Raw genomic sequence first — 144179 nt, 5'->3', positions numbered from 1 at the left:
GCTAATTCTTGGCAATTCTACCATAATCACTCAACAGCAGATAAACAAAATACCCATCTCCAACCAAGCCTATCACGACACATGGGTAGATGGAAACAATTTAAAACAAGGCTAGTGTTTTCTTTTGTAAAAAAAACTGAGGGTTTAACATACCACATGAGGGCAGCATTGAATCACAATGCTGTTGCCTCTCTGAGAAAGGATAGATGGATGGATGGATGGATGGATAGATGGATGGATGGATGGATGGATAGATGGATGGATGGATGGATGGATGGATAGATGGATGGATGGATGGATGGATGGATAGATAGATAGATGGATAGATAGATGGATGGATAGATGGATAGATGGATAGATAGATATTCATTGTCATTCAACCGTACATACAGAGTGCACATATGAATGAAATTTTGTTCCAGCCATGCCATGTTTATACTGAATGCAGTACATCATTTCAAAAGTTTTAAAAATGATTAAACATGGTAAAGAATCCCAACAACAAAAAGTCAGTAAAATATAAATAATGATTACATCAAAGAACACAGAATACGGAGAAGGGAAAACATAATTGATACTGACATAAAAATAATCATCCAAACTTCATTCTCTATGTAAGGCAGATGTCTATAGGCGGTACGCCGGTAGATAAATGCATAGGTATACATGCTGAAGGCCACAGAGGTAAACATTCAGATAAAAGTCAGTGATATTAGCATTACAAAGCTACAGTTCATTTATATTAAGGAGTATAAAGGCCAGCTAATGTTGCAATAGTCAGCTACTAGTCTCTTCAGCATATATACTTTATAGATTAAGAGATTTAGCTCACTAAGTTTCTTGCTGAGCTGTGGCGCTTACAAAGATGAATGTTAGAAAATACAGCTAAATTCTCGCCTGGATCACATCTAAAAATCCACATCGTCTATCATAATACGAATAGATTGAACAGAGTAGAACAAACTTTCAGATGTTACTCTTCCTCCACTAAACCTGTGTATTTAAAAGATTAGTTTAACCTTCACTTCAAGGGCCTCTATCTCTAACTGTTAAGCATTTAAATTGTTGAAGTAAGATGTGGTGGAATTATATTTAAAAGTACTTCTTCCTTATAAATATATTTTGATCTTAAGGCATGGCTCTCAAATTGACTAAAGAAAAGCTGACTGGTCTAATTACTCAACAGATGTAGGGTAAATACCAAACAGATAATCAGGCTAATTTTCTAAATATCACGTCATTGATAATTACCTTCATCGTTTTCATTAAAGGTGCTGTAGGTAGGATTGTGAAGATCCAGGACTTAGCCAAAAAATGTGAACATCGACAACATCTCAGTCTCCCCCCTCCCTTTCTGCTAAAGCCCAAACGGTCTCCTAAGCCCCTCCCCCCACAAGGGAGATTGAATGCGTGTGCCTGAGCAGTGATTGACATGCAGTTTGACACCCCCCCCTGGCCATGATTGGAGCATCTGAACAGGGAGCTGTGGATTTTTGCAAATCGCACTACAGGCTGTAGGTGGTGCCAGAGGAGCCAGATTTTTTTTATTATAAATTAACTGCTTTATGTAGTTCTACTGGAACATTTACTTACCTACTGCATCTTTAAAGTGCCCATATTATGAAAAAAACCATAATGCTTGGGATAGCATTCTATCATTGGCAAAACACTGCTACAACACACACTAGTTCACCATAATCTACAAAAGAACTACTTACATGTCCCTATTCTGCAGGTATTCCACACAAAGTTTGAAGTGCGCCCTCGTTTAGAAGAAGTCTCCTGCCTTGTACTACTGAAGTTGTAGAAACAGCTAGCTAGATGATATGATCCTTACCTAGCTACTGCGTGTGTGCGACTGCCAACAAAGATGTTACAGCAGTGAGAGGTCTCACTCTGTAGCTAAAACAGAGACCTGAACACAGGGTAAAAAGAGGAGCTGCAGCAATGTGCAGTACAACAAAAATATGGTTTTTTTTTTTTTTTTTTTATTAAACCATGTAAACTTATTCTGGTACAACCTCAAAATACAATTATGAACCTGAAAATGAGCATAATATGGCCACTTTAAGTCGTAAGTCAGTATCAGTAAACAATGCAGGAAATGAACAAATAGGCCTCACTGTTTAATTAGATGGCAATTAACTTCCAAACAATGACTGATGCACTGCCTTAAAGTGATTATTAGTGGTACCAATATTCATTAACTTTATCTTTGATTGGATCATGTAATCATTTTACTGCATGAAATTATGAGAATCTAAATGATGTTGTTGCCACTTATTAAACTGAGCCGGGCAAATGTGCCATCACATTTTTTGGCAATGGCAATGTCAGTCTGTTGGTTGACTGGTTAATCGTTCCCAGGCGATATATCCTTATGACTTTTCCACCTGCACCACCATGAGGTTGACATTTGAGGTTTTGCGTGAAATGTTTTGACAAAAATTGAATAGATTGTCATGAAATGTATTAATTATATATATATTTTTTAATACCATTGGTGGGCCCTTCATTTTTTCATCCTGTGCCATCATCAGGTCAAAATTTCATTTCGTCTATGACCAAATGGAAAACTGGCATTCCAGTCAGCCTCACTGAGCCACTAAGTGGCTGTTGACTGATCTAACTTCTTAATTCTAATCCAATCAATCAATCAATCAATCAATCAATCAATCAATCCATTCATCCACCCATTTTCTTACTGCTTGTCCAAGTAAAAGCGATAATGGTAACAGCAGAGCAGCCAAAACGTCATTATTTTCAGCTACTAAATAATAATTGTTTGTTGTGGTTCACATCAACATCATTTATTATGTTTACATCTCTGCCTCAGAGAGCTAATTTTTCTGCCTCTTTGACAGGATTTCCCATATGGGACGTGTCTTTGTGGGCTTTCTAAACACATGGTTACGGTGGAAACGCCACCAAATATTTGATAAATACAGGGCAATTGTTACCTTATCAGATTACACTCCCACACACATTTATGAACATATTGATAAATGAGGACCATTTGTGAAGAAGCTGCAGCTGCACCCTGAGGCCCTCTGGTAGGACTGAACCCTTCCCCCTATCAAGCAGAGTAAAATCAGCCATCCTCAGAATTTTATTTTATCTGTTGCATGTGCAATCGGTTGGTTACTTCCCAAAGCTTGTGATGTGAGTATCAGATTAAAGATTGACCTGTAAATTGAGAGTTTACTTTGTGCCTCAGCTCCCTGTGGGCACATCCACACTCCCATACAAAGTCTGCATTGGTGCAGCTGATGCCCTTCACTGAGGTCAGTCTTCTTACCATTCCTTGTGAATAAACCACCTTTTTGTTCCGTCACTTCTTGAATTGCAACCTTATCATGGTGGAGCGGCTGTGTGTGCCTCAGTGACCCTGGGATGGAGCCATGTTTTCAGGAACATGAGCTCCTGTTAGGGACACCTGAGGCAAAGTGGTATCAGATGAGGAGTCTGTGAAGAAAACTGTGCCCAGAATAAACACACCAGGGCTAGGGACGGAAGCTAGTGACCCCTGTAGTTGGACAGGACACAGGGGCTTAATCTGCACCATTGTAGACAATGTGACGATGATTACCTCAATTGTGAGTCATGCTCCGATTAAAGTATTTGTACAATTTGTGACCTTCATTATACACTATTTTCCAATGTTACCATTGTAATGAGCCATCCAGGAGTGGGCTGTCATTTTCTACATCAGTACAAGAGCCAAGTTGACCTTGTGCTTGTACGAATTTATTCAACAATTCTCTTGAAAAGTACAGCATTTGAAATCACACACTTTACAATGACTGTCCAATGCATTCAAAACAGAAAAAGGTAAATGATGGCAGCAAAACCCTTAGGCTTGTTTTTATTGCAGTTCTTTTAAAAGATCGCCATTGTACCGAGATCAACAAGCATAGTCAAGCAAGCAAAAGACAAAATAGGAGCTCCAGCTGCCATCACTGTTGCTTTCCCTGTCTGAATATCTATTTATTCTTAGTGGACATATTTGGTTTCAAATATCTAAATAACCAATCAGAAAACAATTACATTTCCCATAAAAGAGGAAATATTAATCCTGAATTTTTCCTTGAAAGGCCTGACACACAATAGACCTAGACTGAGACCGGGCAAACTTGTAGTAGACACCAGCAGTGTCTTTCAACAGTTCCAGAGCAGCAATTTTCCAATCATAGCTTAGCCGTAACTAGGCACGACCGGCTTAGTCATGCTTTGGATTTCTCACGTGGAAACAGTTTGGAGGATGTTTTGTCTGCTATAACCTAAAATGCAATTGTTAGCAAGGGATTCATAGAGAGGTATTTGGGTAGCCAGCGTAATGTTAGCATTTCACAATTAAAATTAGTTTTCAACACCTCCAATCACAGCCCATTATCATATGCTTTATCAACCACTTTACATGACACACAACAATACAGTTAGCATGTTCTGTGGTGACATCTCCTTGCTCATTTAATTTGAACACACTTGAAAACTCATTAGATAATGTCAAATATGCATTCTTATCAAGCTCAGAACAAGGCTGCTGTTTTCATCAAATTATTTGACATGCAGGGAAAGTTATAGACAGGTGCCATTTCCCATGGCATTGTGTATATACTGTACAGACCACTAAGCAGGGGGTGGGAGAGGATGGATCCTTTGGACTATATTCAGAAGTTGTCAGCAGGCAACAATGCTACCTGATTAGATGGGGGACTAGTTTTTATAAATCACTTGTATCCATGGAGAAGGACATATGCTAGGCTAAAGTGCAGGAATATGCAGTTGTCTTGTCTCTTTTTTTTCCCCCTTAGCGAATAATCTCCCCCCTATCTAGTCTCTTGCTACTCCTCAATAGTGAAGTCTGTTCCGGAAAGCTGAGTTTGTAGTGTCAGTGTCCAAGTGTCAGCGGTATACTTTCACTGTGTGAAGGTTGAGTGCATGTAGGGATTAGTGGGAAGAGGTGTTTGAAGTGGGCATTACCCTTTTATTCACCTCATGTGTGTCTTTCCTTTATATGCCTGGCATGTCGAGGCACAACAGAGTGGAAGGGCAAATGTAACCATTCTGGTGCCTTATTTCAACTGTATAATGAAATATACAAACAATTCAATTTCCACATTTGTAGGGTTGATATGCACTGTATGCTATGGTTGTAGACCTTGTAAATGGTCACATCACAATCAAAATATTTTTTCTAATAATTGTGCACGTGTATTTTTTTCTTATTTAAAATTTGAACTTCCTTGGAGATTAAACCTATTTATTTGCTTTTATCTGGCATTAAATGCAAACGTAAAGCTGCATTAGCTTGGGGCGGCCTCTTGGGGGCAGCGGGAACAAGCTGTAAACACAACACTGACATATTCCCACCTTTTAATTTGATATGACGAACTTGTTAGCAATAAATTGATAACATCTAGCAGATATAGAGCAACATTAGCATTTATTTGTTGTGTGTCTGGTATATGGGAGTCTAATATTCACTTTCCTTTAGCTCCGTTTTGGTTTTGCAATAAAAAAAAAGAAAAAAAAAAAAGAAATCTGTCTCTTTGGCTGCTAAACACATCTCTTAGTTCACCAGCTAATGGCTAACACTGTCTTTTTGCTGTTTGACGCTGACCAGGTAGTGTGCAGTCGGTTTTTAACCCTTTCATGCATGAATTACGACAACCTCAGTCAGGATTTTTTTGTGTTTTTATTTTTCTTTAGGCATAAAAAATTCTTTCAAGGAGTTTTTCACATGTCCACTCAGGTGGACTGCATGCGTTTCAAGTTATTGAAATTTAGAAATATACTTACAGCGGCTGGCCAGTGAATAAAATTACAGACTACTGTCCACTGTGGTGGCTGATGTGCAATTACACCATCAAAACCCATGCACATGCATGAAAATGGCTTTTGAATAGCTGTCCACTGTAGTGACCACTATGCATTAAAGGGTTAAAGCTTGTGAGACTGGCGGGAGTTAGAGGATGGATATGATATACGGATAGATATTTAGAAATGATATTTGGGTTCGGTTCGGGCTCGGTCACATCAGCGCGATAAGACACAGTGTGTGCGGTGTCCAAAATAAAACCCAGACTGAAATCCAACTTCATTTATTTGCTCACCAGAAACGGGATTTTAACCCCGATATTATTCATTTTATAATGTCGGACCTGGAGGTAATGAGTCTCCCCTGGTTTTCGGACCAAGGTTGGAAACGAAGCAATGAGGAAAGGTTAACACATTGAACACTTTAAATTAAACAGCTTATTACCGTGCACTTGTTGCCCCGTGTGCGCGTAGCCTTCCTACAGTTGCAATAACAGTTGTTACAATAAAAGCGGGCTTTCCACACAAACAAACGTACATGTGTCATTAATATGAGAAAAAAAATTAGATTTTAAAGTGCCCATATTATGCTCATTTCAGGTTCATAATTGTATTTTTAGGTTGTACCATAATAGGTTTACATGGTTTAATTTTCAAAAAACACCATATTTTTGTTGTACTGCACATTGCTGCAGATCCTCTTTTCACCCTGTGTGTTGAGCTCTCTGTTTTAGCTACAGAGTGAGGCATCGCACTTCTGTCCCATCTTTGTTGGGAGGCGCACATGCGCAGTAGCTAGGTAAGGATCACATCAGCTAGCTGTTTGTTTCTACAACTTCAGTTAGTACAAGGCAGGATTAGCCGGGATCCTTCTTCTAAACGAGGGCGCACTTCCAACTTTGCGTGGAATACCTGCAGAACAGGGACATTCTTTTGTAGATTATGGTGAACTAGTGTGTGTTGTAGCAGTGTTTTACCATTGAGAATGAGCTCGCATGCTAGCGCTAGCATGCTATGGTTAGCCACCTCGTCTCGGCTACTGACGTAGAACGCCCTGCAGATTTTGAACAGCTCACCCTGAGACTGAAGGCAGAAGACATTCAGAAACCTGCATTTCACTCAAAACAGCATGGATGGGTTTTTTTTTCTAAGTTTGTATGTGCATGTGGAAGCACCAGAGACACAAAATAACCCCAAATCTCAGAAAAAGTGATTTTTTCATAATATGGGCACTTTAACTATGTCAGGCTCGGACATATATATCTTAATGCCTGTCGGGCTCGGGTCAGGTTCGGTTACTGCTCTGTCTGACGCGGGCTGGGCTCGGACAGAAAAATGCGGCCTGATCTGCACTCTAACCAGAGTAAACCAAAACAATTAGCTAAAAGTGGCTGTCACTTGACTGACTTCTCCATTCGGTAGAATATCAGCATTTTTATTTTAATAAATTTGAAGGATCAAAGTTCATTACAGCCTCATGATTATCATAAATACAGTTGGATGATTATTTCTATTTATCCCCATATATTGAATGATAACTATGCTCTGTGGACCAGCAGCATTCCTTACATAATAAAAAACAAAGACGACAACATACAAAAAGTCCTCAATTGCAAAGAAGCACTCCTACAAAAATAACTTAGTTGTGTAAAACACATACTGAACCATTTCAGCTTTTGTCTTTTTAAGGCTTCAGACCTTCACAGCTCTGTGAATAACAGTTACTGAGGCTATACAAGTTCCCCTGACAGCAATGGTCCGGCTAATAAACGATAGATAACGCAAACTACATTTACCTGTCGAGGAGAAAAACAACTTGGCTTCAGTTTCCATTCCCTCTGACTCTCTTAGGTTTCTTCATTCTCTCAACAGAACTTCCAAAGTGTATTGTTGTTTATGACCGACTATCATTGACAATTTGCAAGGCATACTGGAGATTTTTGGGACTCAAAACTGAATGCTGCTCTATTATATTTTGCATTACACACCTGTCCTTGGGATGGTTTTCTGAGCCCAACGGGACTTTTACGACCCAGAAAGATAAATCCATAAATCACACCATTTCTTTTACAGTTCCATAGAGAGAGTCTGTGGATTACTTTTTCAAATAGTATTTTTCCATTTTTGATCCATGAAAAATGGTATTCCTTTCATTGTCATTGTTTTGTCACAACCAAAACTATCTGTATGGTTAGATATCACTTAAAGAAACATTTGAGTGAACAAACCCTTAAAAAATATTATGGACACACTGCAGTCATGGTCCAGCCTGCAGTATAGGACTGAGTCAGCTTTCCTCAGGGTATCTAATAAACTGCTGATGTCTGTGGATTCTGGACATTTTATTGTGACCTCTCTCGCCACTTTTGACACGTTGCAATATACTTTTTTCATGCAGTGCCACAAGCAAGTGTTATGATTTGCCTCCTACCGTATTTATAAGAGAGATACATTTCTGTAAGAACTGGGAACTCTTCTCATTCCTCTATGTCCATGTTGAGCACACAACAAAAGATTCCTTATTGTCATTTCACAGACAATACACAGCTGTAGCCATATTTAACACAGAAAGATACTAGACCCTATTGGCCCTTAAGACTCCAATATACTGCTGTGCCTCTGCCCTCAAATGTAGATACAGTGGGGCTCGAAAGTTTGGGCGCCCCTGGTAAAAATTTGTATTAATGTGCATAAAGAAGCCAAGAAAAGATGGAAAAATCTCCAAAAGGCATCAAATGACAGATTAGACATTCTTATAATATGTCAAAAAAAGTTAGATTTTATTTCCATCATTTACACTTTCAAAATAACAGAAAACAAAAAATGGCATTTGCAAAAGTTTGGGCACCCTGCAGAGTTTATAGCATGCACCGCCCTCTTTGGAAAGCTGAGACCTGACAGTGTCATGGATTGTTCTCAATCATCGTCTGGAAAAACCAGGTGACGTCAATCTCAAAGGTTTTAAATGCCCAGACTCATCTGACCTTGCCCCAACAATCAGCACCATGGGTTCTTCTAAGCAGTTGTCTAGAAACTGAAACTGAAAATAGTTGACGCTCACAAAGCAGGAGAAGGCTATGAGAAGATAGCAGCGTTTTCAGATGCTAATATCCTCTGTTCGAATGTAATTAGCGAAATGGCAGATCATTAGTGAACAGTGGAGATAAAAGCAAGATCTCGGAAGGCCAAAAAAAATGAGACGAGAACAGCTCACGGGATTGTGAGAAAAGCAAGTCAAAACCTACGTTTGACTGCACAATCCATCAGAAAGATCTGGCAGACACTGGAGTTGTGTCAGACCATTCCACTATAAAGAGATACTTGAACAAATGTGCAGAGAGTCATCAGAAGAAAAACCTCTTCTACGTCCTCACCAAAAATCTATGTTTAAAGTTTGCAAATGAACATATAGACAAGCCTGATGCATTGTGGAAACAAAGTTCTGTGGACCGATGAGGTTAAAAATAGAACTTTTGGCGAAAGGCAAATGTGCAAAGCGCTTTGGAGAAGAAAGGGCACAGAATTTAATGAAAAGAACCTCTGTCCAACTGATAAGCATGGGGGTGGATCAATCATGCTTTGGGGTTGTACTGCAGCCAGTGGCATGAGGGAACATTTCACGAGTAGAAGGAAAAAATGGATTCAATAAAATTTCAGCAAATGTTGGAGGCTAACTTGATGCCATCTGTGAAAAAGCTGGTTAAGAGAGGATGAAAGCTTCACAAATGGATAATGATCCTAAACACACCTCAAAATCCAAGTTGGATTACATCAAGAGCGTAAACTGAAGGTTTTGCCATGGCCTTCAGATCTCCTGACCTCAACATAATTGAAAATCTATGGATGGACCCTTAAAAGAGCAGTGTGTGACAGACGGCAGAAATCTCAAAGAACTGGAAGACTTTTGTAAGGAAAGAAATGAGGGCGAAAGATACCTCCAACAAGAATTGAAAGACTCTTGGCTGGCTACAAAAAGCGTTTACAAGCTGTGATACTTGCCAAAGGGGGCAGTACAAAGTATTAACTCTGCAGGGTGCCCAAACTTTTGCAGATGCCATTTTTTGTTTTCTGTTATTTTGAAAGTGTAAATGATGGAAATAAAATCTAACTTTTTTTGACATATTATAAGAATGTCTAATCTGTCATTTGATGCCTTTTGGAGATTTTTCCATCTTTTCTTGGCTTCTTTATGCACATTAATACAAATTTTTACCAGGGGTGCCCAAACTTTCGAGCCCCACTGTAACCATTGCCAGAATTATTGTCGTCTTTGATTCTAATCTTAACAGTTGACAAAGAATGAACACTGTTGTAAGTAGCGGTTTCCATCTCAGATCTATTGCAACATTAAAACAATTTCTCTTGGTTAGAGATCTGGGGCCTCATTTATAAAACCTGTTACGCAAGAAAAAGTTGCGTGATGCAGGGTGAAATTTTCCGTCGCAACAGTCCTCGCAAAAGTCGGGATTTATGAAGAATTTCCATGCGTAAAAATGTGCCCAGTTTTCCGCAAACCTTTTGACCATGCGTGTGATCGTGCGTAATGCTCCCCAAGGTTTTGTAGACTGCGTTTTAGTGAACTTCCATGGTAACACGAAATATCACATGGATAAAGTACTCTGGATGCATAGTGCACAGCCTGCATGTGAGCACACTCAATTTTAATTTAGTTTTCATAACAATCAATTAGGTCTATCCATGAATTATAAAAATGGATATTTATATCCAACAAATAAATCTATTTAATCCTTGTATGGTGTTCGGGTCTGTGGGACCCGTTTTCAATGTTTGCTAAAAGAAAAATTATGCTCAAACTCATTGGCCTTGGCTCATTTTCTGTGAAGAACAAAGAACTTATTTTCAATGACTGCACATGGTACAACGCCCCCCCCCCCCTAAACATAACTATTACATATGAGGTGTTCGGGTCTACTGGACCCGAGTGTAATAATTGTAGGTGCTATGCAACTTAACTGTGTCCTCCTCCTAACTGGGCCTGCTGTGTGTGTGTTTCTGTGGGTGTCTGTGTGTCCGTATGTGGGCGTGTCTGATTGTAGGTGTCTGTGTGTGTTTCTGTGGGTGTCTGTGTGTCCGTATGTGGGCGTGTCTGATTGTAGGCGTCTGTGTGTGGGAATGTTGTCTTTTTGCAACTGCTATTCCCACACAAAATTACAAAATTGTTACATTTCAAGCGCTTTCAGATTAAGTTCTAAGAAATAAGCACCAATAATGATAAAAAATCTTATTTACCTTTTTTTAATAATTGAATTTCCTTGTTTTCTCACAAAAAAACCCCCGAAAAGGATCATAAATGTGATCTCACAGGGGTAAATGGCAAATATGAACCATAAATGATGTATGTATCATTGGTAATTGAGCTAAATCTGTTAAGTATTTTTATAAAATAAATTTATTAAATATAAAATAAAATATTAAATCAGAATTTTGTTTTTGCGTATGAAAATTCTGACTTTTTGGCACACAAAATCTTTCAGAATAGAATCTATGCATAGTTTTATAAATGAGGCCCCTGGACACAGGTCTAAAGATTTCACGTCTTCCCATACATGATGTAAATGTTTTTTAGGTCACTTTTCACCACCGTTATATCTCCTCTCCAATCCTGTTACAACTTGATATTTTAGTTCCCATGTCTCTCCATTTTTTTCTTAAAGACATATTTTACTAAATGCTGCATGTCAAAATATCAAAATGTATAATTTCATGCAAACGCATTTCAGAATTCAGGGAGATACAACCCAAATAAAGGGTGGCCATAGGTTGTCGTTTGGCAGCAGAAAACTTGTGGGAGGAATAATGAGAAACACAACTGTAGGCAGTATCCCAGTTTTAGGAGTTTTATTCACAAAAAATAAATAAAAAAGGAACCTGATTCCTTAAACAAACCCCAGGAAGTTAAACAAAAACAACTGAAAATTAAAGTTAAGACAAATCACACTCGTTCAACCTCTTCCTCCTAAACTACAGACCAGTGACCTTGACAGCCTCATCTAAACTGGGCCATACCATCTGCTCAGGTAAACATGGGGTGACCTAAACAGCTGTAAGCTTTCACAAAAATGGACAAAACCACAAAACGGTAAGATGCAAAGTTATTGAAAACATCTACATTTAGCTATTAACACACAAATATATATCCAAGTGCACACACTTTAATAGAGTATCATCAGGACAGTTTTTCTTCATTACTTGATTCACTCACTCGAAGGACGTAAAGATGCACACCTGCTTTTAAATCATCAGTCCTCCTTTAAACAGATCACAACCCTGTGTAAATCAAATTATATATATATATATATATATATCTCCACTTTTTTTAAAACTTGCGTTTCATTTCCATAAACATTACATACGATAAATGTAATTATCCTACAACCACGCCTCATCTTTCTCCAGCAGGTGCTTGTGTTTCTTTGGTCTGAACTGGACGTAAGCCAGTTTTAGAACCATGCTTAAAAAAAAAAAAAAAGCTGTGTCACCTCAGAAATTTCCCAAACAAGTCGCTATCACGCAAGTGAATCTCTCCCAAGCAATTATACAGGTGCTGGTCATATAATTAGAATATCATGAAAAAGTTGATTTATTTCAGTAATTCCATTCAAAAAGTGAAACTTGTATAATGTATACATTCATTCCACACAGACTGATATATTTCAAGTGTTTATTTCTTTTACTTTTGATGATTAGAACTGACAACTAATGAAAACCCCAAATTCACTATCTCAGAAAATTAGAATATTGTGACAATGTTCAATATTGAAGACACCTGGTGCCACACTCTAATCAGATAATTAACTCAAAACACCTGCAAAGGCCTTTAAATGGTCTCTCAGTCTAGTTCTGTAGGCTACACAATCATGGGGAAGACTGCTGACTTGACAGCTGTCCAAAAGACGGCCATTGACACGTTGCACAAGGAGGGCAAGACACAAAAGGTCATTGCTAAAGAGGCTGGCTGTTCAGAGCTCTGTGTCCAAGCACATTAATACAGAGGCGAAGGGAAGGAAAAGATGTGGTAGAAAAAAAGTGTACAAGCAATAGGGATAACCGTACCCTGGAGAGGATTGTGGAACAAAACCCATTAAAAAATGTGGGGGAGATTCACAAAGAGTGGACTGCAGCTGGAGTCAGTGCTTCAAGAACCACCATGCACAGACATATGCAAGACATGGGTTTCAGCTGTCGCATTCCTTGTGTCAAGCCACTCCTGAACAAGACAGCATCAGAAGCGTCTCGCCTGGGCTAAAGACAAAAAGGACTGGACTGCTGCTGAGTGGTCCAAAGTTATGTTCTCTGAAAGTAAATTTTGCATTTTCTTCGGAAATCAAGGTCACAGAATCTGGAGGAAGAGAGGAGAGGCACAGAATCCACGTTGCTTGAAGTCCAATGTAAAGTTTCCACAGTCAGTGATGGTTTGGGGTGCCATGTCATCTGCTGGTGTTGGTCCACTGTGTTTTCTGAGGTCCAGGGTCAACGCAGCCGTCTACCAGGAAGTTTTAGAGCACTTCATGCTTCCTGCTGCTGACCAACTTTATGGAGATGCAGATTTCATTTTCCAACAGGACTTGGCACCTGCACACAGTGCCAAAGCTACCAGTACCTGGTTTAAGGACCATGGTATCCCTGTTCTTAATTGGCCAGCAAACTCGCCTGACCTTAACCCTATAGAAAATCTATGGGGTATTGTGAAGAGGAAGATGCGATACGCCAGACCCAACAATGCAGAAGAGCTGAAGGCCACTATCAGAGCAACCTGGGCTCTCATAACACCTGAGCAGTGCCACAGACTGATCGACTCCATGCCACGCCGCATTGCTGCAGTAATTCAGGCAAAAGGAGCCCCAACTAAGTATTGAGTGCTGTACATGCTCATACTTTTCATGTTCATACTTTTCAGTTGGCTAACATTTCTAAAAATCCTTTTTTGTATTGCTCTTAATATTCTAATTTTCTGAGATACTGAATTTGGGGTTTTCATTAGTTGTCAGTTCTAATCCTCAAAAGTAAAAAAACACTTGCAATATATCAGTCTGTGTGGAATGAATGTATACATTATACAAGTTTCACTTTTTGAATGGAATTACTGAAATAAAGCAACTTTTTTCATGATATTCTAATTATGACCAGCATGACTGCTTTCACATAAAAAAAAAAAATTCCTTTTGTGACTTCATGATATCATTACATTTAGTGAAGGAGCCCCACAAAGGTAAAAATGAATTCCATTTTAAAACGGATGAAAAATAAATGACAATATGTGATAAAAGCCAAGGTGCAGTGATAAATCTCTAATACAGACATAATCAACAAGGGCAGTGTCTAGACTTTTGCTTTATCATCTACTTGCCTGTATTAGAAGGTAATACTGCTAACAGATCAGTCAGCCTGAGCCTTTTTCTTAAAACAATGTTTGAAGCTCAAATGAGCTCCAGCCACAATCAGATTCACATGACAACCTGACAGCCCTCTAAGATACTTTTGGTCCGAGGTCTAATCACCCAGATTAACTGAAAACACCTGCGTGGGTTGTTCAGGGCCTTTAAATCTTTTCTCTCCCCCCCCCCCACACTTTTGTGTTTTAAAGACTCTGTGTTTCGTATTCTATCTTGTGAAGAATACCAAAGAGAAGATCTATTCACAACACTGCTTTATAATTGTTGGAAAGGTAATTAGAAGTACTTTCCCCCCTCCCAAATAGCTTAACTGTTATTGCTTGTACCATTAGTGTCTTGAGAGCCCTTTAAAAAAATAGCCATTATTGTATTGTTTTGAATAACTAATCTTAAAGCTGCGTTAATCAATATTACATTAAAAGAAATGACTCGATGTGTAAAGTGAAAGGTGACAAAGCACAGAGTCTGCAGTTCGCCCACCTTTACAGAGCATTTTAGCATTTTTCAGCTCATTATTTTGGTTTTACGGATTGCAACTAATGTTTTGGTTGACTCTCACTGGTCTCATGAGTACGGTGGCCGACTGGGGCAAACACACTGCAACTTAATGAAACACGCAAATAGACAAAACACAAGCAAATTAAGAAAACATCTTAATTAATTTGACAACACATGCACAGCATTTAGCAAACGCGCTGCAAATGCACACAACACAACCAAAAATACTGAAACGCACTGCAAATACAGAAACGATGCAAAAGAAAAGCACACAATCCCCGAAAAAACAAATGCAACAAAGAAAACGCTGCATATTACACAATGGAAGTTCTCCAGACCTCTGCGGGGAGCGCTAAGTTTAACAGCTTGATTTTCAACACCACTAAGAGAGAGAGAGAGAGAGAGACGGGGCACGTTCAATCTCAGAACGGTGTGCAACTGCTTTGAGATCATAGACTGTAAATATTAAGTCTATGTTTGAGATATGTTTTCTCCCATTCGTTGGGTGTGTCTCTAGTTTATTGGCTCAGGTCACAGGTGATACTCAATCAGCAGAGACGTGTCTGTAAACTTGTGGTAATAACAAGGCAGAGCGCTCTCTCCCCTTGGGGTCGAAAATCAAGCTGTTCCACTTAGTGCTCCCCCTAGAGGCATGGAGAACTTCCGTTGTGTAATATGCAGTGTTTTTTTTGTTTTCGGGGATTGTGCGCTTTTCTTTTTGCATCGTTTCTATATTTGCAGCGCGTTTGTGCATTTGGTTGTGTTGTGTGTATTTACAGCACGTTTGTTAAATGCTGCGCATGTGTTGTCAAATTAATGAAGTTGTTTTCTTAATTTGCTTGTGTTTTGTCTATTTGCGTGTGTTTCATTAAGTTGCAGTGTGCTTGCCCTTGTCGGCCACCATACATGTGCATTGTCTCAAGACGTACACTAGCAGGCAGATGTTTTCAGCAAAAAAAGCTCTGATAAACACACGGCACGCTATTAGCCTAGCACCAGACAAGTTAGCGACAGGCTGGTGAACATAGGTGAGCATTTAGCAGCTTAAGAGCCAGATATTTAACTCAGGGGTTGACCGGAGGAGACCAAAAACAGAGCTAAAAGGAGAGTCAACATTGGACTAACATTTACCAGGTGGCCAAAACAATACTCCAAATGTCTGATAATGTGTCTATGTCTGTAAATGAGAAACTATATGCTAACACTATAGCCATATCAATTTTATAAGGCAATAGTATGTCAGTGTTTACAGCTTGTTGGACTGCCCCCAAGCGATCAAACAATTAACACATGTAGATTTAAGCCAACAAGACAAATTATTGGTCAGCTTTGCCATCAATCATCCATATGTGTATTGGGTAGCTTCTGTTTTTTGGGCCTTTGTGGAATCATTTCGGCATCATACGTAACTTGTGTAACGGAAGATATTGTGTTTGATTGAAATATTGTAATCTAAATCCTCTTTGATCTGCCAATTATTTTTTAACATATTCACTCCCTATTAAAGACACACTCACCAGCTTTCACAGTTCATTTCAGCTCTGTTAAAGCTTAACAATTCCCAACAGGACTCGCAGTACGTTCATCTTCACGGGAAATGCAACAGGACTTGAGGCACGAGGTGCGATTGTGAATGAGGTTACAAATATTTCATCATGCAAAACGCTTTTCTTTATAGTTTCAACTTGAATGATTCCACATGTTGCAATGCAGGAAGCAGATCAGTTTTCAGTCTCGTCACTCCACAGTCTGACTCTTTCATTAACACTGTTATTAATCGAACCACTCAAATACACAGAATTGTTATATTTAACCATGTAGCATTCCACACCCTATTTGGGGGGTACAGGAGATGTTTAGTGGGTGATAGCAGGTCAACAGTAGATTCCACAGAGAAGTGGTATACACACACATTTGAACGCTGGGAACCTGAGGATTAATTTGACATGCGGCTCATGTTTTTCTAGTCATATATCAGTGTTCTCACCTAAAGTGAACCAAACTCTAATGCAACTGGAATCCAACCGAGATCCCTGTTTTCAAGTGGACCAGAGTTCAGTTGTTGGTCTGCACCAGAGTTCGAGTGAGCTTTCACACCACTCCAAACAAATCAGACTACCTGACGAAATGCTGGTTCAGTTAAAACGGGTGTAGTCTATATCCACAACGTTCCACTTCCGGGATTGCTCTGTTGCCGTTTCGCCGTATGTCCTTCTTTTTGGCCGGTCGATTTATGAGGACTATGGTTAACTGCTCCTCAGATCTCTGCAGGGTAAATCCAGACAGCTAGCTAGACTCTAGAATCTGTCCAATCTGAGTTTTCTGTTGCACAACTAAAACGACCTTTGAACGTACACGTTCCACCAAAACAAGTTCCTTCCTGAGGCTATTTTGCAGCGGCACCATGGCTCCGTCCAGGGCAGGGCACCTCCAAAGACGATTGTGATTGGTTTAAAGAAATGCCAATAAACCAGAGCACCAGAGCGTTTTTCTTTAAAAAAAACTGTGTGGACTAGCCAGACCCTCCTCGGCAGCGCTGTGGAGGATGGTCTGGCAATGCAAGACTAAAATGGGTGTGAAATTAACCTTGTACGGCATGAGAAAAACTGCATGGTTATTGCCCACACTGCATGGGATTAGCATATAGTAGGCATGTATGTCAAGGGGAGACTTGTCAGTACCCATACAACCCATTTTCATTCAGATATCATTAAGTGAGAGGTCAAGGGACCCCTTTAAAAATGGCCATGCTAGTTTTTCCCTTGCCAAAATGTATCCTAATTTTTTAACATTATTAAGCCACCTTCCCGACAAGCTGGCATGACATGGTTGGTACCATGTGTTGAATACAGATGCTCTGCTGTAAGAAATACAGCAATATGCTTCAGAAAATGAAGCATATTGTGGTATTATTAGTATTATAACAATAAAACAGTCCCATGTGGCAAAAGGGTGCTGCAGGAATCAGAAATATACCCGGCACCAGGTTTAAAATGTATTTATATACAAATCACAATGTATTGATGACAACTGAAAAGGATGTATTTGCATAGGTTTACATGATATTATCACTAATACTGTACAGCACAAATTCCTCTGCAGGGATTTGTGCATGTTTTTTTTTTTTTTTTAAAACTGTGTTGACATATTTAAGTCATCTAACGTTTATTTTTCCTCTTGTTATGAGCCTGTTTAATCTACACTGCGTACCTACAGCACGCTCACATTCACAGCCAACACAACAATAAAAGGGATTAGGGAGACAGATAGTTTAGGGGCCCCAATATATTTAATTTCCTTTCCTGAACTCATTTCATGACTTGCTGTGAGGTGGGACGAGAGTCACAGTAGGGGGTGTGTCAGCAACTATCTTTGATGTTGCCTGCTCAGACCATGCAAGGTATCTGCCTTCTGTGCTATTTTTTGTGGGTTTTAAAAACAGCTAATTTGACATTGATGTTTTTCTTGGGAAGGTACAATGTTTTTTATTCTAGTAATCTATCCTCAGCACATGGCTGCTGTGTGAATGCTATTTAACATACTGAATGACTGGCAGCATGCATCTTGACACACGAGTCGAAGCAGCGGCTGGTAATAACCAGCCAAACAGCATCTATGATTCACTGCCAGTTTCTGTTTGGTTCTTGACTTATTACAGTATCACTGAACCAACTCTTACTTTTCTGATCATGGTGACTCTCTGGGTCCTCTCTGTAGGAGAAACTTTTATGGCAGAACCAGACTTTAGGCAAGAGTTATATTTGTGCAAATGGAAATCTTTGACTGCCAAAATAATAGGGGTGGAGTACTGTTCTTCAAGTATTGACTCAAGAGATGTATTAGCAGCACTAGTTGCAAAACTTTACACTTTTCAAAACCTTTCAGAATGATGCAGACCAAAGAGTGGAAGCGCTGCTGGATATTTCTTGTATTCAACCACAGGTGCTCTTTGGATATTGCTGGTGCACTGTGTTTATCATTGCATGAGTGGATACAAAATAAAATAAAAAAAAGCATGTCTCCTTAAAAAACAATCCAAGGCAGTCTGTAGGTTTTGTGCAACAAATAAAATGCCTTTTATTTTACATGGCAATATATTCAAAATGACCAACGCAGTTCGACTCACATCTACATCAGGGTCATTGTCCGCATTGACTTACACACCTGTACTGTACTGCATTAATAACTTATTCTTTTAGAATGATAACTATTCCATAAAACATTATCTTTATTGGCTAGCTAGCTTAAGGAGATAAAATCTGCCTGATTCAACTGACAAAATTGTCACAATGCCTGCGTTTGTTTACCTCTTTTTGTAATCAAGAACCCATTACTCCAGAATTTACTACAAAGTTTGAGTGTTAAATCTGCCCTAGTCATCATTGTAAACTGCATATGAGCTGTGTAATGGAAAGCTTAAGGGATAGCACGTTACTAAGGGGCTTACCAAACCGTAAAGTGCGACAATAGTATATCATATTGACTTAAATATACAACAAATATTAATTCATGTATATGTAGTACATTGTCAATGTTCATTCTTACTCATTGTTATTAAAGGTCCTATGACATGCTGCTTTTTGGATGCTTTTATATAGGCCTTAGTGGTCCCCTAATACTGTATCTGAAGTCTCTTTCAGCCTTGGTGCAGAATTACAGCCACTAGAGCCAGTCCCACAATGAGCTTTACTTAGGATTTGCCATTTCTGTGTCTGTAGCTTTAAATGCTATTGAGGAGGAGAGAGGGGGGGCAAGGTGGAGGGTGGGGGTGTGGCCTTGACCAACTGCCATGCTTTGCTGGTTTTCAACATAGACTGTATATAGAATGGACCAACAGATCCCGTTGCTGTGGACGGAGACCAGTGAAGGATATTAGAAGCACTTTTCCGGTGAGCGCTGAGCGTTACTGCGCGGCCTCCAACTGAGAGAGACGACGTAAATGTGACGTGAGCAACCTGTCTGAAAGTTGTAAGTCTTCTGGTAGCTGTGCCAAGAGAAATCTCAATCATTCCGAATATTGCAGAGACGGAGAGGGTAGGTATATAAGGAGATAACATAGGCACAGGCTAATTATTGCTAACTAAAATGCTAGTTAACATTAGTAATTAAACTTAAACAGCTAATGTAAGTCGAAACTGCCTGAGAGCTTCTCCTGTACTATACGGTAATTCCTCTACTATGCAACAGTAAGTCCCGTGGTTATGACACAATCGTTAGCCGTTATTTTTACAAAAATGTCTGCTACGGAGCCATAACGTGAGATACAAGGTAATGGAGCCTTTTATACATTGTCGTGTTTCTTTAGAAATAAACAATGGACAAATAAATTCTTTAAACACTTCAGATGTAAAGTTATTCGCTGTCAAAGTGACATCAAAATGAATGGCAGTCAATGGGATGCTAACGGGGGGTGAGTGCTTGTTAGCATCAAAATAGCACCATAGGGTCTACACTTTATGAGGAGAAGCTTACCCCCTTGGTTTTCAAGCCATGATGTCTCTCTCTTTCTCATGGGCGGGCCAAATTCTGTGGGCGGTGTTAGAATGTATTTTGTGAAAGTGTTAAGAAGAGGTTTTAGAATTCATGAAGGTGACCTTGTTGCCTCCACTTCTCTGGGTTATGAGAGGCCATCTAGTTTTAAAGTGATAAGAGTGTGAGATATTGCCTGAAAAAAAGGTCTTCTCTGATCGGGGGGAAACGGAGGCAACAATGGAGTAATGTTTTGCAAGCGCGGGATTTGTGACACAAAGTATGGAAATGACCTGGCTCTCATGAAACTCCTTAAGTTTGCGGGAGATTAAAACACACAGGTGTTCAAATCCAACAATAGCGACTTGTCTCTTTTGAGCTGAGAATGGGAGAAGTCAAGGTCATGATTTCATACAGTGTGTTACAAATCGTTAGGAGCTGGAGATCTGGACTGGATCCAAACTGATGACGGCACATCCAGGGACGGACAGAATTGAATAAATAAGACTAAGTGTTTTAACTTAGCGGGATCAGATGCTGGGGGAATCTTTGACTGATTGATAGGTGAAAGATAGACCTGTATAGTATCTGATCCATATGCATATGCTCTTGTAGATTGCAATATCATTCTTCACTAAAAGCTTGTTATTAACTTTAACCAGACGAATCCTGAGTCTTATTTCTCTGATCTACCAGTAAACAAACACTATTCAGAGTGTAGTGACCATAGAATTGGAGTCAGATTAAGTCTGGCCTTTTTAGGGCCAGACTGGTCATCGGTCACATTTTGTAATTAAATCCTACAGCGGGCAAAGCAGAGAAAGGGGAGGTAACCTTGCTCCTTATAAAGTCATAAGGAGGAGATTCCAGATCAGCCCATCTGAGCTTTCATTTTCTCAAAGGCAGAGCAGGATACTCAGAGCTTGGTTTACATCTATCGCCATTTCTAGCCACTGGGGGACCATAGGCAGGCTAGGGGAACTCACATTAATGTTAAAAAACCTCATGAAGTGACATTTTCATGCCATGGGACCTTTAAACAAGGTCAACCACATGTTAGCATTACATTGACAGCACATAACATATCCCCAATAAAAATGAAAAGGAGCCCTCATGTTTATGTAAAGGTACACATCTGGTTTGGGCTGCACATTCATGCCTTTAGCGTCATTATTTTTTTCCAGATAGATAATTTTTTATTGACTTGTCTTTAAAAACCTAGATTCTTACTGTTAGCGTGTCATGCTAATTAGTTTCCCATCTTCAGCACTGGCACTAGAATACAATTGCTTGTGATTCCAGTAGAATGATGGCGCTGAGCTTATTAAGAGAAAAATGAGAAATTAGCAGGTAGCAACGCGGGAAGTCACACAATACAGGGTGGGAGAAGCTTTTCTCTAACTGTCGAAAAAGGTGGCATCATACTGACAAGTTCCTTTCATGCTTTGATTTCTTTTCTTGAACTTTCAGTTCATAGCAGCAAACTCTCAATCTGTGTGATTCTCTGCGACACATTTTCATTAGAGTTCTGTGGTTGATTTGACTTTTTAACTCCTTTATTGGGAACACCAAGTAACATATAGTAATGTGTGGTGTGAATACATTTTGCTTGGGAGACAAACCTCTCTTTATTTTCCAGTACAATAGTTTATTGTCTAACTCAGTGTTTCTCAGCGGGGGCGGTACAGCCCCCCAGGGGGCTTTCAGAGGATGACGGGGGGCGCTGGAAGCAATATTGTGGAAAGGGGGGCGTTGAGGTGTCTTTGGGGGGCATTTGTTTTAAGGCAAGTTTACACCAAAGTTTCACAACAATAAGAGTTCACACTTTAAACTACTTGCAAAAAGCAGTGGTCTGCAACATTAAAACCTGCCAGTTTACGCCACTGCGACTGGACGAGACGGTGGATCGTAACTTTTCTTCTCTTTAGTGTTTCTTTAGGCTTCGTGTGGTGCAGCTCCGTGCTGCCTTCATGGGAACTGGATGTCAGAGTATCATCTTATATAAACTCCGTACTGCAGCGTTATGAATCGGACTTGTTGTGAAGTTTATAGTCTATAAACGTAAACATAATTTATCTTTTGATAACAATAGTAACAACAATAATAATTATAACAATAATAGGACCTAATCATTAATATTCAGGGAAATTAGCCTACATCTTATTTGATATGGGGGGGCGGTAAGGGACCTGGATAATGGATAGGGGGCGCTGGTCCCAACCACTGGTCTAACTACTAATTCAAGCTGAAAGAAATTTGCTGAAACATTTCCCCTAAACCACATCAATACAGCTGTAATGTTGATACTAAAAGGCTGTAAATGTGTGTGTAAATATTACTTTTCCTACACATTTACAATATCTAGAGTAGAGCTGGGCAATATATCGATATTATATCGATATCGTGATATGAGACTAGATATCGTCTTAGATTTTGGATATCGTAATATCGTAATATGACATAAGTGTTGTCTTTTCCTGGTTTTAAAGGCTGCATTACAGTAAAGTGATGTCATTGTCTGAACTTATCAGACTGTTCTGTTATTTGCCTTTACCCACTTAGTCATTATATCCACATTACTGATGATTATTTATCAAAAACCTCATTGTTTAAATATTTTGTGAAAGCACCAATAGCAACACAACAATATTGTTGCGGTATCAATATCGAGGTATCCATATCGCCCAGCCCTAATCTAGGGGCACAATCACATAATGATATTGTTGCGGACTATACTGACTAACTCAAAAAATTAAAACCAAAGATCAATCCACTCAGTTATATAAAGGAACGTGGAGTGAAGGAAAGAAGTGTGAAATGACACCCATCCTGAGTGAATGCCATCATGGCCAACTTAAAGCTGTTGGTTCTCGTTACTACGAGGTGTCCCTGACTTCTACTGTATGTGAACTGTTTGGGAGGCCACTTCTGTTGGATCGGTGCCTGTGGACACAACATTAACAAAAAATCTAGACAATATCAGCTAATATATGAACTGATACACTAGTATTGTCTGTGCTTTTCTGGCGTGGACCCCATCGGAAAGAATGTTGCAGTATTCCCTACAGTATAAAACATGAATATTGTAATAAAGTAATGACTTTAAGGACTTTGTGCCATTCTCTATCTCCATATTAACTTTCAACAGTCATTAATTTGGATTTCATTTTCATAATGACACTCATTTCTACTTAGCTGCTAAACTGACTGAAAAGGACTACTTTTAATAAAATGAAATGTAGATCTGCATTTATCCACATGATGGATTTCCATGAATGTTCTCCCCTGTGATTTTCTTGGTAGAATTTAAACCGAGACATTGCTCGGTTTCTTTCACCTAGTACAGTACAACATATAGTGCATTAGCATGATGTGTCAAAGAAAAATAAAATCACAAACGCTGACTACAAATGTTATAAAATAGTTTATTTGAGTTAACCTCTACAATCAGTGTGTGAACCAATATCTGGCACAGCATATTGTTGTGTTTAAAGTAATTATAGTTGTGCTTTTGGAGTTAGTTTGACAACAAACAGCACATACAAAGAGAATAATGACTTTCACAATGTTTTAACTACAGAGGAATAATTTGACATTTTGGAAAATGCATTTATTTCGCTCTCTTGTCAAGAGTTAGATGAGAAGATCAATAAGACATAAGTCATATCTGTTGTTAACTATGAAGCTAGTCAGCTGGAGATTAGCTTAGCATAGCATAAAGACTGGAAACAGGCAAAGCGCACTAATTAACACGTTATATCTTGTTTGTTTAAAGGTAAAAATACTTGAAATACTTAAACAGGGTCGCTCATTCAAGCCCCTGTATGGACCAAGTTTAGAGTGTGTACTGGTTGCTGGAGAGGTGCCAGTTCACCCCATGTGCACTGCTGAGGTGCCACTGAGCAAGGCACCAAACCGCCAACTGCTCAGGCAGTCTGTTGCTGGGCAGCACCCTCGCCCTGTCATCTCTCCATTAATGCATAGCTACTGTTTGTTTCGGGCCTGTATAAACTGTATAATAACAGAGTGAAAAAATTGAATTGTATAGTATTATAGTAGTATTCTTCTTCTTTACCGAGATATAACACTAACCAAAAAGTGCTGTTGTTACGGTGAGAGGCCAGTTTAACAGGAAACAGCCTTTTCTCCCTGTTGAGGTCTGTTGAGGGCCCCCCCCCCACACACACACACACATGTTCTGCTTCATGATGAATCATGCACAAGTTGAAGGAGCTGTTGGGATTACATTTCACTGGAATTGTACTTTGTACGATTTTCATGTAACAGATAAAAGTTGATCGATTTGATTCTTGTTTAACTCGTGGAAAAAAAGCAAATATGTGTGTTTTCCCAAATGTCAAACGATTCCTTCCTTTACTATTACAAAATCTTTCAGTCAACTACATGCTCATTCATGTGCAAAGGGTGACAGTGCACTATTTTAGCACACAAGAGATGAATGTAATTGTTGTACTGCCAAATTCAGTTTTGAAAAATTCACAGACAGCAAAAATGCTCTCGAAAGATACTTTGTTTTGTGAGAATTCCTTGAACCATCACCTACAAATGGATGCTTTTTATCAGCTGTGAGCAGCTCCATTGCGCATCGTACTGTTCCCTGTATGAACATGGCCCTTTCAAGTATACTTTGTTGTGTAATGGTTTCTATGTGAAGGCCTTACTTTCTGATCTTGAAAAAAAAGAGAGTGGGAGAAAAAAAAATGAAGCAAAAAAAACCTGAAAGGAAGGTTAGGTATAAATCATGGGAGACAGCGGAGAGCTATGTGGCTTTTGGTTGTTGGTGTGTGAGACAGTGTATCGAGATGGTAAAATAAAGTGTACCTTAGGGCAAAAGGTGGGAGTAGGCAAGAATATGTAAGGATACAACTGAGCAGAAAAAAAAAATGACCACAGCCCCTTTCATTAACAAAATCCGCCCAGATTTTTCTGACGTTCAGCTGTTTTATCAAATCCCTGTCATGAAGAGTATCTAGACCTTACCTCCTCCTGTGGCCTGGGGGCAGGACTGAGGCAGGTTTAAAGCAATGTCCCTGAGACTGTCTCTCTCCTCTATGATCTCCTGTAAGTCCTGTTCAATGAGGGACATCCGGCTGTGCTGTTCCTTAGCGGCCGAATGCAGCTTCTGGATCTTCGCGCCCAGCGTCGGGCTCTCAACGCTCCCGCGGAGCATGCTAAGGCGGCGCGCTGTCTCGTCTAAGATCCGGTCAAAGCGCTCCAGCGGCATGTTCCCATCTGGTCCGGACATGCAAGCGGGAGGACAGAGGGAGAAAGAGAAAAAACCACAGACAGAGGCGTCAGAAGTTTTTCAGTGATCAATGATTCAAGTGGTGGATCAGCCATGATGACCTAACTACAGTGATTTGGTCATTATTCTCTCAAGCATGTTAACATATTCACCACAAACTGCAAGATCCCTGCCTTTCTAGTTCATTCTACAAATTGTACAACACATTATACAGGAAATTGGTTTGAATGAATAGGTCAGATAATCCTAGGTCAGAAATACACAGCTGAATTACTTTTAACACACTGAAATTTACCCACAAAGAAAATGCTGCCGGGCCCCATGAACAGCAATTATTCTTACTTTACCATGGGGATAAAAATCTGGGAAATATGTCCATGTTAAACGAGGCAGTAAAAAGCACAGAGCTCTTTAGTCTGACATTTAAGGTATAATGAGGATTTATGAGTTTTATAGATATAGAAGACTAAAAAGGAGCCACACCGTAAATTATCTATAAGAGAGTGACTTACCAATCTTGCTGATTAGCTCAGTTAGTGTAACAGAATAGGCCTTTAACTGAAGTTTGGCTGCTTCCATGTCTTCCTTAACACTGGTCAGGGACACCGCAGGCTGGAAATGAGAAGACATACTTTAGGAAGTAGTAGTAGTAGTTTCTTTCAAGCTGCAAACAGGAAGCACAGATCAATATGCATAGATTGTGCTGTTCAAAGGTGTATATGTCTGTGTTAGGTACCTCGGAAGTGATCTGGGAGTTGGCTGCGTCAGTTTGCATCTCCTGCTCAGCCAGCTGTTGTAAAGCAGAGTCTATATGGGAGCTAAGGTGAGCAGATGCAGTCCTGGTATGCTTGGCTTGGGTCAGAATGGCTTTGGATTCCTGCAAACAAAAAAAGGAGAAAGAAATGGAGCTGAGGAAAGACAAAAAATAACTAGACTACTTAGGGCTGCACGATGTGAGGAAAATATCTAATTGCAATTATTTTGACTGATATTACGACTGCGATATGATCCACGATATTAGAGGGAATTTTATTTTTGTATCATTCTTATTTTCCTAGAAAAATATTAAAATAATCTTTTTTTTAATTATTATAATGTGATTTTCTTTTCAGGATCTGTACAAAATCAAGATTTTTTTCTTTAGTCTGTAGGATACAATCTGTACTTCATTCAGAAGTGTTTGACACGTTATGCCTTTAACAAACATTGCATCCATCCTTGCAATATTCCTCACCCCCCCCCCACCCTGCGATTTCGATATTGCATTAGTCCATATTGCGATTTCAATAACATTGTGATTAACTGTGCAGCCTTAAGACTACTACAGAAGATATTTTGATTATTTACAGACTACAGCCATGCCATGAGGCTGTTTTTAGCCATAGTGGTGCTTTGAGCTAAACGCTAACATCAGCACATACCTTTGCCACAGCATGTGCTGTTTGTTCTGCCTCCTTCGTGGTGTTGCTGGAGAGGCTGGATTTTTCCAGCGCTGGTTTTAGCATCTTCCCAATCTGTGAGACCCTTTTCCTGACATCAGCGAGAACCTTTTCCTCCAAGGGTTTTTCCTTCTTCATTGCAGCCTTGGTCTGGGCCTGCTGACGGGGCCACTCCCTCACCATGTCTGAATGGAGGTTGGGAAGAAGGCAGGTAGCAGAGAACTTGGTTTTAAATGCCAGGTATTTTTCTATTAAATTAAATAGTCATGAATAAATACGCAACAATCAAATTTAAAGTTAGGGAAAAAAGACATTCAACGGGTGAAATGTTGCTAATTCCTGATTGGTGCATTGATTTATATGACATCACATATTTCAAACGGAGCCCCGCCCACTTCAAACCAGTTAGAAGAGCTCAGAGAACATCAGAAAACCAAAAAGTTCTCATGTTCATACCCTGTTTTTGTTCCCACTTTCTATTTATTCTATATTTTATTCTGTATATACTCTGGACATTAACCTGCACTTGACTACTTTTTGCACTTCTGGTTAGATGCTAAACTGAACTATACTCTAATATATGAACTAATAACAATACAGTTGAATCTAATCTAATGTGCATCCATCATTCATCGTAAGAAAATCAGGGCCTTTAAGTCGGATTCAAGGTTGTATTGAATTATAAAAACCTTTACTCAAATAGATAATTGCCTACTGGCTGAATTTTGTATTTGTATCATTATTCATCCTCTGTTTATTCTGTGCTATTTTCAATGAAAATCCGAGAAGATAAAATCACTTAAGATTCTCTTCACGTATCATAAACAGCCAACATTTCATTCCTGAAGTAGACACAAAATTCTCAAAACATTCCACTTGATTTCATTTTCCACATAAGCCACTGCCGCATTCAATACATTTGCAATTAAGTCAAAACGTTACAATGGTGATGACATATTTATTATAGTAATACTTCAATCTGTAGCTCATACGTTTGTTTTGAGTCTCTGCACATGACATTTCAATTTGGACGTTCAACAAAAACAACAATGCAAGACAGTGAGACAGAGAGTGAGGGGAGTGAAAAAGAGAAGTTAGATAGATAGAAAGATGGCGAGAAAGAGACTCACATTCTAGTTCCCTGTGCAGGGCGATGGCGTCAGATTCCACCTCTTTCCCTGTCACCACGGACGACAGAGCCATGACCTTTGCCCCTTGAGCGTGAGCATGCAGCTTGAAAAAGAGACACGTAAGAGGAAACATGACCCCGCTGGAGCCAAGTGTATTCAAAGCTTGCAACAACAGATATCAAGGCAAACTGGTGGGAGGACAGCATTAAGCCATTCTAGCAGCTCTGTGATGCCATACAGCGGTGCTCTGAACTAAATGCTTACATCAGAGTGCTAACATGCTCACAATGTTATTGCTCGCAATTCTAATGTTCAGCACGTTTCATGTTTACCATGTTCAGCATCTTACAGTAGTTTGCATGCTAACATTTGCTAATTAGCAATAAACACAAAGTACTGCTGAGGCGGATGAGAATGTCATCAGTTTCGCGGGTATTTCGTTATAATGCAAAGTATTGCACAAATTGAAATTCTGGCCTTTACATTAAGCTTTAAACATTCAAAGTATCTAGACAGTAAAATGTAGTCACCTCACTGATGTCATCCACCATCTCCAGTTTCTTATTGGCAGTCAGTTTTAGAGAATCCATTTCCTCTCTGATCTTACTGATGAGATTGTCTTTGGTCTGAATTTGCCGGTCCAGCTCTTCTGTCTGTTTTAGCAGGTCCTCGCCCCACTGAACAGGAAGCAAAAATACACAACTTAAATGCTGTCATTAAAACAATCCCATTTCGCTTCCGCCATAACTTTCGCGCAACAAAAAACCAAAACATTCTGCCTTTAATCAGCCATTTACACAGGGCACATTAGCCTATTTTTGTGTCATTTTACGCTCAGAGATGCTGCAGTGGTTAATAACCCTCCTCTGCAACAACATGTACCCCCATGAGCAGCACATCTTGCCAGAAACCTCTCTCCTGTCCCCCTCTGCTTGCCAAATGTTAAATCAAGAAGAAAAATGATGTGGAGTTAACTGCCCACTCATCAAAATATGAGAAATACTTGTATCTTTATATGAGCCTCGTTAAATGTTCCGGAATGGTTTCTTATACAATATGTGCAGCTATCAAACCGGTTCTAATTAGACTAAACGATTCACTCCTGGGTCTATAATGTAACATAATAAAGCTTCAAATTCCATTTGTACCCTGCAGGTGCTGTCCAAACTGACCTTTGTTGTATGGTTGGTCGGATGTGTTTGGTTGAGCTGTGTTTGATCAGACTCTGGTGATGGGCTGGCATCTGTCAGAGCCAGCTGATGTAAGGATGATGTGATATTACCCAGGGCAAGCTTTAAACCAGCAGCTTCCCCCTTCAGGGCCAGCTGTTTGGCTACAGTTTCATTCACCTGAGCTGTCAGGTTCTCCTTCTGCTGCTGCATTTGTGTTATTCTGAGATAAAAGTAGAGAAAGACAGCAGAGAAAAAATGTAGTAAACTATAATATACTGTAATAGTCAAAATTAAATACCAGGATGTCTTCTGTTCATTTGATTTATTATTGTTAAGACGATGAAAAGACATACTCTGCTGCAGACATATTTTTCACATAATTTGTTTCAAGAAATGTTAAAAGCATCATGTTGTGCCATATACAAATCAATATAAATCTGGGAACAAGAAAATGCAGCTTGATATAACTGAGTAAAGAGGATTCAAAAGATAAGGCTACATTGTGCAAAGAAAGCATGATGAATTCATTAAAAGGTGTTAGGCTCAGTGCAGTAGATGTTAAAGTGCCGTTTTTATCACCTACACAGCTGTAATGACATCCAATCTGTTTTGTCTCAACAAAGCAGATACAAAAACATTCAATGTGTCACTTCAGCTTTTTTTTCAAATCTCCTGTTAAGCAACAAGCACGGCAGTAGTTAAAAGAAAATTCATTTTTGCAATGATTTAACATGTTTGGTAGAACACTGGGATGCTGAGGTTATTTGAAAGTTCTTTCAAAACAACCCATATGGCAAAAGTTGCTCAAAGTAAAAGTATCAATACAACAATGTTAAAATACTCCATTACAAGTAAAAGAAGACAAATGTACTTTAAGTGCTTGTTCTGCAGACAAATGGCACCTGTGACTAATATATTATGTTATACTATATTGATAGATTGTTAAGACTAATGCATCTATGCATAAGTAATATTTTATTGGTGTAGCTGGTCAAGGTAGAGCTAGTTTTAACTACTTTATATACAGTTAGGTAATTTAATCCAGATGTTCTCTGCCTAGGGGTCCAGCTCACTTAAAGGGTCACAAATTAAATTTGGAGGGTGGTGAGATAAATAATGGCGTGGAGAAGAAGAAAAAAACAGTTCTGCTACACACATCATGTTTTTTTTGCCGTTTCTTCTTATAATATTTTTACCTCTTTAGAATTCTATCAGAATTTAACAACATTGGCAGCCCAGATGACATTGTTTACTGCCGTTAGCATGTAGTTAAATGCAACAATGTTAACAGCGCAGTGGCTTAAGTGGAGCAGATGACCAATCACAGAAGTTCGGCTTAGTAAGACTTAGCTGAGAGTAGAAAAAACTGTTCAAACCGGAGCGTTCAGAACAGTTTAAAATCTGAACGTTTTAGCTCACAGGGATTTGTATTTGTATTATACAAATTATTTGTATTATAACACTGTAGATATGACAGAAAACACAGAAAAGCATAATATGTCACCTTTAAGAACAGTACTTGAATAAAAATGCTAAGTTACTTTGGCTAATGTCTACTTCTGCCGCTAATAAAAACTGTTGTTTTTTTGTAACTACTGTTAAAGAAAGTGTCGTTATCTGAAGCCTTGTGATACAGGCCTAGTGTTAGTGTCTGGTTGAATACTTTTGTCATTTATCACATAGATTGATAGCTGTCCTGCCTACAAAATGCATCTGAACTGCTAACGTAAAAGCAATTGTATGCTGCCAATCTGTGCATTAACTGCTCAATTCACATCCTGTAAAGTGACACCAACACACACACACACACACACACACAGACACACACACACACACGCACGCACGCACGCACGCACACACACACACACACACACACACACACACACACACACACACACACACACACACACACACACACACACACACACACACACACACACACACACACACACACACACACAGCAGTGCCTCAAATATTAACAGAACTCTCCTTAACCCTGCTGACTACTTTTAGGAGGGGGTAATCAATTTTGAGTACCTTGCCTCTTACTCTCATCATGGCCACCCGAGGGCTTATTGCATCATTTTGTCTAGCATTCAGGATAATCCTAAAAACAATCACACACTGGGAGATGCAGCCAGCATGCGGCAAATCCAAGAAAGCAATATGCTTACAGTGGAGAGAAGCTGTCCCCCTGTGGCTAAATGTCTTACTCTTAAACTCCAATGTGCTTTGAAAGGCCGCTGGGAGGAAGAGGACCTTGAGCTGTAATACTGGGATAGGTGCACTTTGTTAGAAATATAGTGCAAAAGCACAATAATCCAGGGAGTCATGCAGTTAGTTGGGATTATGCAATACAGGATGATTTATGTGAATGGGAGACATTGTCTCTGCTTGTGCTTGTCTGGGTGTGTTTGGATTCGTCGTCGTGCTCACTGCTCCGTTAGGTTCATGATGTACTCCTCTGTGGAGTTGTCCTGCAGTAGATCCATCAGGAAACCCAAGGTCTGCTCCGAGGCGCTTACCGCCCTGTTGGCTATGGCCTCAATGTGGTCTGCCGTTTCTCTGTGACTACAAGGGATGACAAAAAAAAAGGAAGACAAAGTGTGAGGAGGAGAAAAAGGAATTTAGTGAGTAACATAGAATAACAGACCATTACAACTGCCTGAGGAGAGATGAAATGGATTTCAGCACTTCCCCCTCACTGGCTCACCAGTCCAAATTTCTGTAACTACCACATAATAATGCCGCATACTCGGAGTAGCCGAGGGCATCGATTCACAATGGCCTAACCACAGTGTCAGGAATGCTAAAAGAAGGAAGCGAAAAGAGAGATGAAGTTCCACAGATTACTACAGTGGCCTTTTCTAATAAGTGGTCAATTGACCTGACATACCTTTTCATTAGGGCCTGTGAATCATTGACCATCATGTTCCATTTGTTGGGTTCTGACACCACCTCAAAAGGAATGATCTATGAAAGAGTTCGAGAGGGAAAGCAGATCTGAGAGACGAAAAAAGTATAGGGTCCAGCCTTGAAGAGACTTCAGACTGTTTTGACATGTTTAATTAAATCCTGTGATCGTCTCCATCTGATAATTACACTAGAGCTGAGTGGATCATCTTTAGACCCAGCGATATTTGCTGAGAGAATTTTGGATCTGTGTGAAAGCTGTTATTAAAATGTGGGCACATATTTTCAAATACATATTTTAACATATAAGTGCAGAGGTTAATGAGATGAGTTTTTGCTAGATTTTGATTGCTTTTTTGGACTGCAGTCATGGGTAAGCCTCACAATGGTGGTCTGGGGATTGCTATAATTCAGCAAATAATTAAACTTATCTAATGAACCTCTACACTTAAGTATAAGTATTCAAAAAGGTTCACAGCGGGGGCATATGGGGAAACCTCCCTCAATATAAATCCCCTGAAGTTTTGTCCTGATAAATGTAATGTGTATACAGTCAAATGCAGAATCCTTCCCCGAGAGACATTTAATTTGAGAAGATGCAAATAAAAATGAGAAAACTGAATCCACAATTGACACTCTTGCATTTTTTTTCTTCATTTTGGGTGGCTGCTCTGCTTATTAATATGGAATTAAATTGCTGCCGCTTCAGGCTTATCCAAGTGATAGGGGCTACGGAGGTACAGTGTCGCTGTGCACACACAGACACACAATAAGAAATAGAGCGTTATATATTGGCAAAACAAGCCCTCTCTCATCTCCCAGAACCTAAATAACATGGCAGCAGTGTCCAAAATACATCCCTGCAAAGCATCGTGGTTAGACGGTGAAAAGTTGTTAATTTTAGCATCCATCAAACGTTCTTTGGATTTTCCTTTGAAGGCAGGAATTTGCCAGGCAGAGGGAGGAGGGTGGTGGAGGTGTGAGTGGTGGGTGAGAATATTGTTTTGCTTTGGGGGATCTTTGTGGATCTATACAGAGGAGCTCCACCATGAGTAAACAGCAGCATCCCATAATAAGGACAAATAAAATCAATCGTGTTACATGCAATATCAGCATGCCTGTGAACTGAACACTTACATTATAGCTACCTGGAGCATTTTATACAGTGAAATACCTGGAATATATACTTACTATGTGGACCAATAGAACAATGTTGAAGATACAATATGTTTGATTCGCCTACCATGTTGTCCAGGTCCAGTGTTGCCTGCTTTAGCTTTTTCTGAGACGCTCTGACCATGAACATAGTCTCTGTGAAGGTTTGACACACACCCCTGCTCCCTTCATCCTTCCTCCTATCCTTCCCCTCTTCCCCCGTCATGCTGATGCTGCAGTTCAAAGTAGATGTAATGCCATGCAGCTGGGCTAAGAGTGTGCCTGTGGAAGCTTCCAGCAAGGAAAATTGTTTTATGAAGGCCTCCCGTGCTTCTGAAAGAACAAAGAGCACAAAGCAAATAAAACCACATTAACCTCTTCACAGATTATTTCGTCAAGAATGTTATTCTTCCAACTCTTTGTTGCTAGAACTGCATATTTTAACACATCTCTCTCAGTTATTGTGTGAAATCAGACTCTCGTCCTTCCTGTGTACTGCACTTGTAGTCAGAAAAACCTAAACCAAAGGGAATTCTGTCCTGTGTGTTAACACTTTTGTCACTCTCACTTTGTACTCAGTGGCGTTTATAGTCTAACTGGCTGCCTAGTCTGTCTGGAGCTGAGTACAATCTCTCTGGATGTTTTGTTACTTCATTTTGTGACATACTTTAATTGTCTCTTTGACTTTGTGTCATATAAAATGAGAGATAACAAGTGTGTGTTTGAGTCCCAGTGTGTGTCTGTTTGGCCTCTGTGTGCCCGCACAGTGAGCCTGTCGCTCCCACATACTCATTAAATCATTATTGGGCCACCCAGTGTCATAAAGAGCCTGGCTAGTAACTATATATGTATGTACGTGTAAGTATGTGGGTATTGGGAGGGGGGTTGTTAGACAACTGAACTGTTATCATGATTGCAACTATAATCATAATAAATAACGGATTAGAGATGCACCGCCTGTCATATAAATAGGGATTAAGTTGGTCACACGGCATCTTGTTCTATATTGTTATGATTTGTCTCCATTTGGCCTGTGCAGCTGAGCCTGTAAGCCCTTTCCCTTCCAAAGATAATGAGGATACATCAGCATTGTGTTAAAGTAATTGGGAGAGGTTTGTATTGTTTCCTGCTTTCTGATTTAATCGCTTTGTTGCATTGGTAACAGTGTCAAACTGAGGAGACGCACACAGAGCAACAGTCCGTTTGCACATCGCCGTGGGCGGTTTCATGTCAAAGTTGTCAGCCGTGCTTGCTGGTCTTGTATGTACTGATATGGCATGTTATCATCTCACAGCCAAAATGTGACACAATAGTTACAATGGCACACAAGCGAGCTTCCCATTGCGCAAAGAAAATGCTGCCAAGTGTCTCTTGCGTGACCACATAGGAAACATAAAAAGGAGTGACAGGCCAAGTGGAATGATCTTGGCTTCTGGCTGCAGTTACCTTGGAAGGCAAGAAAATCCTCCAGAGCATTCGGTAGAGTATCCTCCCTCTGGTGCTCATGCTCATAAAGCCTGGCCACGTGATACTTCAGCAGGTGGCGCTGCTCCCCAAATCTACCGCGGCAATCAAAGGGAGCCAGCAGCTTCTCCAAATCCTGCAAGCCAGTCCTCAGCTTTTCTGCCTGTAATAGCACAGAGATTTATCACTCACGGTATCAATGACAATACAGATTTTGCAAGAACAAAAAAAAACCCACAGGGCTGGGACAACTACCACAACAAAATATATATCCAACTAGATCTGTATTTATTTATTCAGACACAGCGATTGAGATAGGACTTTGATTCTTGGTACACCATGACATCTAAATGAAGTATTTCAACGAAAGCAATGAATACATGAATATAAACAACAGGATAAGGACAGAACACGGTTTCCATATCCGCATCCACTTACACTACTACAGCACTTGGCCAAAGAAAAAGCATTTTAGGAGATCACTGGATTAGACTTCTTAGAGAAGGGAAGGCCAGGTCTGAAAATTGAATAAAGGTGCTGTGATTGGCACCAATTTGTTGAACTCGGAAGCGAAATGGTCCGGACCTATAAAAAGAGCCTGTAGATCTCGCTGTGGTCACACCAGGATGCATGTTGCGCGTGTTGCACTTGCATGTGGTTAGGAATGCTGAGTGGATGTTCTCTGGTTGCAGAAATATCTGTGTTTGCTAATTGTTTTAGTTAGCAACCAACATGTTTAAGATCAGCCATTTTAACACCAGGTACAACATATGCCTTTTAATATTGTGCTCATCTGCCTTTGAACAATAACCGTGTATCTTTTTCATTATTTAATTCCATTCTTTTTTTGCTGTCATCTACTGTCTTTGTCATATCTTTCTTGATCACAGATCACCCCTCTCTGTCTTTTCCAACCGTCCCTGTCTTTGCACTTGTTAGTCTTCTCATTCCTGTGTGTAAAGCCAGAAGAAAATGTGAGCAGGAAGATAGACGATGGGAGAGGTGGAAAAGGGAGAGCTGGGGGAGACTGAGGAGTAATTGCAAGTGTTCAGAGCAGACAAGGCTTGGGATGTTCACTGAGTTGCTAACACTGTGGAGATCCCAGCGTGCATTCACACAGGTACAAGGCGGACACACAGCCACTTTAGCTGGAACAAGAATATGTAAAGAGAAAAGACAGAACACGTCAGTGGTATTGGATTGGCTTCAGGAGGTGACTCCAGGGACGCAGCACCTCAGCATAAAGATGTGGGTTGCAACAAATCTATAGGGACAGCGAGAAGCTGCACAGGAGATCATTAGGGCAAATGTCTCTTTCTGTTTCACTGCACATCCCCTGTTTACTTGCAATCTACAACTACAAAGGAGCCATATGGCTGTCATGAGGGTCTAGAGGCAGGATGTGCTGGGGGGGACTGTGCTATTTAAAGAACAAATTGCTCCTCATAATATAATAGCGAGAGCCAAGACAGCGTGCTAAACGTTTATATAATATGTGAAAAGGAATAATGGAGAAATATGATCCAAATAAGGATTCAAGCAGGGGCATAAGTACATGTACTCGAGTAGTAGAGATACTGACACTTAAAGGAGAATTCCAGTCGATTCCAACACGTAGCTCTGTTGTTTGTAAATCTGGAGTGCTGTCAGTAGTGAGAAAAACTAAACCTACACCGTGTTATCCCCCTGCTAGCGTTAGCACCCAACAGGCTTAAACAGGGCAAGTTTTAAAACGTGTTTTAAGCCTCTAAACATGTTCGAAATGTCATTACAAGTGCCTACCCATGTGCAGTGAATCCTTCCGAGGGAACACAGCGAATTTGACTGGAATATTGGATTGTATGAGCTCGACAATCGACTAGTGTTGACTTGACCGGAAAACAGGAAATAAACAGAGGTATGTGCACTGGCTGGATTAACACAACTTTGTATAACACGGTGTAGGCAGCACCGATTGTTTTCACTCTTTTCAGCCGGATGTCCGTTACCTTCCGTTTTGTTTGTGTTGGAATTTTAAACTCCGGTGGATTCATGAAGACTATGGTCAACTGCTCCTCACATCTCTGCAGGGTAAATCCAGGCAGCTAGCTAGACTATCTGTCTAATCTGAGTTTTCTGTTGCACGACTAAAACAACCTTTAAACGTACATGTTCCACCAAAACAAGTTCCTTCCCGAGGCTATTTTGCAGCGACGATTGTGATTGTTTTAAAGAAATGCCAATAAACCAGAGCACGTTTTTCTCGAATTTTGACGAATGTTGTGTGGACTAGCCAGACCCTCCTCCGCAGTGCTGCTGAGGAAGGTCTGGCAAAGCGAGACTAGTCACTGAAGAACCTCTAAACTGTGGACTTGTTAAAACTTCCTTTTTAAAATTGTACACAAGATATGATTTGTGGAAGCTTTAAAGTTCTTAAAAGGCACCTTTGAAGAAGCTGAGATGAGTACAGAGTAATGTAACGAGTAATGTAACTAATTATTTTTGTGGTTTGGTAATTAGTTAGTTAGTAACTTGCTGATGTCCACATCTGATGGATGTATAAATAGGCAATAGTTTTGTAACAAGTTTGGCGTATCAACTTAAATGGTATATTGATATTTAAATGTTGTATTCAAAGCTTGTTTCTGTTGACCCATGTCCAAAAAAAACTGTAATTGCAGGTTTAAAGCCACTATGGGTAGACTATGAAAATTACCCCAAATGGTGGTTCTCACACAAACACACAGAAAGAATCACAAACAACCATAAACTCACCTGTTTCTTGAGAAGACCATAGCAGACTGGGCATTCCTCGCACTGATGTGTGACTCTGTTGTGGAAATAGTTCAACTCACATTTGTCACACTTATAACCCACGAAGCCCTGGCGACAGTGGCAGGTACCGTTACTGTGACACTGCATGGAAATGGAGCCCATTGGGTCACAGTTACAGGCTGGGAGAGGACAGCAGGGTGGGAGCACAAGAAGACAGGGGCGCAGAGGTGAACATTTGTAGAGTTAGAATTGCTTTCATGTGTGATCTGTGTTAGCAGATGTATTATAGGATTAGAGAATGGCACAGAGTGCAGTTGTGCTGCCTGAAGTAAAGTCCTGTACCTCTGCAACCTCGTGACGAGAATCCAAAGAAGCCCACGCGGCAAGAATCACACAGTCTCCCCTCCACTCCGGCACGACACACACACTGCCCTGTGATTAGATGACACGCGATGGATGATGAGCCAATCGGATTACACTTGCACCTAAGGAAGGCAGGAAAATGTCTTAATAATAGATTCCGTTTGTAAGCTCTGTTAATATGTGTATTCCAAAAATCCACTTTCACAGAATTTCACAGGTGATCTCTATACCTCTCACATCCTGCCCCTGGTTGGAGGTTGAAGAAGCCTACTTCACAATAACTGCAATCCCGTCCGGTCACTTGAGCGAGGCACTGACAATTTCCTGTCTGAGTGTGGCATTCATTTACATGGCCAGAGGTTCCGCCAGGATTGCAGCTGCACGCTAGAGGAAACAAATGATTACATTGTTGCATTGCTGGTATTTTGGCAATGTATCACCTCAGCATGGTGGACTTTTTATTGATTTGATTCCAGAGTGCTAAGACTCTCCAACCCCTTTGTTAAAGGAATCTTTTTGACTCACCATTTTGCCTTTCATGATTCAAGGATTCAAACTCCTGAATTGATTAGTCAAATCCATTTCAATGCATCCACTTTCTGCATTCCTTCAAAAGCACCAAGGCCATGTAGTCTTTAATGGAATTTGTCTATTTGACTATTACTTGACTCTACCAATTCTGTGGTGAAGTGAACAGTCTGAATCCTAAAAGGCATACTGATGGCATGTCATACGTGTCTTGAGTGAGGACTCAAGGATTTGTAAAGATCCCCTCAAAACATGTTTTAAGATTAAAACAAGAATAACAAAGACTGTTTTCCCCTCCATAATAGTTCAGTTACAATGTTGAAAATTCTTAAAATTACATCTACTCCTTATCCCTCATTGTAAAATCGTGATGTATGAATATGCAAACATTGTCCATACTCCGGGTCTGGGTAAGTGCACTGGTAGCTTCAAGCTTCCACATCACACTTGTAAGTTGCACATTGGACCGTGATTGGCTTCCAAACTAACTGTAATGTCACATAGTCATGCTTCATGAACACGTTTAAAGTCAGGCTTAAGGTGAGCGCAGATAAACTTCCCCTTTAGCAGATGAATGTGTAAACAGCCTTCTAGTGTCAAACTCTGCACATACATCATTCAGAAAGTGAATGTCAAACATGCAGGTGAAGTAAGAACATTTGTTGAGTGGATGGGGACATAGTCTTACAGGAATACAATATCTCTCTTTCTCCATCTCTCTCAACAAATAATGAATTAATTGAGAAATGTTCCATCGCACTCCCTTCTCAGTTACTCACGCTTGCACTTCTGGCCTGCTGTCTTGTTCAGGGCATCGCCGTAGAAACCCCGCTGGCAGCGTTGGCAGTACTCTCCCTCCGTGTGTCTCAGGCATTTCAAACATCGCCCAGTGATGTGATCACATATTCCCAACGCGTTGAAGTCCACGTTGCCATTGCAATCGCATCTCACACACGGTCGAGCTGCTCCAGATTGTCCCAGGGGGTCACCATAGTAACCATCTTCACACATCTGACAGCGCACCCCTACACGGGTGCAAAGGTGAAAGTAGTGGGGAGGAATAAGAGGATGACTGAGCTAGAACACTGTTGGAGGTCATCCCCATGTCACCTCTTGACTCTGTAATAATTACATTTAAAAACTCATATCAGATGTACTTGAATCACAGATGGCATTGTCGAATGGCAGCCCCTGCAGATGAGCTTTTCTTTCTTTTCAGTATCAATCTGTGTGGCGGAAATGTTCTCCTCATTTTGTTCTTGACATTAAGCCCATTATTAACTGCGTGGTGCCAGAAACAAATATTTTACATTATTGTTGGTTCATCTCACCCGTCTGTCGTGTAGGGCAGTTGGTACAGACCACCTGTCCCGTCTCCGCAATTTCTGCACAGCTGGTACGGTCCGGGCAAGGGCATGGCTGACAATCACCACGGGTGCCAATCAAAGCGTTACCATAGTAACCATCCAGGCAGTGCTCACAGGTCATCCCAGTGGTGAAGTCTGAACACTCACACACACCTGAAACAGAAAGAGGAGTGTGACATTTACACACTCCTACTACACACACGTAGGTTGTTTTTGCACACTTTGGGTTCGACAACAAATAGACAGAGGGTGATGTTTTCTTCATCGTCAGCAGAGTGCGCTGTGTCTCTGATCAGAACTGCAGCCAGTCCATACAAACACTCCACAGCCCAATCTGGTAGAAAAACATTCCCCACAGCCCACCATGGAGAGCAGAAGACAACTAATTTCACCCTGACTATAATTGCTTTGGGAAATATAAGAGCCAAATTCAGTCCGAAAGACCTTCAAGAAGTAAAGCAATTCCCCCACCAAGTGGGAGAGATTACCAATTATATGACGTCCTTAAAAACAAACTGTTGTTTCGAAAGCCATACAAAAACATCTCACAGCTTGAAATCACTTTCAAGGATTTGTTCACGTGCAACACACGTCGACATACATGTACAGAATATACACCAAATCTTTGGTTACTTCTCAGTTTATTGAGCAGATGTTCAGCCCTCATTATGGTATTTTTCAAATACAGTAATCTGCAGGCAGAGCTGAATGATATAATATAATAACCAGAGAAAATATCCACAGTAGTGAAGAAACTGACATACATGTCTCAGCGGACTGTATGACTGTAAAATAGCTAAAGGATTCAGAGTAAAACAACCCAGTCTCCTGCTGTTCTAACGTCACAGACTAAAATGATAGGACCCACATACACCCTCAAAACCCTGAATTTGTCCAACAGCCACTTCTGGAAATGAAAATTTCACTTAATACAATGTGGCATTCTAATTTAATAACTGACTGACTAAAGCTTACAGAGGACCCCAAAGTAATAAGTGTAAAACCACAAAGAAAAAAGCAACTTCTAAGATGCTTACAGAGTTTAATTTATCATAAGATCACAATGCGCAGACATTCATTACATTTTAATCCACATCTTTGCAGTTTTTTAGAAGATACTTAGCATTCCTGCTGCACTGCATGGTGTTAGGCTTTTACTATTCACTGGGTGTCTGCATATCAGAGAGCTTACAATACTTTGAATCATTTTTAAAATTTCAAAGTTTCTCAAATGAATTCAGCATGGGTTGACGACAATTATTGCGCTGATCTTCTAGAGAACACCAATAACATCTCGATGCATAGCAAATAATCCGCTGGCTTTTTACAGTCCTCATTAAAATGTCCCATCCCTCCCTCATAGCCTACGGTGTGATTCAGTGAGGAGCTCTTCGCTGTTTCACACCACTGAATATTGGAGTAAAGAAATTCTGGCGTCTAGTTATGGGGTCACTGCAACCAATGTCTGCCATCACTAAATAAATCCCTGTTTAACTTTAGACCTGTAAGTCAAGTATATGAGATGGAAAAACAGCTAAACTGATCACACTGCCATTTGGGGGAACAATTATCCCGTTGTCTGGTGAAGTGTAGACTTCTGGGTAGAGCGTGAATAATACACGACTTCCGACGTCATTGAAACAGAGTATTTAGTAATAATGATTGTTCCTAGCATTAAGAAGTGAATCTTTTGTGAATTTCACAAGGCATTACAATGACACTGATAGTGTTCAGTGTCAATCCCCAATGAGCCATAGTAAATTTAATGGCAGCAGAAATGTGCTGACTTTACTGAGTGTGAAGATGACTGAGCGTGATATGAGGCAGTAGAGCCACCGAGGGTCTCCTCGACACTATTACCATGCCATCGGCTCCTCGGAAAAGCTAACGGCATGCATCACAAACTGTCGCTGAATGGCAGGCTCGCTCTTCACGTGATATTCCTCATCGACACGCTAATCATCATTACTTTACAACATCCCCGCAGAATCATTTTTATCAATGAATCAATGAGCGAAATGATTTGGGATTTCAATAAAGCTCCTCGTGGAGCTGCACACTTTGAATCCTTTGACAAATCCACACAATCCCGCTATTCTGCTCTCGCCCTCTCGTACTCCTCTCCTTTCAGCTATGGAGCACTACACTTCAGCTCCGCTCTCCGCTTGAACTCTGCCTGTCTGTTCTGCGATGGCAAAACAATATTTCTGTATGGGAAACAAGCAGTCTGGAGTTGTTGTTTTTTTTTTTTTAAAGAGGAGCCCTCCATCACACACACATTACTCTCCAAAGAGCTCCTTTCTACCAGTGCTCATTCTACCTGTACCTCATCCCTCCACTATACTCCTCATTGTACTCTCAACAGACACACACACACACACACACACACACATCCAGGACTAATGCACTTCATTAAGGAAGCCACTTGTGGAAAATAGGAATACATTGGAATACATCACTGTATTATAGCTGCCGGGGCACCGTCAGGCACTACCGAACAGATGAAAGACTGGCAGCTTTGCCATCAACCTTTTTCCACATTTCCCTTGTTGAGTGTGTTTATACTTATGCGTCATTCATTGTTCCTCTCAAACAAAGTGCGAGGAGTAGCTCTTCCGAAGATAGTGGTTGCCATTGTTTGCAGTAGCTTGTAATAGATTGAACTCCAGATGGATATAGAAAAGTGGGAAAGAAAAGCCGAAGAGAAATGGATTTGAAATAAGTATGTTTTTGTTTAGGAAAAAAGAAAATGGTGCACCCCTCTCCTGTTATTACATTCTTGCCCTCAAAATCTCATTTATTTACTGACCAAATTGAGTTTCATTCAGCACCATCTTGGGAGGTCTCTCTAAAGAACAAGGGCAATGTGTGGGGTCTTTGGTGATGCGTGAGCCCAGAAATACAAGTGAACCAAGTCACATGAGTTCTGTGATTGTTTAGGCTACTTTTTGCTTTTGCTCCACAGCGACAAATGCCTTTCAAGTGATTATGAAATAAATTCATCAAAATCGTTCTAAAATAGAACCTACGTTTTTTTCTTCTATTTCTTTTCTGCTTTACTGTACATAAGCACAGCATGGAAGTGATGTCAAAGACATGAGCTTTTCAATACCTCCATATTTTCCAGGAGGCTTGTCTACTTAGCCCAGTGGAACATTAAAAAGCTTTGGGCCAGGGAAATGTATTTACTAATGCATGTGGACTCCCTGATTTAATGAAGGAGAGACGGAAACAAAACAGAAAGAGAGACAATTTTGTCTGCAGCTCTGAGGCCTTGTGGGTAGAAGTTGGGGTATATATGCTGAGGGACTGTTTGATGGGGATGTTGCTCTCTAATTTAACACAGATATGCTGCCAGCGCCTGCTGCTGCAAATGTGGCTCGTCAGTGAGGTCTGAATGGGTGGACTGCGGCAGAGGAGAGAGGATGTTGAAGGAAAGGAGGAGAGGTTGTACATTCTGTCCATCCCCATACATAATGTGCACAATACGGATGACTGGGGATATATGTTTTGCCATACTGTGACTGTGGAAAATAAATGCATCAATTCCTGTCCTGTGTATAGAGGCTGTCAGCCAAATTGTTATGTCCAAGGCCCGGGGGTATCAGGCATGGGGACTCTAACAGCAGTGGTTGTAGCTCATGTTGTCTTGCTCTGGGTTAGCTAGTTGTTATAGAGGAGCTGGATACCCAATTTACTGTGTATTTAACTCTGATCAAATGTCAGTGTTTGAATTTCTTCTACTTTTGTTCAGCTGATTTAACCACAATACTTTCTCTGGCCTTCTGAATGACAATCCAGTCAGCCTCAGAACACGCTAAACTAAGAGGGTGAACATGATAAACATTATATGTGCTAAACATCAGCATGTTTAGCAGGTGCCTAAGCACAGCCTCAAGCTGCAAGCATGGCTGTAGACCAGGGGTGTCAAACTCATTTTAGTTCATGGGCCACATACCCCTAATTTGATCTCCAGTCGGCCAGACCAGTAAACCACTCCAGAAAGATCAGAAACTTTATCTGCCGCAGAGTTTCTTGCCAGCTTGATGTTGGCAAAGGCAAGTCGCTTCTGCTACGACAGCGTTCTAAGGCCATAGTAGGAAAACAAATTCTAATAATAAAAAATATTATATTAAGGACGCGGGAGAGAGGTAACATTCCGAGAAAAAACTCAAAATGTCTAAGATTAAAGTCGTAAATTTTACGGAAAAAGAACTCGGGATATTCACTGAGATTAAAGTGGTACATTTTGAATTGTAATGAATTTTGAATTGTAATTTTTTACACTTTGGAAAGTCATCCAGTGGGCCGGATTGGACACTTTGGTGGGCCAGTTCTGGCCCACGGGCCGTATGTTTGACACCCCTGCTGTAGACCCTTGCACATCCCCCGACATTGAGGAAGTACAATACTAAATTGTGTGAGAGTCTGTTTAATTGTATCACATCTCTCGAATTCCTTTACATTTTATATCACCAGCCCCAACAAGTTGGAATAGTTCTATGCTTTTTTGTGGCTTCTCTGTAAGATACAGTGTCTAGTTTTGTTCTTTTCTAGAGGTTTTTGTTTTGTATCTGCTGTTTTTAGGCAGGATAAACTTAATTTTGGTGATGCACCAGGTTGTTTTTCCTTGTCTAAACTAATTTCATCAAGGGAAAGGTTGAAACCTTTTCAAATCAGCAATCTCTGACAGTGTGACTGGAAACCAAGGCAGGCAGACAGAGTGTGCACATTGTTTATCTTTCTGTTTATTTTGGTGTAAAATAAATATGCTGGTTGTGAAGAGATAAGTAAAGCGTGCTGAATAGGATCAGCAGGAGAAATTACACGGTAAGATTCATTTAAACTGACTACATCGGTCTTTTTTTTTATCTTTCTCACTTCCTTTTCCCCATCCTGTCGCTCCTCATTTCCCATCACGTTAATACTGGCCAGGCATCTCAGGGCTTAGCCTGCAACTAACGCAGCCCACCAGAGAGATTAGGGGGCAGAATAAGCCAGTGCTACAGCCGGCTTCACTCTATCAGTTTGTCTGCCTCAACTTTCTTCCATAGATAATTCTAAATAATGACCTTAGAGAGCAGAAGCTGGCATTTAAGCAGGCTTTCGGGAAATGCACGCCCTGGCTTACTCTGTCTCTTTCTAAAGCAGACCTTTGTTGGTAAACACTGACTCCCAGTATACTCCATTCTGACCTAGCATTCAAATATGCACAGTGTTGGGGAGTAACGGAATACATGTACCGGCGTTACGTATTCAGAATACAAATTATGAGTAACTGTATTCCGTTACAGTTACAATTTAAATAGTTGGTATTTAGAATACAGTTACATTGTTGAAATCAATGGATTACATGACGATACTTCTCTGTTTCACGGGTTTATTCACTCTCGCAACTCCATGCATTTCCCAAAATGAGCTATTTGCGTGATCACTGATAGAGTAAAGATGGGCGGAACCGGCTGTAAGCAGAGCCAGGGCAAGAATGTGTTTCTATCTTGGAAATTCAAACAGCATTTCACATTAAAGAAAGAACAGGGAGAACGAAATATAACTGTGCACTGCAGTGCAACTTCTGCTTGCCAGCAACCAACTTCCTTTCAGCGTCAAGTGCTCCACCTCCAACCTGAAGAAGCATCTTAAAGTAAGTTATTTTTAGCCAAGGGTAGTCGTCTGGTCACCTTGCTATTTTATAGTTGACGTGCGACTTTACATTCTCCTACGTGCTGATTTACTAGCCGTTGAAAGACTAGCCCCGTTTGACATGTTAGCTAACGTTAACTAAAATTAGCTCATGGTAGCTTAGACTGCGGTTAGATTTTTGTAGTATGCAGTTCGGGACTACATATACAAAAATCTATCTGCTTGTTTAGGTACACATTCAGCCAGTTGGAACAGAAGAACACACCAGAATAAGCCTGTTTAGTAAGCTGTATGTGATGGCCGCATTCCTACTTATAAAATGCAATTCAATGTGGAAGTAATCCAAGTATTCAGAATACGTTACTCAATCGGAATACGTTACAAATTACATTTTTGGGCATGTATTCTGTACTCTGTAACGGAATACGTTTTGAAAGTATTCTTCCTAACACTGAATATGCAATGAGCAGCATGTTTGGTAATTTCTTTATCTGTACCCTAATTGATGCAATGAGACGCATACTCTAGGTGATAGCCTTTATTAGGACCACTTCAATGTTTTTCACTGCAGGAGCCCCTGGTGGTCCATTCCCCTTCTCAGACCAAGAAACAAAAAAAGCTTCCCCATCCTCCTCCACTAGACTGCAGTGGACGTGACATTTAGCTATGCAAAACCACTGTGCATATTCAAAAGTGTTGGCCCCGCACAAATGTCATAGTGAGAAACAAGCATATGCTGTTATGAAACAGAACAAGGGACAGAAAGACCTTGTTTATTCTGGGGTTTGCAGAGCAGATGCACATGCTGCATTCAGGTAATTGTGGTCGGCAGAATGCAGCTAACTATAAAACATGCATCTTAACTTGAAGTCTATGCATTGGGCAAATGATCCCAGAGCAGTGTGTCTGTGGATGCACAGCGTGGATGTACGGATGCAAATAAAGATCACTTATATCTTTGCAACGTAATACAAGAATGTATGCTTAACTTCTCTCCTCTGTGAATTGAGTTTATAACCACGCCCCTTTATGTAAAAAAAAATCACACAAAAAGACAATCACTTAGTTCTATTTCATACAGGCTTCGCCCTCTAAGAGCTGTTGCTATTGGGTTTATCCCTTGCGCATGCACAGTCGCGAAGATTTCTTTCGCGCCCTTGTGCCCTGCACAGGCCTCTTTTATGTTCACAGTCACTGTATATAACAGCTGCGAGACCTGAGATCTGCTCCCATTTTTTTCTCCAGCATCAAGACGAGCAGTTTGAAGACTTTGAAATCTGCTGTAGCAGTGTTCGCCTTTGTATCGGATGCCGAACCGGCTACATTCTGTCGTCCGATCTTCACCCCAGCTGCGAAGCGTGCCTGGGCCGGGTTGGCACTCACTCCGCTGGCAGTTCTGTGCGCTTTTTACCTAAGTAATATGCAATTTCTCATTAATAATGTGTCATTCATAAGGAGAAGAGGAAATTAATCAAATTATAGCCTTGGTTTAGTTGCCTGGGAACCAGCTGGATCTGCGAGCTCATGTTTTATTTGCTCTGGCAGATGGATCTTTGAAAACAACCAAGATGGCTGCAGCTAATGTGGAACTTTATGTTAAACTGCTATCGGGGCAGTATTTAACAAACTGGACGGTATATTTTCAAATATAAAGCAGCAGAGACCGAGATATCCTGACTTTTAGCCCCAAAAACACTTACTTTTATGCGACTGATATAGCATCTTTATATCAGACCCTTCAAGCTTGGTAAAAACCCACATCTTTTAAACTCCATGTCCCAGGTTTGTATCGAGTCTGAGTAAATGTCTCAGACTTTAAAAAACTGCCTTTAGATCCACAAAAAGCATTGTACAACTATTTTCACAGATTAGCAGTTCTCCTCGTGACTAGTAACATGACTTTGCCCTATACATACATTTTAGACTCATATTAGTCTTTTTTCTTCAGGCAGAAAACATCTTCAGATGCCATTTTTCTTCGGAGATGTAAGTGTGGTTCACTATGGAGAACTAACAGGTCTATTAGGTAGCAGGGCGAACAGAGGATCTCTAATACAGCACCCTCATGCTCAATACCCAACAGTCAGCTCAATACCCCTACAGTGTCAGGAGCATCATGTGTTTAATTTGTTTAGGTGATTAATGAGCGCTCCCCTACAGTGTGGGCTGCCGAGAAAATTGAGCGTCTCCATTTAACCTATGCATAACAATCATCTCTCCTTCCTCAACACTCTCACTCAAGCTTACAAATCATGGCCTCTGCCTAATTGTATGGATGGTGTGTATGCAATTAACACAGTCTACATACTGTATAAATTAGGGCTGTCAAAATAACACGTTAATTTTGATTAATTAATCTGAGAAAAAAAAATCTGGTGCCACTGATATGTCTGCACTTCTCTCTGATGCTCTGAAACAGACGATACCGGCAACACAAACACCGCTGCACGTGACGCTAGTTAACACTATACTCGACAGCAGCTAACGTTAGCCTACCGCTAGCTAGTAGCTGGATTAAACACGGTTACAATGCTGACAGCTAACGCTAAACGGTGTAAAGTTTGACTGTGTTTTACTGTAGAGGATTCAACACCGGTATGTAACAATCTGCAGCTGCCGTCGGAGAAACAACACAGACGGTGCGTTCAATGAAGCTGGTAAACTACATCCTTGTGGTGCATTGGAAGTTATTGTAAATGTCCTTTTCCCATCTGGTGGTTGTTTTTGTCGTTCAACAGCGATTTACTTGTGAAATAAGTTATTGTTATTGTTATACATTATTATTAAATCATTTAATTTTGACCATATGGCCTTAGCAATAAACAAGCCGTTCTTTAATGTCACCGACTGTTGTTTAGTACCCTTTTTTTTTCTTTTCTTTTTTTACTTTCTTAAAAAGTATCGGTTCAGGTACCGTTAATTATGTATGCGATTCATTTCGATTAATTAATCACAGAGTATGTAATTAATTAGATTAAATGTTTTAATCAATTGAATGCCCTAGTAGTATGTCCAGGCCAGTGGTACACCAAAATGAAAGTCCAAAATAAATGTCCAAAACTGTGGAAACACATGCACTGCACACACATTTTTTTTTTTTTTTGTATCTGAAGGACATATATTTGACTTCATCAGACCCGCAGCACAAGTGCTTTACAGAAATCGCAATTTGCTCGTTCCACCACAAATATTAACATTTCCAATCTGTTGTGTTGCGCTACAGCAAATAGAACCGACACGACTCAGAGACTGTTAATAAATCATGATTATGAAGCACCATTGGCTGCAGCTTCCCTCGGCAGCCAGTGAATAAACTCCATCCCAATTCTGTCTGTGGGCACACCCTGCATGATGATACAAGTCGTTAGGTAATTATACAGCAATTAAGATTCTGATAGGAGAAACAGCAGGTTGGTCCGCCCTCCTGGTGACAAATGATGAACACGGTCTCTCTAATCAACTTACTTTGATAGTTCCCCTTGACCTGAACTTACAGATTTATGGAGAGCGTCTGCTGTTTGTTTGCTCCCTTATATAAAATGTAAAAAATAATTAAAGACAAGCCAGCCGGCTGTCAGAAGATGACATGCCATCATCATCTATTGGAAAAAGACAGGCTAATTTTAACTGGCTTCCTTTCCTCAACCCAAGAGCGTCATGCCAAAGGACACAACATACTGGGGATTTTGATCCATGACTCACAACGTGAGAGGACACAACGTTATCTATATTCAAACACTCAATTCATCATTTGCATGACACTTGTGCGTTGTAAATATTTTAAAGACATTCTAAAAAGCATATGTGTGTATAAATAATCCTTACAGTCTGTGGGTACTTGTTAGGTGTGAACTCTAAACACTGCTAAACTCAACCTGCTGAGTTTAAACCAAACCTGCCTTTATGCTAAACAGTTAAACAGGTTCATTGATAAACAATGGAGGTTTTCCCTCCAACAACTCCGAACACAAGCACATTTGTGTTCAGACCGCCCTAAATACACTCTCCTGTCTTGTATCTTCTGAATGTTTTCAAAGAAAAACAAAACAAAAACCTTTCAGTTTTAATTGCACAACTTTTTTTTTCCTCTCACATCTGCTCTCTGATTCAGGTTGAAGTTATTATTGGCACTACGTCCTGTTCTAAATTAAAGCACCTGCAAATGTTACAGCGTATGAACGATCTGAATGTTGGATACTATATTAATACAAAGGAAATATATCTGTAAAAGATGGGAAAATATACAGGGAAATTTACAGGGAGTGGAAACTTGACAGAAGGGAGTCAAGGACGCTAAAAACAAAGTCAAGGTGACTGGTGAGAGCAGGTGCAATCCTAGCTGAGAGGAAGAAGGAAGTCAGCAAGAGGCTGACTAGGGAGTCTGGGGAACAAGAAAAGGCAGAGAGAACATGTGTGTCTGTGAGAGAGAGAGAGAGAGAGAGAGAGAGAGAGAGAGAGAGAGAGAGAGAGAGAGAGACATCCAGATTGAGAAGAGACATAAGAGACACAGGAAATCTGCAAGCAAATTAGACATCATTAGCCAAGGGGCGGGTAACAAGCCTAATTAGGAGGGAGGCAGGCAGGCAGGCAGTGATACTAGACTTGCTTCCAGACCTCAGACGCGCACACACACGTGCACACAGGCACACACACAAACAAACACACACACACACACACACACACACACACACACACACACACACACACACACACACACACACACACACACGCAGTCACAAACATAACACACACTCACAGCCAAAGCTTCAGGCATCTCCTAACTAGGTCAGATCTCTGATACTTTAAGTCTGAGGGTAGGAGGGAGAGATAGAAAGGAAGAGAGTGATTGAGGAAAGATAAAAGATGGAGGGTGGGACCTTGGATGGGAAAGTTGTCTGTTCTTGGTGAGATGGAGAGACTTTAGAGCAGTGAGAGTGAGATAGTGTGGAAAAGAAAGAGAGTGCATATAGTAAACACTCACAGACACATGGACATAAATAACTGCGTATTGGTTGACTTGTTTACACACCCAACAGCTGCTGTATTACTTCTGTCATTTATGGGACGTTGCGTTTAGGATATGAATCTGAAAGAAAACTGCAGCTGCTGTTATTATATCCCATAAAAATGCCAGGTGTGTTAAATTCACACTCCTAGTTTAGCTTTTATTATAAAGATTAGTTGTGTAAAATGAGGGTATTGCTGTATTAGCACAGCCATCCAGTTCTTAGTTTGAGTGATAGTTTGCCAATACACCTGAGGGATGACTGAGTTACATTCTCTTGAAGCGATGATGACTGAATGTCAGCTCTGGGAAGACACAGAAAAATGCTTCAGTTGAACAGCATGCATCTCTTTCTGTTCCCTCTGCTCTCTCAGAGGCACAGTGACAGAAAATATTGTCTCAACAACCTCTGATGATCCCTCATCTCATGAAACGCTGACGGAATGCTTCGGAAGAAGGGCTTCGTTGCCTAACTTGGATCAGTTTAATGTTGTATAATAATACCAACATGCTGTTCTATTTAACATTGAACAGAGCGCGTTACCATGGACAATACTAGTTGTGATAATAGTTTTGAGCACCAATTTGACATTTGGGGTTTTTAAATCACTTTACTGAAGCTGAGTGACTGGAAGATTATGGTTAGGGACTGTTATTTATTTCAGGGGCCACCGGAGGAGTTTTGGGATCTTTAATCAAAAAAGACCTGACCCTTCCCTTCACCAGCAATACATTTTGGATGATCCTCCAAAATGATATGGGAAAAAAGAATGACCCTCCCCAACAATTTATTGATTCCTTCTGTATTGGTTTGCGCTTGGCAAAGAAATACCCATTGTTTTTTTACAGCCACAACTTATGTGATTAAACCTCTGTATTCTCATCTTACGTATCCCACTCCTCTGTTATGGTGTGGTGGCCATTTCAGTAGATTTAGAATACAAAAGTTGGGTGATTCCTACACTTCCCATAAGGCGACTTAATAGCAACATTATGCCACATTCACGTCATATGGGACGGATGGCAGAAATCGGTTATATTCCCATATTTATGTGTGGAGTCGTTAGTTTTCTTTTGCATCAATAAAATGCAGAGCATTGCATTGTGGGATCATTCAGAAAGCAGTCTACATGCCATGGACACGGCTTCTTTCTTCCATTGTAGAATTTCTGAGAGCACTATATTATCCACTCTCAGAATGTCGATACTCGTATACAATGGCGGACAGTAAATGTAGGGCACTGTATAATTAATAAGGAGTGATTTTGGACACAGCACATCTTTTAAACTTAACTTTTCACAAAGTATTTGTAGTCTCAACCTCAAGTTGATATACTTAAGTAATATTACTTGAGTTATTTTCTTAAACCTCATCCAAAGCCATAGAAGACATTGTACAGCTGTTTTCACGGGCTGTGGAGTGCTCCTGGTAAATTGACTTTGGCACGTAACACTGGTGGAGTTCTCCTTTAAATATTAAACGTTCTGCACTTGATTTATGAATTCACTTTCAATTCAGGCTTTTTCAGACTTTGCCACATGTGCAGGTGTCACTGAAATGGAACAATAGTCGATTGGTTGTCAGTGCGGTGGCACCAAAGTCATCATGTATCATACAATACCAAATATACTGTAAATGTTTCACTTATTACCTGTCTCTGGATGACAGGTTCCATGCTGGTGGCAGTTGCATGGCACACATGTTGAGAGAGACCCTCTGCTGGGGTCTTCCCAGGTGAATCCTGGGGCGCACTGCTCACAAAACTGGCCTGCAAAGCCTGGGGGACAGGAACAAGATTCCACCCATGGGGCAGGAGGATTGGCTGGACCAGAGGAGATGAAGGCTGAGGTCAGGGTTACCCCTGCGAGCTGTGATGTGTCTGGAGAGGAAGGAAGAGAAAAGACAGGAAGAACGCTTTGTTATCTCTTTAAGCGTTAGGTCATTAGCATTTGTTGCAGTGTTGTCCCTTCCTCCCTGTCTCATTACAGGTTCTGTCCTGTGTTTACAGTTTACATTCTGACACACACCTACACACCCACAAACACACACACACACACACACACACACACACACACACACACACACACAATAACAGATTCATCCACCCACACGACCGTAAATGCCACACTTAATGCTCACTTGCACACACGTGTGCACGCATGTGCCCACACACGTACACTCATCACCCAGGGAATCTTTGATATAGCAAATGAATAAATCACTGCAGCAGAGCAAGACAATAAGAAAAGGAGACAAGAGACACGGTGGAGGTATGTCAGACGTGCAGTTCCTGTGGGGTTTCACGATCCCTCTCTCCTTTCATGAATAGTGATGGGGGCAGGCCATCCTGAACAGAATCTTTTTCACCCTATACTCTGCAAACCACAGCCACAGAACACAAAATTACTTTTGTTCCTGGTCCAATACTGTTTCTACTCTCACTGAAGAAAACACAAGATAGATGGATGGATGAAATATGCAGTGCATGTATGCCTATGTAGCTTTGTCAGATAAGAAATAAAGCATGTGTGAATAGGTGGCTGCATAATGAGGGAAATCTGAGTGGAAGAACCAGAGGAGAGGATGGACATTGACTTCTAAAAAGTCATCATCCAGCCATTTCATCTTTGAAACCCAGTTCATTTGCACCTCTGAGGGATAACCAGTAGGCAAACCTGCCCTCTTCCCTCTCCATGACTCGCCTTAGCCTCTACCCTTTACTCTCCTCTACCTCCTGAATTCTATTAGCTCATTCAACAGGGGAAAAATGTGCAATTAAAAAATATTCAGACACGGAACCCTATATTTCAGTTATTTACAAACATTTCATTTTAAGTTATGCTGTGCAATTCTCTCCATCAATCCTTTCTATAAGAAACCTTGTCAGACAAGTCAAGATTGTAATTCCCTTGAATCTTAAATGGCTCACTGCAGCCCTGTGCACTATGACAGTTTTGGTCTCTTTAGGTACCTGTACATTAAGCCATCGATTTTTCATAAACTTCCTTTAAGGCTATGCTCGCTGCTCATTTCTTCGGGCGGGGAAAATGAAAGGCCTTTCCTGTGACTGCTGTCAAAGCCTGCCTTTCTAAAGACAATACTCTCATTAAAATACTATTCTGTTAGAAGAGACTATCTGTAGTGCAGAGAGACATTTTTAAGAATAAAGGAGAATGTGAGAGGAGAAAGATGAGAGGACAGCTTTATGGGATTTTAAAATTAAAGTAAGCTGCGCAGCCGGCAGCGATAAAGCACTTCTAACACAGTTTGAGAATGTGTTTGAGACCTAACACAAATCATTAACAGAGTTTCTCCCCTGTGATGTGCAACAGATGCAGTGTAAACTGTGTGCTTGACTTTGTTTGCACGTTCATGTGGGTGGGTGGTTACAGGAAACAGTTTGATAGAATATGCATGACTGGGCTTCTGTGTGCACAAACTTCTGTACCGGTCTTTTTGCATGTGCAAATGCACGTGGAACTACACAAGAGTGTGTGTCACAACGCCTCCACTGAGCAACCAATTAAAATGATGTGAGGGAGCTGGTGATTTTGGCCAGCTGTCCTGTCTTCTTGGTGCTCTATTCCAACATAATGCCTCTCAAATCCTGCCTGTAGTTTGCAATACAGACTATCAGATAGAGAGGGAGGAAGGACATGATAAAAATAATAGCAGGATTTTGAGAACTAGTTACTAAAATCTGGGAATAAATATCCCAATTTTTGCTGAGCCAGATTTGGAACAGTTGAAGTATTCCCTAAATACAAGCAGTGACTATCTTTGGTGCAGCTGTAGCTACTTTGTGAAGAAAATGTATTTTTAATTAATAAAAATGTGTTTTGGAATCCTTCTTTGGAATACATTTTGCTGGTATTATTTGTAAATGGCCATGCATTCAGCAATTATATTACATGATGTTTATTCTTCTACAATAATGCCTAAACACTCTCACATACATAATCATGCTCCGAAGGTATGGAAAAAGTCAATAATAATGCATTAGATATGTTTAAGTGCAGTGCAACATATAAATGATGCAGTAGTTAAGTTAAAAGACAAAGTAGCAAAGCAAAATAGAGCCTAAACTAAATCTGTTATTCGACACACAAACGCACTCTTACAGTTCTGTCCTCCAGCGTTGCTGATTCTGAGAGTTGTCAGGTTGTTAAGTAGTTGTTGGAACTTAAAGGCAGACAGTGGAGGTTTAAGTCTCATCTCATTTTCATGAAGCCTGTAAAATGAAAAGACACGAAACACATCATTTACAGTCTGTTTTTCCATTCAAATGCTAACAAGCTGTGATTAAACACAAAATAGGTACAAAAACCTAAACAGTGGAAATGTGTTTGTCTGGCTGACTTTTCAACAACTGTAGTGTTTTTTTTAGGGCAATTTATTGCATGGAATTTTTATGGTAGCCTATCTACAACACTACCAGCCGACACAAAGTGTGTAGAAAAATGGAGATGTGCTGACTCTAACACATATTCAGGGTCTTGATCACTGAGCTTTGCCATCTGCTGAAGGATGTTCTGCAAAACCGGGCTGCACAGCTGACATCTGCCTGTTTTACTCCAGGAATCATGCACTCTTTCCATTGTGATGAAAGGTGCAGTGTCAGCGCCACACAGGCGATATAGTGTTACACAATTTTCTCCCAGTATTGTGTGAAGGTCCCAAAGGCGAGGAGCAGCAGCATGAAGGAACGTATTCATAAAATCCCCACGTACAGGTGTAGGAAACACAATTACAGGTAACATTTTCTAATATGTGGCACCTAACCATTAAGAAGTATTATAGTTAATATAATAAGTTCTATAAGCCATAGTAGCCGCTTTCTGACCGGAGAGATTTTTGCAGTTCCTAGAACATAAAATTCCTAGAACCCTTTTTTTCTCGTGTTCTGACTGGACCAATTTGGGGATTTTTAAGTCCCTCTGGCCGCAGTTCCTGTAACTCTTTCAGCTCCTACTTCAGGGCAGGGTCTTTTCCCTTTTCAGCACAGGAACCTAGGTCAACGAGGGTCGGGTTTCCGGTACAGACAGACCAACAACGGGACAATTTTCGCCATCTTATTCATCACTAATTTCACTTATGACAACGTTTCAGGCGAGAAATTAACTGTTTAGAATTCGAATATAGGCAGTCTTCCGATTTACTTCAAAGTTTTCGGAGTTGAGAAGCTCCATGAAGTGAGGCGACAGCCAGCAGGCGCCTGCCCTGGCCGCTAGCTCGGTGCTCGGCCAGTCATGCTCAGAGACCCCGCTGTAAGCTGGAGGTCTCTCAGACCGCTCTCGTAAATAAGAGGCTTTTATTTTGCCGTTGACGGTTCGTTTCTTTAAATATCACAACACATGTCCATCATAAGATTAACGGGAACCTGTGGTTAACTGTCTTTTTGGAGTTAATCTCCACAAGCGTGTCCTGTGGCTGGCCTGCCGTCACACACACACACACACACACACACACACAGATCCACAGCGCAGCAGGCAGAGGCGGGGGAGAGAGAGATACCCGTTTCTCTTCGGGAGACTTGTTTAAATTATGACAAATATGCTATATACATTAGATTTAGTTCATACTTTTTTGGTGTATTTGTTTTCTGATTTTAACGCTATAACAACCGTTGCCGTGCTTGCATCATTCCCTTACTCCTCCTACCAGTCCCTATGGCCACTTGGCCAGTGCGAATGCAATTGGAAAAAATGTTTTTGGGGGAGAGTAGTTAGTAGATATTTTTAGAAGTGGACTTTTCCTATAACTACGTTCCTGTAACTACTTGGTCGGAAAGCGGCTTATGTCTGCAGTTACAAATACAGGTGTTAATGAATGGATTTGGTCCAGGTGCTCTGCTCTGCAGCTCAAGGAAGAAGACCAGCCATAAGGAACTTTTCACAATCAGGGAATGCACGAGATTTTTGGCAAGCCAAATGTTATATATTAACAACTTTGGTGATCCCTTAACTTGTCATCTGGCGCAATTGTCAGGTTGAAAATTGTATCTGTCCAATACTTTGGTTTATGACCAAATACCTGAAAAATTAATGACATTTCCCATCAGCATCAGCTGTTTTTGTGTTTAGTGATAATTCGCATGATAGCATTGTCATTGAGGGCATGCTGAAGGTAGCATTTTTAGTTTAAAGCATTGCAGTGCCTAGGGGCCGGGGTATACTCAGTCAGAACTAGTTCTTATAATGTGTTGTCGGTATCGCCGGTTTCAGAAAGGTAAAGAAAAGGTCAGACATAAGGCCCCCCCCATGTTGGCGGAGGGGGTTTCCAAAACTATTTGACCTTCGACAAGCAGTTCTGACGGAGTATACTGGCCCTTTAACTAACTATTAATGAAGTAATTTGTTACAACTTATTAACCACACTTATAAAGTGCACCTTATTTGAAAGTGGTACCCAATTATAATTTATGAACCCTGTAACCATAGGCAAGAACCATAAAAGAATAAAGTACAAAACCTTTCGTTTGTTGACCATATCAGCCTAAGTCAGGCCTTTCATTGTGTGTGTTCCATGGTGTATTTTATTAGGTCAACTCTTCTCGGCATGACACTAACTGACTTTCAAAATGCTTTTTCTTTTGCGCATGGCCTCTGTGTCAACATTCACTTTTACACTGTGCCCAAGAGTGTGTGTGTGTGTGTGTGTGTGTGTGTGTGTGTGTGTGTGTGTGTGTGTGTGTGTGTGTGTGTGTGTGCATTCCTGGCTTGCAACACAGACTCTCCATTAATGCGGCGGGTCCTTGTTCCTTGGCCTGACATGTAGGCACAGTAATAAAGAGAGGCAATTACAAACTGGGCCTCATAGCCATGGTAATGGAGCTGGTCAGACACAGATAAGCTGAGTGTGCATGAAAGGGAACAAACTCCTAGTCATGCTTTCCCTAGCGTCAGTGTCCCTTTTAATCAGCACCAAGCAGAGTGCGGAGAGCCACACTGTAATTAAGCCTGCTCTGCTGAGGATGAGAGGAGATCATCGGGAGAGAAAAGCCCAAAAGAATACTGGAAACACACACACACACACACACACACACACACACACACACACACACACACACACACACACACACACACACACAAACCCTAAGTACCCTTAGCGAGAGAACAGAGATAGAGATACAAGGTGTGCAAGACACATACCTGCAAACTCAGAAGAGCTAAAAAAGGTGACACATCATTAACACACATCATCATCACATCAATAACTTATAACAATAACTTATTTCACCAGTAAATTCCTCTTAAACGACAAAAACAACCACTGGATGGGAAAAGGGTATTTTACAACAACTTTGAAAGCAGCACGAGGCTGGCAAGGTGAATTTCAAGTGAACGCAACATCTGTGTTGTTTTTCAGACAACGGCAGCTACAGACTGTTGGAATCCTCTCCAGTGAAATACAGATACACTTTAACACCGTTTAGCTGTCAGCATTTTAACCGCGTTTACTCCAGCTGCTAGCTAACGGTAGGCTAACGTTAGCTGCTGTCAGGTGTAGTGTTGACTAGCGTCCCGTGCGGCGATGTTTCAGTTCCCTCTAACATCCGTTTTCGGAGCATCAGAGAGAAGCATAGGCATTTAAGTGGCACCTAAATAAGGCACAGAAATCCGCATTGCTATTCGGTCCGGTAGAGAACGGTCGGTCGTTAAGGCACCGGTGCAGTATTAGCACCGGGTCTCGGACCCCTCCCCCCCCCAAATAAAAACTCTTCGGATCTACACGATTCACGTGGATGACATTTTCCCATTCAAAACAGCGATTTTCGCCGAAAAGCGACTAGTTTGCAGGTATGAAGACAGCAAGACATGGTGTGTTAAGGATGGAGAAAGAGAAACAGAGAAATTATGAGGTACTGGAAATATAAGTAAGCATGTAAGTGTCTGTAAAAAAATGACAAATGAGTTACTCAAATAGAATGTGTATAGGGACAAGTTATTAGCATATACCAATAGCATATTCTAATTGTGCCAATCTACTAAAACCATTTTAATTAGATCTGTCTATTAATATCACCACTGTTTAAGTGATACAGTGAGTATCTCCCTATCAGTTAAGTTATCAATGGCTCTAATCCTTATATAAGCAAATTCAGTTACCATGCTTGGTTGGAACCCATTTTTACATCTTTGCACCGTTCCAAGCAACGTGCACTCATCAAAGTCTGTGACCCATTCTGCGAAAGAGACTGTAATGGTTCACTGAATAGTTGCCTGTTTGATTTAGTGATCAAACTATTCAGCTTCTAGGTTTTGACCCTTAACCTTTATAAAGCCAGATTAGTGACATGGCTTGTCAAACAGAGTCAAAGTTACTTTGAGTAAAGCTTTTTTTGTTGTACATTATCAATTTTCCCTGATTTTATTTATTGGTTATAAGGCTGTTGAAAGCCCAAAGTTGCTGCCAGATATACCAAAACTTCTCAGATTTTAATGATTAGATGGATTAATGTTCTGGAGTGAGTTATCACATTTGACACTATTAGAATTCAAATTAAACACATTTTGTAACAGAAACATTTGAGGCGAATCTAAAGTCTACATATCCACTATATAATCCATATATCTGGAATGCGATTATTCACTTCAAATATTCAAACAGCTCTGGTTAGCCTGAAAAAGTTATTGTAAATTCAAATACTAGAACTGAATTTTTGGTTTGGGACTGTAGGGGTTAATAAATCACATTTGAATCATAGGCACATAGTACAGGAATTCCATGTTTCTTTTTGCTTTGCTCAGTCACCTTTAGCATTTCTTTTCATTTTGGCAACAATAAGCCTGATTTCTGTTATATATTTAGCTGTCCCTGATCTATTATCAAAGTCAGTGAATTTTGAAAACATGACAGAAATGAGCTCAGTGCCAGATGGACCACAAGCCTGAAGTACTACTAGAGCTCTGTTGACTCCTGCAAATTGGCTCATACCTTTTAAACGCGTTCATATGAGCAGTTTCTCAAAACACTTCTTTTGCCAGTGAAAACAGTGAACAGCTGATCACTGTGTATTGAACCTTAATCAACTGCAAAAAGTGACTGACCATCTGAGGGGTTCCTTATGGCATAAATATTATGCTTACATGCTGCAGACATACACATGCAGCTACAAGCAAGGCAATAAAACCTCCCCACCTACCGCGTTCAAGGGAACAGAAAGTGAACAAAGGGAACATCAGAGAGAAGAGTGGATGCTACCTTATATAAGCCATTCACCTCCTCCTCATCAATCACCTGCGCTTGAATCCCCACGCTTCCATATATTGTGCCTTCATCTGATTTTGAAATGATCTTTGCACCAGGTGGGAACACATAACCACTTAACAGGTTAACATATTTACCAGCTATGAACGCAGATGCTGTCAGTCAACAGAAATGTGGAGTGTGTGTGTGTGTGTGTGTGTGTGTGTGTGTGTGTGTGTGTGTGTGTGAGAGAGGCATAAAGCGACAGAGGAAGTGAGGGAATAATACAGAGCATGTCGTGAAGTACATCTGTGCAAGTATCTGAGAAGTTTAATGAGATCTGTGGTGAACCTCTCCAGAGAGGAACACTTAATGGCAGTCTCTGTGCCCCAAGCTCCAATGCATTTCAGAAAAGGAACCAAAGAGCTTCTTTAGCCAGGGCTCTTGGTGCTAAGGGGAAACTCATTACTAGCGTGCATACACCACAGAGAGAAATGGAAATATTGGAAGGAACAGAACTATACAAGCTGTGTCCCAGTTCAGGGGCTGGATCCTGGAGCAAGCAAAGTTGTGTCTCTGAATTCGAACTGCATTTGTATGCAACATTTTGAGAAGTGGTTGACATCAGACAGTTTGCATGCAGCAAAGTATCTACATAAATATCAAATACTGCAGCTTAATGTACCTAGTCCAATCGATATATTCCACAGTAAGCCCAGTCTTCTGCAAAAAACACTCAAAACTGGACAATTTTATCCCCAAGTCAGCCTTCAATGACTTTATTATGGACATTCTCACTGATACATGCAGCTGTTTACCTTTGTCTGTCTGCTGCTTACTGTTGTCCAAGGCAGATTCTTATAATCTTGCTGCTGCTGTTTTTATTTGCCTGTTAAGTCTTACTGCTTGTGTATGCTACTCTAGTTTATTGTTCTGTTGTATTGGCTGATGGCTGATGCTGTTGTCTGCTGATACCTGCCCGATGCTTGTCTGCTAGACCGCATGTCATTTACTGTATGTAATGCTTTCTGTCACATGTAATGCTTGTTGTGATTGTATGTAAGTGTTAGGTGTGTTGGGAATGTTTGGATGTGTGCTGCAGTCTTATTTTATTTTAAACTTTTGACACTTCTTTTTCAGTCCACTACCCCCTTCCCTGAAAAGGCTTTGCACTTTGCCGTAAATAAGAATCTGTTCTGCCTGTTTAAATAAAGGTTAATTTATTCCATCATACTACCATCACTTTGCCAGTAACACACTCTGTCTCTCTATCCCATTACCTGGTACTCCAGTTGAAGTGGCCATCTCTTCTAAAGAACCCACCACACTGAAACCAATTTCAACAAGACTGACCTGTCCTTTGTCAAATGTTGTTTTCCCACGACCACAGCCAACAACACAAGTATATTGACTCCTGCACAAACTGCCAACAATCGTAGTGTGATTCTAGACAACCAACTGCTGTGTGAGCCCGTCACTGCAACCACAACACGATCCTGCAGGTTTACACTTAACAACATCCATCAAATCAGACCTCTCCTCGCCGATGAATATGGCCAGCTCTCTGCGCATGCTTTAATCATCTCCAATCTGATCAAGTGTGGCTCCCCACCTAGAAAACTACAACTTACTCAGAATACTGTAGCCTTCTATACCTTCTCTTCAGCTTTTTATTTTTTTATTTAACATATTACAGTTTTTTTAGAATCCTTTCAGCAGCAGTCAATAGCCAGCTGCCCATTGTTATCAAGACTGTGAGTGTGATCCCAGAAGTATGTGGAGGCTCTACAGGACTGTTTTGAGCTAATAGACTGGAACATACCCTGTGGAGCACACAGTGAGGACAATGCAGGGCTCCCCGTCTGCATAACATGTCAATTTCCATGTGGACCCTTTAATACCTTTAAACAGTTTGCTGTTTACTGCAGTTCTCTCTCAACATACTCTGGAAAACAAAGACAATTTAAATCTTTAAAGAGAATTAAAGATAGAACAGGGGCAGAATTGAAGACAAATTGCAACAAAACAGTGTGAAGGAGGTGCTGAGTGGGATGAGAAGGATTACTGGCTACAAGACACCAGGCCAAGAGGGGGAAGAGAACAAAAATAGAGTGAATGACTTTAGTCTGTTTTTAACAGGTTGAACGTGGAGACCGGGCCATCTACACCCACTCCCCCAAGTTGACGGGCCTAATGAGATCTCTTCAAAACAATATGACTGATTACACTCCCGCTTCCCAACAGGCCGGCACACCAGGGATCACCTCTTCAGCCTGCCCCTCCACCTACGGATTGACCATTTTACTGGGAAGGGCAAGAAAGAAAAAGGCATACAGGAGTCTTAGAGAGCAAACTGTTTCAAGGAGAAGCAAGCAAAGTGTAATATGAGATGAAAGAGCTGGTAGAGGATTTTAAGCAGAGAAAGTGGTAATGGAACAATATCAACAACAAATTGGACTGGTCTGACAACACAGATGACGAGAGTAGGCTGTTCCCTTTAGGAAGGAACTACATGTTCGAGCACTGTCTGCCTGTATGGAATGCTGTTGAGGCAGAAACTATGAACATCTTGAAGCAAGAGGCTGATTTTGTCACTAGGCCGAAGACAATACCTCAGCATAGGTTCACGTTTTTGAATCTGAACAGTTTCCACATGCACATATGTATACTGAAAGAGTTATTGTTGGCTGTAATTGTTGTAAATGTAAACCTATCGTTTAACCTAACTGCATCTTGGGTTAGCTTGGAATAAAGTCAGTCAACTAAAAACTATTTAAAATGTCTCAACGGGCACCTGTTTAGACACAAATAAACTCAGGGTCATGATGCAGTAAAGACAAAATGCATGCTGGCACAAGACAACTCAATCTTCTTTAGTCTCAGTTTCCAAATAGAAATGCTAATTAAGTCAATTTATTTAATCAACTGTCTAGTCAACACAAACAAACTATTACAACTGACACACGCACAACTTAATATAATCCAACAGTAGACACCAAGAAAACAAAAACAGCAGACTGACAGCTACGAGTAATGTAAACACCATCAGCTGTGTGACAGGAACTGTGTCACAGCTTGATTTTGATTGCTGCTATCTTCACAATTGTTACAATATCCAACCTCTGATTGCTGCAGTATTCAAAGAGATGCTGTAGCCGTTATATTATAATAAAACCTTTACCTAGCTGAAGGCTCTAAACAATAGTAAGTATTGTAAGGTCTCGTCACAAGGTATTGGTTAAAAAAAAAAACATTCATATTTATGTATATTTTTCTATACATATGCTACCGTAGTATGAATGTAATCTGATTACTATAAGAACAAGTGTGCTCATACAGGACATGTGGCTGGTGTGGGAGGCTTCAGTATGCATTATACCGGAGTGAGTAAAACCACTCATTTAAAACTGCAACTGTTAACAGCTAAGTGCTGTGCTAGGTCACAGATGTTTCACTCAGATATTCAAGGATAAAAAATATGGACAAAATATTTAATTCAAACTTAACTTTGCCATTAAGTTAGCAAATCCCGGCAGGTGGGATGCAGCTATGCATGCAAAGCACGTGTGTGAAGAGGTAAATGTAACCGGACTGTATTTATATAGCGCTTTTCTAGTCTTAACGACTACTCAAAGCACAGGAACCATTCACACACATGCACTGTGGCCCAGGCTGCCATACAAGATGCCACCTGCTCGTCAGATAAACATTCACACACCGATGGAGTCGGGAGTGTCTTGCCCAAGGGCACTTGGACATACGTAGGACTGTAGGGACAGGGATCGATCCACCAACCTTCGGATTGGTAGGCGACCACTTTACCACCTGAGCCACACCTGCCCCCTGATATCTGTACAGCCTTAAGAGCACACAGATACACACTATTCCCTTGATGAGACTGACAATTTTCTGTTCCTACATGTGCACATTCAAAACTGCAAATGATGTTACATTTTATAAGGTGTACAGCTTTTTACTGCAATATTGTACTAGAAATATACTGTGTACATACCCAGATACAATATGGATAGGGTGACATACTGTATATTGCATTGATATTTCATTAGGTTCACTCACGCTCATACTTTCTCCATAATTATTCTCACCTCTTTATTTCAAGTTGACGGTGCCTTTGCCCAAAGTGGATAGAGAGTGTTACATTTTTTTTTATCCTCCTCATATGTATATTTAAATCAAGTTATTAAGTTAAACTGTCAATAATAAATATAAAAACAACATCATATTTGACCCTAAACTAATCAATTAATAAAGCATGAACTGTACTTGAACTAGGGCTGAAACGATTCCTCGAATAACTCGAATAATTCGATTACAAAAAATCCTCGAAGCAAAATTCTTTTCCTCGAAGCTTCGTTAAATCAATGTAATGAAGGTTGTACGGCTCACTGTGTTTCCGCACGGAGGATAATTACTAGCGCACACAACAGGTTGACGCTTCTGTGGACACAAGACCGTTTATATACTGTCTATGCATCATTTTAAGCTGCAAACACGCTACTACATCATCTTTGTAGAAAACACACAAGGACACACAACACCCGACACAAGGTAGCTAACTACCGTGTGCTGCTCTCGTCCACCGCGCGCTGTTTTACACAACAAGCCTACAGCATGCTACTCTGCAAATAGCGATGTTTTACCAACAAGCTAAAACGAGAGCTGTCGGTTTGTAGTCTAACTGTTTATTAGTTTGCTTCTAATCTTGAAATTTCTGTAAACTTAGCTGTTGCCGGAGACAAACCAGCCCCTCCCCCCAGCATGGCTACTTAATATGCACGTGAATGACATCATCATGCCGGTGATGTCTGCATTCTTTATTCTTTCTCCTCACTCAGTATTAGCCTTCTTAAAATGTGTCCCCCAGAACAGTGTAGTTGTAGCCCTGCTGTAAGCTTTGTACAGTCACATTTACCTGGGCTCAGTGAACAGCTCTTTTGAATATCCAGTGCAAAGAGCCAGAGGCAAGAAGGGGAAGGGGGTTAAAAATATTAACATTTGGGCCACAAAAAATTGCTTTTTTTTAGTACACAGCAATAATAAATATTTACTATTGCTGTTTATTAAGTATTTCTTACTAAATATTTTTTATCCGATTACTCGATTAATCGATGGAATAATCGGTAGAATACTCGATTACTAAAATAATCGATAGCTGCATCCCTAATTTGAACCCAACACTTAAGTCTAATACATCAATTTTGTCAGTTTTAGTTACATCCCTAATGTTTAAATGCCCCCCTTTTCATATTATATTATTTATATTCTACTTTTTCTTTGTTCTTCAATGGCCGTGTTGTCCTCATCCAGATCAATACTGTTACATTTCATACGCTGCCTGTCTGTGGCTGCTTGTATCCAATTTGAAGCCCTGTGTTGGCATATCAGACTGCAAAGGGACCACTGCCCACATAACTGTACCCCCAGGCCATGGACCAACCCTATAGTCCATCAAGTGCTCTGCATGCTGTCGCTATAATCCATTTAGTTCTCCTTTTCCTGCCAAGACCTGGTCATCCTTCCATCCGGCCCCCCTTGTCTGGCTAGGACAGTCCCCACTCCAGTCAAAACTTCAGACTCCTACTTGCTTTATCTGTTGAAGTGTATATTATATATATATATATATATATATATATATATATATATATATATATATATATATATATATATATAGTGTATATTAGAGAAGCTTTCCTATATTTGTGGTTTGTGGTGATCTTTCAAACAGGAACCCCTTCTTTTTTATATTTTCATGTTTTCAGCCATGCCAGCACCCTGGCTCTAGGAATGGTCGTCATATCGCTCAACCTCTTCTGGTACAGATTGAAATATCTCAACAACAATCTGATGGATGGCCATAAAATGTGGTAATGGAAGGATGAGTCCTGCAGGCTTTGGTGATTCTTTGTGCCACAAGCAGGTCAAAGTCTTCTCTTATCCAGTAAAAATTGTGAAGTGAAATGTCTCAAAAACTATTGGATTTGATTGCAATGAAACTTAGTACACACGTTCACTTTCCACTTAGGATGAATTGCAGTAACTCTGGTGATCCTTTAATTTTTCCTCCAGCGTGATCATCAGGTCAAAATTTCAATGTGTCCAATACTTTTCCCATTAGCCTCAGCTGTGTGTTTAGTGAAAATTAGCAAATGTTAGCATGCCAACATGCTAAAACTAATATGGGTGCATAATACCTGCTTAACATCAGCATGTTATCATTGCCATTGTGAGCATGTTAGCATGTTGCCTGTAGCATTTAGCTCAAATCCCTATGCCAATGTACACTGTAGACTCTTAGGGCCCTATCTTGCACCCAGCGCAATTGACTTTGTACACCGATGCATGTATCATTCCTATTTTGCACCCGACGCACAGCAGACTTTTCCCTCAACAGACTCACGTCGGTAAATTAGGGAATGAATTTGCGCTCCTGGGGGCGGTTCAGCAAAAAGAGGAGGCGTGTTCTGGCGCAAACGTTCCCTAGTGCTATTTTGTAGTTTCAAAAAACAATTCTGCCACAGACCAGGAAAGATGCTATTTTTAGGGCGCATGCTTGGCCATAATGCAGAGTGTGCACACCGCGCATACACTTTGCTTCCAGCAGTTCCCATTTTTGCAAACCATACATAAATACAAGGACAAATATGACCTTGTTTTACATAACATTTCCATGAATCATGGATGTATTGATGACATAAATGAGGAAATATTAGAGGACTTAAGGAGATGTGATGTTGAACTGCATGTGCCGATGCCACTTAACCCAAAAGCCCCAGCAGCAGCACGGGAGAGGAGAGACAGAAGAGCTGCATCGTCTATAGTGAGGTCATCTCGGTCTAATGTTAGACTACATTGCAAAAATATCACCATGCATTCATAACCTCGTGATTCAGTGAGAGTGAGCCCAAAACATCGGAACGTATGTTTTTGTGACATCTTGTCTTTATTTACATTTTGTCAAAAAGAAAAATCAATAGCAAACGTCGGTCTCCTCGGCTGTGAACCGCTCCTGGCGTGCGTCCATGGATGTATTAAGAAAATAAGCAAATCCGCCATTATAATAGCAATCTGCCATGGAACAAGCGCGCCTGCTTTTAAAGGGAATGTGAGATAACGCTCTGATTGGTTTATTGCACGTTACGCCCAAACCACACCTATGAGTAATGTAGCTACTTCAGACCAACCTATTTTAGATTTGCGTCGGGCGCAAGAGTCATTTATCCCGCCGGTATAATAGCAACAGCGCCCGAGATCCGCCCACAAAGCTACTTGTGTTTGGCGTTTGATACTTAAAATAGGGCCCTTAGTCTTGTTTAATTTTGCTGTCCCTTGTTCACCTCTATTCCATACTTATTTTAGGGTCACGAAAATGTGTCAGTTAAATGTAAATTTGACTTTTGCTTCCCCCGAGTCATTCCACTGCTGCACACATTTCAAGTCACTCTAGGTGAGACCATTTGCTAAATGTATAAAATATAAAAAAGGAAAACTAATGCGGCTCCTCTGTACCTGCCAGCGAACATGACAGCCAGCGCATGGGGGAGCTAGCTCATTACTACATTTATACCCACTCATGACAGCATAGTCAACATACTGTAGGTGAGCTGTAGTCAGTACATGTGTGTCCTGGAAAATCTGTACTCTGCGGACTCTATATATATTGCAACAAGGAACAAATCAGGCAACAGGAAGATGCATAGATGCAGAGAAAAACAAACATCCTGACGTCCATTCTAATGCACACATTCAAGCCAACGCTTTGGTATTTTCCAGAGAGACTCAGGTTCAACAGTAAAAAAAAATAAAAATAAAAGAAAGAAGCATGTGCACAGACTAAACAAACAAACTGATAGCCTGCATCCTTGTACCTGACGATGAAGGAGCGCCGCGATGTGAGGCCGGGGTCATGGTCAAGCGCTGGTTGGGGTGAAAGGTCAGCAGAGAGGGTGAGTCCAGAGCCTTGGAGTAGTAAGGTGACGTGGTCAGGAAGCAGCTCGGCGGTCTCAGAGGTGAAGGTGATGGAGAGGAGCTGGCCGTAGCTGTAGACTTGATGACCCAGGAATTTCTCTAGTGGGTGGGCAGAGGTTGGATGTTAGAGAGGTGAGGGGAGTCAGCTTTATTATTAATGTCTCAGCCAACTCTCTGCCATCAATGTTGTAAACACAGGGATGAATTTCTGTTTGTGCAAGTGTGTTGTGGTGGAAGCTGAATTAGTATTTATTTTCATGTATATTTAGAAATATTCTGCCTGTTTCCTGCTGTGTGTGTGTGTGTGTGTGTGTGTGTGTGTGTGTGTGTGTGTGTGTGTGTGTGTGTGTGTGTGTGTGTGTGTGTGTGTGTAAGGCAAGGCAGAGGGGTAGAGGCTTGTTGAGCCCACATGGAGCGCTGCAGGAGGCTGTGTGTAATTACCCACCCTCTCATCTCTGGCTCATTACAGCACATTAACAGGACTTCAAAGATCTTAGCCACCAGAAGACATACTCCAACCTCTAAAACGAGCTAAAGGAAAAAGTGGTACTTTTGACATATAAAAATAGGCAGTTTTGGCATGACCCTTAATATAAAAATATGAAAAATGTAAACAACACATACCCTTGTAGAACACCTAGCACCAGTTTTACTCTTAAAAATCATTACAATTTGTTTTCAGAAAAAAAAACCCCACTATGCTGCCATTCTCTACCAGCTCTGGGTGAGTGAGTGTGCAAAACTGACAGGTTGCACGCTTGGTTGCCACCTTGTTTTTGAGCGTAATCGTGTGTGAAGTACATCCTGAGCCCCTCTGGGGGTTGGGAGGGCTAAGGACTTGAGTGGGTGATTTTGCTTGCGAGGGGCCTCTGGCGTCATTCGGAGCATTTCAACTGTCTGATCGTCTAATATCTACTCAACCAACAGACCTCTCTTATCATCTCAGGGCCCTTCTGTACATCTACAGCGCACTCTCACTGTGACATCTATGGTCAGATTAGTCAGTGACCTGCAACAATTTGTTATGGCACTACAGTACATTTTGACACGCGACAATTATGTTTTTGGCTGCTGTCTGTAATGTATTACTCAGTGATGTGTTAAAGTATTTAGTAGTTTAGTTACTTAGTTATTACTTTTTTTCAAGAAAAAGCAATGTAATTATTATTTCAATTAAGTCTAAACTGTGTTTTCGTCTTTCATCATCTCATGTATTTCATGGTCCAATAAATAATGCTATTTGCTTTACCAATCACTTCATTTGGTTTAAATTATATTGTTATATTATTATTCTTGCTGTGTCTTTCCAGCTACTTTTCTAGCTGCAGCCACACTTACTTGTGTTCCGTTCCAGTGTAAGTAGTTACATTTGAATTGTTATTTTCTGTGTTCAAGGGACACATTGTTGTGTCTTTTTTTTTATATAGACTGCAAGCTTTCACAAATTAGAAACCAAACTCAAAAAAGTTTTTGCAGGTTTTGTTTCTTCTTCATATTCTCACTTGAAACAACACATTCCTCCATCCTCGCTATTAACTTTTAAACAATTCAATTTTAATGAGAGGAAACGTGAATGAAGGAAGCGCAACACACTGTTATTTATATTTATCGTTCAACACTGTGGGATCAGTTATTTGTAGGAAATGAAAAACAGGCAGTGATGGAAGGGGAACGGCTTCAATTACACGACCAATCAATAGCACTTTCTGTTGTTAGTCCAATAAGGCATCGTTCATGTCAATGTGACTTCAGAATCAATAGAAATAGATAATTACAGCCAATCACGAGCAGGGGAAGCGGCTTAACAACCACTAATCATCACCAGTGAAGACAAAACACTTGCTCAAGTTAAAGTGGTTTCCACACATCTCAGTGTAGTTTCAGAATAAATACATATTGATGACAAGGAATAAGAAAAAAATCAGCCAGTCGGGGAAAAAAAGAGGCTAAGATTAAATCCATCACCAATGAGACAGGAATACCTTCGATGAGCCCTCTCACATTTAAACATCTTAACCAGTGGAAAAACAAATAATATGGGAGAGGGGTCTAATGAAATAACCGATCAATACTCACTTCTGAGTCCAACAAGCCACCACTCATGCCAGTTTGAATTTAGAACAAAACACATAAATGACTCAAGTATAGAATAAACCCCTTGTGATGTTTAAATTGTTTGCTCAAATTCCCCAAAAATATATATTTTGCTATTTACTGTAACAAGCTGTCTGTTTTCATAGGCACTATTTTAAATTAGCTCTTAAAATGCTTTTGCTAACATTATTGTTAGAGTTTGTACTGTGTCCCTTCAGCAGTGCACAGCATATGGATTACATGAACATTTATCCATTGGCACAAAATGATTAAGGAGGATGATCAACATTAGCTGCACTGGCTGGGGTAGTTTTAGAATGAAAATTAGCTGCAGCTAGGTAGCTAAAAAGGTTGGCGCTCAGTATGTTCAAGAAATGCGGAGAGGAGCACAGTAAATGTTGCGTGGGGAAAATAGGCAACTGATAACTATGAATAAAGTGTGCACTTAAAAAAAGAAAAACTAAACAGCTGAAAATAAAATGGAAAAGTGACAGATACATAGATAATAGAAGTGTAAAAAAAGTTGTATATGCTGAAAATAGACAAAGTGGATAAAGAAATATATGTAAAGCTTTATTTTTCTTCTTCATTTTTATTGTTTAACTAACTGAATGTTGTATTTTTCACTTGTCTGATAACATTTAATTGCCTTTTGTCAGTTTTCTGAGCTCCAATCAGTACCTTTGTGCAAAATACCTGTGGACATTTTTATGAAACTTGGATATAACTTCTGAAACCCACCTTTATGAGGTGCTGTATATTTGCCATTTTACAAAACTTTGGTCTCTCCAGTCAGTCACTCAGACACACCACACTCAGTGCACTCAACAGAATAGAATCGGCCAGCAGATGATTGTTGCATTGCCATATTAAGTGAGAGTCTCAGCAGAGACACTATTTTGGGGGAACAGAGGAGTGGCAATTACCTATATTTGCAACATGACACCATGACTTCATGACACATGTTATCTGCACGCATTTTGAGTGCCGTATACAGCGGACGGGTTGGGTTTAGGAAAAGAAGAAAGCGACGGTTGAGTTTAGGAAACGTGACACGCAGGATATGATCCCCGGTTTCCTGGGTGAAAGTCCTGTGTTTGACCCATCCACCACCCCGACCAACTTCCCTACGTGGATTTTCGCCCTTTACTACTCGCTACGGGGTAAATTAACACGCAATCGCAAGGTAATGTAAGTCTATTGAGGCCAAACGGCGTTGATAAACACCCTAAAAAGCGAGTATGCGTCTTGATAACACGCCAATAATGGCATACGAATTGGCGTGTCATACATACGCCACTTCATGAGATCAGTCTGATATTTGGGGAGTGGCACACTATAATAATGAGTAATATAAGAAACTCATATTCACAGAAAATAAAAGTCAACAGATATTACTTTTAAAGTGATTAATTGGAAATATGTGCTGCACATTCCTTGCATAACGGTGGGTAATGAGCCCAGTAATACTGTCGTGTGACTAAGCTAAAATTCTCTCCTTAAGTGCTCCCTTATGGTTGTGAGTGGTTTCAGTTGTAACTTGCTGGTCATTATTCTGCTGGGGTCTGATTCGCGTCAGTGTGGTTCCTGGTAGTTCTTTCTTGTCTGTGAGGACAGAGGTACCACAGCATAATTACTCATAACCGTAATAGACCATCCAGGAATGGCCCCATTGCCGGGCCCCTCTCCAAAGTAATGAATCTCTATAAAAAACAATGAAAGGAGTATTCATGTGTAAGTGTGATCTGCTGTCTGTGTATTGCCATGAATTTGTATTCATTATTTTATCTCACATAATAAATTGGAGAGAATTAAAAAGTTTAGCAGTCTCTAAATACCACAGTGTGCTGGCTGCACATGTAAGAGGAGGTTTCTCTTCTCACTCAATACTGAGATTCATATTTTCTTTGTAACATTCAGTGTAGTACTAGGTGATAACTTAATTAGCCAATCAAATTTGACAATTCTTCATCAAATTATTGATTGAAGAAATATTTCACGAAATACGTTTTCTTTTGCTTCTTGTCGTGGGTTTGATGAGGAGATCGATACCACTCTCAGGATTGGAATCGATCTCCTCATTTTAAAGCTTTAGTGCGTAACTTTTTGATATTAATGAACGTCCGTTACATTCAAGCCGTTGCCAAATGAGTTGCTACAAAGCTAATTGAGACTATCAGCTCCACACAACTCTCTCTGTATTTCTCAGTATGACTGTGTTCAGAAGATTGTATTGCCCGGTGACTTTCCCGTGCAGAAACTCGAGTGAAGATAACGACCTCTTCAGAAGAGTCCATCATGTTTTTTTAATCCTCCGTGTCCTCCTTGGTTACTAGCAACTGCGTGGTTTGTGTATTACCCAAAATGTCAAAGTATTCCTTTTTCTGAATATCTTTGGGTTTTGGACTGTTGGTCAGACAAAACAAGCTATTTTAAGATGTCAACTTGAGCTCTAGGAACTGATATACAAACTGTAATATACATAAAGTAGATATTATATAATAGAAAAAAAAATCAACATAATAAATGTTGCTAATACTAATAAAAAATAAGCGCTGCAGCTCTGGGTCAGGTTGCAGTAAATGATGCATGTATTTCAATCAACAATTTCAAAAAAACAGAATGGAAAAACCAAAGCTGCAACCTGTGCCACTCTATTTCCATTTTGTCTCTATGAGTCTGTCAGAATGATCTGAAGTCCACTGACTGTGCTGCCGTTGACACTCGGCCAGAAACACATAAAGCCGCCATCACAACAAGTGATAGATTCCCCTATAACTTTTGGGGAATGGCGCAGCAGCTCACGATCAATCAGGAGGTTTAGACTTTGCTCCAACCAAATTAAATCAACTCTATTTCAATTAAATCACAGCTGCCTTGCACAAATACAATTCCCACCGCGGCTCTAACATCGACCACCATGCAGACAGTCTGAGGACAAACTTTTAACTTCTGTCAGGACACAGAGTCTGACTGCACTGCCTGCAGGCGCAATATACGTGACCCGAAATCAAATTACATGAAAGGAAAAACTTGCATTCATATTCAAGGGGACTTTTAAAGCAAAATACACCACATACTGTATGCATATGCAGACTGGTACGCATTCAAATTGAATAACCGTATGCAACCAAAAGTGATGATTTATCTTAGATATAAATATAATATAATAGAAATAAAATTTAGTATTTTAAGAAACAAATCAACAAATTCAAACACATTTTGGCATCTGCACCATTGTGCCAATGCTGGAAATGAAAAGGAATGTCATACGTTTTTGATAAAGTGCTGTTGTCGGGCTGAACAGCCCTAAGGGCTCAGTATGCTCAAACAGAGTGTTCAACAGATTGTCTGACAGTGTCTGAAATCCCCTCATCCCACATCTCAACGTTGAAAATGGACGAGACTGTGTTTGACAATTTTTTTAACTTTCTAAAACATCTATCCACCCACGCATTGATTGGTCAAGTGTTTGGAAGAAAGTAGGCAGGGTCTGAGTTTCTCTCAAGCTCTCTTTTTACTACTTCCGTTTATTTTGTGCGTGCAACAAACTGCAATATCATAAATGAGAATGAGCAGACTTCCCGAAAGATTCCTTGTGTCAAGACAACAGAATACACAGAGACACAGAGCTCTTGGACAGAGATTGGGGAGGCAGTGGGATGCAGCCAGGAGGAGGCAATGATGGCAGGCTTTTCACCGGGCCTTTGAGTGTGGCCATTTGGAATGGGTATCAACTGGGGTTTGTTTCAAGCGTACTCAACTCTTTACTCTTCCACTCCAGCCTCACTCAAGCACTCCTTCACCTTCTCAGTTGGTTGACTTTCCCTCTGCTTCTCTACCCCTTTATTCTCTGTTTTTGTTCTCTTGTTCTACTTCCTCTTTCTATCTCTCCTCTCAATTTTCTCATCTCCCTTTTGCTATATCTCCTCTCCAGACTGGGTTATTTGCAGACCTGGGTGCAGGTAGCGCTCAGGTTGTGTGAGACTCTTAGCTGCAATTGTTTCTTGAATCAGAGCGACAGGTAGCCTGGAGCTGCTCTCAAGAATCTTTGCTCTTCTTACTCTCTCTTCTACTCCACAACAGAACACTCTTGCCTTCTACTAGAGGGTTATATTTATATTAAATTCAGTGGGTTTTTTCCCCCTTCATTCTTTTCCTTTTCTTGTCTCCCTGCTGCTTTAGGCTTAGCAGCAGGGACAATGCAAGCTTCTCAACAGATGGCTGTAAGGGCTTACGTTAGATGATGTCCCATTCAGCATGAAACGCTGCTCGGCCAAGAGAGCCACGGTTACTGTCCAGCAGAATCAAGTGGTGACCACAGTTGTTGGAGGCAGGTCAAAGCAACTGTTTTGGGAGGTACTTCATGTTTGTGTATGATAGCTCCTGGCAGCTGCGCTCAAGTGTTCAGTCTGTTAAGTCACCAGGGGGACATGAACTCCGCCTGTGTCAACTGTCAAGCAGATGTCCAGAATCAGGAGGAGGACAAGTGGCATTGCACATGCTTTAGAGAAAAGCCTGTGTGCAACTGCCCACATGCATACACATCCACACGTCTACCTACATACGTACATTTATGATTTGGGCACTTGACGTAATGGTAATGAAAGGTCAATTTATGCAGTGGGAAAAAAGGAGTAATTCTGATGTCCTGACTAAAAGTGCCATGTTGGCCTGATTGTCTTGGGAAATTCAGGAAACTCAAGTGAAATTCTTTTTCTCTCTCTCTCTCTCTCTCTCTCTCTCTCTCTCTCTCTCTCTCTCTCTCTTTTTCACGCTCTCTCAAACTCTCCCTCTCTGGTCCAACGACTCCTTACAGGCACTATTGAGAGAATATTTGTGATGTCTTGTCCTCTGTAGCGTCGGCTGATATTTCAGGAGCTGGGTAAGCTACGCAGATCCCAAACAATCGTTCTTTTTACCAAAAAATAAATAAAATAAAGCCTATGATTGAATCCTGTCCCTTGTGTGACAGCTGAAGCCCGAAGCCCAAACTACGGTGACAAATACATTCTTAAGAATCACAGAAATTGCATTTTGTATGTTCGACGGGGAGTTGTCACTCAGAATTATCTCGTACCTTGGTGAAGGACACAGTGGAGGGATTTCAGCACAAATACATATTAAAAGTAAAAAAGAGCAGAGACATTGAAAAAGAGAGAGAATTATTTTAGAGCTGCTTCCAAAGCCGCTGCCACTCTGGTCTAATCTTTAAAGTAACTGTACACATGCACCACGATGAAAAAAGGCGAGCGAAAATGAGATCATTAATAGGGATGGCAAGGCAATAGATTTGTGCATTTATTATGTGGAGAAACAACATAAACAAGCACTGCACAAAGTAGATAAGCAGGCTGCCACAAAGCTGCTCTCGGCCAGTTGGCCACTAATCTGTGAGATGTGGCCTGCGGAGACGTCACTATAGACCGTGCGAAGAAGAAAGCAACTTTAAAAGACACTGTTAACTATATTAATTTCTAATTACACATACAGTATGTATAGCAAAGCATGCAAGCATTCACTGTGGACTTCTGCACGTCACGCGTACACACACACACACACACACACACACACACACACACACACACACACACACACACGAGACAGACAAACTTGCACATCCATGACTTAGGAACGCATTCATAATGACATTTTATATATTATGCCTGACCACCAGGCTTTGTCACATCCTGCTGTAAGCAATTCATCTTTCTAAAAAAAGATGCCTCCAAATGGAGTCGTTCTCTGTGATCGCGCGTTTTGGGCATTAAACCTCCAGGATGCGGAGTTAATGGGATTGCTCCCGTTTTGCCTCTGGCTGTGGGCTGCATGGTGGCTGGAGGGGCTGTGAGTTGATGCCTAGAACCGACTTAGTGAAGACAAGAAGAACCCAAGCCAATTTTCACTTTGTTGCTTCTCCAGCATGGCCAAGACATCCAATTCCATCAGGCCTCTGCTGCTGGGGCGGCTGATAGAAATGGGCCCTAAATCCTGTAGCTGGGCCATCTTAATCCCTTATCTTCTAATGGCTCTGATAATGGATTGGAGGAAACGGTGTCAGAATAACTGCCGCATGACACGTTGCCATAGAACCTGATTAATCTCACTAAGGAACAACAGAAACAAGCTATGGGTATTAAAGATGCACTACTAATACCATTTACATATTTGCTAGAAGAGCAACAATGTCATGATTGTGATGTTCTGTTTCCTGTTTTATTTTGAAGTCTGTCTTGTCTCCCTTGTCCTATCAAGCTTACTTCCTGTCTTTTGTTTTCCCGCCTGTTTTATTGTTCTGCCCTGATTTGTTTCACCTGTTGTGTCACCTGTTTCTTGTTAGTCCTTGTTAACCTGTGTATTTAGCATCTGTGTTGTCTTTGTCTTGTGTGGGAGCATTACGTTGCTGTTCATTCTGCTTGCCGTGTAGTCTGTTGCTGTGTGTTCTGTGAGTGTTCGTGTCTGGAGTCTACCTTTTGTCTCTGAGTTCTGGTTTTTTGAGATCCTGTTCTGTTTGTTCTGGAATTAGTTTTTGCCTGTTGCTTTCTGGACACTTTTGGTATGTACTTCATTTTTGTTTAATAAATCATCTAAACTGCATTTGGGTCCAAGTCATTCCTGACAAACAACTGGAGGTTTGATGATCTAATAACATAAATGTCAACAATACTAGAACAGCTTCCTGGGGACTGCAACCCACCCATTTGACCCAGCCTAAGGTAACGATCTGTCCTCATGGATGAAGTCAAATCTCTATTATTTTCCGTTCTGACTCACCGGGGGCTTTGTAGAATCCGATGTCTTCCTCGGTAAGAGGCAGCAGGTAGACTTCACCTTCCTTCCACAGCAGGGGGTACTCCTGGCCTGCAGAGAACTCTCCCAACCAGCCATCCTGATCTGAAGATAAAAAAACATTTCAAAACATGAATAATGGCTATTATCTGCATCACAGACATTCTAGATATATACGGTGCATGCTAGTGTTCACAAAGAGTTTAAACGTTTGAGTTGATACACGAGATGTGTTCAGATTATTTTTCTACTAGTTTTATTTTATCTGTGATCAACAGAGAAAAAACAAACTGTACACAGTGGCCCTGAGGACTGCATCTAATAATACTAATACAGAAATGTGTTACAAATACAATAAACGCAACCAAAAAGAGAAAACAAGCACATATTTTAATAAGTTTTAGCATATTATCTGCAATAATATCTGAATCATGCAATCAGAATGTTAAAACTTAAACTTAAATCGCAGCTCATTTTCCAACACCATTGGCAGGTAGTCAACTTCAGGCCATTTCCGTTTTTTGTTGTATTTTCTTTGTTTTTTTTCTGCGTTTTGCAGCTTGTTTCGTTCCTTGCTGCATACAGTATGTGATTGGCAGTTTGCCAATGTTTTATTTCCTTGCAGGGTTTTAAATTCTCTTCATGTGTTGTCAAATTGGTGAAGATGATTTTTTTTTTAATTTTTCAGTTTGTGTTTTGTCAGTGTGTTGAGCTTGAGCACATTTTTATCCGTTATCCCTGGCCACACTTAAAAAGACTCTCTAAAAATCAAACAAAACCCATCCAACAAATTTGATATTAGAAAGAATTAAAAATAGAGAAACCATAGCAACATGCACAAGACAGTACAGTACACACTCACCGATAAATAATGGCACAATAAAATACACAGTTAGGGAAAAATAAAAAGTGAGAATTCAGAGAAAACTAAGTAAACATTGCTGGTCTTGTTCATTTTAGCTGGGTGATAACGATCCCACAAAAACAAGGGAACCTGATTAATGGCTAGTGTGTCTTAGACAATACCTTCAATGAAGTCAGAAGAGATGTTGATAGCCTCATAGTGATTGGACGAAGAGCAGGCCAGCGAGTGGCCAAAGCAAAAACACGCTTGGCAGCCTGCTGGGTTCACTTGTTGTAGGTTGAAAAAGCCTGGCTTGCATCTGTAGATACACACACACACACACACACACACAAGTTGCTTTGCTTTGTCGTATATCTTTCTGCTTTTGCGTTGTCTTGTGATAAGTTCTGTGTTGTGCTTTGTTTTGTTGTCTGTTTCTGTGATGTTTTGTGCTATGTTTTGTTTTGCTTGTTGTCTTTTTGTTTCTTTGTATTTTAAAAAGCCTTTTTTAACATCGAGGGCAGGGGACTACAGATGAAAAATAGCCTTTTGGCTAATTCTGGCTTTTTTAACCCATGGGAAATCATGTGTTTTATTAATTTGCACTGTCCCTTTTCATAAAATAAACTGAACTGAACCCTCACAGCTGCCAACTTTTCCCAAAACCTTGGAGTGACATTTGGTGGGGCGAACCCAAATTTTGCTGCGTACAAAGCAAATTTCTTTGGCTCATTCAGCATCATTACTGTCAGGGTTTAAACTGTGATTTGTTATGTGGGGGGGTTCTCCGTAGGGGGGTCTCCCGGGATTTTTTTTTTTTTTTAAATAAACCATTAAATGGCACTTTCTGGAGAGTTTTGTGCAAAGAAATGGAGAAATCGAGTCTTACATATGTGCAAAACTGCAAACTTTGCATTGTTGTAGTATCAACAGGTATTAGAGCATTTACATTACTGTTAATCAGTCATCACTTGATTACACATTGTATTACCTTATGATATAAGAAGTGACCCATACAATGTGCCAAACATAATGTGCCACATGAAGAGACAGTGCAGCACTGGTAGCCAAAGACCAAACCTCATTAGATTAGGCAGTAAGGTCCAGCAGAAAATAGACTGAAAAATACCAAGAGCAAGACAAAAGACACAGCATGGCTCATTTTGTGCATGCGTTATAGCACAGCCTTTCTCAAACTTTTATGTGCCAAGGCCCAGTAATGTTTGGCATAGGTTTTGTTTCCAGATTTTGTGAGGAGACATATAATTTTGAGCATTAAACACTGGATTTGTATGTACCTATTTCTACCCTTTTGTACATCAATTTATGCTGTAAACAATTGCAAATATAGAAAAATAAGGCCCTCAGGCATTCTGTATTACTTTCAACTATTCTCTAGTCTAGTAGATCAACTTTTTCTAATTTAACGTCATCTCTGCTGAGTCAACAATTTACTCTTCCCTCCTCTTTTGCGTCTTTTGTTGGGGAAGTACATCTCTTTGAATGTGCATGTGGCACTTATTCATGCGAATCATACATTCATTCATTTTAATTCATTTATAAACCCCTGGACTTCAATAGCTCAGATGTGTTACATCAGATTTCTGCTCATGTTTACAACTTTGTTCAAATTCAAAATATAACTCCTCCCATCTGTGTTCTCCGAAATTTGGAGAGTTGTAATATAGTCTGCTGTGCATGTTATTGCTGTGCATGTTATTGCTCTGCTGACATGGTAGTATCTCATTCAGTCCGTCTGACAGACACAGAGGCCCATTTGGGTCTCTGAGAAAGTATAGAGAAGTGGCTGCACGCTGCTCTTCATCGGAGGTAGAGCACGGATGCAACGCGTCACTGCCCACAGCAGAGCGAGTCAACTAGAATAAACTGAAGTTGCTACACTTACCAGCCGCGCTGCTCACCTCTATTTTTACAGAGAGAGTGGACACAAAGCGACGGACGGGTCTGTAATAGGCTACTCAAAGCATACCTGAAGCCGATGGAAATGCGCTTGGGATGGCTCGTGAAGAAATGTTCTCACATTTGCGACATTTCAAAAATTCCACAGACAGGGAGCGCTCTTGAACCCCCTCACTGTCTCTGAAAGCATAACTAGTCGATCACAAGTGGCTCAACAGGTAGATCTATAGATAAACTCATCTTTCAAGCATTTGACTCACCGGGTTGAGATATTTTTTTCCTACTATGGCCACGCCAAGACCCGCCCTTCAATAGCATTCACACACTACTATTGGCCAGGCGTCCACGGGTCTTGGCGTGCCCATAGTGGGATTCGTAATTTTGCGACCGGGTTGACACTTCTGCGTGAGAAATCGGAGGTGTGGCGTGTGAAACCAATCAAATGCGTGTGTCTCACGGCCAATGCGTGAGAGTTGGCAGCTCTGCCCTCATGCATAAAAAGTTATTAACATCCACATGTTGCGCACGTGCCTCATTGCAGCTATTAAACACATCCTTGCTGTAGTGTTCTTTTTTCTAATCTCTTTAAGTTGTTCTCAGTGCAGCAGTGGGGGTGCTGGTCGCTGCAGACCGCAGTCTTATGGAAGAAGGGACCAAATGGAGCTCAGCTGCGAGGACCCTGAGCTCTGACCTACAGACACTAGCTGGCATATGGGTGGGACAGGAACACCAGCCACTACACTAGTCACATTACACAGGAGAGGGGCCTGCTCAACGAGCCGTGAAATCAGCAGAAAAGTCAACAAACAGGGAGCACAGAATTATTCAATAGTTTGAGACCTAGGGGTGTGTGTATTGCTTATCTCACAGTGACTTTATCGGTTGGATCCTGTATCCCAGAGGAACAAGATGGAAACAGACAGGGGGAAGCAGAGACTTAGTTAGTGACATGTTGTAACAGTCAGGTTCACTGTCAAAGTAGTCAAAATGCCCCGAAACTTCGGCCAATTTTTAGACACAGAAACCTTTAGTATACTGCTGCACTTGCAGGGGGTGCTGACCTGTCTGCTGGATGTAAGCCCTTATGCGTTTTTTTTTCATTACTTTTAAACCTAGGAGTGATAATGTAAATATTTTATCCTTAAAACAAGACTTTAAAGATCAGATATAATCAAAAGTACTATATTCCGTACAAAGTGATGAATGGTTAGTAAGGGCTTCAGTTGTTCTATTGTGAGAACTTTTGAACAGAACAGTTGCCTCGGTAACCACAGGTCACGTGCACACATGTGTGACGTAAGCAACATGCTTATAACACACCTGTCACAGCTCTGTCCCTCCACGTTTGGCTTACAGTGACAGCGTCCATCCAGAGGAGAGCATTCGTCCACAGTCCCGCTGGGGTCACACTCACATGGCCTACAGACAACAAGATAGGTGAAGATGAAACCACTTAACATACATTATTAAGGAAGAAGGAGCACAAATTTCAAAAGACAATGACAATGCAATGTGATAACTTTACTGATCTCCAAAAAGATATTCTCTATTTGCTTGCCCCCTTCCACAAAACAGATGGTCAGCTACCCTGGAAACAGTGGGGTGTCTTGCTCAAGGACACCACGAGCAACATGAATATTTGTCTTGGGCCTTGAACCTGGGTCTCCGTAATAAGTAGTCCACCCTACGAATGTGTTTTTGTCATCACTACTCTTATTCAAAAAGCACAAGTGTCCTTGTAACAAAATTTGTAACAATATTATTTGATCAAAAAAATCAAAAGGCTGTGTAGACAACCTCGATAAAAGCTAGTGAGGTGTGTGTGTGTGTCAGCAGTCACTTGGATAATGTCAAAATGTGTTGATCACCTTCATTGATTGATTATTTTTTTCTGAAACTGTAACACAGAATCAATTTTTTTTAATGAGGCGCTATTACAAATAATTCAATTATCCCAAGGCGAGCCGTCTCTACTTGTTTCTGCTCCAGTGGTCTGAGTAATTCACACCTCAACTCAACAGCCTGATTTTGCTGCATTAATGAGAGAAAGCAGTGTGTGCGTGTGTGTGTGTGTGTGTGTGTGTGTGTGTGAGTGTGCATATTGGCATTTATGTGTATTAATATAATTTGTCTGTGAGAATAATCCAAACTAAGGGTCAACTAAGGTTGTTAATCAGTAATGGTTTTCCATAAAGCCTTCTTTATCTCGAGCCTCACTTTAAACCTGCATTAACTGATGTTTTTGGGGAGTGGAAACGAGCTAAAGACACAAAACTGGGTTCACATAACTTCTTAATTATATGGAAAACATGTTAGCGAACAGTTCCCTTACGCATCCACCAGATATGGAGCAACATTAGCATTCATTTGAAGTTGTGTCCAAGTCCAACATTTACTCCCATTTTAGCTCTAGTTTGGTCTCCACCTATCCTGGCTCCACTCTCCTACATACTTCCGTTCAATTTTCATTTTCCTTCAGTACTACATCTGGGTTTGTGGTATATTCTTGGGTTTTCTCCGGTCAAATCTTTACCGGTTCAATCAGCGAACAGAGAGAGTGACTGAGAATGATGATGTTGAGGTTCGGTAACGTTCGGTGAGTTCCGTAATGGCGGCGGAGAAAGATGCGAGCGAAGTCATTCGGTCCGTTGTGGCAATGCTGCCGAATATCCAGAAGTTAAAGCCCGAGCAAGAACAATCTTTGCTGAGTTTTGTTGGTGGCAATGATGTTGTGGCCCTCCTCCCCACGGGGTTCGGGAAAAGTTTGATTTTCCAGCTCGCTCCGTTAGTGGTGAAGGAGTTGGCTAAGGCGAACGCTAGCGATGCTAAGCCGACGTCACGACCAAACGTTAGCGATTGGTTATGGCAGATCCAATAATTTAAAACTTCAACAGAGTACCCGCCCTCAAGGAAGTTAACACTTGTTAATGGAGAGTGGCCGGACTCTCTGTACAAATGAAATGTACGAGTGTGGTAGGACCAGGCTAGTCTCCACCAGCTCCTGAGAAAAATATCTGGCTCTTTATCTTAAGCCAATTTCTTCTTTAGCTGCTGAATGTCCGATTAATATACCAGCTGGTCGCTAACTTTTTTCTGTCTGCTGTTTGGTGCTGAACAGGAAGCATAAAATAGTTTTCTTAGAGCGTTTTACTGAACACAGATGCGAGACGGCAGTGTGAACCTAAACAGTAGAGCTAAGGGTAACTGCAGAGTTGTTACAGTCACTTCATTTTTCAAACAAAAATTGAATTTAATTGTAGCAGCTTTAAAGTCACAAGAATGTATATTAAAGTTTTTTGTCAACATCTAAAATTTGATTTCTAAAGTTAGTCAACTGTCTGTTGTCACGGCATCCACATTTACGTGTTGAGAAATAATGTTAACACCAAACAGTCATTGAAATGCGGTTCGACGCCATCACAACTTAGCATTCCTTCGGCAGGTAGAGGGGGTCAGGGAGAGCTAGGATTGACTTCTTATGAATACAAATACTACAACATACTTCTCATAAGTATGCACACACACATATGCACCATCATATACATTTACATGCAAGCTTATATGCATAGGATAGGAGAGCTCTCAGGTCAGAGAAAGTTTAAATGTGCATTTCATCATCAAAATATATGCAGCGGGTCAGTGCATCTTCAAGCTGCAACAAAGGATGAAAAAAAAACAAAAAAACACCCAGACTGTGTGTGCATAGCCACAGAGGTAACGCAGTCTCATGTCTTTGGGATGAAAGCAACTCTGCTTCTTCTGCTATCTTAAAATCAATTAAACCCGCTGAGCTCATTCTTGTAGCATACTGATACAATCAAAATCAGAGCTAAGTACAAATATAGAAAATCAATACTTCAATAGACATGTTCATTTTGTTGTTATTCAGGGCGCCACCTCAATCAATAATCAACAATTGTAATCAGCTATCAGTCTTACAACTATAAGTCAATGATTAGTTTGTCTCTGCAAGAAAACACCAAACAATCTCTCTTTAACTAAATAAAAGCATTTTTTGACTACAAGCTCAATATTTCAATTTCATAACTAAAGCAAAAGACTGGAATTAGCTACTGTGACTAACACGTAGTTGGTGACAGTAAATAGAGATTATGGATGTTTGGGTCAATACAACGATATTATAATGGGATAAATGTAATGCAAAACTAAACACTAACCTTTCCTAACTAAAGCATTACGCATTAGACTGTCTTTGGAGGAAAGCAGGGACATTTTTGAGGCTATGTTTGTCCTTGGGGTTGGCTGCGGCTAAAGCTGTTATCTGAAGTTTCTGAAGCAGGATCTGGTCACCATGGTAACAGATGGAGGAGACCGCATGGTCTCTGGCTTGGTTCTTCAAACACCAGGTCTTTTTTTCTCCTGGTCAGGACGGCTGGCTGAACAACCAGAATACTGTCCAAGTGCAGGGAATTTGGTAATTTCTGAGCTTGGCTCACCATGACACTGGATATGTGCCATTATGTTTTCAGTTGGCATGTTTTTGAACGTTGTTTCGGGAATGGAAAACATTGCTTTGTTGAAAGGGAGATTCTTGATTTTGAATCAGATCAAGAAAAGTTAAATCAGTCAGGCCACAAGGTCGATTTCACTTTAGGCTCTTTATTCAACGTGTTGGTCTAACACAAGATGAACAGAAGTAGAAGACCCAACTTTATGTAGTACAACATGGAAAATACATGTGTCACAATACAATATATAATGTCTTGGTTTCAAGTGAAAAACAAGTTTAAGTGTTTAGTCACACAGTTTTGCTCCTCTCTGTCTCAACTCACATCAATAAGGACCTAGGGTTCAACTACTTCTTCAACTTCCCTTAAGCTAGGATACCTGCTAGACCTCTATTATGTTAAAGGGACATCACTTAGTGACAAAAAAAATATTTAAAATATATCAATGTTTACATGAAATAATTCTAATAATACAAGAGCATATGAATTACCTGATATTACAATAACTATAATGCACCCTTGACTTGTCCTCCAATTATTTATTCATTTTTTCTTAACCCTGCAATAGCTGACTTTTTTGGCCACTTGGGGGAAGCTGTAAACAGCTGATATGGCAAGCTTGTTAGAAAACAGTTGCTTACTTACACATCAACCAGACACGCAACTGGCGTTGGTAACCGAAACCAGGTGCCAATATGGCTTTGGTTCCTAAACAGTACGACTTGTATCTACCGGACCGAATGATTTTGGGGCCACTTAAATGCTTGCGCTGTTCTCTGGTGCTCCGAAACGGACATTAGAGGCAACAGAAGCATCCCTGCATGTGACGCTGGTTAACATTACACTTGGCAGCAGGTAATGGTAGCCTACCGTTAGCTAGTCGGTGTCTTAAACACTGTGTGGCTGTTTTTCACCGGGACGTGCAACAGTCTGCAGCTAAAATTAGGATTGAAATGGGATTGAAATGGGTTCTATGGTTTGGGTACCCGTTTCCTGCTAGCCAACCCTACATTCGATACCCAATCAGTACCCACGCAACCCTACATGCAACATTAGCATTGATTTGGAGTTGTGTGTCAGGTAACCTGATGACTGCAAGTCCAATATTCACTTTTCATTGAGCTTTAGTTTTGGTCTCCAACTATCGAGGGAAACATCTGTGTCTTAAGCTGCTAAGTGTTCAAGAATGTTCACCAGGTAGTTCCTAACTTTCATTTAGATCAGATTGTTTTGTGTGATCCAAGAATGAAATGATATGCAGACAAACACTTTAGGTAAGGATGGATCAGATTGCGATAAACATCAACACCGTCCTACTGTGCAAATTGATATGCCTTTTAATCTAAAAAACGACTGGCTCATTGCAGCCACTGCCTGATTGTCTAAATGACATTAAAAGATGGATGAACCTAAACTTCCTAAACCTCAACAGAGACAAAACCGAGGTTATAGTGTTTGGACATCACGATCTGGTTGATGTCGGCTCCCTAGGCCCATTAGCTCCTAATATTTGCTCCACTGTGAAGAGTCTGGGTGTCTATTTCGACAACGCTTTCAAATTTGAGAAGCAGATTTCCTCCGTTGTCAGGTCTAGCTTCTTTCAGTTGAGAAATATAGCCAAGGTAAAGGCCTATCTACGTCCTAATGACTTAGAGAGGCTGGTCAATGCCTTCATAACCTCGCGACTTGACTATTGTAATTCTTTGTATATGGGTCTAGACCAGTCATCTATTCAACGCCTGCAGCTAGTCCGAAATGCTGCTGCCCGCCTCCTGACAGGAAAAAATAAGAGAGACCATATTACACCGGTGTTGTGCTCCCTCCACTGGCTACCTGTTCGCTACAGGATCGTATTTAAAATCGTACTACTAACTTTTAAATCTATCCAAGGATTGGCGCCGCCTTACTTGACCGAGCTCCTTCATGCTCATACACCAGCAAGAGTGTTGAGATCGGCAAACCTGCTCCTCCTGGATGTGCCAGTAACCAGGCTCATAACCAGAGGTGAACGAGCCGTTGCTGTAGCCGCCCCTAACTTGTGGAATAGTTTACCATTTCATATTAAAGCAGCCCCTACTCTCGGACGCTTCAAATCACTGTTAAAAACACATCTCTTTTCTCTGGCATTTCCTTCCAGCTAAGGAAGGATATTATTACCATTGTTCGTTTATTATTTTCTTTGTGATGTAATCTGTATTCAATTGTTGTTTTATTGTTGTTGTTTTTACCTTGTAAAGCACTTTGGTCAACCCAGTTGTTTTTAAACGTGCTATATAAATAAATTAACATACTGTCTTTTTAGATAAGACGGATGAAACGGACATTTATTACAGTAAAGCAATATTTATATTTCAATTCAAGATATGTGTATAAAGACCAAAAGAGGCAGAAGGCAGTGACACGTTGGAATGATTGAAATATTTGTTGAAATCTTGATAAAACTGAATGTTTGAAATTGAACATGCTTCCATGTGGAATGTCACAGCGCGCTGGGTTAACTTGCTTTCTGTTATGGTTGTTAGCAGTTTTGTATTGTACGGCACATCCTGGTACTCACTGATAAGAAGGTCACTAATTCACAGTGGTGTCTCATAGAGAAGTAAGAATCCTCTTGTTTACAACTGCTTTGTAGTTTGATAAATTCAGGCATAGGAAAGTTAGATGGTATAACTGCAAAACAGGGAAGATTTATGAAAAAGTCTGTGGTACCTGTTTATCACTTTTAACCCCTACTCTCTTTTACAGGCATGTTTCTTACCATTTGTTTAGTTATCTTAGTTAGTTCTAATATTTCCTTTGTTTTTGTGTCTCTCTTGTGTGCATGCATTATGCTCACCTGCAGCCACCAGGGCCAAGCGAGTGAAAGCCAGCCCGACATGTGTCACACTTCTCCCCTGTCACGCCAACTCGGCACGCACACCTTCCCTCTACATCACACTGCAGACTCACTGAACCTGGGAAGGACAGCAAATGGATCAGCAGAAGGAAAACAATGAAAAGAGAATAAAAAAGGTAGAGAGTATTTTCAAGGAAATGGGGGGAGAAAAACTTCCAAATCCATAAAAGGATATTGGTTAATTACATGAAATGGATCAATGTATCATTAATAATTTGTCATGATGGGGACAACTTAATACCTGTTATTGAATTCTGTTCAAAAACCCAAGAGATGTGCTTGAAAGAGCATGATATAACCTTGCAAACACACTGTAGCTGACATACTGTAGCTTTTAGTTAATGGATAAAAAAGACCAGCTGGGGTATTGTGGACATGACAGAAAAGGAAGCCTGATGCGAGTCTGCTATAACCTTTGATCAATATAATGGACTCCAACAACTCTAACACTATCTACAAAATGTACAGGAAAAGATCGCTAATGTATTGTCCATTTATTTGTCTGGTTCTCTCTCTTTACCCTGATGATGGTGTAATTAGGTGCCCAACATTTAATGTCCACCCCACCTAAAATTAGACTGTGTTTAATGAGCGCTGAGTCTCTTCATTGATAACGTTCAGTGAGTCCAGCAGGGCTGAGTAAAATCATGAATTTATTTAATGGTCATTTGGGAAGCTGAGGCGAGGATATAGTCTGATTAGATGTGCAAGACATGAGAAGAACAAGATTGTATAAATTATGAACCAGAAAAAAACTCTACTCTTAGGTAATATTTGGCAGCTGAGTAGTGGCTGTTGTTAGTGATTTAAAAAAAACATTTGGCTATAACATTTGCAACAATAAATCCTATGAGTCCTCTTTGTCTGTAGCTTTATCTGGTGCCTTATTGTGCCAATACAGCATTCCAATTTAACCATAATTACATTTTCTCATGCCAGAGAAAACAAAAATAGTGAGTAATGATATTTGCATGGATTATAATTAGGGATTTTGAATTATTATCAAAACAATTAAGGGTTTTGTATCGGCAGTTTACCATTAATGTTGCAGTTGCAGGGTAGGCAGGGCTCTTCAGCAGATTCCCTGTAGTGGTTCTCTCTGCAGCGCTCACAATGTGGCCCATCAGTGTTGTCTCTGCAGCTCACGCAGCGCCCCCCACTGCCAGTGCTTCGGTACTGCTCCATGTCAAACACGCACTCGTCTGACCTCCCACTGCAGTTACACTCTGCGGACGAGGGAAAGAAAGCAAGAAAGAGAAAGAGCAAGAGGTCAAGTGAGGAGAGACGTGAAGAACGAGGAAGGAGCAATCACAGGGGAAGAAGTGAGCAGAGGAGGCAACGAGGTAAAAAGAGAGAAGACAGAAATAGACAAAGAAGAGAGACAGAGGGAGGGTATATATGTAAGAGATTATGTGTTCTGGGATTGGATCATAATTTAGAGGCTCGCTGCTAATCTCATTTCACACAGGCCTAATGAGAAGCCAATCGGCTGTCAGGGGGCACTTAGATAACAGTAATTCATGTTTATACAAGAGCAAATTACTCAGTTGATAACACACTATCACAGCTTTCATACCCCTTAGATCAAATCCCTCCTTAGTTTACCAGTTACCCTGAGGGGGGATTTAGGTGAAATTGCCCATTTTATTATGAATCACGCTCTCTGTTGTGCCGGTAATAACCATATGATTATTCCATCCTGTTAATAAGGAGTCTCAGCAGTGTTCAATTTATTACAAAGATAAAACATGATCACCAGTTGCTTTTAAACCCAACACATAACGGTTACAAACTTGGGATTGATGGTGAAAAACTTTAAAAGGGATTTAATAAAGAGTTCTTACATTTCATTTGGTTAATAATGTTGATTTATCATTTATAATAAGTAATTTATGATATCATTATGAGTAAATGAGGGTTCATCATTACTGTTTACACCTGCGTTAATTGCTTTGGCTTCTACAAGCTGTAAACACACCATTGACATTTTATCACGTCAGACAGTTAATAAGGGGAAATATCTGGTATTTTAGCTGCTAAATGCTCCACTACGTTCACTAGCTAGTCGCTAACTTTGTCTGTTTGGTGCTCTGCAGCAGTGTTGGGCACGCTTACAATAATTTGAAATGTTATTACAATTGCTAATTCAAGTAACGCCATGTTAATACTGTAACAGAATTACTGTGAGAGTTTTGGGGTCAGTTTGTATTTATTACATCAAATTTGTCTCTGTGAGTTCAGTGGATAGACTGGTCCAGGATGTGTTAGCATGGCGCTGGTGGTGCGATTAGGAGGTTAACCTCTAGAAGAGGAATAAATCCTGTACACAAGAAATGCGCCTCCCAGTTAGGGCCGGGCGAGATGGAGAAAATCAAATTTCACAATATTCTTGACCACACACCTCGATGTCGATATGGTAGGGTTGACAATTGGTGCATTCACAAAATATTTTCCCAATGAGATTTTAGATAAATAAATCATCAATAATGTGGATATAATGACCAAGTGGGTAAAGGCAAATAATAAAACAGCTAGTAAGTCCCGTTTCAGAAAATTACATCACGTCACTGTAATACTGCCTTTAAAACCAGGAAAAGAAAACTCTTATGCCATATTACGATATTAAAAATCTAAGACGATATCTAGTCTCATTTGTCGATATAATATCGATATATTGCCCAGCCCTACTTCCACTAAAGTTTTCTAATTTACATGTTGTTTCTTCTTAGCTTACTAGCTAGCCACTGGTAAGCCTACATGGAATCATCTGGGTTTAGAGGGTGTGTGAAACACACATCTTCATAGAAGGGATGGGACTTGTGAAGTGCTGCGTGCAGTCAGCAGAGCTAAACTGTTCATAGTAACTAAATATTGTAACTCCAAACTCTAGGCCAGTTGTTTGAACCACAATGTCTCATTTTCTATTCCTCAATGTGTTATCCGGATGAGACGTGTGGCTGTGGAGGGGTTGTTTAAACGCACCTTTGATGGAGCTGTGAGTCAAGAAAGTAATACAACAAATAATGAAACAAATGAATTTGCTGTGTTGAGTATAGTAAAGTAATGTAATTGTTTTTTTCAATATGGTGATGTTATTCATTAGTTTGTCAAGGAACTTGTTGAACAGTGGGTTTTGTGTGTAGTGGGTTTAATCGGAGCTTTTTCAAGGAAACAGCTGCCTTCTGCATCTGTAAACTGTAAAGTTGTGGCCGTAAAACCAAAGAGTGGAGGGGAAATACAGTCAATGATAATTCTCTGTAGGTTCTTCACTACAAGCTACTCCTTTTACATTACACATTGACCCAATGTTAGTATAACATTGTTATAAACTGGTGCAGCAGGAGCCTTTGCGCTGCTAGGAGTGGCCTCTCGAACACAACCTCTTGACTAAGGCTGAGTTTCTTGTTATCACGTCTGTAGTCCCTCCGCTCAGTGGGCAAACAAAATCTGACAAAAACTGACACTCCAAATAGAAAGTCACTGCAGCATGACTCAGTTCTGTTTGGCACTGGTGGGCAACTAGAGCACAAATACGACCAGCCCGGCTCTTCCTGTCAACTCCCATTCACTCTGTCTTTATCGTGCCAGTTTGTGGTGCTGCCACTGCTGGTCAGGCAAGCTGATAGCAAGGTGGCAGTACTGTCAACAGCCTTCACCTCTGTTGCATTTCCTTTAGTGGTACATTCATGTTGACTCTGAAAGCATCTCATAAAATATGATGTAATTCTGTTATACCGGGATAACATTAGATGCTCCCAGGCTCAATTATCGCAAAATGATGTTTAACTCACATAACTTCAGGTCTATCGATAAGTTATGTCAGAAGTTACTTCATGTGTGAACAGAAGCGAGGGCAATCTGTTTGTTGAACTGTGGTCCTTCATCCTGAAATGAGCTTCAGGGCAAATTGAACATCTGGCTTTCCATCCCTCTCAGCAAGTTCCAAATTATTTTTGCTAGTGTTTTAATTACTTGCTGCTCCTGCTTATTAAGGTTTTGTTTTTGCTGTTTTGATTTGGTTATTTGTTTTGGTTATCTGAACTGAAAAAAAAAAAGTTTGGTGACTAGAATTATTTTGGATCATTCTCAACTGTGTTTAATGACTCTATGTGTATTTTTTTTTTTTTTTTTTTTTTTTTTATAATAATGTACATTAAAAGACTTTTGTGTTAATGTCCTATTAGCCTAGTCGACCTCTTATATTGAATGAAAAGAACATGGTTAATATTAACATTAAACACATTATAATAATCAGGTTAAAATGCATGTTTCCCATCGAGGTAAAGAGGTGAACGATGGAGTGTAGCAGAACAGTGTAAAGGTGGTGTATGTGGGATTAAGATTGATACAAGCAATGCACACACAGTATGGCAGAGGGAAACTGAGACAGTTTGTTTTTCAACAGATGCAACACAACAACCTCTACACAGCATTCCAAAGAACTGTGTTTGACCAGCTTGACCACATTTAGGTCTGTCCGCCCACATACACCTCTTCCACATGCTTTCCTCAATCCTGTCCGGGCATCCACACAGCCTCTGCATCACAGCCACTGTGGAGGCTCCACACAAGTAAGGAGGCATACCTACTGTAGCACCACACATGAACACAATAGTGCACAAAGGACTTTATCCTGTGATTGATGAAGCCACCTCCTCAAACACTTTGCCCCACACATTTTTGAATAGGAAATCTAGAGGATTACAATAGAAATACTTTAGAATGCAACACTATTGGGTATTTGAGTGCTGGCCTGCAGCCTTCTCAGCCGTACATTCTATTTCCCTCAATTACATAGACACAGAGACCTGTGGTAGTTGCATTTACAGCTAAGGTGAACAAGTAAAGAAAATAAAATGAAATGTGACTTTAGCACATACCTTTATATACTACTCATTTGCACTCAAATGGTCTCATATTCATCATCCTGTGTCATACATGTAGTTTGTTTAGTAACAGTGGTCAGAAAGTCAGGAAACCAAAAGATGCCAAGATGATAAACTCTCAGAATCACCATACTCTACAGAACCTGTACAACTTCACTGTAAGTGGATGTCTACACTACGAAAAAAAAAACCTTCCTGCATTGTCTTAGTGTAGAAAAAGGGACGGCCCAGTGCCTTCAGTGACTATGAGCCAGAGGCACTAACCTCTCTTGACAGGCCGGTCCTGCAGCACTTCAGACTCCTACTGAGGGCTTTCAAGGACTCTTCAATTTGCATATCATGCCTATATAGGCATGGACTTTGCCATAATATTGCTCCTTGGGGCTTTGTTTCATAGAGATTAGCTTGGACACATAGTGAAAGCCACGTTCTTCTATATCTCCAGTGCTTTTAACAGCACACAGTGCCTTACAGCCTACAATAAACTCTTATTGTGAGTATGGTGTAGCATCACTATGCAAACTTATTACAATCAAGAACAGAGATGTAATGTTGTAATATCTTCCTATGTTGATTGCATCCTTTTGATAATCAAAATGATGATGGTTAACTCTTGTCAGCATAAATCTGAGTGCTACAGGAAGTTTGATCAAAGGTAGTCTGTGCTCTATAAAGAACATCAGAAATCAGCTACTGTGATGCAAATACCTCCTGAAGTACCCACCAAACAATATACACAATGTCATACACAAAAAGATATATAAATTAGGAAAAGGATGAAATACAACAACAACAAAATGTTGTACCCAGGTTAGGTATAAACTGGAATTTTGAGACCAATCTATGAATGTTTTATTTTGTTATGTGTGATAAATCAAAAAGCCTTGAATTATGGAAGTGTAGTGGTCGATGAAATCAGTTAGAATGAAAAAAAAATGTCAGGGACAAACAAGCTGCACTAACCTTTCCTGATTGGAATACAAAATTCAGCACTCTGTGCATCAGCTGTCTTTCAGCAGCAAGGCATGTTTTTGGAAGGAATTTGCCACCTCACCTGCATGGGAGGGGATGCAATTCACCATCTTATTGTCTTCTGCCCTTTATATGAATAATTTCTTAGTATTGTTGCAGAACACACGGAGGGACCACAATCCCTGCAGGCACAATCATTTCTCATTTTTATATCTAATTTTCTGGACAAATGAGATGTCGGACTAGCCAAGAAAGCAGAACACCAGCAGTGATAAGACCGCAGTGTATGAGGGATCACGCTGAATACATATCTGTACAACCTTTAATGTTACAGACAAATCAGACCTCTACCTAACACCAATAACACACTATTGCGCCTGTTACCTTTGTGTGTAGCTTAAGATATACATTTTTGATAAGAGGTCTTCCAAAAAAAGCAGCATTTGCAAACAAGAGCAGTCTAGTTGTCATCCACATTATAGTAGTGCTCATGTCTCTGGACTTTGAAATCCTCATAATTTCCTCTGCACTCATGCCAAAGGAATTTGTAATGGCAGTGTCTGCAGTGATACACACAAAATGAATCTATTCATTGTATATATATATATATATATATATATATATATATATATATATATATATATATATAGCAGGCCAGCAGCAAGAATTTCATATATGCTTGCATTACTTGTGTGAGGGAGGGCTCCTGTACTTTTAACCTGTGATGGTTTGGGACACACACAGGTCAGTTCTCATTACCTGTAGAGCTTACTCTGTGTAGTCTGGGTTAACGTCATCACTGTTATAGCTGCTATTTTCCCACAAATTCACAATTACTTTCACTGGTTTCCAGCAAGTGGCTTTATTTATAAAGTCTTAAAAAAAATCTCCATGTAGAAGTTATTGTGCCATTTTGGCCGTTAGTTTTCTACCTATCTGCTGCTTGTTTGTAAATGGGAGTACAGTGTGTTTAACAAATTGTCTGTTTTGTGCTGAAGCGTTTGGGGTTCAGAAGTAGATCACGTCCTTTTGTATTATCCTAAATTACTAGCTGGAGATTTTAAGGCTCAAATCTTATATTTATTATATAGCGCATTCCACACTAGGAGTACTACCAGGAGGCTTAGATGACAAGCCTCGGCAGTACCATGAGTGTACTATTGATATTCCAAACAAATGATCACAGTCTCCCAGCTACAACTGCAGCCTTCAACCTTAAATCAGTGGCAAGAAAGGATTTAAAGTTTCTTACTGGAACAGCCGCAGGCTAAGCTGATGACACCATACAAACAACGGAAATCATGAAGGCCGGCAGCAACCTGCTTGAGCTATAAATGATTTCAGTCTCAGAGGGGGAGAATCTTGATGATAATGACATCCCATTTCACCCCCGATACACACACATAAACCCACAAACAATCAATCCATTGCATATTTCTCCATACCTATTTTAAGGCCACAAAGCAAACAGCAAGCAGAACAATCAGCAGTCCTATATCAAGTTAATGAACAACCTAGACTGGTAGTGAAATTCGCAATCAACAATATATGTTCACATACAATGAAACACTCGCATAACAAGCCCCCCTGAAGCTTCCATTTACCACCTGCTACTACTGTTCACACACTAAAAACAGCACAGATAGCTGTAATCATCACGCATGATTGCCACTGCTGTTCATCTCTTTGCTCATTAAAAGAATTTCTACTGGAAATCTGAAGCAGTCTGCCTGATAAATATCTTAAAATACAATAACCACAATTGACATGCGGCTGCATACAGCAGAATATATACTACTAGGATATTAGAGATGATTTTTATCTGGAAGACAGAATAAATAGATACTGAATAGAAATATAAAGAAACCATACTGTATCACTAAAGTGCGTTAGTGTGTCATAGTGTGTGGGAGGACTAATTTGCCTAATTGTCCAAAGCATTATACTCACACACTCCATCAAGGGTCCCCAATGGGGTTACTGTAACATGGTGCTTGTTTACTACCATCATGTTTTTTAAAGTCCCAAAAGTTCATGAGTTTGTTATAGTTTAGTATCCCTGCTAGAGGATTATTTGCTAAAATATTGCTTGAAAGAGACACTTTTTCCAGATTTGTAAGAAATTGTCAGCTTCTATCAGCATCTATAGCAGTCATTGTAAATAGCCAACATAATTGCACTGCACGTGTTTTGACTTACCACCACCTTTCAAAATGTCTTTTTTTGTGCCACAATAATTGGAGTCGATTTTGCAAAGTGCTTGTGAATTAGGTGCTGCCTCTTATTTGCATGAGTGCGTCATATACATAACTATCTATGTCAGGTTCTGTTGTTGTTGTGTTGTCAATTGTTGCTGCACTGTGCTCGACTGAAATGTTTTGAAGAATTGCTATTATAACAATTCTAACACTTATTTACATTCTTTGATACATTCATTACAGTTTTGATCATTTTAGTGTTTCTGTGTACAGTACTGTATTAGTATGTACATTTTTTTTACAGCCACACTATTGAAGATGTATAAAATATGCAAATTAGCTTTACATTATTAACTGACACTGCTGTTTTTCTTGGAAGGAAAGATTAGCATAATAAAGTAAATAAAACTATTAAGCTCCCAACTTTATTCTAATCACTGATCTTCCTCAGCTGCTAGGTTATAGATTTAATAATTATATACACAAGGTATGTGACATACAAGACCTCTAAAATAACGTTGTAAGTGACTTTGCTTTATGCTTTTTCTCTCAGTTCCTGCCAAAGATCATGTTCCTTTTATTCGATTCAGCCAGGTACATTCTGACAATTCACCTTATCCCTTTTACCTTATTTCAGAGTAGTCTATTACATGCAGCCAACGCAGTCTCACACTACAAATGGTGCTGAGGCTGCTCCCCAGACCTAATATCAGGTATAACAAATGATCTCAGCCCCCTCAAGTCCACAAATGTTTCACACCTTATACCTCTGACAGCTCAGCCTGCAATTGTTAGCATGAAGACATCACTCCCATTACTAGCAAGTACAGGGGCGGGAACATCTTGACATTGTTTCACCTCTTGGTTGTAACAAACGTGGACAAAATAACAGCATGTGTACACTATATGCAGTTTCTAATTGTACAATAACAGCACAGCAACATACATGAGATAAATGAGATAATTGTATAAAGCAGTTTCTATCAAAACTGTATTGAAACTTTTCATCTATGCTAAATGTTTTCTAATACCCATTCTTGTTTCTTCTGTGGTTTAAGTGAGACTTTGTTTAAAAGGCAGTTATCCTTAAAGCCTTTTATGTTGAAAGATTTATCAAAAAACAAACAAAAACTACGAAATCTCATTGAGATTTTGCTTCTTATGTGTCATCCTGACACAAGATTATGATCTCATTCTGTCTTTAAACATAAAACCAACTGCATTTCTACTGTTTATTTAACTACCTTGATGCAAATTTGTCACCAGCATATAAAACTATGTCACGAGAGAATGCTATATAAGGGAAATATCAAAGGTTGGTGGAACAAACTAAGGCAAATGAGTTTTGTGCAAGATAGAGATGTGCAATTACACTGAGCATTCATTATTATGTTTCCACATTCTGTGTCTCTTTTGATTAAGTTGGGCGCAGTACTCTATTTAAGACGCTATCTGTTTGGAACCAAGAGTAAGAGTAATTAAAACAAGCTTGCTGCTTAATAGAATTCGGCAAAAAACAAATACAATTTGTGAGTCACTCTCCTTTATGGGTTTTATCCCTCAGCCAATTACAATTCATCCTCAACAGCATTCAGGAAACGTGCACAGGGTGATGGGCCAAAGCTGAAAATACTCATGCTAATTCATACACAAACACTCCGAAGAGGGGGGGGGATATCCACAGAAAAACAGAAACTGAAGAAGCGGAACCCACATCTTCCAGGGAGCCAATACTTATAGACTTTACAATGCAGGCATTTTTAAATCAATTATTTAAATTAACAATTATTGCTCAAAAAGTGATAACGGAGATGTGGTGGCAGACAATTAAATGCTGAAAGAAGCTAGGTTCATAATAAGAATCAATGAGTTTCAATTTATATGAATACTTAATTGCTATACTGATTGTCATTATCTACTCGCTCACGCAGCAAATGCAAAAAGCTGTACGAGAGGAAATCATTTTAAGATATATTGGGGGTTGATGTGAGGTGGTGCACTGGTGGATTTTATGGGACCTTTGACAGCTTGAACTTGTCAGCTTTATTCAACACCTCCCTGTGGATTCTGCACGAGGCTGCAACCGGTGGGCTTGTGACAGAGGAACAGAAGCAGGCTACTCACTCAAACACTCGTTGGCAGAGTCCCCAGTGGCCCTGGCCCAGGGTCTGTCCTGGTAAAAGGGGTGACATCTCTGGCAGTCATCTCCCACTGTGTGATGTTGGCAGGAACAGACCAGACCCAGATGTTCCCCCTCAACACACTCGCTGGCATGACCGTTACACTTACATCTGAGGGAAACACAGACAGATAGTTATGTAAAGGAAGGACTAGACATAAGTGTAGACATACTTATGCACACAGTGAATGGAGTAGAAGGCAGAGGAGAGGGGAAAGTGAGAGGGTATTTCCACCGTGAGGAGTTGTCACTTCCTATTATCTTTCATGGGCATAAACATGGCTTGAGATGAGGTGGGGTTTTATTTTCCCTTCAGCAACTGCTCTGTTCAACTGTTCACTCAGTGCTAATATGCTCACACTGTCAAAGAGTAACAGCAACAGGCATGTATCTCTGTGAGTATTAGTGTGTGTTTGTGTTAAATGTTTAACTACGTGCATGCATATTTGCTTTTTAGCTTTATGTGTGCACCAAATACAAGTGTTTTATATTTCTTAAAGCAGATAACTAAATAATCAAGAGATACATGGGATTTATTAAGTACATTTTCATAACAAGATAGCTAATATCTGCTAATTTCCTTTCTCCCTGCATTGGGAAAGCCTATCAATTCCTCTGAAGCACGGTGGCAGCTAAGCCCTCCTGTGCGTAATATTTCCTGGCAGTGTCAGCGGGTTTTGTCAAGTGGCTGTGATAGGGGACAGGGACTTGTCGCTGAGTGGCAGGCTCTGTCAAATTTAGCCAGCTGTCCCGGATCCAGACGTATGCTTGCCTGAGGCTAGACCCAGTTATTTCTGTCGTTTCTGTGTCACTGAGATGACAACAACCTAGTAACTCCAAAGTGCTTCCAATCCAGATATCAGGTTGCTTTCTGCAAGAGGAAACGTGAGCTGCTGATAATTCTAACTGAATATGTCATGAGGGAGGTGACCTGAACTGTACAGGCAGCAAATGTGCAGTCCAAAATAATGATGTGCAATAGAGTCCTCATGTTAAAGTGCTCATATTGTGCTTTTTGGCTTTTTCCCTTTCCTTTATTGTGTTATATATCTTTTGTGTGCATGTAATAGGTTTACAAAGTGAAAAAGCCCAAAGTCCACCCCAAAGGGACTTACCATCTCCAACAGAAAACACTGTTCACAAACTGCTCCAAACAGCTCTATTGTAGTCCAGCCTTTACTTCCGTGACGAACGTGCGTCACTTTGTAACACGCACGCCCTCATACTCTGCTTTTGACTAGCTAGCAGTACTTACTGCGCATGTGGGACTCCCAACAAAGATGGGAACAGAAGTGAGATGTCTCACTCTGTAGTTAAAACAGAGAACTCAACACACAGGGTGAAAAGAGGAGCTGCAGCAATGTGCAGTACAACAAAAATATGGTGTTTTTTAAAAAATTAAACCATGTAAACCTATTCTGGTACAACCTCTAATTACAAATAGTCACCTGAAAATGAGCATAATATGAGCACTTTAACAGAATGAAAAGATGCATGAACAGCATTTTTCATATATGTGGATTGCTTTCACCACAAATCTAGCACTTTTATTTTCGTAGCAGTGTACCTTTGGTTATGGTTGCATTGATATTCCGTGTAAATCACGAGGACTCTTTTACAGCATCTGTAAGTAGGACTGGCCGACTTGGCGAGGTGTAGCACAGAGGTGTAAAGGCATGTGTACTCATACAGAAAGCACAAGGCTAACATGTTGTCATGTGGGTCTCTCCCCCAGGGGTTGTGGCATTGGCGGGTAATTTGTCCTGTCGCTGCAGTGATCCAAAGTGTTTATGACATGTGTCAGATCAAATTTATATTCTGTCTGAAGGCTTCATCTCAACTACTTAATCGTCTACTTCTATCTGAGCCTGGTCCTTGGCACCACGTCCTCTCTCATTACTTTGAGTAATAAACCAAAAGAAGTGGGATGGAGGATTATCTTGGTTTATTCTCACCCGATGGCAACTTGACAGACAGCAAGATGTTTTTGTTATTAGTTTAGCAAACAGCTTTTTAGGATGAGGTATTGACTGCTCGTCTTGGCTTTTACGTACAGGATGCATGTGTTACACAACAACCCTGTCCCCTGAAAACAATGTTCATATACAGCATGTGCATATTCAATTGTGTTTTGAAGGAAAGGTAACACTGAAGGGATAATGTTATTGATAAACACAAGAAGGACATTTTATTTGAAGCGTGATTGCAAACTGTTAAAACTGTAAAAAAGTCAAAGCTAACTTGAAGCACCAGATGGGACATGGTGAATTCAATACCTAACCAAAACCATCATTTTTACCGAAACCTTAACCAATATAACAATATATAGATATAGAATAAAAACCCTGGGCTCTGGCCTCAAAACGTGCTCTGTATGTCCAACCACCCACCCCTACCTCCTCAAGCTTTTGAGTTTTCATTTGGTTTTTGGTTCAACCACTGTAAAGTGACAAACAACATTTAACATTTCAGAAAGAGTGTTGACTATGCAGGGTGACATTATCCTGGATGGCACATGTTCTGGTGCCTCTTACCTGCCACCCACAGAGAAATCAGAGATGGCATAGAAGTATGATCGCAACACTTTAGCGTCCTTGAAGAACTCATCTCCAAAGGTGTTAAGCCTGTCCAAAGAGATGAGCAGGTCAGTGGCTGTCACCCATTCCTGGAAAAGAAAAGAAGGTAGGGAAGAAGAAGAAAGGTCCAACAGGGTGAAAGAGATGTTACAATTTTACATTTTACAATTACAATTTTTTTTTATGTCATCCACTTTAGTCAGTGTCTTGGCTGCTGCCACTCTTGGTAGGTATAAGGAAGCACAGGGAAAGTAAGAAGGTGAAGAATACAAACGGTTTAGTTGAGAGAGGGAAGAGGGAAGAGGATACAATAAGACAGCAAAAGGTGACAGAGTGAGGAAAATTTGAAATGGAGAGTTGGTGGATCAAGGAAAGGAGAAGAGGTGAGGGTGTAATGGCAGAGGACAGAGCAGATGTAATGGGGAAATAATGAGTATGGTGTAGGGAAATTGAGTTGAAAGAGGGGTGACGAAAGAAGGGGATTAATGGATACAAAAGCTAAAATATAAAAAAAAAAAAACATGAGAAGAGAGACAACACTGCATCACTACTTCAGTTTAATGGATGACACGTGGCAAAGCTCCCATTCCTGATATGATTTAAGCTCCTCTGTTTGAGCCCACTGCAAAGGTAAAGGCAGGATGAAGCAAGAGTGGGAGAAGAAAGTGAAGAGGGATAACACAAACAGAGAAAAAAGCAAACGGGAAGTGCAATAGTGGGGTGGAAGATAAAAGTGAGGCCAGGGAAAGGTGGAACAAATGACATGAGGAATCCCTCACTCGCTAACAGAACCAACTTTAAAACAAATAGCTGAAGAGAAACTTTCTGTCTGTTTCTTGGCTGGTTTGGGACTCTGTGGCAGTCCTGAAAAAGCCTGTAATGCAGTACGTTTTGAAGCATTCTCCCCAGAGGTGTCTTTGAAGTGTGGCAATGGGAGAGAAGGAGATTGGAACAGATGGGCCTCAGACTAAAAACACATGTGATAAGTTCATTCATTCATGCTTTTCTCAGGCACTACAGCTTACGTTTGTACTGCTAAAACCCATCAGATACCACATAGGACTCAGGCCTATTAAGTAGTACAAATTGTGTATACTTTACTAATCATATACTGTATACTGTACCTTGTTATCATCTTGTAAAGTGTACCATATATACCATACCAGCTTTACCATGCCTGTAGCATTGCCCTAAGTGATTTTGTACAGACATTGACATTTCCCAGAGGATGAATCCTACTGACTTTGGTGATGCCCTGACATTACCTCTATTGCCACCAGCATGTTGACATCTTTGGCTTTTAGTGAAATATGTTGACAACTACTACATGTATTTTCATGAAATGTGGTACAGGCACATGTATCCATGGAGCCCAAAGGATGAATCCTAATCACTTTGGTGATCCCCTGATTTTTTTAATCTAGCGCCACTATCAGATCAAAAGCACACTAACAGACTAAACTACAATGGCAAACCTGGTAAATATGACCTTCTTCACATTCACATCATGGCACAGCTGTACTTTGGCTTTAGTGCAGATTCGCTAATGTTAGCGTGCTAACATACTAAACTAAGGTGGTGAACATGGTGAACATTATATGTGATTATTGTCAGCATGTTAGTGCAGCCTCACCGAGCCGCTAGCACGTAGTCTTGATTCAGACTAATTTCCTAAGTCCTGTTTATATTTTTGTAGACGTTACAGCTGGTAACATGGATGCAGTTAAAAGCAGAGAACCATTCTGAAAATGAATAGCACATGAAGGGATACTTCAACATTGCAATAAGCAAACATGGCTCTTTTGGCAGCCTACTCTGATCTTGAATCTTCTGTTTGAGCCATTTGGAGCATAGCAGAACTCAACAATACAGAGAAAAGAACAGAGACGATAACAGAAACCAATGTACAGTAGCTCTCTGTACGTTTTGAAGACATTAAAGTTTACAGGATAGAAATTAATAGACTAATGAGCAATGTGGATAGCTGGTAGTCCTTAAAGCTGCCTCAGCAGAATCTGTATAGTACCTAATGAGATAATGCAACAAAAATGTAATTCTTTGGCTTCGTAGTCATTACCATGTAAAAAAAAAAGCATTACTCTTTGTTCAGCAAGTGAAGAAAGTGGCCTAATTGGTAACTAGCAAGAAATATAACAAAGATGACACTACTGAGCCCTCTGAGGCTCTCTTCACAGGTAGGCTACCTAATGTGATCGCTGTCTTCTTAAAATAGCCTGAGCAGCCCTGCAGTAAAAGTTTAGAACTAAGTTCTCTTTAAAAGAGCTGCTTCTTAGGGGCTTTCTTCTTCTGTCAGCACGACCACCATCCTCCTGTTTCAAAGAAAAAGGGTCCTGTGATTCAGACCACCTGCTTGGCCCATGCCTGCAGTCCCAAGAGACATCCTGCTGGGGCATCAAGAGGTCATAGCCCCTTATTGGAACATCTGGTGTGAATATACTTCACATGTGTTCCTGATTGATTTAACCCTTGCATGGATGGTGTCAGAATTACTACTGGACTTCAGTGCCACATGTGTGTTAGCTTTGTCAGTAAACTTATTTTGTCAGTAAAAAGAAGACTTTTTAGAGTTTTACTCAGCCATGTGCAATCAGTGGCACAGCGTGTACAAATCTGAAATTAACAGGTCATTTTAAAGCGAGTAGACATTTTTTGTTATTTTAACTAGGCCAGCTGGTGGCTCCATTTCAGCAAAATTCTAACTATTCTGCAGTCATAACTCATCTCCCCTTTAGTGTTCTTACCTAAAATGCCCTCTCACTTTAGCCTATAGGCCTACCTTGTCTCTTTATTTTTCCTTCTCTCCCTCTGCCAGCCTTATCTCTGCACTCCTCCGCCAGCTGGAGTACACTTCAGGATTTCCAGACAGTTCTGTGCCTTAGCAGTCATTTTTTATTTTGCAGTAACTGTAACTACAGTGGTTCAGTATTGAGTGCAGTTGGCTGGCGTGCTATTGTTCCGGCCCTTGCTTATCGACTTTGCCCCTGCTTGACATGTCTTCACTGGCTAATGGGGTTTGGAAGACACTGAATAACCCCTGATGCGCTGCAGTTCCTAGGGAAAATAGATGCTCATTCTTCATTTTGTTTTACACTACCTGGACATGACATGATTTTCATTTATGGTTTATGAGAGGTGAGCTGTGGGGTTTAACATGGGAAACCTAGCTGCAAGGTAACAAATGAAGGTAAAGTGAGGGGCTGTAAGGTTAAGAAAATGGAGAGGAAAATGATAAAATAAATTATGGTTCAACTTTCCAATAGAAACAAGTGGCCAGAATAAAGCACGAGAATACACATGGCAAAGGAAATGATTCTTGTCCTGTGCGACATGCTTACAAAATACAAATTATCTTTGAATGCTTATCTTTTCTACCTTTTCATCCATGCTCTACTTGTCTAGTATCAGGTTATCTTAGAGCGTGCTCTCCTGGCATATAGTGAAATAAGCACAATGTTTCAGTTATATATTATATCCTGCCGCAGTATGGGAAGCTTAAAAAAAATAATAATGTGATCAAATCTCAAATGAAGCTCAATGTTTCCTATAAATAACAAGGGAAGGACATAACGAACATGACCTGCCCTTTTGTTAAATTATTAAATAAATGAGTAGCGCAAACTGATGATCATTAATGTTAAAATGCATGAGATTCACGCCTCTTTTAATGAGGGGCCATTCTGAACACTGGTACTGCATCGCTATTGTGTCCAACATGCAGCTCTCGTGCTTAAGCACGCACAGACATGATAACGTGTTTTAAATGCATTGTTAGCATTTTAAAGTTCTTACACACCATATAAGCAAATACTCTCTTCCATTTATCATAGAGTCCGAGACCATTATCATATGGAAGAGTTATTAGTTAAGCTTGGATAAACAGTGCTTACTGTGTAAGGATAAGCAGACATAGTTCCAAATATCACTTACTGCGCTGAAAGGAAGCAGTTTCTTAGGGTTAATTAGTAGTCAGCCCATTACGTATTATTTGTGCAAACTACAGCAAAAGCTTAATTAACTTTGATTCTCACTCCCATGGAATTTGGGCTCACAATGCTACAATTATGCTGACTTAGGGATAGGCTATGGCGTTGAGAGTGGCAATGAGCCAGTCCTTTGCTTAAGACAATAACGGTCTAATGATCAAGTGAGCAGGTGCACAAGCACATAGACATGTACAGGGCCGCACACAGCTTTTGACTTTTGACGATATCGAACACTGTTTTTAGAGGGTATTTCTGCTCAGGGGCTCATAACCTTCACCCTCACCTCTAAAATATCTCTTGTCTCTTCCCGCCTGTCTGTCTCTACGTCTTTTTTCTCTACATGTCTGTCTCCTTCCCCTCTAACCCTTTCTGTTTCAGTCCATTTCCTTGAACTCGGAAACCTCTGGCTGCAGGCAGTGACGGGAAGGAGAGCAGTGTCCCTCTTACTAAAGTTAATAACTTTTTTTAATTGAATTGCTTAAGTTCACTGTGGCCTCAATATGTATTTCCCCCCCTTTTACTCATTGTCATTCAATGCTGGAGCTCCAATTTGCCACACAGCGTTCTGGAAAGAGAGAGAGAGAGAGAGAGAGAGAGAGAGAGAGAGAGAGAGAGAAAGTTGGACTGGTTGCAGGAGAGACAAACCGTTTTAATGGATGACTGAACAAATTAAATTAGAATTCAAAAAGCAGCTTTCATCTTTTGCGTGATTATTGAAAAAAGAGAGCTTTACAAACTTGACAACAGAGCCCTCTTTGAAGTAAGCCATTACTTGAGAGAAAACATGTAACATGATGTGTTACAAGGTGAGAGGTGTTTATTCCAAATTAAAATAATTTGGGAATTAAAACAAACCACATGAGATCACTGATATAACACGCAGCTCTATATTTATGCTGATGACATACGTGAAATAAAAACACCTGTTTGTTTAAGTGTCACCAGATGTTCGCTTTTTTTTCAATGTAATTTTGCTTTGACCTCTCAAAATGACATGGAGATATATTTTAAAAGCAGCAGTTGTGTGTGAAGTCTCTATATTGAAACTACGTGCTCCTCAGACTGAGGCACAAGCGGTAAATCTGCAAAGGGATTAAAATGCTAATAAAACAGGCAGAATGCAATTCCTGTTTTAAGCCTCATGAAATATGCATGGTTCTGTGTGAGCCATATGCAGAGGAAACGGCACGCTGACATGCCACAGAGACGAACAGAGATCATTTTATGCTCTGTTGACGATCTGTATCTAAAGACTGTAATTTTAACCCCTGACACAAATGCCTGATCTCACTGCAAGAAAAGCCAATTGATGAATTTAAAGTGCTCATATTATGCTCATTTTCAGGTGAATAATTGTATTTCGAGGTTATATCAGAATAGGTTTACATGGTTTAATTTTCAAAAAACACCATATTTTTGTTGTGCTGCACATTGCTGCAGCTCCTCTTTTCACCCTGTGTGTTGAGCTCTCTGTTTTAGCTACAGAGTGAGACATCTCACTTCTATTCCGTCTTTGTTGGGAGTCGCACATGCGCAGTACCCAGGTAAGCACTGCCAGCTTGTCAGTAGCAGAGCATGAGGGCGTGCCACGCTAGCAGCTAGGCGAGCATTATAACGTGTGTTACAAAGTGACGCACGTTCGTCACGGAAGTAAAGGCTGGACTACAATAGAGCTGTTTGGAGCAGTTTGTGAACAGTGTTTTCTGTTGGAGATGGTAAGTCCCTTTGGGGTGGACTTTGGGCTTTTTCACTTTGTAAACCTATAACGTGCACACAAAAGATATATAACACAATAAAGGAAAGGGAAAAAGCCAAAAAGCATAATACGAGAACTTTCATTTCTATGAAGAGAAATTCCTTAAGTGATCTGTCCACACTAATAAAAAGCATTTAGAAAATATATGTTTATCAGAGAAGTGGCTTTTTTAGTCTTGATTTAATGTCCCTCTGTGCAATTGCACACTTGAATTTAAAATGCATCCCTTTTTTATGGTCTACAGAGTCAGTCAGATGCACAAAATACGGTAGGCTATGGACTCTTTTGTACCTCCGGGGTATGATTTTACTGCATTAGCTGGATCACTGCTCATTTCTATAGAAAGGCAACATTGCTACAAACAACGGGGGAAAACTGCATAATAAGTGCTTGGGGCATTTACTCTGATTACATCAACTTCATGAAAAAACACATTCAGCCTGAGCAACGGCGTTCACAAAATCAGAGGCTTGTTTTATAGATGTGTTTTTCATAGAGGCTAATCAGTGTACAATCACAACACTGACATTTTTCCTACTTCTCTTCCGTTTGCGTGAGACTTCTTCGGGGTTTGCTTTCTGAGGAATCATAAAAGCGTTCAATCCCAGACACCTAACCGCAGGGTTTTAAGAGTGCTGTCTCGCTCTTTACCTCAATACAATGTGAGAAAAGCTCAAGTCATACCAGCTACAATGTGTGGTCATCACATGTGGCTCAAAGTAGAAAAGACGCATAAAATGGTGCCAAAATGTGACACTTTACCATTAAACTATATTAGCCATACAAAAATTTCCTAGTCAGCCAATGACACCCGTTAATGCCAATATAATCATATTCACACAAGGTTTGACATAATGAAGAGGTATCTGAGGCTGAAGGACTTTTTCAGGGAGTGTGATAGATTGCTGCCAGTGTTCTATTTAGCAAGATTGCCAGACTTATAGGCAACAGATGTGCACTTGATATGTGGACTTACATATATAATAAGATTCACAAGAACATATTGATGTTCTGTATTCAACAACAACACCACTGGCCCCTAATGGTCGCACGAGGTCAGCAGCAAAGGCTCTGGAGAGGGCAGGACCAACATGTCCTGGAAATCCCTGCAGCCACAAATGCTGCATTCGAGAGCAGCCTGCAGTGCTGTGGTGGTGACACTATCTAGGATCAGCTGGACAGGTCTACAAGGGATCAAACATAGCCTACAGGCTTTCAAAAGGAAAATATAATCTACACTTGATCAACAGACTGTTATTTTTTATATATATATATATATATATATATATATATATATATATATATATATATATATATATATATATATATATATATATATATGCACTAACAAGCATGCAACCGAGAGGATTACCCTGGTAAATAATGTAAACTATGTACTGTTTACACTACAGAAAAAAAAACTTTTTGAATTTGTGTAAGGGGTTATATTTATTATTAAACACCAATAGCTATTGTAACCTTGCAGGTACTTCCCTCCCTGTTTCCCTCTCCTCCATCCTTTTTACGCCCATCATCTTATATTCAAGAAATAGTGCTGTTGTGGGAATTATATTTTCCCACAACAGTGCTTCTCTCAATCCCAACCCTTGTATTGAGTTGCTCATTTTCATCTTGCTTTTCTAGTATTTGTAGCTCAAGTGGGAACCAGTATGTCACCATTAAAGCAGAGTATGCCCCACCATCCTTTTTTTGATGATTCACTGCATTGAAAAGAATATTCTTTTACATTCCACCAGCTTTGTTTTTGCATAAAAGAGGATGGCTGATGTGTTTTTGTCTTTGCTCACTACACCCATTTGTCCCATCACCCTTAAAATAGAGGGGGAATGAGAGATTAAATGAAAGTAATGGTGCAATTGATCCACCTTTTATTCTAATGGGAGAACAGATTACAGTCAATTATGGGTCTTCTCATCTTGTTGTTTAAGAAGAAGGCAGAGAGGGAGAGGTGGAGTGAAGGAGAAGGGGTGTTTGGCAGGTCTGTTGAGAGATTTGCCACCCAATCTATGTATTCTTGGCTTATATTGATCCCCCACAGCTTTATAATCAGCGGGTCGATCCAAAGCATACTGAAATACAGCCAACAACACCATTGGTAGCCAGGTTTTAATGTAACTAAGGCCTCCTTAGTCACTGATCACCCACCTACCCTTATGTCTTTCTTTACATGGCATCACCATGAAAATAAATCATCTAGTTGTTCAAATGAAAGTTGCACACCTGCAGTAACAGCAACTAGTTTAACAGTACAAAGAAAGATGTAATTATTTGATGTAACTGAAGCAAGATTGTATAATAACCTGCCTAAATCGTAATTTATGTTATTTTGCGTAAAATGCATTTTTACCATTGCTAAGCTTCCACAACAGCGGCCATTCATTCAATAATATTGTGTATTCAATAATAATACACCGTTCAGTAATATTAATGGTTTATGTTTACTTTGGTAGTTCTTAAATCTGATGCATCAAGTTGTTAAACAATGAAATATTTTTTTAAATTCTTCATCATTATTTTATGAGTAAAAGCAGTTTCCACATCTGAATGTATAAAATCTGATATGGCGTTTTGATAGTGATCTTAATTACTTTGTAGACAGAAAATAAATTATTAAAGACTTTATGGTAGTGATTTATGTAATTGTATTTTACATTTTACCTCAGGAAAAATTTCATGTCCTGGGATAAATAATATTACATGATGTTTAGTGTATAGAATTATTTCTATACTACCACCTGTAGAATTGAATGCGCTTCAGGCGGGCATGTACATTTAAACCTAGTTATTGTTTTATACGGAATACAGTACCGTTGAGCTTTCCCCACACACTGACTAATGCATTAATTCATAGATTTTTTTTCCATCCAGCTGTTCACAGTGGGTCCACATACACAGAACAACAGAAATGATCACATTCACAGAGATGTTGACTGGGTGAGGAACAGACACCAAACTCAGAAGCTGCTGTTGCTGTTCCTCATTCAGAGAGTGAAATCTGTGATGCTGCTGACCTGGACAAGGAGAGACAGGGACAAGCTGGAGCTTTGGACGGAGGGACCAACACACGTGGGAATCAAACTATCCTAGATAAAAAAAACAACTTTTTGGATGAGTCCTCTGAAGTGTAAAAAGCAAAACCAGTTCAATAGCTTGAGTCATAAGGGTGATTATTGGAACAGCATTCCCCCTCTCCGAAGCCAGAACAAGAAGAGGTGTTGTGTTGCTACAATTTAAGTGCTTTTAGATCCACTGAAAACTCTAATTTGAAGTCACTGAAGTCTGTCAAAGGTTCTATCGATATAAGGTGCGCATCCATGTTAACGTTGATGAGATATTTCAGTCTGAACAAAAGTTTTGCACCGACCAACTGACCATCCACAAAGTAGTGATGGGCGGTATACCGGTTTATACTGTACACCGGTATTAATTTCCCGTATGATATGAATTTTTCATATGCCGTAATTCATAACGCATTGCCGCAGAGAGCGCTACGGCCGACGTAATCCACCCTGAGCCCTGTTAACTGCGTACCCTTCTCACTCATGGTAGTAACTTTATAACACAGCAATTAATAACCCACAACTAACTCTCTTTAACAGGATAAAACACCATAGCACACAACAATTTGTGACTTAAACAATTTCTAACACTAATAATTTTACATTTACAAATTTACACCGCCAGATGGCATGTTGGGTAACATTATAGCTGCTAGCTAGCCAGGTAGCATAACAGTCTGTTAAGCTGGGAGAGGCTCCGGTGGCTACTGCACATTCAAGAACAGAGAAGAAAGTTAGAGGATGAAGAAAGACTGGAGATACACCAGAACAATGTATGCTCAAGAGAGGAGCCATCTGTTGTTCCGAAGTTTTTTGTTTCTAAAAAATCGGACATAATTTAGCCACTGTTGTTGCCCATCGCTCTAACATTACTTGGTTGCGCTAATGTTACTCGGCCGTGCTAACGTTAAAGACATGTCACTTACTTCAAGCATGCAGCGGAGCAGCATTATGAACGCAATAACAATCCACCTACGGTCCCGCTACAGACCGTTGAGAAAGACGGGAGAAAGATGGGTTCAGAGCAATGAGTAAAACACTGGAATAAAGACGACTTGCCTCGCTGAAATACGTCCGCCAACCTGCTAACATTATTCAAACACCGAAGCAGGCTGACAGCGGAGCTACGTTCAGTCGGCCACTTTTCTACAACAACCTAACATTACCTGTGGCCAAGGTAGTGTCTATACAACTATCTTACAACTATTTTGTTTTGAAAGGGAAACAATGTTAAAGTTGTTTGTATGTGTATTCATTCGATTTAAGTTTATTTTACTACTTACTACTTTGCAGTTTGCACAATAAAAATAGTTTAGATTCTGTAACTGTTTTATGCATTCCCCTTCATATAACATTATTGTATAATGTTGTGGAGCCAAGCAAACCCTTTAGTAATCAAAGCTTTTAGTAAACATGATGACATTACAATGTTTTTGTGATATTCTATGTACTCCTGACAGTAGAATAAGCCATTATAAACCTATATAAAGGCCCAGTCAAGCAAAAGAAAGAAAATACCGTGATATACCGAGAAACCGCCAGAATCTTAAAAAATACAAAGATACAAATTTTTGGTCATAGCGCCCAGCACTACCCCAAAGCAATGGCACTGCTGGGCTAAGACATTTTGATAATTATTAATTTTAATATATATTATTATTAATAATGTGTAGAACATTAACAGCATATTCCTTCATTAATATAAAAACATATTCATCATTTACCTTCAAAATCCACATGAACCACTCTTCACATCAGCATTATGATCCACCGCACACCGCTTATTTAAAAAGAACATACGTCACTTTTGAAATTGGTTAGCCTGTTACACCAGTAATTTCCTCACAAGCAATGTAGGATTTAAAAGGCTATTTCAAAAAGAAAAAGGAGTCCAGTGCAGTGCTCACTCCACATACAACGCTACACTAAATCACTTCCAGCAAATTCCCCGGAGCACAATGAGGGCAAAACAGCATCACCCATCTGTTTTAACCGAATATCTGGTCCAGCTCAGCTAAAAACACAAAAGCACTGAAACCGTCAGCATGTCATTCACCACTGAGCCTGTTTCTAACCGTTAGGCTATCGACGTTATCTTCACTTCACCTGTTTTAACTTTAGCAGTTTAGATGATAACACACTCGACTGTCCTGATACAGACGTGAACTAACCACAGACAGCTGCCTCGTTCATGGACTCACGGCAGTGCCTCGCTGCAGAATAAATATAGGGAAAACACAATGAATATTTGGCGTTATTTTGAGCATTAAAAAAAAGATTTTTTTCTGCACAGCCAGGCTTGTGCAGTTATAGAGGAAACACTGACCTTATTTACCTTCGTGATGAGACTTTATAACTCACTGATGAAAATGCTCAAAACCAAAAATGCTCTCCTCTTGTTTTACGCGTTGCAGTGTAGAGAATGTTAATGGAATCAATTCTGTGTGTTTGGAGAATTGCATGCCACCTCGACTGAATTATGTGACAGCAACACAAACTGAACATTTTTTCTGTGGAAAGGTAAACAAATAAAAACAAACCGCTTAGCGTTTAACAAGTAAAACGACCTCAGTTATATTTGGCATCAATAGTAACCCAGTCCAGTTAGTTTGTGCAAGTTTTCTAACAAAAAAGGCAAACTAAAATTTTGCAAAAAAGTAAAAGTATAAATGTCTTTCGTGACTTGTAACTGAACCCAGGTCATTACAGATTAAGGCAAGTGTCCACTACCCTGACCACAATGCCCTTTCTTCCTATCACACTATTGTTGACTACTCTCAGACTACCTGTATCTGCCTATGCCTCCTTTGCATAATCCTTAGTCCCTTAATTCCTTAATCCCACATAATCCTTTCATAGTGAGAAGATGTATTTATTTCTCGCTCTGTTCATGCATGGAGCATGTATTTCCAACTGAAAACATAATGCTCACTTCACAAAACGTTAGCAGAGCAGACTCAATCCTGTATGTCCTACAAACCTAGACTCCAGTTTGCTATTGTCCCAGTCTGCCAGAGGCCAGAATTGTATAACAGATATATAGAGAGGCCAAAATAGCACAGTGGTAGAAGACTGGTGTGAAGAGATTAATCAGAAAAGGACAGTTTAATAATCTCTGAACTAGAAAACCAGGCTGCTGCTACCTTCTTGTAAGCATTTTATAACTCTTTTGCACACAAAAAAAGTACAACTACCAGCACAGGAGATGAAGGAAGCAAAGTAATACACACATGCAGAGAATAATGGGGTGGAGGGAGAACATCCTTCTGCTTGTGGAAACTTCTAGAGGTCTTTTTTCTTTAGAGTGGCTATTGCTAAATCACTCCAATACGTTTTTTTCATTCACTCTCTTTTCTTTGTTGTTCTAGCAAGACAGGTAAGAGTAGACTCTTAACTTTCAGATCACGAACCGAATCATGTCCTGCGTGCAGATTCCTCTTTCATGCAGCCGTACTAATGTTGTCTTACTGACAGTAGCCTGCCACACAATGTGCACAACCCATAGCAACACTAAAGCTAATCTAATGGTGCATTTCAGTTCTATTTTCACCCATAGACACAAGGGAACCTCACATAGCAGAGATGAGGAGAAAATGTCTTTATCCTGCTCCTCAGTGCAGCTTAGCGTATGCTTGAGAGTTGATGTGGCTTCAACCACTGCTGTCTTTCCATCCTCCATGTTTTCCCAGTTTAAAATGGGATCACACTTGAGGAAAGCTGCGTCTTTCTACTCAGTAGGAGGTTGCAGAGATCTTACCCATTCAAAGTGCCCTGGTTGATGGGAGGTTTTATGAGAAGACAGCATCCGCCACAGAAAGTATTTGTGTGTCTTAGGGTGGTGGGGTAAAAGTATGTGTGCAGGCAGAGATACCATATGTAGCCCTAACAGCTTGTCAGCTGCATCACACTGCTTTTGAAATCATCGTCACAACAGATCAGTTAAAGACTATTAGAATCAGCCGATGTGCTGTGTGTTTCTGTAAACGTAATTATTTGAAGATTAAGTAGCTTTAATTCATCATGCCACAATTTAATTTTAAATCTAACCTCCTTATATATAACCGCTTTTTATTCCCAAACTAAGTATATTTTGTTAAAGAGAATGACAAAATATCCATGGTTTTATTTCAGTTAGCCTAATAGCTGGTTTGATTTGCATTGAGAGATGATTTTATGGAAAGTATGCCTATACCCATGCCAATCTCTAGGTATGGTGAAGGGTATGTGATGATGTGGGGCTATTTAAATTCCAAAGGCCAAGGGAACTTTATCAGGATGCATAGTATCCTGGATCCATGAAATACAAATCTGCCTGCCTCTATGGGAATTTAACATAGGGGTGTACTTACTTATGCCCCCTGTATTTTAAGGAAGAACATCTATTTATTTACGATACATTATTCATTCACAAAGAAAATTCGTGTCCTTAAAGGTTGGATTTTTCCTCATTTTTTAAATTAAGGCATTAAGATCAATTTGCAAAAGATGATTTTTTTATTCCTCTTTTTAGTGTCCTAATTTTTTCACGTGACTGTAGATAGAGATTTGCTTGCTTCCATCATCGCTTTTCTTTGAAGATGGACCATCTTCATTTCATATCCTAAACTACTATTTCTGGCCACGCATACACATGTTTCATCTGCTTCCAATTGGAGGTATTATTACTGCATGTATCATCATAATATATCCTCCATCAGTAGATGGTCCTGTAGCATCTCTGCTCTAATTAGCTAACTTACTTAATTTGTTGTGACAAAGTTACTTTTACAGAACATTGTGGTTGATTATAATTTACTGTAAGCAATGCTGAGCCCTAAAAATAAACACATATTCACGCACATGACAGCTAAGGTCCTCAGTAATTAAGTATATATATATTAGGGCTGTCAGCATTAACGCGTTAATTGCGATGTGATTAAGGGTCGAGCATAATTTTTATTTAATCGTATTAATCGCATGCCGCCATTTATTAATTTATTTTTGTGGGCTGGGAGTTGTTGTTAAATGCCCTTTTTCCATTTGGTCGTTTTTTTTGTCATTCAACAGCTATTTTCTAGTGAAATAAGTTATTGTTATAGTTATTACATTATTATTAAACATTTAATTTTGACGATATGGCCTTAGCAATAAACAAGCCGTTCTTTAATGTCGCCAACTGTTTAGTACCCTTTGGTTCAGGCACCGTTAAGGCACCGGTACCGTTTTAAAAGTACCGTTTTAAAAGTACCGCTTTAGCACCGGTATCCAAACCAAACAATACCCAACACTAATATTGACTCTAGATTAAAATGCGTGACTAGATTAAATATATAATAAACAAATACAAATCTTAAAATCAAGTTCATAAAGTAATTTTCTTTGCATTCATTTGATTCCCAATCAAGAAACACTGGTAAGAATTGCTTTCCATTGTTAATATGTACTTGAAATGCAAAATAATAGAATTTTAATCATGTGATAAAACATGCGATTAATCGCGATTAACTATAGAAATTCAACGATTAATCGCGATTAAGAAAATGTAATCGTTTGACAGCCCTAATATATATATAAAGTAATAAAGAGAAAAGTATTTCACTAAAGTAGCCATGCAAAGCACATGCATGAGCATATGCACACATGGGAAAAAGGAGTGGCTGCATTAAGTGCTTTATTTACTTATTTTTTTAGCCACGCTTTACTGTGCCCACCCCTCCCAGACTCTCCCCCAAGAGGCTGCTATTAATTCAGCACACCCCTCTCAAAGCTTCATCAATGTTAATCAGAGCTAACATTAGATTCCCTTCAGCTGTTTTGAAAAAGGCTTGAAGGCATGCATGTAAATGTGTATAGCTACAGTATGTTTGTTTGCGTAAAAGTGTACGTTTAAAGTGGTGGTCAGGAAACATTAGTTGCATGGCACTGTTACAACATGTTGTCTTTGTGATGAGAGCAGCCCTTGTTACTACAGGTAAAGGTTTTTAAAGGTTTTAAGAATTATTTATTGGGCTTTTTTTGCCTTTATTGGATAGGACAGCTGAAAACACGAAAGTGGGAGAGAGAGGGGGTTGACATGCAGCCAAGGGACTCAGGTTGGAATCGAACCAGGGCCGCAGCATTAAAGGACTGTGCCTTAGTACATGGGTCTCTTGCTCAACTAGGTGAGCTACCGGGGCGCCCTAGTTGTCTCTTTTAAGACATGTTTATTTTGCATGTATTACTTTTTCAAATGTTTTTGTACCTGATTTTCAAAATATTAGATTAAGTGTGTTAGTTGTGAGTGATCTTATTGCAAAATCACTTTGAGTGGAGCTAATAATAGCCATGTAAACCAAAATATCTGAAAAAAGAACCATAGCTATAATATGCATATAAATATACACAACAAAATGTGCCCTCACCTTCAACACCACGCTTTGGTCAAAGTTGTATGCACTGGGCCTTCCCTCCAGGGTGGAAAAAGCCACGTTTCCTCCAGTGAGGGGAGAGATATCACTGAACTCATCTGTACATAAAGCAGTCCTCTCATCATCTCCTGGCCGTATGTAACCCTTAGCATCCTTCCCATAGGTCTTCCTACAAGAAGCGCTGTAATACTGGTAAGGCAACCAGGGTCCATCCTCTTCCGTGCGCTTGTAGATGGCAAAGCTCTCCGGACGACTTGTGTAGAATTTCAATCGTATATAGGTTATCTCAAAAGACTTCCCTGTGGAAAAACAGATTGTATGATTAGCTTTGAATGGAATCATTGAAGGAATTACTGTTGGAACTAGATCTATTGTAGTTACACAGTTAGGACAGATCAGGGCTGGTTATGTAAGAGACAAATAATGTGGGGTGATAGTGTAGGGCCCAAGAGCAAAGAATAAAAAAGCCATAATTGCATTATAGAAAGAAGGAAAACAATGGGGGATTGACTTAATTTCCCGTGGCTCTATGCAGGGTAAATAAATGTCATTCCTGCAGGAGTAGCTGAATACCCAGGATTATTTTCTCATTATCCAGATCATAGTGGGCCCAGTAGTAAAACATAGGTCAAAGGGATAACTGTATGATAACTGTAGGACAGAATGATGTGCAAAATCACAGGGGAAAGTGCCTGTATTTTCAAATCCCCGGTAATAATGTAAGTCTGGTGCAACATCTGAGGTGCAATGACAGAAGGGCGACAGATCTAATCAATAGAAAAGTGCATACAATTAAACACATCATTCATTGACTCAGTAATAATATCTAATGCAAGGTTTTAGTGGTACATCAGCCATTTAGTGGCATGGGAGAAACCGAGAGAAAGAGAAGTGAGACTTTCGTAGATTTGTATTCCCCCTAAAACTGTGATTCCACTTCAATCTGTGAAAAAGGAAAATGGGTTTCAGAGCACAATCTCATCTAGAAGAAGATCCGCAGCGAACGGGGAGATATAGCATACCCAAATTTCCATTTGAAATGGTGTTGGGGGATTTAGCAGATCAGACTAAGTTGCGCTGTAATTGGTGTTGCATTGTAACTGAAGAAATGTCTGTGAAGTCATTTTTGAAGGTGCATAATAAGTGGTGGCTACCTCCGAGGTACATGTTTAATTAAATGAGAGGAAAGGTTAGGAAATAATGCATTTTGGCATCTTTTCTGCATTTTGCATATTCATATGTCTTGAATTAATGATGGTGAATTTTTAAAGATGATTTTTGGGGATATCTTGAAGACAGGAAAAGGGGAGAGAGACATGCAGCAAGGGCCACGGGTTGGATTTGAACCCGGACCACTGCCAAAGACTTAGCCTACATGAGCCGCACACTCTACTGGGTGAGCTAGAGGTCACCCCAATGGGTGATGTTTTGATAATGTTTCCTGTGAGGAAACTAAGGTGGGAAAGTCATTGATTTCTAACATAGCTTTTGTCCTTATTTGGGAAAGACACCTGCTTCCCTAATCTCAGCGCAAACAGAGAATCAATGCTTCTTTTTGATTGAGTGGTGTCATTTCCTCCTATTGTTTACTCACTTTGGACACTTACAATAATCTTGGAGCCATATCAGGGAGGCTTGCAGAGTTATACTTCGTGGATATACTGTACACACACACTCAGAATCTGCCAAATGTTGTGCAGCTTTACAGGGGATTAACTGGGCAGACACAAACTGAAGTCATAATGAGACCAGACTGAGAAGCAACATGTAGAAACTCTTAACAGGCTTCTACATTGCACTCTGTTTTTTTTTGTTTTTTTTCTACATCATTAGATACTAAGTTTCAGCCGCTCTGCACATTCATAGAGGGATCCCATCCACTGGTACAGCCATAATGACATCTGTTACTTTTCTCTGCCAAGTCATATGTAGGCCTTTCTGTCTCTTGTCTCTGCAGCAATCTCTAATGGTATCTTTCCTTTAGGAGCCCTAAGATCATTTAGATTTCATTTACTCCCTGCATGAGGTGAGCTCAGCCCGGCAGGGACTGAGGCGAATACATAAAAAAGGCAGAAGATGAAACATTTGTTGGATATCCCGTGATGAAATGCAGACTAATTGCAAGGGATATTTGTACGTTGTTTTGCATCATGTTTAATGATTCGCGATTCATCGTCTTTCAAGAGTGCATACTTTGAATTCATTAGAGTGGGCACAATAGAGAGGATTTTAGCTTTTCAATCTTAACCAAGCAAAGTAACAGATAACACAAAATAGATCAAATACACCCTAAGATAGTATTCACACATCTATTTTCAGTTTGGAAAGCTCAGTTTGAAGCAGAAGTCTCTCTTTGTTTGCCAAGCAACAGGTCATTGAGCACTGAAAATGAAGACGTTTGAAAACCCAGTAAAACAGCCTGGTGTGACTTTACAGGGCTGATCCAGAATCTTGTGGCATCACAAATCCAACCAAAGCTGTTCATGTTGCGCACAAGCATACAAATGAAATGACTATTTGGACACAGACTTTAAGAGTAAAGGCTGGGAGCTGCATAGTATAGTATCTGACCTTAGTCTGAGTCATGTCAATTTAACACAGCTGCTCTTGTCTGCCCAGACTGAGACTAAATTCACCACAAGTACTGTAGACTCAATATTTACAATCTATTTACTCCAAGCTGAGATTTTTGTGATCAGCAAATACACGGATGAGTGGATGTATCCTCTGATCATGCTGCGTCTCACAGTTTACGAATGAAATTAGAATAGATTAGCCTCTTACAGAGAATTGTGTCTCATATGCACGTCAATATTCTGGCTGTGAGAGCGTCATGTCATGCCAACTGTGGCAGACTTTTATCATTGTTTTACATCTGAGACAGGATGTTGCTTGCACTGAATGAGAACCAGCTGCAGACTTCAATGGGTGTGTATCTCACAAAGTCTTTGTGGGAAAAACCTGACCCCAATTCCTTACCAGCATTTTCTTTTTTTCTCCCCCTTCTTCCTCATTATGTTTAGTTTACTCCCCTTGAAGCAGCCCAACTCCCCGTCTTTCTACTCTTCCACAGACCCACTCTGACCTGGCTGCAATATGTGTACATCCTACTGCCGGTGTTTATCATCCCAGCATTTGCCTGGATTTCCTTCAGAGAGAGCTTGTTTGATTTGGAAAGGCAAAAGAAAACAGTGATGTCGAAGACATCCCCCACCAGCATCCCAGATGGGTCACAAAGCTTTTATATGGACCAAAGGGATGCCACACATCCACAATTTAGGGATATTCAGTTACATAAAATGGTGTTATGAAAACATAATCATCCTTCTTTTAAGATTGCTAGAATAATTCAAAGGGAAAAACACACTGGGAGTAGTGCAGAAAGGAGCAAAGGTCAATTTAGTCTGAGGGAGACAGACATGTGGGTGTTGGGATTGTTTAAAGAATAACAACCCCTCCAGACAACGCAGAAAATACCTCTGCAGCAGCAACCTTGCTGCCTTTCTCGAAGGAAAGAACTAAAACTAAACAACAAAGTCTAAAAACACAGCCAGACATATACTTGCTATTGGAAATCAATATTTTCCATTTGATGGAGGCACTTCTTGCTTTTAGAGCACGTGATATAACAGTTCGTCTATGGTCAAAATCGGACATTTTAAACTTCTGTCATCATTTTGTCCCTGTCTCTTGTACCTTTGAAGATGAGCTTTTTAATACGGAGCGCCCACTCCACCTACAGAGGAGGAGGGAGGAGGGAGGAAATCTGACCTGTCAAGGAAATTTCTAGGGTTTGAACAGGAACTGTCTTCACTGACTGATTGCTGGAAGTCCAAACACACATACCGGTAGTTCTGTGATTCTCAGTGCTGACACAGCACTGTAGAGATAGGTCTGGCAATGCGAGACTAAGGTGATTCTAACCTTAATTATATGGCGACTGTAACGTTAATCAAAAGTGACACAGAGAATTATCACCCGACTCTGAAGTTCCCCTCTGCTTAGCTTTAAATAGCATCTTTAAGCTCATTTGTTTTCAACTTCCAACAGTTTTTTAACTTGCAACAGTTTGTATTAGTAGCTAGCTAGCTAACTGTTTTGGTTCACTCTACACTTTCACAGCGGCCACAGCTAGCAGCTGTTTTTAGCTAAAACCCACTGTTTGTAAGTTAAACCACAGACAGAGCTGATTTGGCTAACGTTACTAACATTAGCAAGTTAACATCATGGTGTTTTGTTAGCATTGGGCAGCTAATAAAGAGCCAGATGTTTCCTTCAGGAGTTGGTGGAGATAAAACAAAAAAAAGTTAAAAGAGAGTGAATATTGGACTTACATTCGCCAAAAATAAGTCTCCAAACGAATGATAATGTTGCTCCGTAAATGTTGTGTGTGTGTGTGTGTGTGTGTGTGTGTGTGTGTGTGTGTAAATTGTTAACCGCGTTTGCTAACAAATTTGCTGTATCAGCTTGCAAGGTAATATGTGCGTGTATTTTCTTTTTCTAGTTTTCTCTAGTTTTTCCATCAGTAAATGAACACACCGTCTACCACACAATAACTTGAAAAAATGAAAGAATTAACAATGCTCACTTTAATCGATTACCTCCTGTATTCAGCATGTGTATACTCTCTGGAAGTTGATTTTCATACTGTGAGTATATGTTTTTCAATCACATGGTAGGCTACAGCTTTATGGACACTGCTGAGTTCTATTGATTTTGGTAATAGTATTTTGGCATTTTCAAAGCCAGAGGAGAGTAATACAAAAGAAAAGATTTAACAACACAAGAATGCCGATTTCCACCTCTAACTGAGAATTCATTAAATGTATTAAATGTAGGCCTACTCTTAAGCAGAAATACTATGTTTCATTAGTATTTAATTAGTATACATGTAGTTCAATAAAAAGGGGGCCCAGAGCTATACTCTTCGGGGGGCCTGTGTTCGCCCTTGCTAAGACCCTCTATTAAACACACACACACACACACACACACACACACACACACACACACACACACACACACACACACACACAGCTCAGCAAATAAATGGAAGTGGGAAAGGTAATTTCATAGAAAGATTTGTATAAATGCTTTGTAACATAATTCTCCACAATTTAATTCAGTTAAAGTGACAAATGTCGTCTGATGCTTTATTTCAGCAGTTTCGCACAGCATGGTAATGGGATAATGATGCTAATGGCTCAAGCTGGTCTCATACAATTTTGTGAAATGAGAAATGTGTTCGAATGCAAATATGTACACAGTGTACAAAAAGTGAATCAAATGCATTTGCTCAAAGGAAAAGAGTGCGTGAAGGAGGCAATCCCAAACACTTGTATTACTAACACAGGAATAATGCAGCATGGTAAAAAAAAAATGGTGCATGGTTACATATGGTATTTGCTTTAAACTGTGAAGACCCAGGTTCAGTTCCAAGTAAAATTAAGTTTAATTATTTAAGCTGATGGTTTTCACATTTTACCATGACACCAAACATTTATCTTAAAGTGCTCATATTATGCCTTTTGGCTTTTCCCCTTTCCTTTATTGTGTTATATATATATATATTTTTGTGCACGTTATAGGTTTACAAAGTGAAAAAGCCCAAAGTCCACCCCAAAGGGACTTACTATCTTTACCAGCATTATCACATGTTATAATGCTTGCCTAGCTGCTAGCATGGCACTCCCTCTGGCTAGCAGTACTTACTGGGCATAGGCGACTCCCAACAAAGATGGTGAGATGTCTCACTCTGTAGCTAAAACAGAGAGCTCAACACACAGGGTGAAAAGAGGAGCTGCAGTACAATGTGCAGTACAACAAAAATATGGTGTTTTCTGAAAATTACATCACAAACATATTCTGGTACAACCTCTAAATACAATTATGAACCTGAAAATGAGCATAATATGAGCACTTTAACTGATCTTACCATAAGCAAGCATTTACCCAGCCTAAACCTATCCTTATCCTAACCACTGGATAAAAAATGGTTCTACTTGAACTGCCACATAATCCACCTCATGCTGGAAAAACATTATGTTTACATAATTTGTACAAACAACAAGTTAATTTGTCTTTAAGAGTGTGGCTAATTTTACAAACTATCATAACATATTGCAATTATGATCCACAAAACTCTCCTTTTTTCCACACTTAATCAACAATGCATTTGTGCCTTCTGTATTGTAAGTTGTATCAATTAAAACCACTGCAAATGGAAAAGGCAAAGAAATACGTCTTTCTCAATTGGTTCAATAGTTGCATATTTTCCTGAAAAGTTCTGGGCTACCAATGATGTTGCTGGTTTAAACTGATCCAGCCAAGTTGTTTGTTGTTTAGATACTGTAATTTTTTGGTTAAATTGTGTTTTGACAGTAACAGCAAGTGTTACCTAGAGGCATCTGACTACGTTTCAAAAACTCCAAATCCTAAACTTTGTTTAAAATGCATTTCTGAGGGATTTCTCTCCAAAAGTTGAAGGGAAAATTTGCATGATTTCAAGTGACAGTAGAGCTGCTGACCAAGTCTCCGGCTCTGCAAAAATGACTCTGGCTGGGGGGGGTTAATGAAATTTACCTCTCTGGAAAGTAAGTGTATCTTTTGAATTCCAAATGCATTTTATGTAAATGCCTGGCTAACTTCAGTTGGTCCTCCTTTCCTTATCATAGTTTTATTCACCCAAACTTTGGGCTTTTCGGCAGGTTATCAGCTGCCTATTTCCTGGAATTTCTCTATAAAATAGTAAGCGGCTTCTCTTTCGTTTACAGTCAGTTGTACAGTATGTTTGTCGTGGTAAGGATTGCTGAGACGAAAACACTGAATTGAGCCTGTAGCAGAAGATTAATATTGAATTTGCAATGTGAAATGTGGATTTCAATCTAAAATGGTTACATACAGTAAAGGTTGATTTCTGGACATGGCCTGGTTCAAGTTATGCTGGAAACATGTTTCTATGTAGACTGTGTCGTGGCCGTATTTTAGTTGAGCTCTGGACCAAGTCATACATACAACAAAAAAAGCCTAATCAGCTTGAGTTGGGACAGTATTTATGCAGACAGAGCTGGATGGGTTCATCACTAATACCCCATGGTGGTATGTGGGCTGAATGAAAGAAAACTTGGGCCAACACTAAATCATGACTCAGATGCTATCCAGGCATATCAGATGCAAATGTGTGTCCTCCTTATCCACTTTAAATCCAACAACATTTTCAGACATGCCCTTGTGGCTATGTGCTCGCAAACACTTTAAGTCTAAGCCAAGTCTGGGCCAAAGTGTTTTTCATGAAAATAGCTCAGAGCCGCAACAGAGTAATACAAACCATGTGTTGTTAAGCACAGCTGTTTTGTATTAAAGATGTCCCCATCAATGGACATGCAGTACACAAAGTAATGCATCAAGACACTTGCTGCACAGAAAAGTGTAAAAGTGATGCAATCTCAACTCAACTGGTGTGAGAACATGCATTCATCTGAAATCAGTAGAGAGCTAAATCTATTACTGATATTCATATTCTATTCCGGAACACAGCAAATGCAGTGCACATGAATAGCTTTCAAGCACTTTAAAATGAAATAGGACATTATATACAACATTATAGAAACAGAGACCATAATCGAACCTTGAGGACACACATGCTTGACCTAGATCACTCAGCCTGGCCACAAACTACAAGTTGAGGAAAGTCAATCTGAAGAATTCTGGGGGTCAGACTGAACTAAGGATGTGCTGCTGTGCTCTTACCCAGGTGGAGGGTGAGGTTGACAGAATTGGGGTGCTGGATACCATAGTACATGGATTGGCTCTGCCACCACGTGGACTCCTCATTCCTGTTGAAGTCTGTCAGGAGGCTGGCATTGTGGCTCAGCTCAGGATCTGATGCGTCACAGTGGTGGCATGAGCGCGTTGAACCAGTCTGCATGCAGTAGTCCTCAGGTGGGGAGCCGCACACATTTGATGTCACCACAGTGCGATTGAAGGCAATGTTCTCAAACTTGGGCATGCAGCGGCTTGGGGCGCCCTGCTCATCATAGCAGGAGTCCATTGCGGCCCAAACAAGGAGGTGGCTGTGTAGATGAAGAGAGAATAAAAGGGCCAGGGAAAGAGAGCTCACAGCAAAGGATAAATCCATGTTTAAAAACAGTTCAAATTACATTTACACTTTACACACAAACTTTCACACTCAAACACTCTGATGCAAAGACGCAAATGCATAAAGACCCTGACATGAGAGAAGTAATCCAACAACAAAAAATAGGTCCAGTCTGTGAGAGCTTTGTTTGTCTACTCTCTCCGCTCCGTCTCTGGTGAGTCTCCAACATATGTTCTCCCTCTGTGGAGTGGAATGAAGTTTGTGCAGGAACTCCTTTGATCAGGGGCAGCGTGAGACAGACAGAGGAGGGACAGGGGTGGAGGGGCTGGAGGGTAGAAAAAAGTCCATGAAAACTTCTCCACCTGCTGGTCATCACAAGCACCACACCACTATTAGCTTTACATGTAAAGCAGACTTTGGGTAAAATAATCTCATTTGACAGTAAAAACACATTCTATAACATCTTTAAATAACGCTGCAGCTAGGTTGTTACCCCTCTGGGCATTGAGGCAGTGAGTACCAAAGCACCTGCATTTACCACTTGCAGGAACGCACAATACCATCGATATGATGATAAATGTACTTGGCAGTTGGCCCCACAGCAGGACATTCTGGTAAATGCTGACTGTAGTGATTCACAGTGGAAGACTAGAGGTGCTAAAACTGTCTGGAATATTTCAGCAGGCATGGGTCATCTCCATAAAGGGATGTCGCTCAGGGGAGTTCTGTGACCTAAAGGGACAATTTATTTATATAAATAAAGCAGTAGAGAACTGCACTGCTTTTTCAGCAAGGCCCAGTCATCAAAAAAAGTGAGAACTGGTTTGCATATCTCTGTAATTCATACGGACTGCTCGCAGTCCTATGTAACCCATTCACCAGTGTTTGATTCAACTTAGCCATGAATTAAAACTAAAGGTAGGGAAGCTATGAGAAGTAATTATAAATCATCAGTGATTTAAACAGATTACCTATTGGTGGGATGCTAGGGTGTTAAATATTCAACAGTTTACAGCGGAAAGTAGAAGCCATTTCAGACCATGGTCACCACTCCTGTGCACATCTCCTAGTTGAAGATTGGATCCTGGTCTGTGTGTTTTAATCAGCTGGCGGTTACCCCGAACAATTTTGGCCAATCTCAATTCTTTATCTGCTTATTGTCCGTAAGTGACAATATGTCTATGCAGGACATACATTATGTAATTGTCACATTGTTCCATCGCTGGGAATTTTTTGCTGAAAAGATATGTGTACGTTTCAAAATAAATACACTCTCATTCATTTCCACACTCAGAATTGTGCAGAGACATATGAAGGTGTGTACCCTTTATACTTCAACTATCCACGTGGCTTCCAGAGTGTGTTTGCTCTACAATTCTGTACACAGTAACAACTACAGTGTCAAAGTGGAATGACAAGTCCCACAAGTGACACGTCCAACAAGTGGTTGTGAAGAGCAACAACCAATGATGTGTAATGCTGTGCACTCTAATCCTCTTTCTATGAATGGTTTTACTGTTGCTGTAATTTGGCACAATCACCCTGAAAACCAGCAATTCAAAGTGACAAGCACTAGCAGAAATTAAGTAATGATTGGATCAATGTGAAACATGGGAGTGTTTGAAATGAAGAAGATGGAGAAAAGGAAGACAACAAGAGAATAATATAAACATAGAAGGCAAGAGACGGAGATAGACAGGTGGTGTGGACAGACGCATTTAGATGCTGTACATTTATGATCCCTGTGGGATTTACGGCAAAGTCTTTTCCACATCTCCTCGTGATTGCCTTGATTTACTGCGGCTCTATCAGTACTCAGGCAGGGACTTTGTAAAAAGGACCACATCAATTTGCAGTTAAATCCTCTGCTGGGTTTGGATGAGAGCAGGCTTGGCTTCAAATCTGTTTGGCTGTATGTGAGTCAGCCATTATAATGAAGAATGTAATGCCTCTGCAAACAGATTTTTATTCATCAAGTTGGTTCATTATTACACCACTTCTATGCCATGTGCAGTATGTGAGAACACAACTGTTGCATGGGATGACGACGTGTTTGAACAATATGCAAATACAGTAGAGTATTCACCGAGCAAGGAGGGGAGATGTGGGAAAAATGTTATTATACATCAGAAACTGGCAGTGCGGTTTTTCTTGAGGGCAGCTGCACATGAGTTGGCCTGTTTAGGTCTATTGAATCAGGATGACACTGCAGAATTCGGCACATCCGGCAAGCTGGAGAATCAAATTCTTCAAATTCAGACAAAACATTGGCCAGTATTTGAGTTGAGTGAATGAGCTCAGCATGGGGCCTGCAGAACCTAGGGGGAAAGTCTGCAAAGCACCCAAAGGTATACTTTTTCCTGGGACCCCCTAATGTTTTTTCAGTCTAGTCAACCATATGCTTTCCTGTGACACAGGAAAATAAGACACCACACACTAAGAGTACAGAACTCAGATTGTCAAAAATCACTCTGCTGACTTTATAAAAACTAGTTATCTTTGAAAGCCTCATGTCAAATCCCAGCTGTAGGATACAAATGCAGAAACTTACATCTTCTCTACATATTACATACTTATCATTACAATATGCATCTTGCACACTACTTTGCATTACTTTTTGCACTCTACATCCCACTCCATGTGTACTTGTCTTGATATGTCTTATTTGTATATTTGTATTTTTGTATATTATGTTGATATGTGCCGATATGTATATTGTTGTCTCTATTGTACAGTATGTGTCTATATTACTATGTGTCTATGTATAGAGAGTTAACACCTACCGAAGTCAAATTCCTTGTGTATGTAAGTATACTTGGCCAATAAATCTGATTCTGATTCTTATTCTGATTCTATGTGTACATATAGTTGCACTTTTTCCGGATCAGTGTCACAATTGTATTACCAAGGATTTCATGGTTTTGCAAAAGCAAACACTCTCGTTATTTTCTTTTCAGTACAGAAAAAGTAGTCATCACGATGTAACTGTAACTGATGCATCTCTGTTGTTTAGGGCACTAAGGAAGCAAAATGCGTTTGCAGGCGTCCGGCTGGCTTGGGTCAGATTTGGCTATTATTTATGTTTACCAGTAGCCTGACAAGCCAGACCTACATCAAGATGTTGGTTCTGGGAACTCACCATTGGCAGGGCTCAATCCGAGGGGCGGGATAAACGGTTGTCTTGCAAATTCCCTCTGCACTCATAGCCAACCAGAGCAAGGCTAGTTGATAGATTATACTTTTGCCGTATCCGGTCGGTAAAACTCCGAACACATCTTGCTTTTTTAAGAATGACTTCAGTGCTTAACTCCAAGTCTTCCAGAGTCGCGGCTAAAGCCGATTCGAAAGACCGCTGTTCGCCAGCAGCAGCAGCCATCTTCTTTGTTTTCAAGTAGCAGGGAATTCACGTGGAACCGTCGCAACTCTGCCGTCCTTATGTTAAGCCCGCCTACCAACTCTATACACAATGTGATTGGCCCTGACCATAATTTGGTTTTTCCAGCTCGCAAGCCAACAGAGAGTTGTTAGACTGACCCTGGCTGCAAATTACATTTGCTGCTGCTAGGGTGCGTCTAGATTTCTAGGCTAGTTTACCAGAGCTAAGCCAGCTCATTTTTGAATCCCTGCCTATCAGACACTTTGTTATCAGACAGTGTTTGACTTATGCTGGTCCCAGCCTTTCTGCAACTCAGAGTGAAGAATGTGACAGGCAGAATGTTAATTTCCAATGGAGTTTGTTAAAGATGAGATTATTGTCAGTCTGTCAAAATGTAGACAGATTTATTATCATCCATCAGTTTTTTTCTGCTTTAACTTTTCCATCCTTTGTTATGCCTTGCACTCACAGCTTTCAAACCCAGCACCATGTAATACTTCAAACTCCACATCCCATATTCTCTACTGCTTTTCCCTATGCATCTTACCTCTCATTTTTGTCTCCTCCTCTCTCAATGCCACAGATCCGTTAGCCTCCACAAGCCACCTACCCCTTTCATGCTACAGTCTGGTGCAGCTGCCAAGCTGTGACGCTTGTTTCACCGAGACTAGCAGGAATGGCCTCCTTTTCATAATGACACAATGTCGTAGCGATGAGTTACGCTTTCAAACAGTGATTTGATGTCACAGCTGTCAGCGCTTCACTTAGCAATGCAGGAGGCGGCTGCCAAATCCCCGCAGGGAAAGCCTTATCTGACAAAGTAATGAGCGCTGCACAACCGCCACGTCGTCACAAAACACACCTTTATGAAAGTCTTCTCTAGTCTGACTAAATAGTATTAGATTTATGTATAACAACTCTGTTTATACTGTATGATGTTTTGGTCACAACATTGTTACACACAAAGCTAAAATGTTCACATGCTAGTGACAAATACAGGTGTGCCTTTTGATTAGCTGAATATTATGAATAGATTAGGAACGTAATAAACAATTCTGAAAAAATTCTGAAGTACTTATTTTGACTAATATTAGAGTAACCCATGTTGATAGATAATCACAGACGTGTGTATGTCAAAGTTTAGTCAGGAGACGATTTTGAAAAACATTTACATTTTTTCCAAATGTTAAAAAATTGAATACACAAAATGCAATGAAAGTAGTGATCAAGTATTTGCAATTGTACTTACTTTTTGGGTAATTTGGTTCAAAAGAAACCCATATTTCTGATATAGAAGTCTTGAAAATGGGTCAAATTTGACCCAAGGACAGCAGGAGAGTTTTGCGTTTTGCATTATAATTGGATCAATACTGACTCTTTGTGTAGTTGAAATTTGACAACCAGTATTACTGTAGCTTTTCTCAACTCTTTGTGTTCAGTATTGGAGATGGATGGAACTCCTCACATGGTCATTTGTTAAATATATAAGTGTTGCCTCCATGCCATAGACTGTAAGAACAATATGGCAAAGAAGTGTCACGACCCCTCCTCTTTGAGTTTGTTTCCCTGTCTGATTTTCCTGAACGCACCCTGTTCCTGCTGCCTGGCAACGAGGGCAAGGCGGGAGAACCTGGATCAGCGTTAATCACTCTCACCTGTAGCTCATCAGCAATCTACACATCCAGTCCTGATCATCATCTCCACACCATGAAAGCTGTGACCTGACATCTATTGCCTGCCGGATTGTTAGCCTTACCAGTATGTTTGCTTGCGTATCAGCTTTACCTTTTGATAGTTTGCTCTGCTACTCTGTTTGCTCTGGACTAATTCCGTTTCCTTTGTCTACAGTTTCACCCAGGAAAACCTCTCCACCTCTGTCAGACAACCTGACACTCCAACCTTGTCTTACCACCAGGATTCCTGTTTTCCAGCTCCTCCACTCCTACCCACTCGCCTCCACTCTCTGCCCTCACCACCTGGACTTACCTTTTGACATTACCTGTGAAAACCAATAAATACTCCCCTTATTCCACTTATTTGTCCTGGTCTGCATTTGGGTTCTGGATCTAAGAGATTGTGACAAGAAGGTCAGACTGAAGCTTCAGAAACTTCCCCTTTATCAACCTGCAGTTTACAGACTAAAACCTGTTCACATTGAAACACATTCACACTGAAATCTGTTTGCAGCTAAAGTTCACATAGCTCAGCTGTAAGAGAATGATTTTTTTTTTTTTTCTGTTTGAAGGTTGTGGGTTCAAATCCCCTTGTTACATTATAAAAAAACAAAACCCATAAACCATGCAAATAATCCATTAAAACACCTTTAATAGGAAGGCAGTTGCCTTTTATAATGTAGGGACGGTTTAGTAACTTACAATGAGTTGAAAATACAGTAACATGTACCAGATTCTAGTACGTAATTTATAATAGCACTTAAAAATACTCATATAGTAACTGCTCTGTTGTATTTATTCTTTGCACACCGCATGGCGTACCCAACATTATCTTAGTATTCATTTATCATATATATTAGTCACATACATTCTTTTGTATACACTCAACAGTGATATTTTCTCATACGATATCAATATAAATGTAGATGATATGGACTCTCAATCTTTGCATGCTGCCCAAAGTCTCTTCAGCTAATGGGGAAGAGATTTATCTGCCTGTCACGGATGCTGCTGCAGCAGCCAACGCTGAACAGGGTGGCAGAATATTCATAAAACACCCACATCAGGGTCACCACACTCAGCCCGATGTTACTGGCCTTCACCACCAGTTTACCACCGTGAAACTAGAAGCCATGCAAGGCTATAATCCACACAGTAATGTACCAAACGGCAACAACATCAACATCCCTGAGGAGAGAGCATGCCATGGGTCTGAATTTGTCAATAAACAAGATTTACTCGCAACAAAAAAATACCATCCTCACTGTCAACAATTTGTCTACAGTATGTGTAAACTAAGACGGGCAAAACATTTTTCCAGCCACAAATCCACTGCACTAAACTATTTTATTTTACGGTATTGTCACTCTGGCAAACACAGAGAAACTTTTCTTCTTCTACTTATCCAGCTCTGTGTTTCTCAAAGATGCCTGGATCAACTCCAAGAAGATAAATACAACAAACTAAATACAAGTTGTAGATTCCAAGTTGTCCATTTCATACCAGCAAACCTGCCGATCAACAAATTAGAAGAATTACATAACACATGAGAAGATAAATCCAGAAAAAGCTTATTTTCCTTTTTGTTTGTGCACTTCAATTTCTTTTTCTATAAGTGCAGTAGTTAGCCCTTGCAGACTGTAGAGCAGAGGAACACAAAAAAACTGTCCCCCCATAAAACCTGCGTTTGATAATGAACCAAAAAGAGGGTCCCATTGAATCTAGCATGCTGATTATTCATTTTGTCACAATCTTGAATGTACTGTACCATCAGGCCTGTCATTTCAAAGACGATGTGACCATTACAAGTATGGAGTGATAATAGCAGTCCGGAGTCACTGACTTTTAACAATGACCTTATGTATAAGCCAGATAAGTCAGATTGATAATGACCAATCATCTGTTATCTCAAGTCTGGACTACCCTTTTCCAGTACAGAACTTGCCAAATGGAGCATTACATCATGAGCAGAGAAGAAGTGTATGTTAAACAACACAGACAAAACCACCTGTTCCTATGTAGGTGTCAGAGAAACTCAAATATGTTAATGACTAAAGCTATAACTAATGGATGAATAAACATAGATTATGAGAATGGTGTTGTTTTGCTGTCAAAAATAATGGATGTCTTTTACCAAGAGTACAGGGAATTAAAAAAACTGTTGGCAGAATAAGCACAGTCACAATCATTTGGGATGTTCACTCTCAGCCAAAAAAAAATAAAAATTAGACTTGAGTTTACAGAAAATATATGTTTTTTGACGTGGGTGGAGTAAAACTCAGGAATGCTTTCAAGCTGTCACAATGAGAAGTCCGTGCTTCTGCTTCTTCTGATATGATGTGAATATGAAAAAGCTTTAAGTAAACAAGTGTGGGCAATGCTAAGAATAGCTTACAATGAACCATTATAACTAAGACTTCATAGTGCAGTCACTGCTATTTAAAGAGCCGTAACAGCAGTATTGAAATTACTTGTTTTTTGGCTTTTCGTCTATACAGTTAATAATCCCAGTGATGCTCTGGTACTTCAACAATTTGGGGTTTGGCTTGCTTGCAGTCGTACCGAGAGTTTGATGGGCTGGGAAGATGGCAAGCCTCCACCAAAAGAGAAATGTAGCTCCAAAGTCATTGTACATGTTGTCCATTAGCTAGCCTACTAATGCTACAGCTACAGGTAAGCCTGCATTTAAGAATCACCTAGTTTTGTTCAGGGTTGGAGGGTGGGTGAACCCCGTAGCTTCATTGTGAGAACAAGACTTCCCTGTAGGCAAAATTACGAATCCCACTATGGCCACGCCAAGACCCGCCCTACAAAGCAGCTCGATTGGTTGGGGTTAGGCATTTGACCTCGAGTGGTTAAGGTTAGGGGATTGGTCAGGGGATAGGACCTGTACATGTAAGCATGGACGCCTGGCCAATAGTAGTGTGTGAATGCTATTGAAGGCCGTTCTTGGTGTGGCCATAGTGGGATTCGTAATATCGCTCCCTGGAGAAGTGCTGTGGTTACTGGGGGCTAAAGTTAAGCTAGCTGTTGATAATCAGCAAATTCCCCCCGAAACCTAGGCTTGGTTAGGACAATAGGTGGGCAGATGAGGGAAGCAGGGTCTGAAATGTCAGGAGAAGTTTGTAATGCATGCCAGTGAGATTGAGCAGGAGTTAGTAGTGTTAAGAAACCATGACCCACAGATTGAAAATAACCAGAATTATTAATTTTAAATACACTATACATCCTATGTATTTTGTGTGCCTGGAAATTTCTCGTCCTTTCTGACTCAAACAGAGCCTGTCTACGGATGAATGTATTTAATGAGCTCCAGCTTCAACTTCCGATTGTAAACCCTCCATTAGTAGAGCAGTGGGCAGCATTTTAGCTGGATCTTTGGATGCAGTGCTCAATGAGAAAAGCATTTCACTTATTTACTAAAGTTTTGATTCACACATTTTTGTACCTTCTTTGTACCTTCAAAAAGCAGGCTCTGCTACTAATTACACTCATAATTTAAAAGGACCATGTTGTGGCCATCCAAATGCTGAGAGTGCATTGCAGAGGCTTGCTGCCTAATATAACTCACCCAACTTTGCTGCTCTATATAGTGTTAGTTCACACTGTATCTTCCTTCTAGGGTGTTTTGTCAGCTTCCAAGGCTGATATGAAAAGATTTTGCCATTACAGTGTTGGGAACACTGAACAGAATAAACAGATCCAAGTTTCCAAGTTTCATAAGACCTGCAAACATGGTAATATGACGCTTTTGCACAGTGGTGCCACTGAGGGGAGAAATTACTTTAGGGGGATTTAGGGGGCCCAGAGCTGGACAGAGGCCCTGCAACAAACCAGGGATTGTAGATATTTATTGTGTCTGAGCAGTTGTTAAGCTGTTGTCAGAGGCCCAGAATTTGCAGCTTCGCCCCTGCTCTTGCTTCAGAGCAGAGATTCCTTCTGTTTTCTTTTCTTTTTTTAAATGGACAACACGAAAGGCCACATTTTCTTATCTCTCTGTCCACTCATCTTCTTGAAACCACCAGCTTTTTATTCGTAACATTCCTGGGTTTAGTAATTAGTTGACTGTTGATTAAAAAAGGGCTTTAGAGAGAATGGAGAGATCCGGCAATTACCCAGCATATTAATCCCCTTCAATGGCTTCATTAGAATGCTCCACGCACCCTGGTTTCAAGTTTTACATTTAAATTTGACTCTGAGATTTTTACACTGCAATTTTAATTTGTGCCTCCCATAATTGGACATAGCTGGTTTGTGCTTGAGTTGGTTTCTAAGTGGAGCCAATGTTCTGCCCTCCTATTTGTGTGTGACTGACTGTGGGGCCCCACAGGTTTGGAAAAGACACAGAACAACAACTTTTATGCGGCATACCAAAGCTCATTTTCCATATTCTTTGTTTGCTCCCCTGCTTCACCATCACTTTTCTAGAAAGTAGCCCACCATGGAGGGGATAAAGGAGTGAAGCAAAGGAAAGGGTGGGGTAAGGAGGGAACTGAATGTTCCATCAAAAAAAAAAAACTGCTTGGAACAATAATTTGTGTCTTATATAGTTTTTCCACAAAAGAATCTTAAAAGTAGATTGATTCCTACTCCCTCATTAAAAAACCCAGAACAAATGAAACGTGTTAATTTACTGCACATTAAGCTCAATACAATACACACAAATGTGTCCTCATACAGGAAACATACATACATACTCAAACAGGGTAAAAGCAAAAACATTTCCTCCATTTATTTTACCAGAACACTTTGAAAGTGCATCAGCACTCTCACTTAGGCTACTTTGGGCACTGACAACAGAAAATCATCATCCATGTTTTAGAAAGTTTGTTGAGTCTTTAAATGACCTTCTGGCAAAGATACACCCAGAGAAGAAGAGTAATCCTTTGGCTGCCCTGGAGGTGTGGCTATAAGGGACAAAAATTCTACTTCACATCACACATGCACAATCTCTAACACAATAATAATGCCAAATGATTAGATGTCCACACTTTCCTTATTGCATTCTACCACAATCGCTTCACACTATACTGAACACCTCAAGAACTGAAGCGAGTTCAGTTCCACTGATTAATTCAACCCATAGACCACCCCCCCATCTCTCTTAAGCATAGACAGTTGGATAACTCCTGCACATCCAATTACTGTAATGTAACACTTCCACGTTACACACTTCCTACCCGTCAAATCAGACTCCACAATGACAAGTAGGATGGTGGCACCAATATTGATCTGTGACGCATGGAGGAATATTGTGTCTTTTTCACATTGTTGCTGCAGATCCATATTCTTAAAGCGTCTTCAGGTATCTACAGGCAGTCGATACGTTCTAGGAATTCTCAGGAGGTAAAGCAAAGACACATGAAGCTCATTATCATCCAGTCCCGCACCCATAACCAATGGGGCATGTCTATTGTGACAGCTAAATATGATTCATTCATGCTTAAAAGCTAGACCTAGGGCTGTTTTGAGGCATTCCGTAAATCATATGTTGCACTTTTCTTTTTCCAAATGGGCTTAACACGGTCTGGTCTTCTTTATCCCTGCTCATCCTTCATGTAATAATTTACATTATTTGAGCTTCTCATTTGTGTTTCTATTTCCCCACATGCATTATTTACACACAAAAAGGCTCATAAACACATGCAGGCGGGAAGACCAGGTCATTAATTTAATGGCTATTCCACCTTAGATTAATGAAAAAGGGGATTGTGGGTGCTTATGTTCCATCTTTGCAAATTTGACCTCAGTGGTACATGACTGCAGCCCACCCACACATGCAGTTAATCCACACACACCATTGCACACTCCATTTTTTTTGCCCTTTTTCCTCCTTCTCTCCCCTTCTCTCACTATATGCACATACTGTATACATCCACGTACACAAGCATGCAAACACACAAGGCAGCACCTTAAGGCTAAGAGTGTCTGCTTAATGGAGTTAGTGATATATCCACTGGGTGCTCTGCTCATTTAAAAGTCAGTGGAGGGAGGAAAGGAAGCAGGCTGGGAGGAGGTGAGGATGGTGAAGGGCTGTAGGCTACAGAAGAACTGCAACACAAGGGGACAGGACATATGGATGGAGAGGAAGAGGCGGGGGTAGTGTGAACAATAGGTGTGAATGACAACATTAATCCCAAATCAGGGCTATCACCGAAGGGTGAGAATGTGCATGTGTAAACAAGGCCTGACTAATGTGAAAATCTCACTGGGCCAGTCCTGACCAGTGTCATTTTTCAGTATTCTATGTTTCTCATTGGGATTTTATTATGACACAAGCCAGAGATGAAAAGACACAGGAAGTGAGAGGAGAAATGATTTTGCCTGGTACTGACCTCATTCAAATGGCCGACCTTCCTTTAAGTGATACTGCCTGAGCTTCTTAGCCTGAACAGTATGGAGGATTAGAGCTTAGAAGCATGAATTAAAGCACTGTAATGACTGAAATGTCCCATTTACATCTGAGTGGTGCAAAGTAATGATCATTTCCAAGTAAGAAGTTAGGGATTATCACTAGGAAGCATAAGTCTTAATGTCCAGGCTGTTGTTATTCCCTTCCATGTGTTGATATACACCCTCTGATTCCCGTAGGCCTAGTTTATAATGACATTACAGTGGAGGGCATTTGTCAGTTAATGGTTTTCCTTATTGACCTCTCCAAGGCTTATCTCAGTGTGGTTGCTGTGATCACTCCCGAGGCTAAGGAGCTGTGGTGTCCACCTGCTAATTTTCCTCTTTTCCTCACATAGCTGTCCTATTTTCCTCACTCCATTCTCTTGAAATTCTGTTCTGCATAGTTGACCTGACACCGTTTGGTCTGGGCACATGTCCAGCATCTCCTTCTGTCCCTCTCTGCTTAGGTGTGTGTCTTTATGTGTGCAGTGAGTCTACTGTACATCTGTGTGTGCACATGTGCTACAGATACAGGGCTATTTGGAAGTGCCCTGAATGTGATGAATAGCTCCAAGATGATAATTTCTGTTCCTGCATGCTGGTGTAATCAAACTACACGTCTACTCTCTTCTTTTACAGTTGAACTAATGTAATAATAATAATAATAATAATAATAATAATAATAATAATAATAATAATAATAATAATAATAATGTATACTTTATTAATCCCACAAGGGGAAATTACATTACATTACAATGTGTGTTTATTGGAACATGCAGGTACGTACTTCATGTACTTCAATTCTTTGTTTGCATGTAGGTAATAATCAGAATCAGAATCACTCCCGCTGCATTTAACTGAAATACATTTTACATTAACTTGAATATATCTGAATATATTTCCACCTTTATCCAATGCCAACTGACAGAAATAAGCACTGTAACAGCCAAGCCTCTACATTTAATGTATTAAATGTAATTTTAATAGCACAGTAGAAACATGACACAATCACAGTGAAAATTGACTTATTCTATGAATTGCTTGCTATGCATTTCAGTTTGACCCAGGGAACTTTGTACTGCACTGTATGCAGTTAGATGTCACCTCTTCTGTATACTGCACATGACTTCACCCTGCGCTCTGTGCTGGTGTTGTTGATGCTGAAGGAAAAATAACTACGACCACTTAGGGACTCCAGGTGATTGTACATGAGTTTTTAAACGCATGGACAAAGTAAAAAAAAAAAGTGTTGAAGTGAAACTGCACAAGATGTTTTAATTCTCACAGAATCCTGGCTCAATGCCCATGCTCCAGCTGAAGACATAACTATTTCTGGATATACCTTGTTTATATGTAACAGGAAGTTAGCGGAGGTGGTATATTGATTTATGTAAAGAACTGCTTTACTGCATGTCTACTTAACTCTTCTTCAGTGCCTAATAAATATGACTATATGCTCTGGATGGACGTATGTGTGTCAATGCTCACATCATTGCTGTTGGTATAGTATTAACCCCTTCCCAAGCTCTGCAATTAGTGATTCTCTGGAAGAGATTAGGACTTTATAGTAAACGTTTGCACCTCTGAGCTGACATTAACTGGTTCTCCCCCATCTCAGACAAGCTTATAGAGCTCAGTTTTGAAATAAATAAATGTATACTCAGCTGATATCTAACCAACCAGACCAAATATGAAAAATGTTGCATGTTAAAAAGCTCAAACCGTCAATTTTGTGACTCCTTTCTATGCCATCATATGCATAAATACATGTTGCCATTACATTATACATTAATAACAACTTTATTATAACAGAACAAAGGTTGTTTCTCCATTATATACTGAAACAAACATTACAAACCCTACTACTGGAATGAAAAGCAAAGTATCTTGAAGTTAAGGGCACTCATTGCTCTGAACATTTCTTAAATTGTACTTGCTGTTATTTTTATAGTATTTGTGATTTTATTTAGTATTGGTATGTGTGATAATTGCTGGGTGTGTGTAATTTGTTCTTAGGTCTCTCATGTTAATCTGGTGGAGGCTTCCAGAATAAATAAAGCTTAATGAAAAATCTACAAGGAGGAACCTTTAACCTGGCAATCCTCACTGAAACAGAATTTAAATATGCTCTATGGTGACCCCTGAGATCTATGAAGAAGCATAGCTGTCTCCCAGAATTAAAATACTGTAAACATTGATTAAGAAAAAAATTCTCTGGACTGGCTCAACTGGAAATGAGCTGGTTTAGTACATCTCAATGCAATTGTACATCTTTGGCGGTATCACTCCCTCCGGGAAATAAACGACACCATGGTTCTGGTTACTGATGGATTTATTGCACTTATCATCCTTTTCTCCGCCATCACATCCATCATCACTGGTAATTCACCGTCAATGAAATCCACCGTCAAACTACAGTATGACAATATAAAAGATAAACACGTTCACATACACTATAAAGAGGTAAATACAAATACACTCGAGAAATACAAACAATACACATACCTCGCTGGCTGCATATAACCAAGAGGGAATGAGTTCACTTGCAAATACCCGGTTCAACAAACAAAAATGAAAAACATCTTTACTTCTCTGCTCAAGACATGAGTAACTCTTGTCATCACACATGGAGAATAACTTCTCACTCCATGTGTTCTCCTATTGCACCTTAAAAAGTGTCCGTGTGCAACGCAAAATGTACTTTAGGTCCTAATTAACATCAACACTCAGTATTCATGAATGATTAAATAAATTTAACAAAAAACATGTAGAAATACAGAAATAATATGTATGGCAGTTATAGGTGGATTTTTGATGTGTTCTCCACAGCCATCATCTATATACCAAATGAGAGATTATCATTTGGAAAATTGGTTTTTATTCAACATTTAGAGTAGAATCTATGCCAAGGTGCTTTGAAGCTGTTCTGGTGGCATGCGGTTTGTACTTAGACACTTTATTATTCATCATTTCTATTTAACAACCTACATGAATTCCATAATTTATAGGAAAAACTGAGAGATTATCTTTAACCCAACCATTTCTCCATTTCACGGATGCAACTACACAGGCTACACACTCTCTCTTGTGTCTGCCATTAGAGAGACCTGCGGTAAACCTAAAGTAATTTAAGAAGTACAAGTTCATATTTTAGATATTTGCTGTAAGGTAAATTATTTCATATCCTGACATTTCACAGCCCAGCCTAAAGAGGATCTTTTTTTTAAACCTGTATGTCACTGTTATGTCGACACATTCAGTCGTGGGTGTCGTGGGTGTTTTTAGCTGGTGCAAACTTTGGATGAGTGTATTGTGTAAAAAAACACTTTTGATGATCTCAGCACTTCTGTACTTTGAATCATTAAGGATGCTGCAGTGTACCATAGGAAAAAGTCATCCTAAACTCAACTGGAGGACAGCACATGCCTCAGCAAAGATCAGTGTGCATCCTTGTACTTGGCAATCTACAGTAATTCATTATTATTCCACCCTAATGTACTCCCCATTCCTTTATGTTGTCAGTCTCTAATCAGGTTGTCCCCCCCTCACCTTTTTTCATTTAGAACATAACTTCTTTAGTAAATTATGCATTTTATGTGTGTATTATACCCATCCAAATGTAGCATACTAAGAACCCTGGCCCTGGTAAACACACCTCTTGTGTTTATGGGGCAAAAAGACGATCGGAACAATGATCGTGTGATTGAGTTTTTAAAATGCCCATGTAGTCAAAAAAGTATAAAGCCACACATGTTTGTGATAGTAACAGCAAAATTAAGTCATTGCAAATATGCCAATAGGGGGCTTTAATTCAGCCCCAATCAGGGGGTATTTTACCATATTTTAGGAGGTATTTTCGATATGTTCTTATGCCTAGTTGACAGTAGAAAGATAACAGAAAATGAAGGGCGAGTGAGATGCGGATGGGGCATTTGTGGGGGATTATTGGGGAGCCCCCTGACATTGTACTGTACCAATTCTGAAATCTTCAGAAATGCGCTACCACCACCACCTTCATCAAAGACTCTCCTGTCTCCTCTTGACAGTCATTCCTCCGCTGACCAACTCCCCCACCCTACACACACACTGACCAACTCCCCCACCCTACACACACACACACACACACACACACACACACACACACACACACACGCACACACACACACACACAAAAAGGTAAAAACAGCATCCAATGTTATGTGTACAGAATGAACCAAAATGCTCAAATTTCATTATGGAAAAATGATTTTCTTGCCCTCATCCTTTCAAGAGAAGCAAGAGTGGTGCCAGTGCTTCACTGATACAGTCTCTTCACGAAATATTTTTTTTCAGCTTTGATGTTTTGGTGGCAGCAGCCCAGCAAGATTTTGATACTGAAATGTATGCTGAGACAGCCCTTGCCTTTAAGCCCAGACTTAAATTATCTCAACTTCACAAGCCGTAATAGGTAACCTTCAATGCCAAGTTCAATGGTAAGAAATCTGCTTTCACAGATTGAAGTTTTGTACTGAGGCACCACTGCATTTCAAGGGTGAGGGTAAAGGGAAAGATTAAAACGGTAAGGATCTACAACAGGGATTGAAGTAGTCATACTAACTGTTACTCACTCTAACTACGTACACGATGAGTCAACTGATAGCGTACAACACTCTCTGGAGGAGGCAGCGGAACAAAGGACATGAACAAGTTGAATCAGAGGTTTGAGAGTAAAGCCGATTGTAAAGCACAGTTTGTTAAATGGCCCCAGCAAACAGGATAAAAAGTATACCCTGTTCTACTATTGATGTCATACTTTACATCAAATATGAAGGCAGAGCAAGACTGTAGTCAAGAACAACTTAATGGAGTCCAAGTCAAATCCAAGTTGAGACCAAGTCCAAAAGCAGTCAAGAAGACCAAGTCAAGACTGAGTCCAGAGCAAATTGAGTCCTGTTCAAGAGACCATAATAGGCAATGTTGTCTTTTCAATGATAATATATGGATTAAGCAATTAGGATGATCTATAAACAAAAATAATCTATCTTCTAATATCAAACTAATAAATGCATACAATTTGGGCAATGTTCTGTACTAATAACCTGACAAGTTTTCAATTGGCAAGTCCAAGACAATTCTGAGTCCAACATGGCACGGGACCAAGAAAAGTGCTGGACTTCAAAAAAGTTGACTCAAGACCTGTCAATTATCTAATATGCAATACATAGACTTAGTCAGAAATAAACTCATTGTGCTGTGGGGCCAGCTTTGTTGTGCAACTTCAGAAGTATGGATTATTAGTGTGGAGCTTGTTGAGTTTGAGCATAGAGGTGATCTGGGAGAGCCAGTCACAATTTTTCCTTCCCTCACTGTGGTTTGCCAGCGCCATGGATGACTTAGCTTAAAGTGCCCATATTATGCTCATTTTCAGGTTCATAATTGTATTTTGAGGTTGTAGCAGCAGCGCTAGCAGACGAGGGACATGTAAGTAGTTCTATACAATTTCTTTTGTAGATTAGGGTGAACTTGTGTGTGTTGTAGCAGTGTTTTGCCATTGAGAACGAGGTGGCTAACCCTAATCTACAAAAGAAAATGTATAGAACTACTTACATGTGGCTCGTCTGCAGGTATTCCACGCAAAGTTGGAAGTGTGCCCTCGTTTAGAAGACGTTTCCCGGCTAATCCTGCCTTGTACTGACCGAAGTTGGAGAAACAGCTAGCTGATGTGGTATTAGCTAAAGTGGTTAGCACACACCAAATGTTTCGGCCAATGACGTAGATAGCCCTGCCGATTTTGAACAGCTCACCCGGAGACTGAAGGCAGGATACATTCAGAAACCCGTATCTCACTTAAACCAGCATGGATGGATTTTTTCCACGTTTGTATGCGTGTGGAAGCACCAGAGACACAAAATAACACCCCAAATCTCAGAAAAAGTGTTTTTTTTGCATAATATGGGCACTTTAAGACACACAGCTCAAGTAGGCAGAACAATAGATACTTGGCATTTCTCTCCTTCACTCTGTCATCAACAATGAACCCTTCCTACACTCGATTGGACAAATACACCACTCATTGTGCTGTCGCTGGTCTTTGCCTACAGTTTCCAAAGTACATAAAGATGGCGGCTGTTCTGGACACTTTAGAATCCTCTCTCAATCTTTTTTTGAATAATGTCAGGTGAGAAATATGCCATGCTGTTTGCAGTTGTGCTTACGAGTGTCATCTACAATGGCTAAAAACAAGTCGAGTAAACACAGTTAATGTGGCTACCTGTCTCATGGTCTTTACATGGTACAAATATGCATGGTAGCATGTTATTTGTTTCAGTTCTGAACTGGGCCCTTATATAACTGATGGCTTGCCATGGACTAGTTCTCCCTGCTTCCAGTCTTTATGCTAAGTTATCACATACTTTTTATTCATTTTCTTAAATGGATTGCTGGTACCACCAAACTCTAAAAGGCTTTAAATTAGCCTTAACATGCAAAACGTGAAAAAGTTTTCCACACGGTCTGCATTCCAATTGCAGCCAATGTATTATGCATTTAAATGCAGACCATGTGGACTCTACCACATTAGCTGCAATTGGAATGCAGGTCACATGGACATTCACAGTTGGGCAGAAACAGCATTGTGCGTATTGGGCTTTAAAATGAAGTGCATTATTATGGTGTTGAATAGTTCAACTGTTGTAAAGTTAAAGTGAGACAATTAAGCGCCATATGTTCCTGAATGATATATTGCTGGATAATGATAATATATTCATTCCTTTCTCTCTTTTTTCTTTTTCCATCCCCACTGAGTATGAGCTGGAGTGGAAGGCCAGCACACTTAGCCGGGATTAAAGAAGCTATGTGTGTCCTCACTGATATTGCTCTCTTTCACACACTGAGCATATTTTCACTCCTGCTCTCCCTCTAATGATTCCAATCATATCATCTCTCTCTCTCTCTGTCCCTCCACCAAGGCCTTACTGTCTCAGTTCAACAATCTCTGCATTCCTTTGAGTACACAATCTCCTTGTGTCATCCTTAATGTTTCCTTTCCTCCTTTTCCTTTTTTTCTTTCCTTTCTTCCTTCCCTTTTCAATTCTCTCCCCCCATCTCCCGCTGTAGCCCCCTACTGCTCCTCTGCTCTCAGCTTGTCAGATAAAGGTAAGGATCTTCTTTAGAGTGCTTGGCTCTGCTTTTCTCCTGCTTTCATTTTTTTTTTCCATTTTTTTTTCACCCCCATCTTCTCTTAACTTTTCTTTTTTAGCTCTGGTGGTGGCATTTCTGATTGGGCTGGAGCAAGGAGGGAGATCTTTGCAGTGAGTGACCTTTGTGGATTTCTAAACCTCATTATTCCATATTGGACTCAGTTGTGGCACTATTGGGAGTGGCACAAGTGTAGTGGCAGCTGCTGCTGAGCCAGTGCAAATCCTGGTGGTTCTTTTTTCTTTTTAGTTTTCCTCGTTGTCCTTTCCTCTTCTGCTTTTCCTTCTGACCTTTTTCTGTCATTGGCCCAACTTTCTCTTTATTTCCATCCCATTACAACCTTTCTGTCTTTGTTTTGTTCTTTCCTGCCTCTAAGCTTGGCTAACTCATAATCAATAATTCCACTTTACTCATTTACATTAGTTATAACAATTTGTATGTAGTGCATCTTTATTGCACCTGGAAAGGTCACATTAGTAGACTAAACATGTCTTAGAACATGGTGTTTTGAATATAAATACATATACATTTCACATGTAAGTGAGGGCTGGGGAGAGTTTACACTGTAGAGCAGGAAACCATATTTCACGCTAATGTTATGATTAAGTTCCCTTAAGTAACACAAGCAACTTCAACTAACACATAGTTTACATGCCCAAACATGAGTTTGTTTGCAGCAAAGTGCTTGTGTGTGGGTGAGTGGACAGCATTGATACATGTCGTTCTAGAAGAATATTTCAAAGTTAAAGCTTAAGAATGGCTGGTAAGATACATGGTTCATGTCCCCATGCGTACCGAAGTACAAAGGTGGACTGGTAGCTTGAGAGATGTCAGTTCACCTCCTGGGCACTGCCAAGGTGCTCTTGAGCAGGGCACCAACCCCCCAACCGCTCAGCAGTCGCAGCCCACTCACTCTGTCATCTCTCCATTGGTGCATGTAAAGGACCTGATGTGTGTGTATTTCAGGCCTGTGTGTAATAACAACAGAGTTTAAATTGTAATTTCCCCATTTTGGGATCAATAAAATGTAATAAATAAATTATTAAAAAAAATAACATTCTGTTTCAGGTTTACAAAGGAGAAGAAGAAGTAGGGCAGAAAAGGAGGAAGCAGTTAGAAGATAATGGCCTGTACTGGGTCCATCAGAACTAATTTATGTCTGTCACAACAACCTTGATGATATATAATGGAGATGGCAACATTTGATTTGGCAATGTAGTTTCAGTCTTGTGAATGCTCTTTGTTTGCAGGCCTACAGCATACAGTATCAACAAGGAATGTATGATGAATAATGTTTGCTTCGGAAATAGGTCCCCAATCCTCCAACAGAGGAGCTGAACCATTTATCAAGTCAGTAAGTGTGTGTTTTGAATCATGTTTTACCATGTAGATATGCATGATGAGTGCGTACGACATACCCTTGGCTGCCCTTCTAGTCTGTATTGACTCACTGATAGCCTTAATAGGAAGTATGTTTTCTCTGAAAAATAGATAAATGCTGCCACTGTAGCCTGAAGCACATACTATTTTATCAAACTTGACTAAACTAGGTTGAGCACATTTTATTACCTGGATTTTATAAATAGAAATTTTTTTAAAATAATTTTTCAATTTGATCGGCATTTACCAAACCACATGCTGATGTATTGAGATTTGAAAATAATACAAGTACTTGCTCTAGGCCAGTTGGTCTTTGGACTTTTAGTTTATTTTCATTTGACCATGTGACAGTTTTTGAGTTCTTTGTTCTTGTGAAAAGTCATGTGTCTCTGTAGTCCTTACCCCTGTCCGCCTGTCTTTGTGTTATCAGTCCTTGTTGTATTGTTCCCACTGTCATGTCATTTAGTTTCCTGTTTTATGTTGTCATTCATTCCCTGTCTTAATGTTTCCCTTATTTGCTCTTGGTTATGTTTTACCCATGTTCTTTCTGTGTTCTCTGTGTGTTTTGCCCAGTTTCTTCCTTGTGTATGTTTCATGCTTCAGTTTCTTTTTTTATTTTGTAGTCTCTCTGTTTCTCCTGTGTCATGTCTTGTTTTACTTCCTGCCTTGTGTTTTCCCGCCTTTGTGATTGTCTGCCCCGCCCTGATGTGTTCCACCTGTCCATCGTTACTACTCTCGTTACCTTGTGCATTTAGTCTGTTTGCTTTCTGTGTCTGTTGTTGGTTCATTGTCATTCCTTTGTTGAGAGATTGCTGCCTGTACTAGCTGTATTTCTGTGTTCCTGGATTTCTCTGGGCTTCCGGGCTTTTCCTGTGTTTGGATTATTCCTCAGTTTACATGGATTGTAAGTTCTATTTGTGTTTCATTACATTATTCATCAAAACTGCTGCTCCCTCCTCGCCTTTCTCCATTTGGTTCCAACCCTGAAACAAGTTTTAACATTTTTGGGCAGTCAAGAAATTGAATAGTACAGCCTTTCCACAACAGACGAGTCACAAGTGATACGTCTTCAGCTTTTTTGAAGAAAGGAGAGGTGTATCTAATGTCATTTTTTTTTTTTTTTTTTTACACCTGTATTCAGCAATTTAATGTAAGTAGCTTTTGTAGTCATATTTAATCTGGAGACATACAGCAGACATTGAATAAAAAGCTCACTAGTTTATAGTGTTTGACTTCAGGGGTGTGCTGTGCACTTATAATGAGAAAAAACAATACAACAACGAAAAATTTAACCATGGCAAAATTAACTTAAATCAATGCTGCTCATTATGCAATCAATTAAGTGCATTAAAAAACATTCAAAACCCTAATTTTGCCTTTAGTCTACTGTGATATTGCTTAGCCCCCAGCTTAGCTTGCAGATATTTTATTAGCAAAGACAATTTGGCTTCACTCGC

General features: G+C 40.1%; 1 protein-coding gene across 1 annotated transcript; it reads right to left on the bottom strand.

The window, feature by feature from the left end:
• Positions 1–24334: 24334 nt before the first annotated feature.
• On the bottom strand, positions 24335–122973 carry lamc3 (laminin, gamma 3). Its single transcript, XM_078271815.1, has 28 exons — positions 122373–122973; positions 114621–114925; positions 99359–99489; positions 96770–96936; positions 87627–87815; positions 86530–86647; positions 80545–80643; positions 77487–77623; positions 76446–76565; positions 67478–67676; positions 54524–54633; positions 52054–52281; positions 39718–39906; positions 39166–39411; positions 38089–38242; positions 37838–37980; positions 37496–37674; positions 34724–34904; positions 33366–33610; positions 32106–32182; positions 31646–31780; positions 29209–29428; positions 28567–28713; positions 28037–28139; positions 26889–27091; positions 26204–26344; positions 25980–26079; positions 24335–25454 (listed from the first exon to the last, which is right to left on the bottom strand). The coding sequence occupies exons 1-28, from the start codon at positions 122758–122760 to the stop codon at positions 25192–25194; spliced, it is 4917 nt and encodes a 1638-aa protein (XP_078127941.1). The 5' UTR covers positions 122761–122973; the 3' UTR covers positions 24335–25191.
• Between the last annotated feature and the right edge of the window lie 21206 nt (positions 122974–144179).

Source organism: Sander vitreus, chromosome 16 (genome assembly GCF_031162955.1).
Source record: "Sander vitreus isolate 19-12246 chromosome 16, sanVit1, whole genome shotgun sequence".
Lineage (NCBI taxonomy): Eukaryota > Metazoa > Chordata > Actinopteri > Perciformes > Percidae > Sander > Sander vitreus.
The sequence above is the reverse complement of the archived record's forward strand: the minus strand, read 5'-3'. Positions and strand labels throughout refer to the sequence as shown.

Coding starts and splice junctions, on each gene's coding strand:
- lamc3 (XM_078271815.1), bottom strand. CDS start 122,760: ATGGATTTATCCTTTGCTGTGAGCTCTCTTTCCCTGGCCCTTTTATTC. Junction 77,624..80,544: donor GAGGGACAGAGCTGTGACAG/GTGTGTTATAAG, acceptor GTGTATCTACAG/ATGCAAGCCAGGCTTTTTCA. Junction 31,781..32,105: donor TCACAGGCCCTAATGAAAAG/GTATGTCAGGTC, acceptor CATCCCTTGTAG/TCACAGAGAAACGGCAGACC.